The sequence below is a fragment of the Mytilus trossulus genome, chromosome 9 (genome assembly GCF_036588685.1).
Source record: "Mytilus trossulus isolate FHL-02 chromosome 9, PNRI_Mtr1.1.1.hap1, whole genome shotgun sequence".
NCBI lineage: Eukaryota > Metazoa > Mollusca > Bivalvia > Mytilida > Mytilidae > Mytilus > Mytilus trossulus.
The window spans coordinates 27,145,958-27,250,544 of record NC_086381.1 but is presented as its reverse complement, the minus strand read 5'-3'; the positions used below and the strand labels follow the sequence as shown (position 1 = coordinate 27,250,544).

General features: G+C 32.0%; 4 protein-coding genes across 14 annotated transcripts; 2 read left to right on the top strand and 2 right to left on the bottom strand.

Moving 5' to 3' along the window:
• The first annotated feature begins 15,719 nt into the window (after nt 1-15,719).
• On the top strand, nt 15,720-30,152 carry LOC134685398 (ecdysone-induced protein 78C-like). The gene is made up of 8 exons (XM_063545129.1): nt 15,720-16,250; nt 19,461-19,579; nt 20,263-20,404; nt 20,803-21,011; nt 21,477-21,621; nt 22,247-22,410; nt 23,455-23,560; nt 28,797-30,152. The coding sequence occupies exons 1-8, from the start codon at nt 16,013-16,015 to the stop codon at nt 29,054-29,056; spliced, it is 1,383 nt and encodes a 460-aa protein (XP_063401199.1). The 5' UTR covers nt 15,720-16,012; the 3' UTR covers nt 29,057-30,152.
• A 7,980-nt stretch (nt 30,153-38,132) lies between these two features.
• On the bottom strand, nt 38,133-84,208 carry LOC134685396 (transcription elongation factor SPT5-like). Of its 3 annotated transcripts, none has more exons than XM_063545126.1 (25): nt 84,146-84,208; nt 72,931-73,086; nt 71,920-72,015; nt 70,748-70,826; nt 70,026-70,164; nt 53,852-53,983; nt 53,235-53,334; nt 52,260-52,394; nt 51,743-51,859; nt 51,033-51,134; nt 50,354-50,418; nt 49,768-49,873; nt 49,026-49,101; nt 47,713-48,023; nt 47,087-47,184; nt 46,622-46,691; nt 46,241-46,366; nt 45,370-45,495; nt 44,179-44,386; nt 43,345-43,450; nt 41,834-42,061; nt 41,195-41,382; nt 40,223-40,494; nt 39,817-39,912; nt 38,133-39,082 (listed from the first exon to the last, which is right to left on the bottom strand). In XM_063545126.1, the coding sequence occupies exons 1-25, from the start codon at nt 84,194-84,196 to the stop codon at nt 38,942-38,944; spliced, it is 3,324 nt and encodes a 1,107-aa protein (XP_063401196.1). In that variant the 5' UTR covers nt 84,197-84,208; the 3' UTR covers nt 38,133-38,941. The 3 variants fall into 3 exon arrangements, with proteins under 3 accessions (XP_063401196.1, XP_063401198.1, XP_063401197.1); XM_063545128.1 differs by lacking the exon at nt 84,146-84,208 and adding an exon at nt 74,541-74,611; XM_063545127.1 differs by lacking the exon at nt 84,146-84,208 and adding an exon at nt 74,494-74,592.
• LOC134685393 (uncharacterized) lies at nt 55,728-69,784 on the bottom strand. Its single transcript, XM_063545114.1, has 4 exons — nt 68,994-69,784; nt 60,214-60,651; nt 59,557-59,778; nt 55,728-59,017 (listed from the first exon to the last, which is right to left on the bottom strand). Exons 1-4 carry the CDS (start codon nt 69,069-69,071, stop codon nt 58,781-58,783), a joined length of 975 nt encoding a protein of 324 aa, XP_063401184.1. The 5' UTR covers nt 69,072-69,784; the 3' UTR covers nt 55,728-58,780.
• Nucleotides 84,131-101,302, top strand: LOC134685395 (zinc finger CCCH domain-containing protein 4-like). Of its 9 annotated transcripts, none has more exons than XM_063545121.1 (15): nt 84,131-84,211; nt 87,817-88,382; nt 89,016-89,191; nt 89,512-89,789; nt 89,973-90,096; nt 90,911-91,096; nt 91,726-91,834; nt 92,246-92,355; nt 92,699-92,795; nt 93,187-93,364; nt 93,627-94,429; nt 94,875-95,099; nt 96,195-96,283; nt 96,705-96,775; nt 97,140-101,302. In XM_063545121.1, exons 2-15 carry the CDS (start codon nt 87,863-87,865, stop codon nt 98,485-98,487), a joined length of 4,314 nt encoding a protein of 1,437 aa, XP_063401191.1. In that variant the 5' UTR covers nt 84,131-84,211; nt 87,817-87,862; the 3' UTR covers nt 98,488-101,302. The 9 variants fall into 9 exon arrangements, with proteins under 9 accessions (XP_063401191.1, XP_063401195.1, XP_063401187.1 ...); XM_063545125.1 differs by lacking the exon at nt 84,131-84,211 and adding an exon at nt 84,243-84,474 and having other exon boundaries at nt 92,699-92,768; XM_063545117.1 differs by lacking the exon at nt 84,131-84,211 and adding an exon at nt 84,243-84,474.
• Nucleotides 101,303-104,587: the final 3,285 nt, after the last annotated feature.

Genomic DNA, 104,587 nt, shown 5'->3' with positions numbered 1-104,587 from the left:
ACAAGTGATAAATGGAATCATCAGTTAGAAACATTTCATTGGCCAATTCAGCAAAGTAAAAATCATTCTTAAAAGACAAAAACGATAATTGGTTATTTTGACATTTTTACCTACTATGTCTGTATGTTCACACATCGTTGTGAATATATCGTGGGTTATCATGCGTATTTTGCAGCTGACACAAACCAGTTGCTTTTGGACACGATTTCTAGATGGAAACTTGCAGTGTTGGAGAAGGAAGTAGGTTATTGATATTTTTATGAACACGAACTTTTAAAATAGAATTTAACATTGGGTCATGTAAGCTATTTCTGTCATCTTGTGTTGCCGTCAACCGTAGTTCTAAATATTATCATTAATCTTCTCTTCCAAAGCCACATAACTAATTCCAACTAAACTGGACCGAAACGATCATTAATGAATCTTAAATAAAATTTGTTTCTAGCTTCCACCAACCAATCAACATGGCTAACACAAAGCATAATAGTAAAATGAATGTTAATGCATGATGTCTTCAAACCATAAAAGACGCAGAATATATGACGGTTTTGTAATGCTCACAGTGTCAAAATCTGACAACGTTCAATTTCTACCAAACTTATAAGACGTAGTCTTGTTATTGTTATTGCATTAAATGATGATTTTGATCAATTTAAACGTTTTAAAAAAAATATAGGAAGAAATGGTAAATTAAAGTCATATGAAACGAGCGAGTGGTGAAAAATAATGTTTGTCCAATTCTTGAACCAATGCATGTATACATCATAAACTTAGTCCTCTGTGCACGATTTTATCATTATTTTCGCAAATATATCATATAATCGTCAATTTTTTATCTCTCTGTTTGTTATGATTTAACAAATATGGCTGCTCATTAAATGCCGTGTTTTGAAGCCGAGTTTTACCGATTGTCACCTTATAGTAAACAAATTAAAAAAAAAGCACGAGTATTGAGCACGTGTTTAACATGTATAATCATATATTTGTTTATTTCAATGACAGATCCATGCGTATTGTTGTCACCGGATTTTTACGAGGAGGGTTACGCTCGGGTCACTATGCATACGGAAAATATGTCGGCGAATTGCTTCCTGGAAGCAAGCAATTATAAATAAGTAAATTTCTTCAAAATGTGGACAAATTAAAGATTTTTTCTCAGAATAAAAGTATATGTACATAAGTTGTTATTGAAAACTATCCATTTAGTTATAATAAACATATGCATACATTTTTTTTTAATTTGAGGTTTCTTATGACTTTAATAAATATAACTAATAACTAGTATAGTTACTTACAACCTCTTCATTTGAACTTTGTTGGGTAGTTTTATCATTGGCAATTATACCACATCTGCTTATTTACAGGACAAAAAAAACAGTAAAACTTTTAAAAGATGCATGCACTTACTGATAACTACTAGAAGTTCAGAATACTTTTCCACCGGATAAATACAGGTGTATTAAAAGATGAAATACGGGACTTATCATTAATCTTTTGTAAGTAACTGGCAAACAGATCTTAAACACCATGATTCATTACTACCAAGTACGTTCATAGTCATACTGTAAAATTGATATAAAAAATAACAGGATTTAAGATTAGCGTCATGTTTAACTACAGTATAACGTTCTAAATGCTATTACATTTATATTTTAAGATATAACTCATGGTTAATTATTTTTTATTACAGAAAACTGTTTTCTACAAGACAGAGGATAATTTAAGAGCTCTCATAGAATGAGATGAACACACCAAAATATTCTGGTATAATGTCCCCGGCGGATATGGAATATGTTTTTCAATCTAATGAAGCATGCATAAAACTATTTTCATTATTAATAATATATAATGTAGTACCGTATAGACTTACAAAATCAAATATTCCATTGATTGTTTCGGACCTAACCTTAAAAGTCGGATGTTATGATTCCGAGTGGCAACTGATCACGTGTGGTTCATATTCCAAATGTGAAAAGGTACATGTTTATGAATTGTTTGTTTATGTAAATAGCTGTCTCATAAGTGAACACGTAGTTATACATTTGAAAAATATTTTGAAATACTGCAACAGCGGGTTAGAACTGATTTTACATTATAACGAAAAACAAGCAAAGGCATTTGATACTGAAATGAAGAAATGGCAATTTAGTGAAGTAAATGGTCAATGACAATTGGAGTATCTGTTGAAAGCAAATTAAAGTAAAAATGTTTCATCCGAAACTAAAGAGAACATAAAGTAGGAAATAAAATAAAAATACATCTAAGTACTCATATGTATTGAATTTAAGTTTACTACAATTACTTAAATAAAACATAGCATTACTTTTGGTTACTTATTCTCTTAATTTGTTTTTATCTGATAAATCATTCTCTTGTCGCCAAAGTCGAATAGTCTCAACAATTCCAACAGTATATTTATATTTTGAAAAACCTTATTCTGAAGTGAAACATATTTTATCTAAATAGTGTACCTTGTGAAAGAAAGGACTACGAGTTTGACGACGAGTGTCTAATGTATATTTGATTCGTACATCTTACAAAACAACGTAGTGTATATATAGCCAAAATTATTAACAAATATATCGACCTCCGAGATAAAGTAAACAAAGTTGCGAGAAAAAAAAACCTTCCACAAAATATTCAATCACAGAGTTTACAATTTTGCAACAAAATTAAAACCTTTGATTGTCATTCTACACTACTTATAACACATGTTCAATTAAAAGAACGACTACATCCAGACGCGGATTTAGGGGGGCCCTGGGGGGCCCGGCCCCCCTTTTTGGGAAAAAAATTGGTTGCTTATATAGGGAATCACTGAAGCGTGACTGGAGCGGGCCCCTTCTTAGGTCAGTCAGTGGGCCCCCACTTATGAAAATTCCTGGATCCGCCACTGACATCGGTTCATCAATTCCTTGTATAAGGTAATGCAAAATCACACTGATTCCAACGACAAATACATAGAAGATAAAATCATACAAAGTCTAGACTTTTTTGTCATTTGTTGAGTTGTGTTGATTGATATTGCAGCAAACAGTCAGATGGGTATCAATAATGCACCACTACTCTTCGACTTGCTCTTGTAATCGTAAAGCAAAATTCATACAGAGCCTTTCGACAGAAACATTATAATAGCATCTGTCTCAGTTCTTTAATTTTACTTTCAGATGTATTGATGATGTTCAACCACTCAACAACTAATTATTCAACAATTGCTTACATCTAACACATTCCAGTGAACTTGAAATTAAGGATAATAGCAAAAGTTGAATGTCTGCTTCATTTCTCGATCTTTTCCTCAATATTGATTAAGGTGGGCAATTTAAAACCAGGATTTCGGACAAACATTAAGATTTCAACTTTATAATATCAACTTATCCTTCCTTGCATCAATATGACCTCTCCTCAATCGTATAACATTAACAAAACTCATTAACATTATCTTGAACTGTCTCTTGCTAATCGACTTGTGATATTTTGCCTTCGGTAAACTGCTGTCGCATTAATTGACCAAATGTTTTAATGACAATGATGCTGTCCTTCCTAACGGTTGCCATAAGATTTGAATGACCGTTTAAAATATCTGCCTTATTAATGAGTGACGGGGGTAGAAGTATATTCTGATACCTTTGATAACTATTCACCAATGATCAAAACTCGAAAATTCGTTTTTGTTTTTATTTTTATTTTTGACAATCAAGGAAAAAATTAAGGTACTCGCATAAAATCCCAATAAGTATTTGACAAATGCGAATTTGTTTTTGCCAGTCAAATTTTCAAATTTGTGTTCAGTGAAAATGAAGAATCTGCTTTGAACCCCGGTTTTGTCTAGTTCAATCTTTAGTTTTCTATGGAATTGTTTTTTTCATTTTTTGACTTTTTGTCAACACGTTGTATGTTTTCATTATTGAATAATTGTTTTATTTTCGATTTATTTGCAAATGTTCAAGCAAGTAACCAGCCTGCGAAGGTAGATCTTCGCCATGTATCACCATAAACGATACCTGTTTGTCCACATGCACCGTCGTTCGCTGTTCTTACGAATACAGTATCACCTTGATTGACATGTGCGACCACTATAGACGTCGAAGTTTGCATTACATTTAGGGTACCGCTATATGCGTATGCGTGTCCATATATTGCCTCGTTGATAAGCAAAGTAGTACATACTTCACTATTGCTCTCCATTATTAGGGTGTATGTAAAAACGTATAAACCGGATGTCGGAACAACAAATATTCCATTGCCGATTGTACCCATTTCCACCGTTGGTCTGTACAGTATCAAATGTTAAAATATGGTGGTCGACCACGTGACCCTCGTTTTTCGACATGTATACACTAAAGGCGATTACAGGTAATACTGGTGTTACTATAACAATAAACATATTAAGAAATGATACATTGGAGGATTTTTTTAAAACTAAGTATTACTTGAGAAAGATGTTGTTTCCATATTAATTTGAAAGTTTATGTTCATGTGTATGTCATGTACATGGTTTTTTGAAATAAAAATGTGGTAAAGTAAGTGTTCAATTGTTCGAACAAAAACAATGGTGAATTTGCCAAGATGATTAATTTTCAATTGCCCACACATAATACATTGGCTGGGTAGACAAGAGCTAACTCTCCCAGGCACGTTTTCAGATACCATTTGGTCCTATAGAGCTTCGCATGTTTTGGTACTTTAAGGAGGTAACAAACATCTTGACTTAAGGTGGTATGGGAGTCTTAAATAAAAATGATAGAATTTGTTCATACTTTGTCAAAATGTAGTATCTATTGATACATGTTCAAAAATGGTATAAAAATGATAGGTCACCGCGCATTTTCTCAATCTACAGTTGTGACAAAATGACAAATTTTGTATGGATTATACAGGAAAAAACAACATTTTGTGAATAGAAACTAAACAAAATGATAGAATTGTTAAATAAATTAAGAAAAGATTGCTTTCAGACAATGCTTTGAGAATATCAAAAGAAAAGATAGGGTCACAGTACGTTTTTCCCGACTAAAAGACAAAATATGAAAATTTCATGTAGAGTCCTTCAGAAAATGCACTGTTTTAGAGTTACCTCCCCTTAAATTGCCAATTTGAAAATATTAAAAAAACAATCAAAAATAATCTACACTTGTAAAAATATTAATATTTATAAGTTATATTCTTATAAATTGGTTCTTTTAAATGAAAATTCACATTACAAATCTGCATTCCTGCATCAAATTTTGCTAATTTGATAGAAAATATGGACCTTAGATTCTCTGTTTTTTACAAACCAAGATGGCGAAAGACACCTATACCACCTTAAACAAATTTGACTGTTATTTTTTTCATAAAATTTTGACAAAGTATAAACTTTGACCCTTTGACAAAAATATAAGAATTTAAAAAAATTTGAACCAATCAATTTATCAGAAAATTACACTGGTTACATAGCAGTTTGACAAACACTAATTTTGATCATCGAGAAGCTTATTATTCCTTTAAAAACACAACGTAATTTAAACGTTTATCTGATTTTACAGAGTTATCTTCTGTAGTGTTAGGTACCACTTTAATATTGTTTATATAGAATTGTGTTAGTAATTAGATGGTATACTACTGTTGCCTTTATTTACAGCCATGTTATGGGCTTTCTACTGATTGTAAAGCGTATATTGCGAACTTTGGCTATTCATCAAAGCTTGTACGTGTTAGTTACCACATGTTTATATGGTGTTACGAATAGTTACAAGTATTTAAGATTTCTAACAATTTTGTAGTTTTTTTATCCACACTACAATCGTAATTAAATTCAATAGTGCTCGTAATAACTGGTTACAATCCGTAGAGACATCGTTACACAACCCGAATGAAATCATAAGCAACACGTCTTGAAAAGAAAAAGAAACGTTAACAGAGATCTACTATTACCCAGCAGCCTCTTCTGCGTATCGCCTGCATTTATTTCTCTGGTCTGTAAGCTATTTGATAACCCTCCTGTGTAAAGACCTTTGGATTATTTTCTGGTTTTCTGCTGTCTCTTTCATTATTATATTCAGCTAATCCATCTCTACTGTCGATCTCAGCTTTCCCACCTTAAAGTTTTAAACCACATGATGATAATTTAGATTTAAAATGTCGCAATAAATATATTTTGCTTGCTGTTTTCTCTTCTCTGACTGGCAAGATCGAATTTAACAGCTTCAAGTTCGTTATCAAACTCATTCAGACGTCTGTTTTGTTCAATGATCAACAACTTCAATTCTTTACAATCATGACCGTTAACGATTTCAAATGTATAATATGTATGAAAACCACACAATGCAATAAAAACTATTATTTAATGAGATCCGACCATAGTTCTTGTATGCCTACGTACATGTAAGGATAACAAACATGTACGTAAATGTAACACACTTAAATTTAAAGATAAGAATAGTTGAGGTTATAGATCAAAATGTATCACTCGGATATAAAAATTTCCCTATACTTCCACCAGACAAAACGATAGATACTTTAACCAACATCCCATTTGTAATGCTGAAATATAATGATTGTCTTTTCATTTCCTCTAATTGTTTCAATTAGACGTGATTTTAATTTCTGCCAGTTATATTACGCATTAATTCAGTTTTCACTGCTGCATTTCAAATTTAGAATAGTGATATGTTATACGGTTCGTTTTTAAAGTGCGAACTATATTTCACCATATTGTGGGTTGTCCTTAGCTCTCAAACATTAATTCAACAACAAGGACCAACATCTTAATGTTAATGTTCATTTGTCAATTTGATTTAAAACCGATAACCGATATGAACATTGATCAGCGAATCGCTTAATTAAGGGCATACGATACAGTTGCAAGGAAGGTAATGACGTTGCTAACGTAAAATGTTATTATCGCGACACATATCGGGAAAAGATGCATTTTTCGACTGATTTATATCATTCAAACTGGTTTGATTTTATAAACGAGTGCATAGACCCCTATTTTTTAAAACAGCAATTTGTTTCATTTAGCATGGAGATTATGTGACCCAAATTTTATAAAACTGTATCGTATGCCCAGGCAAGCGAAATAAATCAAGTAATAACTATGTTAAAAAAAAATGGTACGTTCTATTTATCTTCTTTTTATGTAAATATATATTTACTGTAGCGGGTTTTTTTAATTAGTTCAAGTGCTCGTACATTTTGGACTGAAAATGAATCATCTGATGGCGTGTGTTGTTTTCATACAAAATGGGTTTAAAGGTGTCTTTCTTTAAGTTTTGATTAGTTTGGTTTGAAAATTTATGTTATGAAAATAAAAAAGAAGGCTTTGATTATTTTTATTATTTTTCTAACCGAGTAACCAGCCAGCAAAGGTGGATCTTCTCCATGTATCTCCATAAAAAGCACCTGTTTGTCCACATGCACCATCGCTGGCCGTTCTTACAAATACAGTGTCACCTTGGTTGACACGTGAAACGACTATCGATGTCGCTGTTTGTCTCACATCAAGAGAACCACTAAACCCATATGCATGCCCATATATAGAATCATTTATTATCAAATCCGTACAGACTTCTGAATTGCTGTAAATAAGTAAAGTGTAGGTAAAGACATAAACACCCGATTGTGGTACTATAAAGGATCCTGTGTGTTTGTTGTAACCATTTCCCTCGTTAACTTGTACAGCATCAAATGTTAAAATTTTATGATCAGCAACATGGTTTTCAGTCTAAGACATGAAGGCACTGAATGCTATGACTGGAGGTCTCGGTGTTACTGTGGTAGCTGCTGGTACTGCAACACATGAATATTGTAAATAAAAGTGAAACATGCAGTATTACGTTTTACAATGGTATCCGTGTAAGTGCGTGACTGTAATTACTAAAACCAGGAACTCTCAAGCAGATGTTTAGTTACGCGTATCAAAAAAAAAAATATTATTATTTAAACATTTTGTGTTGATAGTAGGACTTTTGTTTCTATTAAACATTTATATATATATCTATATAATATATTCAACTTACAGCTAACAATATCGTAGACATTTTCTTTTCTTAACTGGGTGGCTACTTCTTGGTGTCTTTTTATACGACCGCAAATTTTGAAAAAAAATTCGTCGTATATTGCTATCACGTTGGCGTCGTCGTCGTCGTCGTCGTCGTTGTCGTCGTCGTCGTCGTCGTCGTTGTCGTCGTCGTCGTCGTTGTCGTCGTCGTCCGAATACTTTTAGTTTTCGCACTCTAACTTTAGTAAAAGTGAATATAAATCTATAAAATTTTATCACAAGGTTTATGACCACAAAAGGAAGGTTGGTATTGATTTTGGGAGTTTTGGTCCCAACATTTTAGGAATTAGGGGCCAAAAAGGGCCCAAATAAGCATTTTCTTGGTTTTCGCACTATAACTTTAGTTTAAGTTAATAGAAATCTATGAAATTTTGACACAAGGTTTATGACCACAAAAGAAAGGTTGGGATTGATTTTGGGAGTTTTGGTTTCAACAGTGTAGGAATTAGGGGCCAAAAAAGGGCCCAAATAAGCATTATTCTTGGTGTTCGCACAATAACTTTAGTTTAAGTGAATAGAAAATAATGAAATTTAAACACAATGTTTATGACCACAAAAGGAAGGTTGGTATTGATTTTGGGAGTTTAGGTCCCAACAGTTTAGGAATTAGGGGCCAAAAAGGGACCCAAATAAACATTTTCTTGGTTTTCGCACCATAACTTTAGTATAAGTAAATAGAAATCTATGAAATTTAAACACAAGGTTTATGACCATAAAAGGAAGGTTGGTAATGATTTTGGGAGTTTTGGTCCCAACAGTTTAGGAATAAGGGGCCCAAAAGGTCCAAAATTAAACTTTGTTTGATTTCATCAAAATTGAATAATTGGGGTTCTTTGATATGCCGAATCTAACTGTGTATGTAGATTTTAAACTTTTGGTCCCGTTTTCAAATTGGTCTACATTAAGGTCCAAAGGATCCAAAATTAAACTTCGTTTGATTTTGACAAAAAATTAATTGGTTGGGTTCTTTGATATGCTGAATCTAAAAATGTACTTAGATTCTTGATTATCGGCCCAGTTTTCAAGTTGGTCCAAATCGGGGTCCAAAATTAAACTTTGTTTGATTTCATCAAAAATTGAATAAATGGGGTTCTTTGATATGCCAAATCTAACTGTGTATGTAGATTCCTCATTTTTGGTCTTGTTTTCAAATTGGTCTACATTAAAGTCCAAAGGGTCCAAAATTAAACTTAGTTTGATTTTAACAAAAATTGAAATCTTGGGGTTCTTTGATATGCTGAATCCAAACATGTACTTAGATTTTTGATTATGGGCCCAGTTTTCAAGTTGGTCCAAATCAGGATCTAAAATTATTATATTAAGTTTTGTGCAATAGCAAGTCTTTTCAATTGCACAGTATTGCGCAATGGCAAGAAATATCTTATTGCAAAATATTGTGAAATAGCAATTTTGTTTTTAATTAGAGTTATCTTTCTTTGTCCAGAATAGTAAGCAAGAAATATCTAATCGTAAGAATTTTTTTTATTTGGAGTTATCTTTCTTTTTGTTATTTATGTAGGGTTTCTGTCTCGTTGACCATTATCCCGAATATCCTTTAATCCCAAAGTATAACGTTTAAAAGTATGGAACATAATAGGTCTAAACATAACAGTTCAAAAATTTTGGGAAAAAAAAGTAACCGTTGAATGCGGTAGTTGCATCCTTTATATCAAGCAATGATCGAGGCATAGTCAATCATACTATTGGAAGAAGCTTAAACACATTATTGCTTTAATTCATTGTTTCATTTTTAGTGTTTATTAAAATGAAAAATACGTTGTTTCAGGTTTAGAATTTCAGAAGAACAATCAAAAGACTGATATCATTTATAAACTAGTTTCTTTACCTAATAACCGTTTTCTGTCATCATCATTGCTTCGTTCCATTCCATGACGGGTGTCGGATAGTCTATCATTTACCCTCACTGCCTCTGTGTCATTGATGTATCCTTCCCATGGCTGATTTTTCTCAATTTCCATTTCTTGGTGTTCTTTAACTCTATCTTCTGATATCTGTTCAGTAAGATCTTTGTCGCTGTCGTTCGGATATTCATGCTTTAGTGAATATGCTGCCAACTTTGCTCTCAGTGCCACTATTTCTGAATCTTGTCGACTGTTGTTAGCTTTTTGTTTTACTAGTTCCTCGATAATTTCATCTAAACGTCTGCTTTGTTCGACTATTAAAAGTTTAAGCTCTTTGAATTCCTGACTCTCTTCAACTACATATGAAGTGTATGCCTGAAAAAGATACAAAAAAGCAAAATATGATAAATTCATTTTGAAGTAGAACTTGGCCAATTTAATCTTAGTCCAATGATAAGAATTGTTCCTATTTTATATGGACATACAATAATTATTGGTAATAATTTAATCTTGTTCGTGGGCCTTCTTAACAAATATATAAAAGAAGATACGGTATGATTGCAAATGAGACAACTATTCACGGGAGACCAAAGATTTTAGACAATTCACATTTGGTTATACCTATACTGGCTCGGGTTTTCATGTTAACAATCTCAAATTTATTTACCTTTGGTAACTCGAAACAGTTGATGGTGTTTACATATTAACCTTGCAACAATATAGAGAAATCAGAGATGTGCCTTTAACATTCAATAGGGACAACTCATGAGCCTGTTTGGAATTGTATCTTATCCAATTCATATTGAGCATATACAATTTGTTTAAAATAAACCGCAATCAGTCATTCACCAAGGTCGTTAAATGTGGAATACTGAATTCAATTTGCTGTTTTTCTTAAAACATTACCACTCTGAAGCACATGTTTTTGTGGGGTTTCGTGTTGATCAGCCCGCTTTAATTTTATATGTTATGTTTTGTAAAATGCTGTTTGTCTTTTCGTCATTTTTCGTGTTTTTGCCATGGCGTTGTTAATTTATTTTCGACGTTTGAGTTTGAATGATTTTTTCATGTTTTTCGTCTTAAAGTAATTTTACAAATACAATTTTAATCTCTAATTCACGGAGATTGTATTTTTTACATACAGTTTTGTGACTATCAATAACATAGCCATATGTACATAGCATACCACCCTCTTTGATGATGACAAAATACTTGACACTAGTTACTTTACAAGAAACATACAAATAAACGTATTTTAGCAATTAACCTATGAAATATGCACAACAAGGCATTGATGTAATGATGATGTTTGCATCGTAAAGCTCAGGATAAGATTATTATAAGTAGATATGTGAAGTAATTCAATCTAAGCGTCAAAACACAATTTCTCTGGTGCAAATATCTTTCTCAAACACTGAGGAGTTTGACCAAACGTAATATGAACACAGTATGTTTGTTTTTAGGTCTAGGTGATGAATTTGAGATTCATATTGTTGTTTGTCAGAATCAAAAGGAGAAATAAATCAAGATGCTTACAAAGACTTATGTCTCAAGTATACAAAGTCATTTCCTTTATCGGTTAAACTAGGCCAAGTTTGATAACAGTAAAAATTCCGGATGCAAATGCTATTTAAATCTCAATTTCTCTTTTTCTAACTGATAAAAATCCTAATAACTCTCAATTTCTCTTTTTCGAACTGATAAAAATCCTACTGACTCTCTATGTTTCATTTAGACGTTTTACGTGCTGTATAATCATTCTCGGATACATTTAAAACTACTGAATTAAAAATTTAATCATGTTGTATACGTTTTAAGTATGTATATTCGCTTTCTAATAGAGTAAAATCTAGCGTTCAGTTTCGTTTCATATTCATATTTTTATGTTTTTTGTATTCCCACTAAAAAAAAATGATAAAGTTTCAAAGTTGAAAAAAATAAATGGTTCTAAACAAGTTATTTTATTTTACCATGTATCCTTTTTAATGTCGTCATTTTTTTGTTTTGTTTTGTCTTCTTGATTGGTCGAATGGTTTTATTGGGATTTCTTAACACTGGATCTTTCAGTCAATAATGAATAATGGTCTTTGGTTTTTCTAAGATGTTGTTAAAAAGATATATGCGAGATATTGAAAAGCTGTATTCATCTGAAACTTGAACAAGACAATCATGTTGGTGATCATTGCGGGTTTTTAACCCAAATCTCCTTTTTTCATATTTTCCGTATTATATATTTATAACCTTTAATTCGTTGCCCTTTTCATAATTGACTGACGTTCGTTGATTACTCACAATTACAGGTCAAATTTTAGTTAACTTCATTTTATTCAATTTTGGACGACATCCTAATAGTTAATTGTGTAGAAAAAAAAGTGATACATGTACACAGAAAAAAAGTTTTTAAAAAACGCGTATTTCGGCAAAAATCTGTCAGAATAAAATAAATGAAGCGGAAACTACTGCAGTATCGTAAATATCTTATTCATCAGGAAATTTATATTTGGATTTTTTTAGAACAGTTTAATTTCCTTATTATGTGCATGTTTAAGTTCCTGCATAGTATATATATCAAACCAACTTTTATATTCATTTAAAAATAATAAAGTTTGAATTTTAAAACCTGATAATTCTAAAATTATTTAATCTCTAGTCTGTTGTTCTCTGTTGAACCATTTTAAGCCATAATTATCAAGCTATAAAGTCTATCCAAACGCCCTTGAATTGCTTAACTACATGTTAAAAGTTTACAAAGACGATTAGAGATACAGTTAAAAGATTTGAAATAAATACCAACATATATAGAAAGTAACATTAACATGACATTATAATAATTTGGATTCAGTGATTTTTCAGTCGGAAAGATTGTTGGACAGAAATAGATAATTAATAACGTTGTATGGTTGAATATAAATACATCCTGGTGCTACGTCACAAGTTATTTGACTGTTCTGACCCCTCAATCGTACAAAAACCGACAGTGATAATGCAGAAACATTATATTTGTTCCTATTCAGGCAATGCATGATATTCTTAGGTGATAAATTGGTCTATTAATCAGATACATGTATAAACAATGCAGTTTTAATTGGAAAACGAATTGGCAACAATTTATCACTTTCTTTTCTGCTTTTAAAACGCCCTCCGTACACCCATTTACTCATGCAATTAATTATATAAGATATGCACTTATTTACACAATTTTTAAATAAATGCCTGGTTATTTTCAAGCATTAGGTCGTTGTCTATTTACACATTACAACCATTTATTCTGTCGCGAGCCATAATTTTACAGATTTAATTAAGTAAACATTGAAATTTATCTTTCCATTTTAATTTTGTGAAGAAACAATGATTTATCAAACTGAAGCTAATATCAAAGGGAGAAAAGGTCATTAAGGTTGACAAATAAAACAAAATAAATGGTTGATGGTGTTTATCCACCCCCATCTTTATATTATTAGAGCTTGTTTTGTCCAATAACTTTATTATCTCTCCTTGTTCAAATTACTGTTAAAGTCACCTTCTCTATGTATATTTATATAATGTTATCTTGTTAGTGATAAAGTAATATTTGCTCTGTAGGGGATAACTTCGCGTCTTCACTGATCATTTTTCCGATCCATACTTCATATGGGAAAAACAATGTCAAATATATATAAACAAACAAATAAAACATTTTTCGAGACCCAAATTGTGGGATGTAAATTGGCAACAGCTACGATTTGGACAAAAAAAAATAAGATACTATTCTTTTTGTTTCAAGTGATAAGGGGTACTGAAAATATATTTCGTTTTGAGCAGATTATTCGACCCAAATTTGTAAAACAAGCTACAAATCATCGCTGATTCATTATTCACTTGCAAGTGAATAATTAACCCTCAATTGACTTTGCATACAGTTAGTAAGTAAGTAATATTTTTTTTTTATTATTAAAGTGACATGTGTAATAACGTTACAGATCAATAAAGTACAAGTATATTACATATTAAATAAAATACACCCGACCCATTGGGTCTACAAGTCACTTTCAAATCATAAAACGTTCATGTGACATTCAATAAAACCCATTAGCTGGAGGTGGGTTACGCATGCACTAGACATGGTTATCAGAAGGAAACGAATGGCAGCATTAAACGAGACACAAGGGTGGACCATTGCTTTGACTGATTCGATTCACAAAAAAGAAAATCATTCGTATACATGAAACCGGGTGGAAATGGGCATCATGAAGATTCGGTTGTAAATATGTATGGATTCTTTGTTAAAGGTCTTAGTAATCAGTTGTCTCGTATAATATAAAGAGTTTTTAAAGACTCTACAAAACATAATTATAAATGAAAAAAATCAATAAAAGGGGGATAACTTCTAAAGGGGATGATGAAATCCTACAAAAGTGCATCTTGTAAAAGTTCATGATGACGTCTATCGATGGTTCAAATTTGGTATTGATAACTTCAATAGAAGCGTAAGGAGGGCGCGCCAAAAAAATGCTGGAAGTAAAAAAAAACAACATTAGAAAAACAATAAGGTCTTTCCTCACGTAGGGGAAAGACCTTAAATACTATAATGTATGTGCAAAGATAGATAACTCTGACATGTTTATGAACAAGTACATTGCACTGAATAACATTCTAAGTAAAATATAATATTCTTTTTCACATCTAAAATTTTGTCTCAAAGACTCAACACAAACTTGCGTCTTACATGTATAAGTGTATGCATCTCATAAACTTAATGAAATATTCTGTTACCATGTAAATAAAATATTCTACATGAATTCAATAAATAGTAATAAACTAAGCAAAACGGTAAAACATTAAAATATCTACACGCTGCAACTCAGGAACGCAAAGTAAACCCATTAGCTGGAGGTGGTTTACGCGACATGCACTAGACATGGTCATCAGAAGGAAACGAATGGCAGCATTAAACGAGACACAAGGGTGGACAATTGCTTTGACTGAATGATTCGATCCACAAAAAAGAAAATCATTCGTATACAGGATAAACCGATCATTTACAAATTTTTGGTACAAACATTTTGAAATCAAACAAACCTAGAAAAATCCAATTATACATTTATATTCATATTTATGTCGGGACATATGACCTTCGGCAATCTTCTGAAGTTATCTCGGTGGTTAATCGATGGTTAATCGGATGGCTTCCAAACTGACGGAAATACACACAAAATATGCTGCTACATATTATCGGGTCTATGCATTGTTAATTGTTTAGTTTAGTAAATTTGGTATACGTTTTAGTATGTTAAGAATCAAATGTTAGAATTTAAGTTAAATCTCTGGACATGAATTTGAAAGCTATAGATATATAAGATCATCATATTAATGCCCCTTTGATAATGTTAATGTGAACAACTAATACACCTTATCGCTATTCCCGCTTGACCCGAGAATCTGTTCCGCTTGAACTATTGGCGTCATACAACAATCACTTTTCCATTGTGGCGTCAGATATTTTGAATTATGACGTCAAAATTTTACGGGACCCTGTGTGATGTCCAGTAATGGCGGACAAATAGCGATAAGGTGTGTTGTAATGGTTGCTTTCATTTCTTAACCAAATTTCAATAGTTTAATGAAAATTTATTGAAAACGCACATGTTCTCTCAAAAAAATCACAAACATGACAACGATTTTGAAATATCAAAATATACGCTTTTATAAGATCTGTAATGTAAAGTGGTACTTTATACTCTTTCGCTTTGGGATAAGTTTTGTGGGCATTGTTTAGATCCTACTTTCAATTTCAAATGCTTGCGTCATTGAAAATAAAGAATTGCACCCTGGGATAGTGTGAATCGCCATGTTGAAAGAATTTACATACACAATTAGAGAAGATAAAAACATAGAAAACAGCGTTATTTTGAATTGAATTGATAAAAGGAATGATAACAAATGATTCCTTATGAACTTCTGAAATCACTTACCCCTGAAAGCATTAGTTCTTTATTCAATTTATATGTGCAATCAAAGGTAAACCGCTGAAGGGTTTTGGTGGTAAAAATCAGCTGATCTGATAAAAAAAACAATAACAATTTTATATAGAACTGATGCAGTTTATTAGAACAGTTATGTAGTCAGTATGGATCAGCCTTCATACAGCGCTGCTAATGTAGCAAGCAGTAGTGAATGCACAAGAGACCAATTGCCATCTATGTTCCTTCATCGCCAGCAAAGTCTTGAGAATCGGAATTTGTTGTTCAACCAATCTTTCCATCAGCTACAACAGCATGACAACCAACTTTCACAAAGCACTGAGGCATTACATGTAGGATATGAAGATATTGATCAAAAGCCAGATCTTGCCAAAATATCTAAAGGTATCAAATGTAATGCAGTGTTCCAGCTAGGATTTGAAAATAGAGGGGCGCGTTTTTAAAAAAGGTCACTTTAGCGCGTTCTCACTGAAAAAAAATAGAATACTTTATATAACCACATAATGACATATTTTTAGCAAGCATGTAGCTAAGTTAAATACTCTATACTATCAATACAAGTTTAAAAAACATTTATTTAGAACATATAAATTAAAATCAAACTGAGAGCACTAATAGTCATTACTACATGTATATTTATTTCTCTTTCAGAACTACAGATTTTTTCAAAGAAGAGTTCAAATGCAAATAAATATTATACAACATTGACAAGTCTTCTGTTTTTCTTTTTGAAGAAGGTTGTCACACATTGTTATTATTTATACCAACTTTGTGTTTCCCACTAGGATTTCTTGTTCCTGTGGAGGAAGGAAGTGTAGGGTTAGGATTTTCTTGAGTTGCTTCATTTGCTTGTATTTGTGGTTGTGGGTGTCTTAATTATAATTTCAGGGGTCTCATTTTCATCATTACTGAAAGAAGATAAGGAGAGTGGGGTAAACTTTACATTGAAAATTGTGTAGGTTTGGTTGTGAATTTAAATAAGAGTGCAAATGAGACAATTGTCTTTTAATATTTCGATCTTGAGAAATAGATTAATTCAACAAATAAGTTTGTTAATTCAACTTTGAAAGTTTATTATCAATTCAACAAACATCTCTGGCATGTTGAGCGTATCTAATAATATCAATAAGTTTATCAAAACGGATTTCAATAAGAAAATTGATCAGGGACGTATATATAAGTCCTTGAATTGATACAAAAATCGGACTTTCGAGAGCTCCGTTATCGGCACAATAATAAATTAATTCAACTTTGAAAGTTGATTATCAATTCAACAAGCATCTCCGTATATTTCCTGTTGAGCGTATTTAATAATATCAATATTAAAGTTAGTCAAAACGGATTTCAAATCCAAGAAAAATTATAAAAATCGGACTTCCGAGTGCTCCGTAATCGGCGGAATTTACAATAGAAGAACAATTGCGATATCTGATAGAAACCTTTCTTCTTCTAAATTTTAAATCTAAGAATTAAATTATTTTTTAACCTTTGATGGTCATTATTCTTGAAAAAAGATGTAATAGACTGGCAAGTCTTCAATATTTTCTTCTTGTCATTTTCGAGTTGGTCAATTTTTCTTTTTTTTTCGTCGACATTTTGTGTGTTGACGATTTACATTATACTATTGGAATGATTCTTTTTTAATGAACGTTATTTTATAAATAACAAATACAATAGAAATGAACATAGTTCACATTTATTTTATAAATTCTATTTTGAATCGTCAGGTGTTAAAAAAATCAATTCATTTAACTTGGATGTTTGGTGCTTCAGGGCAAAGGGATTAGACAGGGTCGTAAATTTCAACTAATAAAGTAATTGACTCTAATCAAATAGGTGATTATATACAGGTAACAAGTGTCAACAATTTTAATATGTTTTCCTAATGAAGTGTGTGTATAAAGAACTCAACAAAATGGCGACGAAATGAGGAAAAAAGATCGTTTTTAAAACTTTTTTCAAAAGGGCACAGAGGGGCGCAAGGGGCACTTAAAAAAGGCAGAGGGGCGCAAAATTTAGGGGGCGGGGCACGGCGCCCCTCCATTTCATGCTAGCTGGAACACTGTAATGTTTCTGGTGTCATGATAGTCCAGATGATTATGACATCTTGAAAGGCTATTATAATTTTTTTCTTTGACGCCTTACTTCCAATGATAGTCCAAATAATTATGACATCTTGAAAGGCTATTTTTTTCACGCCTTACCTAGAAGTAAGGCGTCAAAGAAAAAATTATCATGGCGCGTCAAAGAAAAAAATTATCATAGCCTTTCAAGACGTCATAATTATTTGGACTAGTGTCATGATAGACATGAATAAAAAGATATGGAGGTAAACAAAGATAGGTCTTTTCACCACTGAACACCACCGAACACCCCAAAAGTTTATTATTTTGTCTTTTATGGTTATCAATGTGAAGGGATATCCTGATAAAGATCGCTTATCACTTGTAATGGTAGATCAACACACACTTGAGCAAGATAGAAGATTGATTGAATTATTTAATTATATTTACCGAATGTTAATGAAAATTTAGATTGAAAAATGTTAAATCTAGTAACAAGAGTAACAAGGAACACAGCAATTATCAATAATATTGAATCACTTTATAAGTTTCAAAAACAGAAGATGTGGTATGATTGCCAATTAAACAACTCTCCATGAAAGACCAAATGACACAGCTGTAGGTCTTCAACAATGATCAAATCCCATACCACATAGTCAGCTATAAAAGGCCCCAAAATCACAAATGTAAAACAGTTCAAATGAGAATTTTATTAAATCTTCTGACATCTTGTTGATATATATAAATAAAACTAGAACACACCCGTGATATCGTGGTTCCGTGGCTGAATTAAAGTATATAACTTTGCGCAAGACTTATTTTTGTATTAGTACATATGTATTGTCATCTGATAAAGTCATGCCGATTATAAGATAGTTATCACAGTTTTCTCTGCTTTCAAATCTTTCTGTTTGAACCCGTCTAACTGGAACTTATCAATTATTGGTAATATTAATTATTTGGAAAACAAAAGGTCCTGGAATGGAGTATTTTTTTAATCAACAGCATTCTCCTATATTAGTTATAAATAAAGTCGAATTCTTTGATTCGCTGTTTTACGTCATGCCCTCTAACAAATTGAAAACTGTACCTATACGCCTTATTTTTAGTATTCGTATTGTTATCTTATAAAGTCTTACTGATTAAAATACTACAAAAGGTAGCAATTTGACAATTTAGTAGTGCCAACCCTGTGATTATGACCCGTGTATATAGCATATCCTGAATACACCGTTTGGTGGTGCGCCTGTCAAATACGGAACGTACAGATAAGGTAATAGGTACCAGATGAATATACTATTGGTATCGGTATCGGACTCGACCCGGAACTTCTTAATTATTGGCAGTATTAATTACGTGGAAAACAAAAGGGCCTGGAGTGGTGTAATTTTTAATCTACACCTTTGTACTATATTAGTTATATATAAAGTTGAATTCTTTCATTCGTCGTTTTTACGTGATGACGGCTGACAAATTGGACCTCGTAATTTTAGTATTATAGATATTAAAGTTTGATGACTTTATTCAACAGAAAGTGTTATACAGCCAGCAGACTCCAACACTCCTAAACAACAGTTTGTACCATGTAAAGTATGTGGAGATCGAGCCTCAGGATTTCACTATGGTGTAACTTCATGTGAAGGTTGTAAGGTAATAACAACAATAGATTGTAATACAAGAGTGCAATTCCTAGACATGATTAACTGCTCATATAAAATAAGCTTGTCACAAAAAAAATATACAAATAAAGTCTCATGGACATCGAAAAAGCTACATGCTTCTGCTGTTGTTTTTTTCTTTGGTCGGGTTGTTGTCTCTTTGACACATTCCCCATTTCCATTCTCAATTTTACATGTATATGTTAATGGATTTTCAAATATTTGAGCTTGAGCATCACTGAAGATACTCATGATAGTCCAGGTACTGTACATTAATTTTTCAAATGAGCATCTGATATAGAAATATTGGTTTTATCATGAATAATGTAATTAACAAACAGAAACACCATTTTTTACATGATTAGCAAAAAAAAAATCAAGAAATTGCACCTTAAAATATTAAATCAAAAACTGCTACCAGATACAAAAAGAAGAACATTTGAGACATGAATACTATAGGATAACAGTTAGCCAAATCAATAAAACTCAACAACATCTTCCATTTGTAAGACTTTAAATGACACATCAGAAGCTAATGCATAAATTAAAGTGTCTTCACAAAATAGAAATCTTAAATATGCATTTAGGTTGCACAGATGTCACTGGATGTTAAAAAATCAATCAATATAGTGAAAAGTAATGAACCATATTCAGTGATGTAATAATTTATTTTAGGGATTCTTCAGAAGAAGCATTCAGAAACAGATAGAGTACCGATGTTTACGGGATGGAAAGTGTATGGTTATACGCCTCAATAGAAACAGATGTCAGTACTGTCGCTTTAAAAAATGTTTGGCTGTTGGAATGTCTAGAGATTGTGAGTAGAAATAAATGATTCAAAACCAAAAGAAAAAGTTGAACAAAATTATGTTTACATTAAGAATTTAATGTGATAACGAAAAGTTTAAAAATCTGTCTATCATAATCTAAAAACATAATGTAAAGAAGAAAAAAAATCCATAAAATATTGTCACAAAAAGAATCTTAAAAAAAATGTCCATCAGGAGTGTAGTTGCTTTGTTAATGGATATCAGTATTTGGTTTCTAGAAAATAAACATGAAAAAAAGAATAGAAAGCAAATGTTTATTTTACAATGTAATAAAATAAATATATATTAGTTAAAATTGAGAATGGCAATGGGAAATGTGTCAAAGAGACAACAACCCGACCATATAACAGCAAAGATTATGATATAAATGTATTTTGTATTCTAGCTGTGAGATATGGAAGAGTACCAAAAAGATCTAAGAGTGTGGATGATCCATTTGGAGGATCCAGTGACATGTATCCTGATGATTCTGCAGCAGAAAGTCGCCATCTAGCATTATATGACATCATCCTCAATATCTCTCAGGCACATCATGCACATTGTGCTGTGACAGAGGACAAAATAAAATTACTGCAGCGAAAGCATTCTACATTGGTAGGTGTATGACATATCTTTATTGACATACATGTACATGTACATAATCGTAAAAATACAAATTGTCAAAAAAGGAAATCAATAACAATAGTCATCATTTACATTGAAATCTAAATGTTTTCCTAGGCAAGAATCTTAAGAAATAGATCTTAAATGTTATAGAGATGTAAAATCAAATACTGATAGCAAATAGTGACTAAGTAACTCTATTCACCTTTTATAATTTTTTTATCAATTTTCTAAGAAAACATGGAAATCGACCATTTCTCAATATATTTAAATTTTAAAATGAAATAACTCATGCAGTAACATTGAATTGATTTCTATGGACTTATACATGACAGAATAGCTTCAAAGAAATATGAAATATTATTCATTGAATTACTTCCCTTTATAATTGAGATAGTATTAAATGTAGGGGTATGATTGGAAGTATAGATAAAACTTTAATGATTGATGTTACAGATGCAGAGAATATCAATACCGTCCTCTCAGGTAAACTTTACAGATGAGCAGTTGGAGACACAGAAACTGTCCATGTGGTCCTGTCTCGCTCATTCTATTACACCGGCTGTAAACAGAGTTGTAGAATTTGCTAAAAGAGTTCCAAGTAAGTCAACTTTTGTTTGTAATATTAAGGTTGTTAGGACTTGATATCCTTGGTGTTCTGGTGTTAAATTGTTCATTCAGAAAAAAAAATTACTTTCAAAATTGAACAGACATGGGTTTTCTGCAGGATTTTTTTTATAAATTACTAATAAAAATGTGAAAGGTCATATGTAAAGGATTCTTCAGTCACTAGTGATATAGATTGTTTACCCTTAATCACTTAGTAATATTTTCATGCCACAGGTGTCCAAAAAATTGCAGGAACCGTTTTCCATCTGGTGTGCTTGTCATTGTAATATAACATAATATTTAGGTTTCTTGGCAGATATTGACACAAAATTCTGCAATTGGTAGGAAATACCAGAACAATGTACCGTTTAGAAATAACCTGTTTTTTCACATGCAAAAGCTTTCAAATGGTGATAATTTATTGTATACATTTTCATCAAATTGCATGATGATTTATCTGACGACTGAAGCTTTGATACTGTCAACTTGTGAGAAGTTTCTGACACAGCTGACATGACAAGATTATAAAAACTAATATGTAACAGATAACAGCAAAAACATTTCAAGTGATCTAATTTGAAACAGATGATACCAGAATATTGTTTGTTTTGTTTCAGGTTTTACAGAACTAACACAAGATGATCAGCTATTGTTAATAAAAGGAGGATTCTTTGAGATCTGGTTAACACGTATGGCGGGAATGTTTAGTAAATTTGACGGAATGCTGACATTTGAAGATGGAAGTATGATACAGCGAGATGAACTGTCTGTAGTATTCACAGTAAGATTAACTGCTGATAGTATGGATTCATTTATTTTCATGGGTACTAATTTTCGTAGATAGAGGAAAATTTGCATTTTTCATGGATATTTAATATCGTTCTTTGGCATATTAAGACAATTTGTAATTCCTTGAACATTTTAATTCATGGTTTCTCTGTACCCACTTAATCCAAGAAAATAAGTATAGACCAATTATTCATGAATCCACAGTAATTGTTTTCACACAAATTATTATAAATTCTACAAAACTAGCCATGATTGATCTCAGATGAATTAATTTGAAATATTGTGTTATAATCAGCTCTTGTCATTGCAACCATTTAAAAAACAATGATCAAAATGACAAAGGAGAAATCAAAACTTGTTGCTGTAATCAGGTTTATCTGATCTATCAAATTCATTTGTAATCAGAAACAGTTGGTCGGAAATTTTATTTGATTTATTTTTCTTTATGAGGATCACACTGTAGATTCATGATGAAAATTAATAAACTGAAATACAAAATTGTACCATACTGAAAGGGAATGCCGTTTTAATTATTATCCTACAAAAAATTCAAAAAATCATGAGTTTCTTTTGTCAGAAATTCTTTTGTCATTTCTAGTCCAGAAGGAAAGATAACTCAAATTTTATTATTTTTTTCCGTCCTGGATCTGCCTCAATCCAAACTTAAATACCTTTAGGTTTAAAAGACTTTTGAGTGATGGTGCATAGCTAAGAAGGTCTTGATGGTGATGGTTGGGTTCCTTAACTTCCATTCTTAATTTTTTCAGCCCATATTTCATTTTATTTATCTATTTTGCTATTTAAATAATTTCCCTTGTATACTAGCACCGTTCTTTTCTTCATTCTATGTTCCATCTTTCTACAGTCTTCAATTTAACCCTTTATCATTATTCTGTAAACCACATTCAGAACATCATTCAGGATGCTAGGCTTCAGAAATAATAATGAATGAACAATAATTTTAATTGACAGTGTGTGGCAGAAAGTAGATGTATATTTGTGAATGAAATAAGTGTATTTTTTTTTTATTTTTCAGCCTGAGTTTGTAAACAGCATGTTTGAACTGGCAGCCAGTATACACCAGTTAAAATTAAATGACACAGAGATTGGTATCTTTACTGCCATTGTTCTAACTACTCATGGTAAGGTTTTTGTCAAGCCTGCAACTTTTGTTGCAGAAAGCTTGACATAGGGATAGTGATCCGGTGGTGGCAGCAGCATTAGCTAACTTCTTAAAAGCTTTTTATTATAGAAGGTGGAAGACCTGGATGCTTCATACTTTGTATATAGATGTCTCATGTTACGAACTTTCTGTCAGTCACATGTCCAATGTCCTTGACCTCATTTTATGGTTCAGTGACTATTTGAAAAAAAGTTCAATTTTTTTTTAATGTTAAATTCTCTCTTATTATAAGTAATAGGATAACTATATTCGGTATGTGTGTACCTTGCAAGGTCCTCATGCCCGTCAAACAGTTTTCTATTGACCTCAACCTCATTTCATGGATCAGTGAACAAGGTTAAGTTTTGGTGGTCAAGTCCATATCTCAGATACTATAAGCAATAGGTCTAGTATATTTTTGGTGTATGGAAGGACTGTAAGGTGTACATGTCCAACTGGCAGGTGTCATCTGACCTTGACCTCATTTTCATGGTTCAGTGGTTATAGTTAATTTTTTGTATTTTGGTTTGTTTTTCTTATACTGTATGCAATGGGTCTACTATATTTGGTGTATGGAATGATTGTAAGGTGTACATGTCTAGCTGGCAGGTGGCATCTGACCTTGACCTCATTTTCATGGTTTAAGTGGTCAAGGCTAAGTTTTTGGGTTTTGGTCTTTTTTTCTAATACTACATGCAATAGGTCAACTATATTTGGTGTATGCAAATATTTTATGATATATTTGTCAGTATAGCAGGTTTTATTTAACCTTGACCTTATTTTCACGGTTCATTGCTCAGTGTTAAGTTTTTGTGTGTTGGTCTGTTTTTCTTAGCTATCAGCAATAGGCCAACCATATTTGTTGTATGGAAGAATCGTTAGCTGTATGTCCCTGCCTGGCATGGTTCATATGACCTTGACCTCATTTTAGTGGTTCATTGGTCAATGTTTAGTTTATATTTAGGACTATCAACATAATATCAATGATTAGTAAAGAAGGCGAGACATTTCAGCATGTGCACTCTTGTACTACTATTGATTAAATATTGAACACCACTAGGGTTTATCTATGATAAATGACTAAGTGAGACATACATGCTACTTTCAAGGAATTTAAAGACTTAAAAGAGACTGCAATTTTATCAATCTTGTTTAACATGTTGCAACTGGCATGCAGGCATTTTCAAGACAATTTAAAATACAGAAATAAGTTAACTGAGATACAAGCTTAGATCATCTATATTTATCTGAACTGTAATTTGACCTTTCATTATTTCTCTCACCCAGAGCAAAACACACATTGTAACATCAAAATTTTATTCATGATGGTTTGCGTTTATTGACGTCCCCGCATACATCTACTTCAGACATAAGAAATAAGACACATTGGTTAGAGTTGTATTGCCAGCATTACTGAAAATTCATAAATGTTATGTTTTTATACGACCGCAAATTTTGAAAAAAATTTCGTCGTATATTGCTATCACGTTGGCGTCGTCGTCGTCGTCCGAATACTTTTAGTTTTCGCACTCTAACTTTAGTAAAAGTGAATAGAAATCTATGAAATTTTAACACAAGGTTTATGACCATAAAAGGAAGGTTGGTATTGATTTTTGGAGTTTTCCCAACATTTTAGGAATTAGGGGCCAAAAAGGGCCCAAATAAGCATTTTCTTGGTTTTCGCACTATAACTTTAGTTTAAGTTAATAGAAATCTATGAAATTTTGACACAAGGTTTATGACCACGAAAGAAAGGTTGGGATTGATTTTGGGAGTTTTGGTTTCAACAGTTTAGGAATTAGGGGCCAAAAAAAGGCCCAAATAAGCATTATTATTGGTTACGCACAATAACTTAAGTTTTAAGTAAATAGAAATCAATGAAATTTAAACACAATGTAAATGACCACAAAAGGAAGACTGGTATTGATTTTTGGAGTGTAGGTCCCAACAGTTTAGGAATTAGGGGCCAAGAAGGGACCCAAATAAGCATTTTTCTTAGTTTTCGCACCATAACGTTAGTATAAGTAAATAGAAATCTATGAAATTTAAACACAAGGTTTATGACCATAAAAGGAAGGTTGGTATTGATTTTGGGAGTTTTGGTCCCAACAGTTTAGGAAAAAGGGGCCCAAAGGGTCCAAAATTAAACTTTGTTTGATTTCATCAAAATTGAATTATTGGGGTTCTTTGATATGCCGAATCTAACTGTGTATGCAGGGGCGGATGCAGGAATTTTCGAAAGGTGGGGTGCTAACCCAGGGCAAAGGGGGGGTGCAAAACATATGTCCCGATACAAATGCATTGATCAACAAAAATAAAGGGGGGGTGCGCACCCCCGGAACCCCCCCTCTGGATCCGCCACTGGTATGTAGATTCTTAACTTTTGGTCCCGTTTTCAAATTGGTCTACATTAAGGTCCAAAGGGTCCAAAATTAAACTTAGTTTGATTTTGACAAAAAATGAATCGGTTGGGTTCTTTGATATGTTGAATCTAAAAATGTACTTAGATTCTTGATTATTGGCCCAGTTTTCAAGTTGGTCCAAATCTGGGTCCAAAATTAAATTTCATCAAAAATTGAATAAATGGGGTTCTTTAATATGCCAAATCTAACTGTGTTTGTAGATTCTTCATATTTGGTCCCGTTTTCAAATTGGCCTACATTAAGGTCCAAAGGGTCCAAAATTAAACTAAGTTTGATTTTAACAAAAATTAAATTCTTGGGCCTCTTTGATATGCTGAATCAGTGTTCCCGCCTGCCCTAAATAGAAGGGCGCCCCGCCCTTGGTGCCCTTACCCCCGCCCTTCTGCCCTCCAAAGCCAAAGAATGTCCCCCTCTGCCTTTTCAAAAGATACATTTTACAAATTTCATGCCTTCTGGCGTTTCCGGTGAAATTGTTACCTGATTGTGTAACACTAATTAACTGACAATAGGATTAAGTTAAATACATAATGCCTTTGGCAGTTTTATCACCTCTGCTAATGATTGTTCACTGCTAATTAGTGGATTTAAGATAATTGAACAAATACTAGATATTTAATACAGAATGAAAATGACCATGTCAGCCATTTGTAATGTTTACGTATTATAGCATATCAACACATAAAAAAATATATTTTAAAATAAAATTTAAAACAATTTAATAGGCATACTGAGTTTTGACTAAATTAGTAGATTGGTAAAAACGTTTTGGTTTATAACCATGAGTATAAAATTAAAAGAAGAACCAAAGAAATTTGTATTTGAACATAACAAGATTGCACCACTTCCTGTTTTATTTCTTGTGTTATAATCCTCCTTACATAGGAGCACTTAACAAATGCTTTTATTTTTTAACCATGATGGAGTTTATACCTACTGTAATATATGCAATGTATTATTGCATCATTATAATATAATCATCTCTTGTATCACCTGTTATATTTATAAAACTCCCTACTTAGGAGCACTTTGGTGTGCACTTCTTAATACTTTTTTGTAACAATTTAAAGGATTACAAGTTAGGTAACTTTCAATAACCATGATAACACAAATACTATACATGTATGTCTAAACAAGTAATTTTAATGTAGATAATTTAATTACATAACAAATTCAATTTTGTTTAGCTCCATCTTTCAGAACTACTTGTTTATTTTTTATAGACTTGTATAATTAAGTTATATAATTTATAAAAATTAAAAAAAAAAAGATTTTTCTAAGGAATTTTTTCCTGATCAAAATGCACAGTTTGCATAAATTAATATCAATTAAAATGATATGCTTTGTGTCATGGTATGATAATTTGATAATAAAAAAATCTTACTGGAACCAACACTTGGAACACATTAATTTCTGTATAATTAAGGTTAAAATACAAGTAATGTTCTGCAGCTGAGCCTAGCAATATATATACATGTATTCAAGGTTATTAATACACTGCCAAACAGTGCCCTTACAATTTGGGTTATTGCGCTAAATTGCCCTTTCAGACAAGTAGCACCCTTCTGCCCTGAGATTCAAGCTGGAACACTGTGAATCTAAACATGTACTTAGATTTTTGATTATGGGCCCAGTTTTCAAGTTGGTCCAAATCAGGATCTAAAATTATTATATTAAGTATTGTGCAATAGCAAGTCTTTTCAATTGCACAGTATTGTGCAATGGCAAGAAATATCTAATTTCACAATATTGTGAAATAGCAAATTTTGTTTTAATTAGAGATATCTTTTTTTGTCAAGAATATTAAGCAAGAAATATCTTATTGCACATTATTGTGCAATAGCAAGATTTTTTTTTAATTGGAGTTATCTTTCTTTGTCCAGAATCAACTTAAATCTTTGTTATATACAATATACAATGTATATTCACTTTTTACTACCAACTGATAAATTTAAATAATCTTTACCATTCAGTGATAACACGCAGTTTTTTTACATCTTAATATTTTATGATGTATTTAAATGAGTATTTATTGTTGCAAACTCCAATAGAATATTTTAATTGAGATTAGTTTTGGAATAAGGGAAAGGGGGATGTGATTAAAAAATTGGGTTCAATTTTTCTCATTTGAAATTTCATAAATAAAAAGAAAATTTCTTCAAACTTTTTTGAGAGGATTAATATTCAACAGCATAGTGAATTGCTCTAAGAGAAAACAAAAAAAATAAGTTCATTAGAACACATTCATTCTGTGTCAGAAACCTATGCTGTGTCAACTATTTAATCACAATCCAAATTTAGAGCTGAATCCAGCTTGAATGTTGTGTCCATACTTGCCCCAACTTTTCAGGGTTCAACCTCTGCGGTCGTATAAAGCTACGCCCTGCGGAGCATCTGGTTATTATTGCTAAATTTGTAACAGGAGAGGTTAAAAACAAAAATTTTCATAAAATTGGTTATTTATTATTTCTTGGCAACATTTCATGGAATGGTGGTAAATTTTCCCTAATTTGTGGCCATTGATCAACAAAAGTAATACTGAATGCATTGACAAATATCTGAATTGTCAGTAGTTTTCTGATCAACTCCATTTCACAATAAGTATATTATTCACCAATACATGCAATAATTATAGACAATTGTGATTTTAAAAGACAGAAAAATTACCAAATAAAAAAGAATTGCATCAGATTTTCCTCTAAATGTCTAGCATAAACTTGTACTGTTATCAAAATAAAAATATTGTTTTTCGTACAATTATATTGAGTAAATATTAAGTATTATTTTAAATTTTAGATCGTAGAGGACTACAAGGACCAAAATATGTGGAAAGTATACAAGACAAATTATTAGAAGCTTTAAAACTACAAATTAGTCGCAATCATTCAACGGAGGAAAATCTTTTTGGAAATACAATAGTTAAATTGCCACATCTACGAACTGTTGGTATACAACACAATGAAATATTAGAATGGTATCGATCACATTGGGAGAAAGTCAAGTTACCTCTCCTGTTTGCCGAGATTTATGATATACAGAAGCATGAGGATGAATGAAATAATAGTAGCTATATTGTTTTATGTGTAATATTGTCTTAATCTAAGCTGATACAAAATCCAGTGCAATTTCCGGTGACTTTTTACAAATATATTCCAAATTACATCAAACCTGGTGGGTTATTGATAAACTTTTTCTCACATACCGGTAATTAATGCTGAAAGTTCACATACAGGTAATTAATGCTGAAAATATATATAATTATATCTTTATGAGAAAATTACTTGATTTTGTGTTGTTTAAAACTCTTTATAAGAATTACCAGAAACTCCCTTTATGATAACTATTTGTTACATAAAAAAACATTGATTTGTTAACCTCTTTATCAAAATATTAGTACAATATAGTAAGACCAGACTAAAACTGCATTGAGACACTTGTGGAAACCTAGAGAACTATATCTTTCAAACTTTTATTCAATTCCATGCACCCAAAGCATAAATAATAAATATGGAAATGCTATCCAAAAAGTAAAGAGATATTTTAATGTCTAAACAAATCTTGTTAAGTATTTGTAATGAAATTAATGATTGTTAACCCCAAATAAAGAACAAAATATATTTTATCATATTTTAAATTTCCATTCCTTATTTCACACTAACTTCAATGTTACCAATGATATTTGCCATACAGAACACATTGTATTCTATGTTACTAAATGTGAAATTAACACTTGAAAGCAATAGATTTCCTGTATACATTAACCTCATTTTGTCTTTTCATTGTAAAGTATCATCATGTTTTATATATATATTGTTACTGGTTGGTTTTTGTTTCCTTATAGCATGTTTTTCTGAAAGGAACTGAAACTTAACATTGAAAACTGACTGAAATCTGAGCCTTGATTGATGGAAATTTGAACCTTGATTGACTGAAATTTGAGTCATGGTGGGCTGAAATATGATACTTGATGGAATGACGTATAACAAGCTTGTGTTTATATCTTCATTTATTTAAAGTGTTACTAAGTACAAAAGGAAACTACTTATTCGAGCAAACTAAATTTATAAGAAAAATTCTAAAGCATTTATTTAAATATTCACTTCCAGGTTCAAATTTCAGTCAACGAATCTGTTTACGATTTAACTAATATGAACAATGACCTATAAAGGCTTATTGTATTTCAGTACTTTATAAAGTTTGTTATGGGTTAATTTGACAGACAATAGTGCTATAAATGTGCTTTACACAGTTTTATGTAGACATGTTGTTAAACTGATGATTTTTTTAAAACAATTTTACCATATATAGATACAGCATTATTCTGTAAAATAGTAAATTTACATGGACAATTGTTGTTAGTGCTAGTCCACAGATTTTTTGTTTGAAGTTTGAGTTGGGGTTAAAAGGTTAAGATCCAATTTCTACAACAAAATTCTTATATATTTTTATGTACTAAAGAGGTAAAATTAAGGCCCTCTAATACCCTTTATTATGTGTAGCCTTAAGAATAGTTAAGTTTAATTTAATGAAGACTTGATATATGGACCATAATTTGCTATTGGGCTCCGTTTCCTATAACTATAGAAAAGTGATAAAATGTGAATTACTGTAAGAAAAGTTGCAACTACATCTAAAGATGCCATTATTTTTTATCAACATACAAGTGTATGCTACTCTTCCCTAGAAAAAAAATTAAAATATACGAATTTCAAAGATTCTACAACCGTATTTTTGTGTCGTTTCTCGCGTTACTTATTGCTTCCGAAGAGCATAACGCTGACTGATTTATAGATAATCGTCACCGGCAAATTCGTAACTTTTGCTTTCAAATAACAAAGAACATCGACCAATAAGAATAGTGAGAAGAAAATGCCGAGAACTATAAGTATTTATGTAGCAGATGTAAGAACAGTGGCGTGATTTGTGTGTCCGATTTCATAACGCAATGTTTAGATGATGTAATCTGCTTTGTTGTAATAGAATTCTTAAAAACAATATGCAAATATGAAATCTCGCGAGATGTTCAAACAGGTAAATCCGAGATGATTCACATTCTTGTTTTGATCTGCGTAATAATTAAGTAAGAAAATTACGTTGTCGTTATGCGTTACATTTCACACGAAACAGAAGTCCAGTTATTTATTAAAATTGTTTTTGTCCTTAAGTTCTAACCATTTCCGGTCATACGTAAAACACGTGACTAATATGTGATAACGCCATTACGGCCGGATGTACGAAATACTAGGTCTAAACATTGTTTTTGTTTCCAACGGGATGTTAGCAAACATAATTTGTAGACTTGTTTCGTCTTGTTTAAAAGAGGAAAATACAATTGTCAAAGAGATTGCGCCGGTGGTCTGTTATTTTTCCTATGTGCATAATGTTACATACGATCCTGTGTGAAAATAAATGCCCACTGACTTGACAAAATCGATTTCATATTTGACAGACGTTAGAACACACTTCGTTTCCCGATAATGACACGAAGAGTCCTTGGAAAAATCAATCGAAATTACGTCTCTTATCATTGTACCAATGCTCGTTGGATTGATTTAACTTCAGCAGTAAATATTACTGGATATTTTAGGTGAATAAATATAATTTAATAACAAATACATGTTAATATACCGTTACACTTAGAATGTACAAAGTTGGAATCCTGTCACAGTTTTTAATTAATATTTTTTATTCATGTTCTGCAAACACTTATCAGAAACGCAATAAACTTGTCAAAGGAAAAGTAAACTTTTACCATGCATGACTTGAAAGGAAATACTTTATTGATTTTAGCCCACTAAAGTAGGTTAAAATGTGGAAACCATGTAGATGGTGTACAGGTCATAAGTATCACATTGTGCCTATTTTAAAGATTTTAATTCCAAGTTAAAAGTTTTTTTCTTTACTGGATTTAAAGAATGTTACATTGCCAATGATTTGGAATAAATTGTATATAACTGGAATATCAAAACCAAATATAAATACATTTTTTTTGCTTAAACATCAAGATACAACGATTATGGTATCCTGTATCAATCATGTCAATGGAGAAAATATGGAAAATTCTGAATAAATTGTACTAATTGTTTTCAAAACAAGCACATATTTAGGAGTTTTATAATACTGTTACATTTAAGATGGATTTTAAGAAAAAGTATACTGTTCAGATTATTATAAGCAGATTTTGCAATAAAATAAAACTAAAAAAATGCTTTCGATTTCTTATGGTTTCCTGTCAGGTTTAAAAAAAACTTTAATATAACATTGAAAATAGATTTTAAATATTAACATGAAGCAAGTAACACTAGTAATGGTGTTTATTTATGCCTTTTGAATTATATTGTGCAAAATAAAGAAAATAAAGATTGGTTTCCTGTTTGGTTTCATGTCACGTAAACGGTGAATCAAAATGTATTAATTTTTTCTCGAAAAACTCAATTGTTCCATTCATACTATTTTAACCGCAACACATCCCACAAAATAAAAGTTAAAATTTTAGAACTTATAAAAAAGGATACAAAAAGAAACCAAAGGCCGAATACCAAATTATGGTCCATATATATGTATATTATCATTCTGTTGAAAGCAGCATCTGATAAATATATTTTGTACTGTAATACTGATAAAGGTACCTTTATAGCTTGCTGTTTGGCATGAGCCAAGGCTCTGTGTTTGACCTTAAATGGTTAACTTTTACAAATTGTGACTAGGAGGGAGAGTTGTCTCATTGAAACTCATACCACATCATCTTATATTGTTTCAGGAGGATATCAAGTCTTTTTTTTCAAAAGTTGGAGGGATTATTTTCACACTTTTATATAAACTACCAAATGAGAAAAAATTAAACTAAAGAAAAGTTTTCATTAAACATTACATTGCCTCGTTTAGTTGCTTGGTTTAAGTAGAGGCCAACACCCAGTATAAATCAGTAGGATTGCATGTATCAATTCATTATGTTCATCCCTTGTCAGTCTAAGCCATTAAATGCCTTGTTAAACTGTTTTCATTACATTATTCAGGGAAAGTTTACCTCTTAAAGTTATATTTTTGAATTCATCTCTGTTTACAACTTGTCAGTAAAATTGGTGGTATAATTTTGTTGGATTATTAAAGTCATTAATAAATGGCCAGTATAAAGTTGTACTACTTAGAGTATGTTTTATTGATTGTAGATAAAAGATCGAATGCGGTTTTTTTTTACACTAGTTCATTTTCATTATATTGTGGGTAGATTTTTAATAGTCATAGCTTTATAGTAATGTCCATTCTTTCATGCATGAATAGCTGTATAGTGAAGTCAACAGTTATAATTTAAAATTAAGGTTAATTTGGTGTTTTTTTTCTGCATTGGAGACCCAATGGTGGACTTTGGCTGGGTTGTTGTCTCTTTGACATATTCCCCATTTCCATTCTCAATTTTATTGATAAATAATTTATTTAACCTCGATTTGTGAAAAGTTAGGTGTATTGTCTTTCCAAAGTTACAGGATTCTATCAAATTATTTCGGTAGTTTAAAGGCAGGGAATTTATCTGGTTTCACCAGAATCAGCTACTTTACCAAATGAATATTTTTAAGCCATTCTTATAATAATTCAGACGGAAAATTCTCAGGAAATAAATTTGTATACCATGACGGTTGAAAGCATTCACATAGATTTTATATGTAAGTTGTTTTATTGAGATATTAGTTATTTGTTAGTTTATATCATAATTAGTGTTAATGAATAAAAGACAGATTTTATATCATTGTTCAGAATGTTTGTACAGCAATAACTTGGCTAGCTTTATTGTTTTGTAGACTCAGCTACTTGTTGAGTCGGAGGTAAAATTTTGTGATTTGTAATTTTGTTAAGATTATCTTCATTCAGAAACAATTTTACAGCGTTATATTTGTTTGTTAATATGATTTCAGAGTTTCGGATATTTTGTTTTCAGAATAGGGCACTTGTTATTTGTTAAATGTTGATTATATATATATGATGTCTTATTCAGTTTGACAATTTAAATGTACAGGTGACGTGCAGTTTATCTTATCAGATACATTATTTATGTTCAAGGTTTTTAGGAAAAGATATATTTGTCAGTGACAATGCAGAGGCGAATTTAAGAGGGCCTCAAGCCTCCCCCTTTTGAGAAAACAATTTGGTTGGTTATAAAGGGAATCACTGAAGTGTGATGGGAGCAAAGCCCCCACTAATGAAAATTTCTGGATCCGCCACTGCAATGGTCAGGTTAACAATATTTAATATGTGAATTTGTGAAAGGAAGAACTGCATCCGAATTGTTCATTTAAGCCTGAATCACATTGAGAAGAGTTAATGGACATAAATTTAATTCAGATTGTGCAGCAAGTGAGACATTTAAGGTGGTAAATAACACTACAGGGAAATAACTCTGTAAAATCAGTTGAACGTTTTAATCACATTCTATTTTAAAGAATATATGAAGCTTTTCAATGATAAAAATTAGTGTTTGTCAAACTGCTATATATCCAACCAATTTTTCCAATAATGTGACTGGTTCAAGTTTTTCAAAATTTTGATGTTTCTGTCAGAGGGTCAAAGTAAATATTTTGTTAACATTTTATGAAAATTAACTTAAGATTTAATGTACATGCCAAATTAATTTTAGTCAAGGAGTTATGTACCACCTTAGGTTGTCAAATCTTGAAAGTGTTGTTACTTTGTGGTTGTTCAATATGCCAATATTATAAAATGGTTTTAAACTTGGCTTATCCTGTACACATCTTGTGGGTATTTGTGTCTTTAGTTCAAAATGAATGTAAAAAGGGATTTAAAGAATATGAAGTGAGTTATGAAAATTAAATTGTGATGACAATTAAGATTATTCTATCAGGGACAGACGTATCTTTATTTCCACGACTCATGTTTTGTTAATGTGCAGTTTATGTTGTATATAGTGGAAGCTACCACTATTGTGATTTAATATGTGAAAGAAAAGTAATAATGGCTATAATTGTCAGCATGTTGTCACTTCATTATGGACTCATTCAGAAATTATTTGGCCACCTATTTCCTTCAAGTCAATCTTAAGTGTTAATTTATTCACAGGGAGAATAGGAGGGGACGTTATCTTTAATTCTTTTTTTTTAGAAAGGTATGAAGACTATGATAAAGTTTTGACCCCTACTTCAAAAACTTCAAATGAATTCACAAAAAAATGTATTAGCAACAATCTAGCATCTGAACAGTATAATTTATAAGGATAGAAGTTGGGATTTCAGAATCAGTCCATTTTGAACTCAAGCCTGGCAGTTTCTCAAAATTTTGTTGGATAGAATTTGATTCAGTTGTACGTACATTTCAGGTAGCATTTTATACATTTTTCAGTAGTAATAATTTTTTTTATGTCATAAATGTTAATATCTTGTAGATCAAGATGAGATATATTTTGAAAAAATGATCCGTAATCCACCCTCATAGTTTAATGGCCATCACAGTGTTATATCTATAGTTGTTAACATTTCACAATCATGTGCTGATCATATAAATATATGTAATACAAATAGTTAGTTATTTCTACAGCCATTATTTGTGTGTTAGTCAATTGATTTGTAAGAAAAAATAGTTTTCATATTTTCTTTTTTATAAAGATTTCCATCTTTGATTTATCTTATACATGTTTTTGGAGTCTCCGGCTTTTGTTAGTCTTCTATGTTGTTATGCCCCACCTACAATAGTAGAGGGGCATAATGTTTTCTGGTCTGTGAGTCCGTTCCTCCCTCTCTCCCGCTTCAGGTTAAAGTTTTTGACCAAGGTAGTTTTTGATGAAGTTGAATTCTAATCAACTTGAAACTTAGTTTACATGTTCCCTATGATACGATCTTTCTAATTTTTATGCCATATTAGAGTTTTTACCCTAATTTCAAGGTCCACTGCACATAAAAAATGATAGAGAGAGTAGGGCATCTGTTTACTATGGACACATTCTTGTTCAATTTTAGTTCATTTATATGTTATGGAGTTTAGTGTGATGTCCATTTTTACTGAATTTGTAAACAATTTCATTTAGGAGCCGCCTGAGGACCACCTCCGGGTGTGGGATTTTCTTGCTGCATTGAAGACTTATTGGTGGCCTTTGGCTGCTCTTTGGTTGGGTTGTTTTCTCTTTAACATTATCCCCATTTTCATTCTTAATTTAATTTTATTTATATGTCAAGACATCTAATGATATATTGTTCTCCATCATCTGTCCATTTACACTTATGTAACTGTTCAGGACCATATGAGTATTTGGACCATACGCGTGTGGTCATGACCATATACGTATACTCATATGGTCCGACCATACGCGTATGGTCGGACCATATGAGTATAATACTCTTTTGGTTATTAACGGGCCGGACCATATGAGTATTTGGACCATATAGGTATATATATTTTTTCAAATTACATTATAAACGTTTCAATAATACAAAAACTTTCTCTAAAAAACAGTGATGGTTTAAAACATGATTTTTTTTTAAATTTTATAATCCAAAAAACTACGTAAAAAATTGATATTGATGCCATAGTTAGTTTTCATCGCTAGTTACATTCGTGCATTTAGGTTTGGATGACATTCACTTCCACACGGTATCATAGCCTTTTTTCATTTGCAAGAAATTTGTGCTCGATCTTTTTCATTTACACATTTTGTTTGCGAGTGAAAAACAAGCCCTTTTTACAGCTGCGTCCTGTGATACCGAGGTCTTTGTCAATTCTGATGTCTACGGTGTTTTTAAGAAGCTCTAGATCTCAAATATCGTAAAATGACTGCAATACACCATCTTCACAACACAACTTAAATAAACTAATACTTTCCAGTGACTTCTTATGTAACAGTTCATCAAGAAATTTTTGGAATTTAATTTTTTAGTCGACATATTGCCATTTACTCGTAATAACAAATCGGTAATGACCATCGGTATAGAATGTGTTTACTTTAAATTTGACAATTAAGTCAAATTAGGTAACTATGTGAAACTTCTTATTTTTATTTAGCTTATCTTTTTATTATAATATAATGATAAAATTACCTATATGATAGCGTATTTTGAATGAACGGTCATACCATATGAAGAGTTTAAAAGTATTAAAAGTAAACTGTAACAGAGTGTTAATTACCCCGACCATACGCGTATGGTCCAAATACTCATATGGTCCGGAACATAACCACTAAATTAAGTTTTGAGAATGTTAAGAATAAACTAGCAACTATTTAAATATCACTAAAACCTCATACAATTATTATCTCTCAGCCACATATATCTGGTGTGTGTAATGATTGTAAGGTCTATTTGTGGCAAGTATCATCTTACCTTGACCTCATTTTCATTTCATTGATCAATATTAAGTTTTCATGGTATGGTATGTTTTTTGGAGACCATAAGCAGTAGATCAGCATTATATGGTGTGGTGCACATGATGATTGTAGAGTTTACATGTCTGACTTACATTTCGCATTTGACCACAACCTCATTTTCATGTGACATGGTCAGTATTAAGGTTCCATGGTTTGGAATGTTTCTTGGATTAGGCCTAAATTAATATATTGTTTGTTTCCCCAATCCCGACCCTGCCAAGCCAGGTGTTGGTAGGTAGGTAGGGAACCATTTTTATTTTTCCAAAAAGCTTGAACAATATCGTACCAAACGGCAAGCCAGGAAATTGGAAATGAATATAATAATATTTGAATTAGTTTGGACAATAAAATTTAATGAGTAGCACTGTTTTTGCAGGGTCGGTCGGGATTGGGGAAACAAACAATATTTTATTTTAGGCCTTATACATGTATAAGCAATAGATGAACATTATTTTATCAAATTTATGATAATTGTAAGGTGTACATGCTTGTCTTGCATGTCTCATTGGTGTCATCCTTATAGAGTTTCTGTGGTTTGGTAAGTTTCTTGGATACTATAAAGAATGGTCATCTATACTTGGTGTATGGAATGATTGTAAGGTTCTCATGTCAGTCTGGCAGTGTTTATCTGAACTTGAACTTGTCACAATTTTATATGATACTTCTAGTAAAACCTTTTGTCTTTGAGACTTTAAATCGTCAGAAAAGCAAACAAGTTATTTAAGTGTGTGCACTCTTATTATATTTTCATAGAAAAAATTACAAATAAACTGGAAATAATCTTTATTTCCAGACATAACTTACATAATAAGCACTTCCAACAAAACAAATACTTATTTCAAACATTTTGGTAAAATAAGATGTTCTATTTACAAAGTATGAAACCATTTTCCATGTCCTTGACATTATACTAATGTAAACATGTCACTTATCAAGATCCTATACAATGCATACCTCATTTCAAAATTCAATTTTCATGTCCTCCTTATTTACCCATATATCATGTATATCAACATTTATCTTGAGAACTAATCAAACTATACATGACTGATTGATTGATGGCTTGAAACTTACACCAATATAAAATAGATGCAAGTACATCGACATATATGTAGTTTGACCTTCCACTACACCTTTACTCTGCTAGAACACATCAGACATAATTACTAACTTATAAAAGTGAAATGATTGGTATAAAAAGTATACTTACACATGTTGTTTTACATATTATTGTCAATTGTGTAGATATAGGATGATTTCTATTTCCCAAATCAAGCAATTCAAGTAAATGGTTATGACATTTAATGACCTTCAAGGATGGAGTTTTACAAACTGAATATCTAATGTGAAATATTTTACAGTATGTTTACTACTAATCTTTCTGTCCAAGGTAATACATAGCACATAGAGGAGCAGAATGTGATGTTCGAATAGTTAACCCACATTCAAATCTTTAATCTTCTGCAATTCCTTATATTACAAATATTCATATGAATAATTTATGTTATTTCACTGTACATGATTGGCATGTTCCTCAATGACCAGAAGCGTTACACATATATTGCTACAGTAACGATCCTCAATGGCCAGAAGCTTTACAAAGATATCGTAAGGGTAACATTTTGATCTGTGAGTCCTCTGTTTTCAATACACCTTCTCCACTATCAATACTGAGCAATGTTCCTACTGTCTCTCTCTCGTCCCCAGTTATTACTTTAGCCTGTAATAAATATATGATATACATGTACAAATATAAAAGTCTGTTGAAATAAATACCGTAAGTGTAATCTATGAAGTAAGATTGATGGAGTTATTGGTGTTTAAACCCACTTTCAACAATATAGTGTAACACAAAAAAAAAAATTTTGTTTCATTTTCTCAAATTTATTTTAACAATCATGGATTGAAACTGTGTGATGAATACCTCATTTACAGATTAAATTTCAGTTCATTTTTAAGACCTGTAATTTTCCTACCATATTTTATTTAGGGTATTTTTTCATGTATAGGAAGATAACTTTCAATTTCTCGAGGAAGTTACAATTGATGATTAACCTTAAGTTTATGTAGGAGTGAGGACATTTCAGAAAATGGACATACAGAGATGTTGGCTTTGTAGCTAGTATATATTTGTTTAGGGGCCAGCTGAAGGACGCCTCCGGGTGCTGGAATTTCTCCCTATATTGAAGACCTATTGGTGACCTTCTGCTGTTGTTTTTTCTATGGTCGGGTTGTTGTCTCTTTGACACATTCCCCATTTCCATTCTCAATTTTATTCAATGACATGGCAACCCAATTTTACAGATAAACCAACATATTTGGTCTGGTATTTTTTTCTATCCCTCTATGAAGTGGTTCATCTTGAAGTATATTCGATCATCTATATTTTAGTGAAGGGAATAGTATTTGCAATTGTCTTGAGAAAGTGTTTGTTTTAACCAGGAAGTACTTTACCTTATCTCCAACCTCTGGTGGTATTGGTTCTAAATGTTCTGATGCTATGTTAATGACCTTATCCTGCTCTGTCACATAAACTGAACACATTCCTCCCTACAAAATAAAACACACTACTCCATTAAATCAGCAATATATATTTTAGAGTTAAGCATTACCATGTCATGTGATTCTTTGAAACTGTCACTGATGTTTTTTGTGAAATCTTCTTCTCTGCATGCATTTAATTTTGATTATTCTTAAGAACAAAAATCAGAAATTAGATCTTGTTTGTTCCTATACATAATAATTGATGATAATGACTCTTTTCAAGAATGTTGAATGCAAAATTCTGTATAAATTGATATAAGAAAATAATCTAAAAAGATTATACGACTTATGGGATCCTTTTTGGAATATAACTTACCGAAACACTTCTGATTTGTCCTTTCTGGAATATAAGATTTGTATCATCGTGTGTTTCCTTGATCTTCACTTCTATCTCGGTGGTGTGCCAGTCTGCCATACCATGATCCATAAACATTCCAGGTGTCTGTGGGGTATAAGGAGCCCCTGGTGTCATAGGACTGTATCCCATAGGTGAGGGGGTTCCAGCATTGAAGCCAGGGGATGGTGATGTCTGGTACCCTAATGGACTCGGTGAACTACCACCAAAACCTCCACCAGCAGGACTAGGTGCTACATTATCATAAGTATGTTATTATACATGAAATCATCAAAGTTCAATAAATGTAAGTGATACAAAATTTTACACAAAAACTATCAAATAGCAGTCATTATTTCTTAGGGTAATTCAATATAAAAAATTATTGTAAGCAAGGTATTCTATTGTTTGTCTGTCTTTTTCTTTTTTAACCATGGTGTTGTCAGTTCATCTTTCAATCTAGTATTTTAAATGTTCCTCTAGTATCTTTTGCCCCTCTTTTTTTGGGGTGCATAAAAGAACATTGGCTGACCTTAGATTGTTTCTTATGAATTTAATCAAACTTTGATACACTCAGAATGATTTAGAGCTTGATATATATTACATGTCTATTGTTGAAGATTGTGTGTATCTTGGGAATGTGTGCTAATTCATTGGTATATACCCTACACCTCATTTTATTGAACAAGATCCTGCAGTCAATTTGATATACTTATTTCACAAATTTCATCATCTTGAATTGTTGTTCAAACTAATTATAGAACATCATGACCTTTTAAGTACGTTAATAATATAGACTAATACTATAAGAGGTTCCTTCTAAAATAAACAGAATTTCCAATATTTGAAATAATTAACTTACAATATCATTATTTTCCTTTAGAGATAAATTTGATCAAGTCTACTAATTGTGCATAGAAAGATTTATTAATTTTATAAACAGATAATACTCACAATGATAGCTCCCAGGAGAAGCTGATGACTGTCCCCCGTAGGGAGAATAACTTGTTCCTGGTGTCTGTGGTGTAAAGGGTCCTCCGATCGGACTGGGCGTGTCAGCTGGGTAACCAGGAGTGCCTGGGTTAGGGGTGTCAAAATTCCCTGGTGATGGCGATTCAAAATTGTAGTCAAAATCATTTTGTCTGAAAAAAAGACAAACATTTGTTCCATTTAACTGAGGTTTTGTTGTGTATATATTTGCAAATGACTCAATGTAAAACTACGAATTTGACTGCAAAAGTGTGAAACAAACCTTTGATTCTGCACAAACTATCAGTGACCTATAAGCATTTACAGAGTCGGAGTAGTGTCTTTGAAACAAAGAACAGCAATAGAAGCACTGCATATTTGCTTTTGTCAAATGTATTGTGGATTTTGTGTTATAAAACAATCCACCATATCCTTCCATTGTTAATCTTAAAAAGTTTTGATGGTAGAGCTCTACTTCGTTTAAATACAATCATGTAACATATATTGATATTAAGACGAACTCTGATATTATAAAATATTGATACGGATTCATGCCCATGTTTTTTATTATATTTGTGTATATCACGTTATCACATTACAATCTTATTTAAACATATTTTTTACCTGGCTGGTGTGTTGGGGTTAGCTGGATCCCAAGCACTTTGTCCTGGAGTACGATTTCCTGGTTCATGAGAAGGTGTCTGACTGCCATAATGAGGGGTGCGTGATCCATCATGTAATGGTGTCTGTGAGCCGTACATGGGAGTACGAGATCCATACATAGGTGTCTGTCCACCATAGACAGGTGTCCTGCCATAAGCAGACGTGGAACCATCTTTTGGTCTGCCTCCTCTGTGAAGAAATAGAAAAGGTCAATATAATGCAAGTTTTTAGGTATTCCATAATCAAATAAAATTATAACATGGTTTCATTATTAATTGTTGGATACAAATTTTCATGGTTCTCAATGTTACCCTGGGACCACAAATTCAAATGTCCAACAAACTACTATACAGTTTTGATCCTGTATTTACAAGTTTGTGAAAATTTGCATATAGGCTATTTTTTACCCGATTAAATCAAATATGTAATAAAAAATATACCTTCATGTGCTACTTTTTGAGTAAAATGAGGTCGAAATTTTGTATATTTGCTCAATTTTCAGATTTGTGGCCGTAATTTCTTTTTCGAAAGAAAGACATAACTTTTTTGTTATAAAAGATAAACACAAATTGTTTTTTGTTAAATAATCGGTAATTTCTGTATTTTATAAGTATTCTTAATAATTATGCATTCTTTATTCAAAAATAACACATATTTATCAAATGTTCATAAATTGAGGAAAATACGTCATTTTTTGCTGCATGTTTATCAAAATAAAAAAAAATCCTCTATTTACAGTTTTATAAAATTTGGGTCAACTAATCTATCTCCCTGCAAAATGAAACAAATTGCTGTTTTGAAAAATAGGGGTCCATGAACTCGTTTTCAAATTAAATCAGTTTGAACGATAAAAATCAGTCGAAAAATGCATCTTTTCCCCGATATGCCACAGTTTGACGTCGCGAAAATAACATTTTACGTTAGCAACGTCATTACCTCCCCTGTAACTGTATTGTATGCCCTTAAGAGTTTATGGAGGCTTTGGTTAAACAACTAAATTACATATCCACGAAAATGTTTTCCTTAAACCATGAATTAGTACCCAGGCAAAATAAATGAATCCACAGTACACTGTTTAAAACAGTATTTGGTATTTAAAATATTTGTCTGTTTCAATAGAAACTACTAGTGTTTCCATTATTTGACAGTTTCTGTAATGCAAAATAAGAAACTTGTAAGAAATTATCAGCATGACAAAAAGAAGTTTTATTGAGATGAGTGACAAATCAGATGGATGCCATATAATTTGTGTCAACTTATAAATCATATGATTTGCGTGATTCCCCACTCCCCCTCCCCCCTTAAAATACATATTTACTCCAATTTATATGTTATATGTGGGAAATCTGAGTTATTTTGATATTAAACATATATGGCTCCACTCTAATTTTGAATGTGTAGCATTTGCCTTGTTTGAGAGATGCCATTCAAATTTTGTCATAGACAAAACATTTACTATTAATGTTACATACGTGAGTGATGCCAGACGATTTTTATCCACGGATATTGTTTTACAACTGGAATGTAGCTCCACTCTAGCTGTGGATTCCGTGGCATCCTTCACAATACCAATATAACCTGTGAATTAAAATACACAATTTAATCGTTTTCTCCATTTTACATCATTGACCAAAGAATTTTTTGAATATTTGTCTAGGATTCAACAAGAGGATATACTAGGCAAATATTTGAGATCTCCAACTGTTTGCTAAGCATTCATTAAAGTTTATATACATGCGTTATGACATAATTCAATAATGTAAATTCCGAAATTATTGCATGTTTTATTATGGCAAAAATGCAACAGGGTAATAATCGCAATAATTTAAACTCGCATTTTTGAAATTTTTTATATAATTTAACAGGAATTTTCTCATATAAAATAAAAATCACATTTTAGTCTGAATTGAAAAAAATCGCAATAATTTCTGAATTCACAGTAACTTGTGGGACATTTACTCTAACCAGATGTTTATTAAACTTTGAAATAGTATTTTCTTTTAGTAAGTGACTGTCATTTCTAACAATTCCTTGCCACAGTTTTTATTTAATCCACCTCTGTAAATTTATGAGATAACATTTTCATTAAAATTAATGTTAAAGAACCATTCTAGCATTTTTTTGAAGGATTTCTAGGTGGCAATCCAATTTTACGGGGCTTCATAAATTTCAACCTATCTTGCACACCCTTCCTATTGTATCATTTGTTTATTTGTTGTCATTCAGAATGTGCAGAATATTATATACCTTTGAATGGTCCCTGTATAATCCTAACTGTCTGTCCTATCTATGTATGTATAACTTACCTTTGAATGGTCCCTGTATAATCCTCACTGTCTGTCCTATCAGTTCTTTGTCCCTCTTTGTCAAACCACCTCTTCCTGCTCCTGCTCCTCCTCCGCCTCCTCTGCCCATACTTGGAGCACCACCACCACCACTGTCTGGGTGAGCAGGGCTGGACAAACGTGGTGACATTGGTGAGAATCCAGTAACACTTAATGTTCCTGTATTTGTCTGGAAATAAATGGAAATAATGAAACATTAAGGTGGAATGGGAGTCTAAAATAAAAATGATAGAATTTGTTCATACTTTGCCAAAACGTAGTATCTATTGATGTATGTTGAAAAAGATAATAAAAATGATAGGTCACCGCGCATTTTCTCAAGCTTCAGGGTGTGACAAAATGACAAATTTTGTATGGATTATACAGGAAAAAACACCATTTTGGGATTAGAAACTAAACAAAATGATAGAATTGTTAAATACTTTAGGAAAAGATAGCTTTCAGACAATGCTTTGGGAATATCAAAAGGAAAGATAGGGTCACCGTATGTTTTTTCCGGCTAAAATACAAAATAGGAAAATTCCATGTAGAATCTTTCAGAAAATGCACTGTTTTAGAGTTACTTCCCCTTATAATGCCAATTTAAAAAAAAAAAAATAAAAAAAAATAATCAACATTTGAAAAAATATTAATATTAATAAGTTATATTCCTATAAATTGGTTCTTTAAAATAAAAATTCACATTAAATATCTGCATTTCTGCATAAAATTTTGCTAATTTAATAGAAAATTTGGACCTTAGGTTCTCCGTTTTTTACAATCCAAGATGGAGGAAGACACCCATACCACCTTAAATCTGCATAGCAAACTAAAGAATTAATAATTCAGTTATAATATCCTTAAAGCCATTTTATATCTAAGCTGCAATAAACCTGAGACATTTCAGTTTCAAGTTTATCCACCATTACATGAAATAAAGTATAAAATATAATGGGAAAAAATACATAACATTAAAAATTACTTCCCTTCACAGACCCAAAGTAATTGTATTCCTAATGTTATCAATTCATCATGCAAAAACTAAATTAAAAAATAAAGCAATGGCTGCATAGAAGATTGCATAATTCTATCACTTTAAACTTCAAAAGCACAATATAACATATTTGTTAATTCTTACATCATGAATGTTTTGAGTAATCAGAAATAAATTACCTTGGAACCACCTGCCAAAACAAGATGTCTTGTCCTACAAACAAAGTAGCCTCCATTTTCTGTCATCATCCTTGACAGCAGAAAAGCAAAACTTCTGTATAAATGTTTAATTTCTCCTGATCTACCCTACAAGTAAAAAAGTTTAAACATGTTAACAGTTTGTAAGGGTAGGTCAGCCACATAAAATACATTATAATATTTGAAAATTAATTGATAAATGTATTTATCGCTATTTTGTGCATTTTTTCTTTGATCTTTTTTGTGATAATTTTCATATCATTCTACTGCTTGAGATGGAAAATTATTGCTAGAAACTAAGCATGCAGGCTTACGAAATTGACATGAAATTGACAACGTCGTCATAGGTAAAATAGCGATAAAAAGATTATCATTGTTCATCTCAACTCAATTGCCTTTCTCGCTTTTGCAGTCCCGGCTCAAGCGAGAAAATCAATCTCGTTGAAATGATCACCGATAATCTATAATTATCACCCATACAATTTGGCCAGGGTGGTACTAAAATAACTTTTCTCTTGATATACATAAATTTTAGGCAATAAGGTCACATATCAGTGCAGCATTGTCAATTGTTCATGTCCATTTGTGACAATTTATCAATGAAATGCAGAAGACTTCATTTATACAACCAAGCAACTATAACAACACTTTGTACTCACAAAAGTAGTTTTACCAACTAATCAATTTTATTTCATATTCTAAATAAAATAAACTGCTGATAAAAAGAATAATGTTACTGACTTCATCAGAGAAAATATCAGCTTGGTTTGGCAAAATTGCCATTATTCTATATATATCTTTGATAAATGTTCATGTGTCACTAAAAAAAAAAAGGCAATTTTAAACAACATACTGAATGTGGTCCATCAATAACTTTAACAATATCTTTGACTTGTACATTGTTGTTCTCTGAATCAAGGGCTACAGCATGCTTCGTGTCCTTCTTACGTGTTATAGAAGCTGGCTTTACATTGATCACCTGAAATAGAAATGTGTTTGTTTTTTTTTGGTTTTGTTTACTCATTGTGGTAAGCATTTTTAAATTATCTATAAAGATGTTTCTTATTAAAATTTTGTTAAACAGAAATTGCATGTCATATCATTGCAAACAATATATTATACTAAAATTTAATAACTACAAACTGAACTGCAAAATAAGCACTCTCATAATTTAGTATTTTTTTTTGACATTTTAATTAGAAATTGTAATACATTCCATACTGTATATATGTACCTTATTGTGCATGTTTAGAACTTGGAAATTCTCTTTCTCCAATCTTACAATACAACCTACTGTTTGTGGACTGAAACAAAACAAAAAAACAGTCAATTTCATAGTATTTAAAATTGTTATTTATTTCAGCATAACAGGTATATCTTATTAATACTTTCTGATGAAGACATTAAAAACGACACAAACACATCATGCATAATCAATTTACCCCACCATATTATAAATTAGACCAACCTCTTTTTTTACCCCCAAAAATTATGTGAAAATACTTGAAAATTGCAAAAAATTCAGTATAACTTCCATTCAATATCAATCTTATGAGATCTTTTGTGAAATGAGTTACAGTTCTTTAGACTTACACAATCTTGTCTAAATCTTGTCTCATAGAAAAGGCTCTTTATAATTTAGAAACTTTAAAACCATAAAATCAACCCTTGTTGTCACAACTTTAGAAAATATACTCACTCAAGCATGACCAAATCACCAAACTGGAACTGTCCTAGAGAATCTACACCAGTTGCCATGTCTGCACAAAGCTGTAAATCTTTAGGTAATACCTTCAGCTGTAAAATGACATCACAAATAAATGAATACTTGATTTTAAAATTTGTTTGATAAAACAAGAAGATGTGGTAGGATTGCTGAAGAGACAAAACGATGCAAACAATTTACAGGTGACTGTAGCAATACATCTTCAACTATGAGAAACACCCATGCTGTAAATCAAAGGTTTGGCCCTGGATGATAAAAATCATTAATTATCTATTATGTTTCATGATTTTGTTCTTCATTAGATCTACTCATGTTCAGGTTTATTGACTTACGATTTCAAGTTTTTCTGTAATAGATTGGTTGTTTTCTGCAGGTTCTTAAACACTAATAAATGTCTTTTTCAGCTGACTTTATCACGAACTTTAACAAATTATTGATGACACTTCCACTAGAAACAACTTTTTTAATCATGTCTGATATAAGACAAAAGATGAAACCAACATTTAACCACAAAGAGTAAGAATACATCTGGACCTAGTTTATCAGCCATTGATAGGTTTAATATCTACTAATGATTTTTAACTTTGAAAATACTTTACCTCATGCATGGTCAGATCAGAAAACAAGACCACCATATTATCCTCTACTCTGACGATAAGTCCTGTGTCTCCCTCAAATCGTCCCTGTATAACTTTGACATGATCTCCCATCTTGAAATGTTTCTTTAATTCACTAGCCTGGAACTCCAGTGGATCCTTCAGATCTTCATGTTTTGGTAACATAGTGATCTTATTACCATCAATACTGATGATCTTTCCCTGGAGATGGACCAATTCACCTTCACTGACCTCCACTACATCACCAGGGATGAAATTATGGGTTACCTCCCCTGCTGGCTTCTCCTGTATCACTTTTTATAAGTTAAGGCCCATTATTAATTCAATGTTGCATGCAATTCCAATATGAAATGCTATTGTTTTAAATGTATATTAGGACGGTGTAAAGTAGCATGTCAATACTACTGGTCACAAATTCACATTGTTACAAAGATATATGATTCCAACAGGGCTTCCAAACAGTTATATATTATATATATTCCAATATTATTATTAATTCAATATTGCATGAGATTTCAATATCTAAAGAACTTGTTTTGAAGGAAGGTATGAAGTATCCTTCCCGCATGTCCTCTTTAGTAATGTCCAGTTAAAATAAATGTCGGAAATTCAGTTTTTCTTGCTTTATTGTATAATAGTAACTCTGTTTGCAAATTACCTTGTAACAAATGATTGATAACAAAATAGAGGTTTTGGAATCAAGAAAGCTGGTACTATGTGGCCATTTTCTTTGCATAATACTTTACATTATTAGTTACCATCACTTAAATTTGAATCTAGCCAATTATTAATAGAAAATTCAGATTAGTCTTCAAACTAAGTTCATATTTCAAAATTATGTAGATAAAAAAGAAGAATTAATGTCAAATGAACCAATCACAATGTAGTTCAGCCATACATTCAGAAATTCTTCTATCTTCTTTGAATTCAAAATGAATTGACTCAATGTCATGTAAAATAAATACTCATAGCCTACCAATATAAGAGTTCCTTGACAAAAAAAATATTCTATACAGTGAATCTTTTTATAAGAAATCTTACTATAAAAATATACTAAAATGTTAATGACTTAATATTGTTTGTGTAGAGAGCAGCAGATACACAATCAGAGAAAAATATATGCAGTAAAAGGGGCATAAAATAAGTTGCAAAACAAAAATAACATACACAAAAATGTCTGAAAACTCAAGTGACACAAAATAAGGGGTTTAAATGAGACAGACATACAGCTCAGTACATAGCTACTCTTTACAAATAATAATACTGTTTTGGAATTATAATTAGTTAAAGGATACATTCTACATCAACACCATCAGGTTGGTCCTCAAACTTTTCTAGTTCATTAAGTGTTGGCTTCACACCCTCTGCTATCTGTAAGTACATAGTATTTTATAAGTAATGGTATATGATATTTGGTAAAAACAATATTTGTAAACATTAGTTATGATGATTAGTATGTTACTCAACTTTTCTCATCATGAACAAGTAAGATTAAATAAATATCTATAACTGACAACTTTTATCTTTTTTTACACATTTAATTTTATTGAAGCTTTTAAACTGTGTGTGTGTGTGAGCACTGAAGGGAAAAGATTGCTTTCAGTTTGCAAACATTGGATTAAATTTAGCAATTATATTTTTAAATTTGAGTTATCTTCCTTTGTTCATAAATGTACATTTGTGGTTGAACTTATTTTCATATTATAAACATAATTATGTAATTTTTATAAAACAGTTTTCTTGACAATTATGGTTATAAAGATACACATCTTGTTATTTTTTTTTTATCCATATCATTAATGAATTGCATTAAATTGTCTGAATAGAATCTTAAAAATGTTCACGGCACAGCGCTATTTTGTTTCAACTATCAAATGCAGTTATGGACCATGGAAGATAAAAATATCAAGCTATCCACTTTGAATGAATGCAATCTTTACCCCCAAATAGTTCTTTGTTACAGATTTGGAAACTTGTGATAGTAGACATTATATAGTTTTTTGTATGCTAGACTTAGCAGACAAAAAGAAAACTTACAATCGCAGACATAATAAAGTTCTTGAACAAGAATCCTTTTCTGCTGTATCTGTTATTCTCAAACACCAAAAAGTCTCCATCTTGAGTTATCTCCCCTCCAATACCTCTGTAAATTAACCATTTAATATGTGCATAAGTATAAATTTCACTTTAATTAAACTATAATTTTATCATTCTGTTAATACAATCAATTCCTTTCAGCAGGTTTATTTGATTTTTTTTTCTTATTTTGTCACGTACAAATTTCATGAGCTGTCCTATTTTAAGCAATCAATAGTGAAAAAATCATAAAAAATAGAGTTGTGTTACATTTATCATGGTTATCTAACTTATTCCTTCTCCTGTGATGCACTGTGATTAAGGGTTTAATAGTAAGTTTCTTCATAAATTTTGTATTCAAAATTCTTCCTTACATAAAATAACTTGAATTTTTACAGACGATCAAAAATTATAAAAGTTATCTTAACCATAAACATTATAATATTGACAAAAACTATTAAGTAAACTGCATCTTCAAGATGCAACATAGGAGGCTTTGGTTCAGCAGCTCTTTATTTATTAAATATAAGTATGTCAAAATTGTTACCTGATAGCATCAGGATCAAACAGCTTCTGTGCAGGTCTTCTCTTCTTTTTTCTTTTCTCAGCTTGCTGTATAATTTATAATATGAAATAAATAATGCCTGTACAGTTTGCTCTGTAGTTTCCAATGTAAATTGGTACATGGACACACATATCGTTAATGAGATGGACTTCCAGAAATACATGAAAAATAAGTTTTATTTTACATACTATGAATACAATGAAATACGTTACTAGCTTTATAAACCTTGTAAAATATTTATAGATGCAAATATAAAATTAGCAATCTACTTTTTGTGGTTAATCCTCTGTTTGTATCCACATATTAAGTTACAATATTTGTACATCAATTTGTATCTGAGGTGTAAACTCAGACATAAAATCTAATGTTATTAATGAAGACTTCAATTAGGTCAAACTAACCTACTTCTTATGGGGACCTGTCACATTTCCACAGATTCATCCTTATATCAAATAATATGAACAAAGGTTACTTAGTATCTAAAATCTGAACTCAAGAAAATAATCACAATGAAGCAAAGATCTTATTGAAAATCAATGAACCATGAAATGTGGGGTATTTTGATTGGTATCTTATTTTCTGGGTGCTTTATTTTTGGTGACATGAACATATAAATAAGCTTCCTATACATAAAGATTTATCAGATATTGTTTTGACTTACATTATTATCTTTAGTTTTAGCAAATCCTCTGGGTTTTGTGTAGTCTATCCTGGGGATCAACTTCAGATGAACATAATTCTGTGCTGGCTCTACAAAGTCAACCTGTAAAACAAAAGTTTTTCCATTATGTATAACAGAATTTAACAAAAAGAAAATCTTGTCAAATAATAAAGGAATCTAATTCCCTGTTTGAAAATAAAATATGACATTGAGATTATAAGGCCTGCTTTGTTCAGCTAGGGTTCTTGTGTACAATTTGGAAATTAGTATGGCGTTCATTATCACTGAACTAGTATATATTTGTTTAGGGGCCAGCTGAAGGACGCCTCAGGGTGCGGGAATTTCTCGCTACATTTAAGACCTGTTGGTGACCTTCTGCTGTTGTTTTTTTTTTCTTTGGTCGGGTTGTTGTCTCTTTGACACATTCCCCATTTCCATTCTCAATTCTATTAGTTATTCCTAATACATTGGCTTTTCCTTTGAAGGCTGGTGAGCCTATGATTCAAAAGTGTCGCTAACTTGTGTAAGATACTAACTGTTCAAAATAAATAGTATAACAATTGGCATATAAGGGCAGTTAGTGAGTAAGTACAATTAGTTTGAGTTTATACAGTATATTTGTATGAATACTTAAAGATTAACTAATACAAGAATTTAAATAGAGAACAAATCTTCAATGATTGACCTTGGTTTAACTTTAAATGACTTACCTGACCTAAGTCATCCTTGAACACACCTCTTTTCAATCTGACCCATGACCTTGGTTTGAGTTGGGCTGACTCTTTCACGATCTTCATTACATCTGTCATTTCTTTGATTGGAACCATCTAGTCAAAGGGGACAGTAAATATTAAATATATCTTTCACAAATTGTTTAAGATTTTAGTATATTTTGTTTAATAAAAATACTAAAAGGATTAGAACAGAAATCTAAAACCTCTTTATATACATTGTAGATGTTATTAGTAAAATTTTAGAGGCAAAATAATATTTTTTATGACTATTGACAGAATTTCACATATATAGAACATTCTTTCTTTAAACGATTAAAATCAAACATGCTTAAAACGACAAATTGCACAAAGATACTACACAATTATAAAAGCAATTAGTGTTGCTGCATTTGATTAGGAAAAATGTTGATAAAACCTCCTCTTTTTAACCCTGAATCAAATGTTTTTTTGTTAGTTGTTTAACTGAATTTACAAATATTGGTTAATGACTTACCTGCTGTGCCCAGATTCCCATCCTAAGATTACCAATTCCTTCAATAGCTTGTTTAACGTGGGTCTGTTTGTAAGCCTCAACATAGATGTAACCTTTTAAACTCTCCTTAGATATCACAGCCTTTATCTGAAGTGGCTGCAAACAAAAATAGAAAACAAAAATAATAAATACCCTACAAAATAAACAAACACTAATTTTCTCTTATTTATCTCATAATTCTTAAAAAGTGGCGGTAATAAATATTTTAAGATCTTTGTAAAAATGAATATTTGTATTCTCAAATTGTTGTAGAGATATTAATTTTCTGGAAAAAAAAACATTTTCAAGGATTGTGGTACAAAAAATGAATCAAATAATCTGATTAATTAATCTAGTGAGAATAATTATAGCAATGCGGTTATAAAATTTAATTGTAATTTGTTTAAAAAAAACAACTATATTATATTGAAAACAGGTACACATTAGAAAGTTTGATGTATCAAAACAATTTTTGAAAATGTCATCTTTGTAATATTGGTAGTATTGGAGACGAATTACATTATCTGCTAGAATGTCCATTTTTTAAACAACAGCAGAAAATTATACCTTGATAAGTACTATTTGGCTCATGTTAATACACTAAAATTTGGAAAACTGATGAACAAACTAAACAAAAAGTCAGAGTTAAACAGATTATGTAAGCGTATAAAGTGTATAAATAAACATGTGGGTCCTCCTGGCTAAAATGTATATTATTTTGAAACCACTGTATTTTATATATGTTTTGTAAATAGATGCACATTCATGTACATATTTTGTACTCTCTCTGTACCTATGTAAATGCAATGGTTATGAGAATAAAGATATTGAAACTGATGTGTGAAATTTTAATCTTTTATATTAAAAACAAACTATTATTTCTTATTAAAAATACATTACAAACAATATTAGCCTCCCCTTAAATACAAGATTAGTCTCCCCTAACATATAGCTTACCTCATCTTCAAACTGATAAGCAATATACTTTCTCATCACTTGTATGGCTGTTGTTCTCTCTTCACCAATTCTACATTTTACTAACCACAAATTGGGATCTCTATTCAATGATTTATAAAATCAGTAACTGTATACATTAGAATGTAAGTTTGAAAAAAACCCACCTGAGTTTAAGAGACATTCAGAAATTAAGTTTTTTGGGAGACAGATGATGGTTTCATACAAATAAACTGGAGTGTATTGTCTCTATTATCGTAGGTGACATGCAAATTCTTGTATTATCTTGTATTGCATTCAGTGACTAGAAGGTTCCAAAATTCTAAATATGTGGTAAAATAATTTGAAATAAAATCTTTATCATATTTTGTTGAAATCTGGGTTAAGCTTTTATAGAAAGAGTCATTCCAGAAGCAACTAACAATTACATTCTATATTCAAAATGAATTTCATCTAAACATTGTAACAAGTTTGAAACAGATGTCCTGGTCTATTTAGGGGACAAAAGGTCATTTATGGTACAGAATTATAAAAAAACTTTTAATATATAATAATATATATTTAATTAAAACAATATTTCATTACACCTCATGGGCTGTGTATGTTTGTATTGAACTTACTTGACACCAGGTAACAATCCTTGCTGTGTAATTTCATCAGACATTTCTTCTCCTTCTCCATATCTAGCACTAGCAGATCCCTCTCCATATTTCTGTCTGTAATATTCCTCAATCTCATCTTCTCGCTGAGTACTGTAAAGAATTCATCAATAAATGAATATATTTCATTTTCAATGCATTTGTTTAGTTTTTTGGTCTTACATTTTTAAATAGGTATTAACTGTAGGTGGTTATTTCCTTTCTATAGCATTAATAATATTTCTTTCACTTACAATTTTAGTGAAATGGATAATATGAACATGTCTAGCATTAACAGGAAATTGGATCATACCATTTATCAGGATTTATGTAGTTTTTCTTGTTTCCAATCACTTTATCTATTGTAAATTTTCCATTTGTGAACTTTGAAAATAAAATAATATAATTTTAAGCAGTACCAACCAACATTTGATTGACCAAAATTATTTTCAAATCCTTGAGATAATCAAAGAGCTGAAAGCTCTGAGGAAAAATGACGCCATTGTCTCTAATGTTGGTTTATTATTTAATGGAGTCTTGATTTCATATCATTATTTTAACATTGTTTTGTAGTATATAATTAATTTCTTTGTGTGTGAGTAGTGAAGATGACAACTGGCTATTTTTGTACTAATGAATAAGTCAAGTCTACTTGAATGATCTACAGTATCCAATGAGTACTGACTGTACTTTTGTACAAATAAATAAGTTGAGTGTAATTGAATGATATACAATATCTAATGACTACTGTTTGTTCTATTGTACTAATAAATATGGCAAGTCTGTCTGTATGATTTAGAATATTCTATGTAATGTGTTTTTCTTTGTGCAATTACATATTTCTAAATCAAGAATACATTTACAGACTATCTTATTCTTTGTAGTATTGCTTATAAACAGGACAATTATGAAGAGCCTGCAGTATGCAATCTCTTAAGACTCCATATACTCTGTTTCATTAAATAAGTTACTAATGACCTAGTTATTTCTGATACTTGAAGCAAGTTTTATTGGTGTAGATATAGACAAAAGTATAATATTGGTATACTAGCACCTTGGAGATAGACGAATAGGGATATTCCATCCATCTTTCATGCATGCCAGGAAGGCAACTTTATATGAAACTTGTAACCATTTCTTTTGCCATGTTATTGTATAGCCTTTGTGTTGACTAATATCTTTGATATTCATTATCTTAACTTATATCATAGTCATATGTGGTATTATTTGATTTGCACCTCTTTCAGGTCATGGTTGTTATTTATTTCTTTGTTAATATCAAGTCATTATAAAAGGGTTTTGCTTACTAGACCACTTGCCACATTGTACTGTTTGGAACATAGTAATTTCTATCCTTAGCCTTGGGAAATTTCAAATTGTACACTGTTTACTGCAACAGGGGCTTCATCAATATTGACCAAGTTGTTAACTTGGAGCAGTGCTTACTTGATGTATTGAAACATTTTGCAATGTTTAACTAATATATTTCAACTATCCACCTTATAATATTACAGGCGATGATTATTTTCTTTAATGCATGTTTCTGTGGGTTTTTTTCCATTGATATTGATTGAGGAGTTTAAACCTGTTGTTTCATGTTGTAATTACTGAATTAGTACAATTATCTCCCTTGAGATCAAATGACTAGGATTGTTCTTCTTCAAGGATATCAACGGACTGTGTTCTTAAACTGTGTTAATTTTGAATAGTATATGTGTAGGAGGAGTTGGGCTAACAAGACATATAGATAGACATACTGTGGGGCAGGGATTCCTAATAGAAAACCTAAAACTTTGATTGTAAAAATTTAGTTAGTTCATCCCTTTAGTGGCTGTCATCTTTTCATTCATAACAAACATTAAAATTTTATAGTATTTATTCTAAATGAAGTAAACATAGTATTACATCATGAAGTATTAACAAACTTTAAACATTCTGAGTAACATGCTGAGCAGTGTTAACATTAATAACAATAGCATCGATCGTAAATGAATTAAAACGTTAGTAGTTACATCATATAGAAGTTATCAGTCATTTCTATTTTTTTAATACTTGGAATACACTGATATACTTGAACATTATGTTTGATTAAAGTTAAATGTCATATTATTGCATAGGAAATGGTATGCATATTTACCATTTAATAAGAACAGATCCTGTCATTAATATTGCACTAGTTAAACTTTATGTTATATTATTGCACTATTTTATATACATCTAAAACATTAACAAACTATCTCAACCATACATAATATTGAAAAAACATAACAGGTAATAAATTGTATAAACAGCTGGAATGCCTATAAACTTGTAGCACCAATACACAACTTTTGCTATGCAAACATAAAGTAAGTAGTTTATATGATAGGGGATATGGACTTATCAATTATCTATTGAGAAGATATTGTTATATCTAAGCAAATTATAATGCACCAATAACTATACCTCAAATTGTATAGAGACTTGAGAGTTACAACAAATAAAAATAAATATATATAAAAACAGATGAGGCTTGCAATAGCAAATATAATATGGAATGATATGATTTTAATGAAAGACTGGCATACTTTGAGTTTTGATTATATTGAATACTGTTTTTAGAACATTTATATTAGACACTGGAGGCTATATAAAGGCAATACATGTATTAACATTCATACTATTGAGTTGAGGAAGTTATGTTTGTTTATTTGATCTTGGTTTTGAAGGGTATTTTCCTTTATGAAGAAATGAAAAATTAATTTGATAAACTTTAATGTGTCAGTTAGTATTTCATCAAAATGCACCAATTCAGTATTTCTATTAAATTCAATAACAATGAACAATATTTACATAACAAAGTATAGCACAATACATGTATGTACATATTTACATGAATGATGATTTCCATTTCTGTGTTTTCATTAAAATATTAATAGTATTTATTGCATTCCTAATACTGTGAAAGGTATACAGGACTGATTAATAATCTGTTTGAAGTTGGCAAAGATATAATAAATTTGTAAAAATGCACTGAAAACAATACATTACGATATATTTCAAACTATATAAAAGGAGTTGAAACATATATCAATATCAAATAGAGATCATGGGACATAATTTAAAAAGTTTATAACAAAAACAACCTTAATTATAACAAATAAAATAAATAATGAGATCATAAAATGTGGATGGAAGACTGAAACATCTAAATGGACCATAGATTATCTAACACTTTGTGATATTTAAAATATTAACTTTCATAATATTTGCAAGATTGGCTCCCTTTTACTTCTTGCATTTTCAATCAATACAATCAATTTTTCACTCATATACACTAGTTAATGTACTTCTTAATTAAACCATAAATATTTACATATCATAACTTTCTGTAGCATGTACATGTTTATACTCCTAAAAATTATTGTATAATGTTGTATAAGTTAATCAAATCTAGCCATTGCTAGGTAACTTCCCATCACTGAATGAAGGATATATGCATACAGGATAATTTATAAAAGACAATATAAACAATACAAGATAATTCTCCATTTGTAATAACTATTGAAAAAAAAATACTGTTTGTATATAAGTAAATATCATTTCTGTACAAAATCTAAAATTAATAGTCAGTTTTTTCGAATACAGATTTTTTGTTTTTTTGTTGTGAACTGCGCCCAATTTGGCAGTGAAAATTTAAAGAAATGTAACTGCACTCAACTCTGCAGTACATTGTAAAACTTTTATAAAGAGTTTTTATTTAGTGTCTAAGGGACATAACTGTGTTCAACATATTAAGTAATGTACTCAACATTGGTGTAAATTAAAAATTCTAATAAAGTGTTTTTGATGTTTAGATGATAAGGTATTTAACTTTGTTAAAAAATACAAGTTTTTTAGACGGGTTTTGTATATACTCTCATTATGTACTGCACCCAATTTGGCAGTGAAAATTTGAAGAAATGTAACTGCACTCAACTCTGCAGCACATTGAAAATTTTAATAAAGGGTTTTGATTAACAGTGTCTAAGGGACATAACTGTGTTCAAAATATTAAATTATGTACTCAACATGGGTGTATATTAAAAATTCTAATAAAGTGTGGTTTTTGACATACAGCTGATTAGATATTCAACTTTTTAAAATATAAATTGCATAGACAGATTTTGTATTAAACACTGAATATGTACTGCGCCCAATTTGGCAGTGAAAATTTGAAGAAATGTGACTGCACTCAACTCTGCAGCACATTGAAAATTTTAATAAAGGGTTTTGATTAACAGTGTCTAAGGGACATAATTGTGTTCAAAATATATAATTATGTACTCAACATGGGTGTATATTAAAAATTCTAATAAAGAGTGGGTTTTGACGTACAGCTGATTAGATATTCAACTTTGTTTAAAATATAAATTTCAGACTGATTTTGTATAAAACACTGAATATGTACTGCACCCAATTTGGCAGTGAAAATTTGAAGAAATGTAACTGCACTCAACTCTGCAGTACATTGTAAATTTTAATAAAGGGTTTTGATTTACAGTGTCTAAGGGACATAACTGTGTTCAAAATATTAAATTATGAATTCAACATGGGTGTATATTAAAAATTCTAGTAAAGTGTGTTTTTTGTATCCAGTGTCTATTAGAAATTAATTATTTTCTTCAAAATACAGTGTGTTTTCAAAATGTGCTGTATATTATAAACTCTGAAAAAGTGGTTTTCATGTACATATTATAAAATATATAACTGTTTTTGGAATAAATGTTTGAGACAAATTTTGTATTAAATTTTCATTATGTACTGCACCCAATTTGGCAGTGAAAAATTGGAGAAATATAACTGCACTCAACTTTGCAGTATATTGAAAATTCTAATGGAGTATGGGTTTTGACAGACTATAATATTGATGTACAGCTTTATATAGTGTCTTTAATCCATTGTCACTGATGAAATCATGTTGTTTCCTGAAACAACAATGACAGCATTGAAGGGAATCATCCCTTCAATAACTGCATCTGCTTCTTCTTCGTCACCAACTAGTTCTTTAAGGGCATGCAGAGGGCATTTGTAGTCCGAGTAAACATCATCTTGTTTACAGACAAGGACAATATTGTCTTCCTCCTTGTAGAAACCATCTACAACAACACTGTGTTGTTCTGACACAAACTGCAAAATAACAAATTAGGAATACAATATTAGATAAGCAGGACATCATAAAATTATTTTATATGTGATTTCTAAGTAATAATTTAGACATTTGATTGCTTTTAAAATAGGCAAACAAATTTGAACTAGTCTGATTATCATGATTAACATGTACAAACTATTTCGGCAGACATTGTTATAAAATCTATGAAGCTAGCTTTTTGACTAAGAACAAATGTGTGGTTTTTTGTTGTAACTTCAGGATATGTTGCTAATCAATATTAACCAAGTGAATTTTATAGCAAATCTGTTGATATATGATTTTCTGATGTGATAAGAAAAGAAAGAATAATGTTTGTAGCAAGTTATGTTTCATTTTCATATAATTGATAGTGTTGACCTGTGAAATTCTTTGAATTTTGGATAGCTGTCTTTGTAATTAATTAATAGTCTTGTTATTTTGATATAGTCTTGTTCCAAAGCGACTTATTTGTAATGGAAGGTTGAATTTTTAATGGACTGTGGGTTTAGATCTACATGTACATTTATCAAAGACATACCTCAAGTGTACTTTGAGGGATGGTCTGTAGGCTGATCTCTCCTTTGTGAATGTTCAGTTTTAGGAATGTTATTTTCACCGTCTTTCCAACCTCAACTGATGTTTCTGCTAGGGTTCTCCACATGCTGACTTTTACTTCCCCAGTGCTGTCTTGAATATATATCTGCTTGAGTTTGATCGTTTCCTGAGTTCTTTGGGTGACTCTCTCTAAGACAGCATCCACCTTAAATAAATAATCATAGATTACATTGTTTGAACCTGCAAAATTGGTATAATTGTTAACATATATGTCTTATTTAATTTATCTATTGAAATTGAGAGAACTTGAAGATAGAAACACCAATTTGTCCTTGCTATATCATTATCATTGAGGGTCTATACTTCTGAAATCACTTTTAGATGAAACTGACAGTTTTCATTTCGGTTAGTGAATTGACAAAAAGTGTGCACTGCAAATAATATTGTCATCACATGCTTGTATAAATTTGTTACATTAATGTTTTGTGTTAACTTCCTCTATTTGGATTTGAAATCATTCAGCATTTTATCTGTTTATCAATTTCAATAGGATTCTAACTGGACAGTTTTGATAGACAGGAATTGTTTATTATCTTATCTTGGAAACTTCTAAATTACATGTTTCTCTAATCATACTCACTCTGATGACTTTTCCCCTGATAGATACATTCGTATCTGCAGTTGTTTTCTTTGCCTTTTCAATAGATACAACTTCTGGTGGAGGTGGTGGTCTGGAGAGGTCTGTTGCTTGGCTCCTGTGGATTGGGTCAATGTCACCTACTCCACTAGTGACATTAACCTTTGTGGCTGAGGTAATAATTATAGTACTGTCCCTGAAGATATAATTTCTAATCATCACGGAGCTGTTTTCTTTAATAGTGGTTAATTTGCTACTGTCGTAGCACTGCCCCTTTATGATACCTGTCTGGTCTGCAAATCCAATGGTTGTGGCAGACTTCTTCTGGCCATCTCTGATGTATGTGTTGGTTGTACCAACACTTACTGTCTGTACCTTAATTGGTACTCTGTAGGGGGTATTCGAAGACTGTTCCTTAAGCTTAGCAATTGTGAACATCTTCTGAAAATGTAAAATTTTGTTTGTTAGAAATAATTATTCATAATAACAGATAATTATTACCCAATAATAAGTACAATATAAACATATATATTACAAGTTGAACAGACCTGCAAGACTTACTGGCTATTCACTAGCACTTAAATTTGATAGCAGCCAAAATATATTAACAGGTTAACTGTAACATCTATTTGATATTCAGTAATAAATAGATTTGATAAAGTATATATCTTTTTCAATTCTATAACCAATTCCTTTCAATGAATATTTATAATTATACATGGAGAGCTGATACTGGTGATAGATATATTCATTCATTCACTCTACTTCAAGATTATTGTACTAGGCAGTGAAGTTACTTTTCTCTTATCTTCCATATATTTTATGTTCAAACTTGTATGCATGATGTTAAAATTATCATTCATCTTTGTTTTTCAAATTTGATAGTAATATGGAAACACAAAAGCCATGATAACTACACTTGAATGACTTAATTTACATTACTACAATGGAAGACTAATATATATAGGTTTATGGTCTGAATAATAAGACTCTAGAACACCAGACATAATTTCATTACTCATGAAATTTACAAAAACCAAGTCCAATGATGTATTGTAATCTGTTGTCTCTTCTTTGATGAGCTGATGAAATGTGTAGGTGTGCAATAAATCAACTAAGGAGCAGTTGTTTTGAATGTCAACATTGAAGTCTCCCATTAAAATTGTTTTTTCTTCAATCAAGGGAGAGATGGTCTGCAGCATAATTCTGAAATTGTGCAGAGTTGATGCTTTGGGGGGACAGTACAAGAATATCACCCTCACCCTGGTATCATTTTTATTGATTATAGCAGAAGTAATTTCAATGCCTCCAGGTCTTCCTTCATATGTGTTTGTTATTTGTTGCTTTGAAAAAATGACACTGCCATGATATGGTCTCACCGAAGAATTGCTAACAGAGTCATGACGGTATGATGTGTTGAATCCTGGTAATGCAGCAAATGAATCACTATCCTGTGACCTTAAACGGGATTCAGTGATACCTATTAAGTCTGTAAGAGCTATGTAGCAGTCTTTTTGAACATCTTCAATATGCAAGTGCAAAGAACGTACATTATGACAAACTATATTTAATCTGCTGTTAGCATCAGGAAGTTCACTCATAGAACTTTTCACCTGAGACGTTGTACGCATTCTGTCCATTTCAACTGCCACATCAATGCTTACTGAAATCTTATCTTCTGCAAGATGCAGTATGTGCAATCCTTCAAGATTTCTAACTCTGCTGAGAGCTACATAGTGTATGTGATTATTTTTTCTCTTTCCTAAATGGACAACTAAATTGTTAACAGTTGATCCTTGTGACTTATGAATGGTTTTAGCTGCAGCCAAACGTATAGGAAACTGACGACGAACTATTTGATATGACTGATTGTTGTTTATTGCAAATTTCCTTGTTACTTCGAAAATAGGTGTCCATGTCTTATCAATCTGATTGTTTCTCAAGTGTTGAAATTGACTTCTCTGATCTTTCCCAATGTTCAGGTCTTCAAACAAGACCCATATGATACTACATCTATTTGAATTTGCAACCCTATAGTCCAATAACATGACCTTCCCTGCAGCTCCATTTGTAAGACCGTCTTCAATGTTGATATTTAAATTAATTTCAACCTGTAAACGTTCAGCAATTTTCAAGTTTTTGAATAACCCCATTGTTTTACTTGGATCATCTGGTACTCTGCTCAAAGCGTCTCCATGTAATCTTTCTGATAGGTCACCTGTTACTGAATCGATACATTCAACTGTGTCACATTTAGAATTAGCTTGTGAGAACACAAATTCATTGAATGAATTAACTTCAGCACATGTTGTATATAGATGTGGCAGAGAAGATAAACCTGCATCTGTTTCAACTACCCTAGTTTTAAGGGTTTCTACATCTGAACAAGTATGATGACCTTCTCTTAACCTATTAAGGAGTGCAGCAAATTGGCTATCTTCTTTCTGACGCATAATTGTTTTTAATTCATACAAAGTGAAGTTATCTTGCCATAGATTGGCAGCCAAGTAACCATATTCTGTCGCAGTGTTTTGAAATATCCAACTATCCATCACAGGTTTCAACTGATATAGATCACCAACAGCAATTATACTTATACCACCAAATGGCTGATTGTTCCCCATTATTTCCTGAAGTCTACAATTAACAAAATTGAACATCCTGCATCCCACCATAGATATTTCATCTATAATAACAACTTTGAGATATTTGTATTTCAATCTATAGGTATTAAGCTGTTCCATAGCTAATGGTTTGTATGAGAACCCTCTGCTGACAGGTATACAAAAGGTTGAATGGATGGTATTACCACCAATGTTATGAGCAGCTTTGCCAGTTGGAGCACATAGAAGAACTTTCAACTCATCTGGATTTGAACCTGGTCTCATATTCAAGATTCTTATTAGACTCTGATAAATTGCACCTATCAAAACTGATTTACCAACACCTGCACCACCTGACAAGAAGTTGTACAAAGGATCATCCTTAATTTTAAACCAGTGCATAACATGATAGAAATACCTTTTTTGTTCATCGTTTAACTTTCTTACTAATTCCCTGTAATCGTTATCAGACATTTTAATTAAACAGTCATCATCCCCAATTTGTTTTCTAGTTAAACCTATATCTAAGCCAACATCATATTGTTCAGGTTTACCAGGATCAAAACACCCATACTTCTCTGACAAGGTTAGACCTTCAGTTCTGTCATTGTTCTCTACATGCAAATTTTCAGGCATAAACTCAGTATTCATATTGTCATTAAAAGTATCCTGATTCCCATTATAACTTTCAACCTGCTCAATTAAGCCCCTTTTTCTCTCATACACATCTTTCAGTTTTTCAATACTAGCAGAATTCTGGGTATACATTTGCTTGAGTAAACTGTAAGAATCAGGGATGTCTCTTTCTTCATTTACCCATGGATGGAATAACATTATCAATTCGCGGTAATATTTTTCAATGTCATGATCTTTATTAAATCTAACATACTTAAGTATTTTCTGAGTTTTGCGTCTTTTCAGTATACCCCCATCTGACATACAAATTTCCTTAACATTACAATTAAGCATGTTATTAGTCGAGTCCTGTAGGATTGAACACATATCCTCCTGTTGATCTTCATGTTCGACATCTTCAGATTGTGGGTCATCATCTAAACAGTCATTGTCATGTTCTTCTGGTAATTCTTTCATGGAATCAATTTTATCAGCAGAATCACTCTTTTTCTTTCGTGGATATGTTACATCATACCATGATGCATAATCTGCCAGACATAAGCATAGTAGTACCTTTGGTCGTCTTTGGTATCGCTTTATTACATTGTCTGCTTCAATATTAGTGGACGTACTTGCCATTTCCTCAAGCTTGGTGACAGATTTCAATAATGTAATACGCTCGCTAGGAGGACCTGTGTGTAGGAACAGAAAACTGCGGGTTGATCTTCGCATGGGTAGTTGCAAGACAAAGTATGCTGCTTCTTGGGCACTAACTTCAACATGTGTTAAAAACTTGTTTGATATGTGACGCAATTGATGTGTCAGGTCCATATTATTTTCCTTAGCTTCTAGGGATGCCTCGTACATTAAATTTGACATTCCCCTTTGACCTTTACTAATATAAGAGACTATATATGAAGCACATGAGTATGGATCAAGTACAAACTGAACATCTATATTGGCTTGCCAGCATTTCAACATAATTGAATTGTAGGAATTAATTCTTATTTCTGAAAGGTGTCTTTTCAGGAATAATTTAGCCCTTTTCAATGAAGACCTAATTGCATTACAGTATTCGAGATCAGTTAATTTCAATTCTTTCAGAAACTCCTCAAATGATATTTCATTGCCATATTTCATCTCTTCAAGTGTATCAAATATCTTTACACAGTTTTTTTGGCATACAGATATGAATTCAAGGTCATGACCAGTTTCTGAATTTAAAGGTTGCAAAAGCATTGTTTTCCTCATTGGAGGAATAGGAAAATTGAATCTACACACAGACTTCCCCTTTTTCCTACATGTACGTGCATGGCGATGGGTTTGGTAATTTATTAGATCTGGTATGGCTTCATCTTTTGCACAAGTAACATGCTTGTCCACAAAGGATGTTATTTCTTCAGGTGTTGCATTTCCTATATCAGGCCCATCAACAACCCATACAACCATATGAATATGAGGTGAACCCCTTTGCTGAAATTCAACCCTGTAAAAATAATCCTGAATTTTCCCGATTGGTTCTAATGGACTCTTTAATACAGTGTGCAAGAATTTTTGAACTCTGTAATCAAAATACCTTACACAAGTAACAGGGTCTGAGTTAATGAGATGACACTTTTCTTGCCAAGACAATTGATCAATATCAGTCCCTGAATATTCTTTTTTATTCACTAATTTTCCCAGGGTTATCAACAAATTCTTCCATTTGGTTTCTGCAGCAGATAGAGAAACAAAGAAATGAGGGATTCCCAATTGCCTTATCATAGCAAACAAGTCTTTCTTTGCAACCTCCCAGTAAGCAGTTGAACCCCTTACTTGCCTGAGGACTTGGTAACCTTCATTGTGTTTAATCAAATTATCAACAGCTCCAGGGGCTAAAACATCATGAACGGTTATTTTCTTCCCCTGCAACTTGCATTTTCTGATGGCTAATTGAATGCGATCTTGTATGTATTTTATTTGAAGCTTTTTCATTTTAAAGAAAATATTAGGGACAGACATGGCAACTCTTCTATCAAGATTACGCAACTCCCACTTACTTATTGTACTGTAATGTAAAGGCACAGCCCTCATATTGTTTGACATACGAGTTTCACCGCAATATATTGACGGGAAGGCCAAGAATTCACTGTTATAATCTTGGAATATGCCAAGAGGAGTATTACCTTCACCAGGTGCAATGCTCACAACCTGTTTGTACTCTCTATATCCTACTGGATTCAACATAGTATCCAAATTTCCACTTGGTTGATTTTCATGATTTTGTTCTTCATTCCAACTATCAGAGTCTAAATTTGACAACTCATTGACCCCACTCTGAGAAATAGTTTCATTTGAACAACTTTCTGATTGATTAGGTACAGACCAATTTGTATCAATATTAATACCTTCAGATTTAAACAAAGTCTTACTGGTGAGCAACTTAACTGCATCTATCACCCGATTAGGTCTTATCATTTCCTGTGCAATACTATGTTTAAATGATATCTTGCGTTTTAATTTTACATATATAGTTTCAGCATCATCTAATGTGCGTGGCAAAATTCTGATAGTCTTGTTAACATCTGCAGGAACATTAACAATGTTGCCTTTCATGCAGAGCTGACCACCTCTTGGCTGTTGTCGAATTGTCATGAATGTTAATCTTGGAGATATAAGTCTTTGCTCTATGTTGGTTAAACCTAGAAGTTCAGCAGGTATAGGTGGAAATTTCATGTTGTTACCAATAGAACATTCTGGAATTTTTTGTGATTGTAAATATTTTTTACATGTTAAACACACCCATTCAATATTGTTCACTGATTTTAAACCAGATGTACACTTTTCAAGCAATTCAAACCTACTTTTAACAGTACTCATACGTACAACACCTTCTTTAAACCATGTCTGACTACATGAGCTACAAACATATAGAGGACCCTCTAGAACTGACAGGCTGAAATTTTTTACAAGATTATTTGTTAAAGCTTCATTGTCAAGTTTACTACACTTTGAGGCCACTGTATGAGAACTCAATGTTTGTTTCCTTTTCTTAAGTACTTGTGAACTAGAAGTAACTTGAAGTGTTGGTGGTTCTTTAGAAGATTTATTCTCAAAAGATCTCCCACTGTCATGACTATCTACATTAATATTAAAGACAATGAAGTTTTCATTTCCTGCATTAACTGTAGTCTTAACCTCCACTCTAATCATTTCATATTCAATCTGTTCTAGGCTTGAGCTACTCAAAGAACAGGCAAGATCACGCAAGAAACTGCACAATTCTGACAGATTTTCATATTTTGAAATATGACAAGCTCCGTCTGGATCAATTAAACCATTTCTGCAACGACTATGGGAGTCAAATAAGTAATATTCATTGTTTGTCTTTCTTACTGATATTGCAGAAGCACAGAAAATAAGAATCGCACTGTATTTTGAATTACGAGTACTTAGAATAAGATTGAAAGCAAATTCAAGTGCCATAGAAAAGTCATTTTGATAATAAATCTTTTTTGTTAATGTACCACCATATGAAACTTCTCTCCCCAACACATATTTCTGTTTCTGGAAACTAAAATTTCTAGGAATATCATTATACAACAAAAAACTATGTGGGACACCACAAACTTGGCGAATGTATTTGTACATTTCATCACCTATATGCAGAATTAATTTCAGGTGTTCTGATGTCCAAAGGTGAAGAGGTTTTGTTTGAGACAGTGCAGAAAACACAACACAATTAGTCATACACTGTCGTCCCCTTGATTCATCTCCGAAAACCTGATCTCCTTGGTGGTATTCACCATATATAAACAACATTTTCAGTTAAATAAACTTATCCTACCAGTTGAGACAATACTGTTTCATCAAAATTATACCTCTCAGATACAACGAGTACTCCTAGCACAACACAGAAATATCATTTCGTTTACTTAAAACAAATTAGGTAATCTTTGTACAAAACAGTAATAATTAAGCTAGAGAATGCACATGCTATATTGGGAATAATTTACCACTCATGACTATATTAAACTCATTATACATGAAATGTATATATATATATATACATGTACTTTTACCCAATGTGAAGCTAGAAGTGTATTTGCAAAATATTGATGCAGAGACCAAAGAGGATTAGAAAATCGTGAAAGATTATTTACAAAATAGTGTGTTCAACGTATACATGTTCTTCTGTCTAGATATAATTCTGAAAGTTTGCCATGGTTTTGTAGTTTCAATGATATTCATTCAGAGATACAGTATATATAATAAATATTTATCTTAAATATTATTTAATTATTTTAGACCTAATGAAAATGGATCGTGAATTTGTTAATGATATCTTGTCATAGATTTATTTTAGAAGTTGAGTGCTTGTTGAATCAATAATATTCAATCCAAGCTAATTTCTTAGTATTCGTTTCGATAACAAATTATTTCAGATTGATAAACTGAATTTCAATTAAATTTATCTTTAGCCTTGTGCTATGAATCGTGCATCTGTATCTGATTTCTTTTCAAAAATTTATATCTAGAAATTGAGTCCTTGTTGTATCAAAAATATTCAATCCAAGCTAATTTCTAAGTATTCATCTTGATTTTAAATTATTCTAGAAATGAACATCATATTCAATCCAAGTTAATTCTAAGTATTCATCTTGATTTTAAATTATTCTAGAAATGAGCATAATATTCAATCCAAGTTTATTTCTAAGTATTCATCTTTGATTATAAATTATTCAAGAAATGATCATTGAATTTCAATTCAATTTATCTTGAGATAAATGCAATAAATTGTTTTTCAGTAACTGATTTCTGGTCTGAAAAAAAGTTATATATTAAGCCCTTGTTCTATCAATAGTATTCAACCAAGTTTCGTTCTATGTATTCATATGTCAAATCATGACGCTTATTAATTTGAACAGTACAATATGTTATATTTGATGTATGAACTTTGTACAATCAAAGCATCATTGGAAAGATAAAATACTGTAAAACTAAACTAAGGAAATAATTGTAAACACTAAACTGACTCAATTCAATCCCTTCACTGTAACTGTATTTTTTATGTGTATAATAGCCTTAAAAGAATACAGAAAATATTCAGATTTATAAGTTGCATTTAGTTATCGACATTCCAAAATTTTTGAACATGTATAAATCTGAATCAACTAAGTGAAAACATAAAAAGTTGTGATTTTTTGTCAATACGAAACCAAGCTGAATATGGGCGTTATTAGCATAATATCTATTGCGCATGCGCCACACCTTTATTTACTAAAGTCACAACCGTAACATTCACACATTTCAAATCTTTCAGTTCACGAAATGTCACAAAAACAAAATCTAAACATAGAAGCATGAGATTGCATTAACGCTGCTGTTAACTACATCTTAATCAGAAAAGTTTCAAGTATCTTTGCAGAGCTTACTGTAAAAAATGGCGGATCGGATAAAAATGAAAGAAATCAATCACAAAACACCATAATTCAATATATTTATACTAATCAAGAATCATAAATAAAGCAATACACCTAAAATTAATCATGCTGAGGACATATTATCAATTAAAGATAAACTTACGATGTTTTTCCTAATTATCTTCCTTGTCAATACTGTCACGCTCTTCTCAGCTGCTGTATTTTGTAAACAAAGATTCATACGTACCGCGTGGGTATAACCGTATTACTAATTTCTAATTCCAAAACACTTCTTTAATATCGAAAAGACCATTTTCTATCCACAAAATGTTAATGTGATTCCGATTGTTACTTTTTAAAAGATTGTTAAGTGCAAATGGCAAGAAGGTTGACATTATTTAGTAGAACTATATTGTCTAGCGATGGCTGATCGTTGGAGTGTGAAAAGTCCAAAACCGCACCGCGTGATTTTAACCGTATTACTAATTCCCGATTCAAAAAGATTCCATAAATCTTGACAAAGACGCTTATATATCCGAAAGATGTAAAAATGATTCCGATTGCTATTTTTTTAACGATTTTAAAGTTCAAATGGCATGTAATTTTAACATAATTCAGGAGAACTATTTTGTATAGCGACTGATGATCACTGGTGTGTGAAAAGTCCAAAACATGTCAAAACGGACGGATATTGTTATAAGACAAAGATAAAAAGTGAAACCTTGAATAAATATGAAAAATATAAAAGACGGGAGGCTCAAATAACAATTAAATAACAATTAAAATATGAACAGGTCAAAATATTTCATTCTTTAAATAAAGTGTGTAAACTGGGTCCTTGCTGATTACTACATGATCATGCATAATGATAAACACAAGCAGATTCCAGTTTGTATGGAACATAGTAAATACGAAACCAAGCGCGGTAGTCAGAGGATTCAGGTCGGCAGTTATGGAACAATGACTGCGTCATTTTCCAAAAAACAATTTTCTACAACTCAGTTGCAAAGTTGATGAGATGTTCAAATCGTATCAACTGTGCCTTATATAATGTCTAAAATGCTCTTTTGATTTGAAATGTCAAAATCTATATTGAAATAGACATTTTTTATATGTCCGAAAATGTTTTGTAAAAGCATTTTTATTTTAGAATGAACCTATACATCTTCTAAACTTAATATAACACACAAGTTACCTGATCATTTGTTCATATCTACGATTTTCATCGATTTCTCTAGCAGATGGTCCATATGTGGATTGTCTGTCAATCATTGTTTGATCCACACCATCTTCCCATTCCTCATCATCATCCTCGTCTCCCTCATCATCCACATCTATCAATAGTTATCATAATTATATTGAATGCCTCACCATATAAAGTTATTCTCAATGGTAGATATCATAACTTATAAATATTCTACATTTCAAAAATGAGCGATACTTAACGTTCAAAATTGAGCATTTTTTATTCATTTCAGGGTTATAAAGCAATTTTTCTATAAATATTGAAGCACATTTGCAGTTTTAATTCTATAAATGTCCTCTTAACAAAGACTTGTATTTATCATTTTGCTGTATCATATTACCACATGTATATTAGTGTAAACATATTTTATTAATTATATTCAGGTACATACATAGGCATTTACATAATAATACAAGTGAAATAATTAATAGGATCCAGAAACAAGCTATTAGCTTATATTAATCCACATGTATATTACCCCACATTCTGTTTCATTTTCATTCTCATTGAACTATAGGATATAAACTTGGTTCATCCTGGAAATGACTCGTTTAATTTCATGAAGATAAAAAAAAATGTTGTTTTAAATATGCGTATTTTGATACAATTTTTTTCAAAGAAGTTAGTGAAAAGAAATTCCATTTTAGCAAAAACAAAGTGAAAACACATACCAGCTTCTTCAATAATGAAGCCACCAGCTCTGGGCTTTCTCTTTTTCCTTTTACTTGCTTGACGATCTACTGCATAGTCCTTTCAGAAACAAAATGCAAAATAAAGTAAGAATACAATTTTATAAAAATAGAAATAAATAGAGGCAAACAAAATAAATGTTATATAGTAAGTTGACAACTGATTAATGTTATTCATGGTTCTTTTTTAATTGTTCTTTTGTTGACTTTTTACTTTTTTCACTGTAATATATAGTCTAGCTGAAGCTTTGAAGGAAATATTTATATACCCATAGCTTCACATCAGTATACAACTAAGAGTAAAATCATTAATTGTTAAAAGTATCTAATTCTAATAAATAAAAGCGACGCCGACAAAATTCAAACTTGATCTGTGTTTTTTGGTAATAAGCATTTTGTATAAGTTTCATAACATTTGGTTGAAGCAAACTAAAATTAGAGAATGGATAACAACTTTGGAACATACATTTGTACCGATGAACAAGGGTAAAACTTAATGCCCTCTCCTTTACAGCAGGGGCATAATAAAATAGGATGATTAATACATCCAAGATAAAGTTATATAAATAGGTTCAAAACAATGCATTATCATACTTTGGGACGTACATACCTACAGAAGTAAAACTTAATGCCCTCTCCTTTACAGCAGGGGCATAATAAAATAGGATGACTAATACATCCAAGATAAAGTTATATAAATAGGTTCAAAACAATGCATTATCATACTTTGGGACGTACATACCTACAGAAGTAAAACTTAATGCCCTCTCCTTTACAGCAGGGGCATAATAAAATAGGATGACAAATACATCCAAGATAAAGTTATATAAATAGGTTCAAAACAATGCATTATCATACTTTGGGACGTACATACCTACAGAAGTAAAACTTAATGCCCTCTCCTTTACAGCAGGGGCATAATAAAATAGGATGACTAATACATCCAAGATAAAGTTATATAAATAGGTTCAAAACAATGCATTATCATACTTTGGGACGTACATACCTACAGAAGTAAAACTTAATGCCCCCTCCTTTTCTATGTAAGTTTTTTTAAATAACTATACTATTTTTTGTGATTTTTTCTCATAAAACCCAAAACATTGTTATATCAGTGGCCTTAAGATTAACACATTATCTTTATCAAATCATACCTCATCTTCTTCAGAATCATACTCATCCTCATCATCTTCCTCATCACTGACCACTCTTTGTTTCCTAACTCTCTTTTGAGGTAAATCTTCCTCTGCCTACAACATACAGAAAATACTATGGGCTTTAAACACACATGGAACACAGAAAAAGATATTTCAAAATGAGGTAACCATCTAGAGGCAAATTGTGAGTTTGTTTAGATTTTCACTGTATTTGACCACTTCAATATATGTTTAGGTGAGAATTTGTCATATTTCAATGTTATGCTCTGAGTCCCACATAAGTTTTTAATGCATAGTCCTAAAACAATATAGACTTGTGTACAGAACTTATCTAAATATACATATTCCACAACAAAGGATCTGACAATACCCCATTCTTCTTTCTGTTCTGAGATTATTATGTCAACCAAAGAAATTTGTTTTCCCATTTTCACAGAAAATAGAACAGAATGTTGTCAGTCACTTGTCAGTGCATTTCAATCACATTTATTTCATATGTCAAACGCCATGAATCTATGCATGTTATATTAAGGACTTAAGGTAAATAACACAAAACATATTGCTTGATAATAATTCTAATCAAGATTTTATAAAGTGTACAACACACACACAAGTTATGTGTCGTACAAGACCTGTTGGTGACCTTCTTCTGTTGTTTTTTCTATGGTCAGGTTGTTGTCTCTTTGACACATTCCCCATTTCCATTCTCAATTTTATTAGTTATGTGGAAAACAATAGAGTGACCAAAAAAATTGAATAAATACAGATGGAACATTAGAATATCAATTGCCAACTACAATTCATTGGTTTATTTGTAATTGTGATGAAATATTTTGACCTTCTTAAGGACTGAGATACTTTGACTTCTGATACTATGACCTCCTTTGGGACTGAAATACTTTTGACTTCCTTTTGGGACTTGGATACCTCTACCTCCTTTTGGTCTTGGATACTTTGACCGCCTATGGGACTTGGATCATTAGACCCCCTTTGGGTCTGGATACTTACTCCACTTAATTCTTCTCCTCCACTTCCAGCTGGACTCCCGGGACCACTTCCACTTCCTGCAGGACTCCCAGGAGGACTACCACTTCCAGCAGGACTGCCTGGAGCAGAGCCTGAATATGCACTACCTTCTTCTTCGCTGTCTGACATTCTATATTTCTGAAGGTAAACAAAAACATGATCATGAAAGGCCACTTTATTTTCATACATGAAGCAACACAATGTCCATCTTCTGCTGTGCTGTTAAAATTATATTTATAGTGCCTTCTTCAGAAATGAAATTGACATGCAAAATACACAAACAATTATTAAATTGCCAAACAAACAAAATTGTGTATGTCAAATACCATGACTACCTTTTCTTTACCAAGTGTTGAAAAGATGGGAGAAAAGCTCAATTTGAAAATACACTGTTGAGATTAAAGTAAGATTAAAAGGCAAGCTAGGGCAAGATAAAAGGTATAAGATAAGATAAGATAAGATATTTTATTTCCAATTATGGGCCCCAAAGGGCATAAACATAACAACATCAATAATTTTTTTTTTGGTATATATTTAGAACTTTATCCTTAAGAGTTATACATCTACTGTCTAAGGAAATCCAAAAGATAATCAGTTTTTCTATGATGTAAGAAACGAGGTAAAATGTACACTTAATACATCATATGAAGAAAACAGGTTACCGAGGTTTAGATTTATCACTAAAAGACTATTACTCAATACATGAAGGATGTACAATGTATTACAAAAATGCTATCAGAACTTCAGCTTCCCTCAATGCAATGAAGACGTCAACAGGAACCACTGATTTTCTTTTAATACAAAGCCATTGTCTGGAAGATACTTGAGTTCCCACCAGACGACATTATTTAAATTCACAGACCAAAACAACAAATTAGAGCAACAACTTTTAACAAATTTATCATTAAGAACATTATAGACAACAAGTCTGTGACAACGAACGATCACTCATAGTTCCAAACAGAAAGACCAACCCCGTTCAAAAACTCTATTTTAGTGCACAATGCAGTAGATTGGAACCATCTAGAAAACTAAGTAGTGTGCATGATTACTACAATTGAGTTTAAATCAGCACTCCTCAGCAAGCTGAACTTGTGTGTGTGCAGACCAACATGACCTGTCAAACAATAGCTGAAAGGAATCTGTGTTAGTGTAGTACCCATCCATTTACAGAAGTGGGATATGCAGATATAGATACCTCATTTTAAGCTTACATTATACATGTACCACATTTTGTACAATGTCAATAACATAAACAAGACTGTAAATTCAAAATCATCTCCTTTAAACGCAGTGGACGCCTTTATTTTTGGCTCTGTCTTAAACTTAAAATAAGTTATCAAACGTACACTTGCAATTAAATGAAAAATCTATGAACAGACTAAAATATAAACATTTATGATTTAGATGGACTAGACAAAGCTGTCCCAGTCTGTTTGTTGATTGTCCTTCGGATAGCAAAAGCTGCTTGAAACTTCACAGACACACTCTCTTTTGGGATTTTCCTTTAAAGGATATAGTGATATTTTTAATAAATGATATTACTTTGTTTAGTGAGACTCAATCAATTGAGAAATCGCAGTTTTTTCTACCTGTGAAGTGTGGCGGCTGAAAATGCCGGAAGTTGAGTTTTAATTTGTAAACAATGTCGGGACAAAAAAAAATCCGCATATTTCTGAATCTAGTTTTAATAATGACACATGTGTCAAAATATTGTGTCTTTCCTATTTCTACACAAATACTGGAAACAAATATTTCAACTTATAGTGTTTCACAGGTTAACATTCCGTTGTTTTCTTTTTTCTTCATTATTTTGCCGGCCCTGATCTACATTCAAGCCGGCAAAATAGCCTATTTCTATACAATGTATAACAGAATGGCTATTTTACCGGTACTAGCAACATACGAAATGAATTTGTTATTTAACAAATTTTGAAAATTTACTATGAAAATGTGTACTGTCAACAACAAAAAAAAGATATACCAGTAGTTAAATAGGGAAGTAGATAAACGGTGAAAATTTAAGACACATATCTTGTACAATATATTAACAAAGTCAATCACATAGCTTCAAAATTGAAAAAAAGCCAATTTAAATGAAACTTGGTTTTGAAATAATAATCAGTTATTTGAATTACATATGTGTAAACAAAAAAAGTGTTTGACTTGGCTGCCAGCAAAATAACATATTTTCTATTTTTTTCATCGCAGGCAACAAATTCACTATAGCCGATCTGCATGGTGCCGGTAAAATAGTCATTTCAGTAGACATAGGCTATTTTGCCAGCATGAATTGAGATATTTTAATCAGAGCCGACACAATAGCCAGTGCCTCTTTTCTATTTTCTATTTGTATTATGTATTTTTCTAGTTTAGTTTAAAAATATTTTATTTGCCAAAGTAGCAAAAGGATTGGACACAAGTTATAACAACATTAGTGACGTCCCCTCTCTGCCAAATCATATCTCTGGCCAAAGTAAAGCACTGATCAAGCTGGGGCCAGTCAAATCTATGTATAGGCATATATATAAAGACAAAACAGCTCCGAGGATATAAAACACTCGAAGCTAAACTATTGCATTAATATCTATTTCATTTCCGCCCGGCAACTGAAAAAAATCATCTCAATAGATATAAGGAGTCATATATAAGAAGATGTCGTATTAGCGACAATCAGACAACTTTCCATCCAAGTCACAATTTGTCAAAGCAAACCATAATATGTCAAAGTACGGCCTTCAATACAGAGTCTTAGCTCACAACGAACAGTAAGATGATAAAGGGCCACAGAATGACTAGTGTAAAATCATTCAAACAAGAAAATCAACGGGCTTATCTATATTAAAAAAAGAAAAAAGAAAAACGAGAAACACTTATGAACCACAGCATCAAACGACAACCACTGAACATCAGGTTCCTAACTTATAACAGGTGCAAACAAATGCAGTGGATTTATATATTTTAATGATTTTTATTTCGCCCTAATCTGAAACAATATAGTAAAATTACAACATAGAAAGACACGCTGTTAAATATCAATTGCAATGGCTTAACTAAATAACTAATTATAGTTGTTCATTTTTGCGCCACAAACAATATTAATTCATTTGCGCCACAATGATATATTACACTGACACACTGAATGGGTATACAAAGCTCAGTGGATATATGACGAGACCCTATACACCCTACGAAGATCACATAAATATACATATAGTTTGTCGATATCCTTTCCATTGAAGAAGAAATATATATATATACAACTCGTCTAAACATCAACCCAACAATGTTAGATCTGTAAATTTGCTTTCGCAAATTTTTGGTTCTTCCCTCGCCGAGATTCGAACCCATGCTACTGTGATATCGTGACACCAAATCGCCTGCACTGCAGCCGTCCCGCTAGACCACACGACCACCTGGGCTCTAAAAAAAAACAGCTTTCGCTGGCCATGTGTTACCTTTCCACGTCGGTTTTAATCTAGCGGCGTTCTACAGTACATGATATATAAGGCATGAAGATGTTGTTGTTACAGATCAGCTAAATTATCTATAGTAAAGGATCCTACAAATTAATGTAAGATACAGTCACAGAAAATAATTATATTCATAAGTACGTCTGAGTCAGTGACAACCCTACAACAGATGTATCCATCGGATCGCCATCAATGATGGTGATGCATGGCTGTGTAAATAATGTATATACAACTCGTCTAAACATCAACCCAACAATGTTAGATCTGTAAATTTGCTTTCGCAAATTTTTGGTTCTTCCCTCGCCGGGATTCGAACCCATGCTACTGTGATATCGTGACACCAAATCGCCTGCACTGCAGCCGTCCCGCTAGACCACACGACCACCTGGTCATATATATAACGTATTTTTTTTTTTACTAACTAATCTTTATATTTATAAGTTTTTGACATTATCACAACTGCATGAACAAAGCTGTTCTACTGTTTCGTATTTTTTTCTTAACTTGGAATTAAAACAAAAGGTTGCAATATTCGGTCTAGAACTGACCAGACATATTTAGTCTTTAGAACCCCAAAATTGGTCAGTTGTACGGGATATAATTTCCAATTAATTGTTCCATGTATGTACTTTAGAGATGTTTCCTGGAATTGACCAGTATATGAAAGAATAATGTTTTCAAATCATGGACCACAAAGGGCATACATATTACAACACATTTCTTTATTGATGTGTTTATATACTTTTATGTCACGTTAAGTATATTTGACGCTTTTGACAATTGTCAGTTGTTTGTCTTATGAATTGCGACTTTGGTTGTCCCTTGTTATATATCTTCTTACAAATTTTGTTTATTCCCTATTCTTTCTCATTCTAAATTCCATGCTGCCGTCCCCGTCCCCGTCGGTATAAACTAATATAATTGTATCTGTAACAGATGCTACACCTTTACAAGTTATCACGACGATTCTGTTGTATATAGCGTGATGCAAATTATACAATATCAATAAAGTATTATATTATGTCATGTATTTTTAGGGGATAATTTTGATTCTGTTATTTACTGCATCTGTTGAGCAGTATTTTGGATTTTTTAAATAACACTATTTCATGCTTTTTTTTTTTTATATAAAAAGATTTAAAGATTAAAAGATTCAGACAGCAAAAACGAAACCGGCGATCCCTATAATTTCGTATTTACACGGAAACGTTCAAAGTAATAAAATATCGCACTGAAACATATTCTTGATGGAAATTCAACAATTAAAAAAAATGCATTTAATGCGTCTCTAGAATTTTAAATGCTATACGTTTATCTTTGTGTTCTTTTTTCTCTATAAAAGGACGTAGTTTCGATCCCCAGTCGGATCAACCCGCAAACTTAATCTAAAATTGGTAATTCAAGTACTAATTTTCCGCGCATTGAAGCAAAAAGCATATAGGTGTAAATAATGAAAGACTATGCCACTATGAAAGCTATTGAAAATGAATATAATTTTGTAATGAATTGTCCAGCCTATAGACATTTGTGTTTAAGGTTTTTGCCTAAATATTATTGTTCTTGGCCTAATATGTCAAAATGTTTATCTTTAATTTCAACATGTTCAAAAACTTTGGTATTAAAACTTTGTTGTTTGTTAAATGAAAACTGGAAACTACAGTCATATTTTTCTTTCTGTTTTCATTTATATTATGTCGCTTACTATATTATATATGTTGTTGATGCTATAGCATTATTTTATATGCTGATTTGCAATAAACTTATTAAAATTACAAAAATCAAAGACCAATATAGGCGATGAGTCCGGATAGGGTAATGTGTCACGATGACGGTTGCAGGCGCGGATCCAGCCATTTAAAAAAAAGGGGGGGGGGGCTAACCCAGGACAAAAAGGAGGGTCCAACTATATGTCCCCATAAAAATGCATTGATCGGCCAAAAAAAAGGGGGGTCCAACCCCCGGACCCCACTCTGGATCCGCCAATGCGGTTACCATGTATACTATAATACGTTAAACGCCTTGATGACTCTGTTTGTCGGTCATATATTCATATCCTCGTAGCGTACTTGTGTTCAGATATACTGCATTTAGTACTTGTCAATAACCCTTACGGTAAACACCACTTTATTATCATGATGATGATCATCTAAACGTATCAATAGTGGACATTTTTTTACTTTAAACTCGACGCATATTGCTGATTTTTGCAGTAAATGTAAACACACATGAACTTTAAAAAAAACCCACCCACATTTTTGCGCCTGCCCCAAGTCAGAAGCCTCTGATCTTCGTTATACATAGCCTTGTTTGATTTTTCATTTTGTTTCATAAATATATATTGCAGTTTAGTATGACGTCCTTTATCACTGAACTAGTACACATTTATTTGTTAAGGGGCCAGCTGAAGCACGACTACGGGTTCTATTAAACTTGACATTGGTCATGGCGTCATTTCTTATCAACATCAAAGTTCATATGATGTTATCTACTGTGTATCTGTAATTCTGTCGTCCCTTATATATACCTAGCTCTACCTTCAAGTTCAGTCAGTGACTTTCTTCTGCCAGGTCATATTTTTAATGCATTATAAATTCGTTTTGGTTTGTTCTGCTTATTTCATTTAGGTTTGAATGAATTGGTGTTAATCTTCCACGATAAAATTTCTTTTAATATTTAAAAGTGATAGTTTTTGATACATGGAGTAAAATATACAAACCTATATAGATTACACCGTTGGTTTTCCCGTTTGAATGGTTTTACACTAGTTATTTTGGGGCCCTTTATAGCTTGTTGTTCGGTGTGAGACAAGGCTCCGTGTTGAAGGCCGTACTTTAACCTATAATGGTTTAATTTTTGAATTGTTGTTTGGATGGAGAGTTGTCTCATTGGCACTCACACCACATCTTCCTATATCTACTAACACACATTACTGTTCAAAATTTCGGGAAAGCGTTAATTTGATAGCAACCCAACGACACAAATTAACCACAACATCAAGAGATCCACATATAAACGGTCTTTAACCATAACATCAATTAAGAGATCCACATATATACGGTCTTTAACCACAACATCAAGAGATCCACATATAAACGGTCTTTAACCACAACATCAAGAGATCCACATATAAACGGTCTTTAACCATAGACATGGGTCTACACTCAATGCCCACCCTAAATCCATACAGTCCGCAGGTACCTATATATGTTGTGAATAATTACCATTGTGGTTTATTAACAGACTCCTATCATACAATACATGACAAGAGAAAATTACAAAGACAAGACAAAATATTTTATTTCCTCAGACACGAACGAGATATCTGCTTTAAATAAGTACTTGAACCCATATCCTTATTAATATATGATTGTATGGTTGTTGCTCGTGGCCGGTCGTATGAATACTGTAGAATGCGGCCACGTGATTGCAGTGTATCTCCTTATATTTAACAATGTATCATGTTTTTTTTGTTTTTGTTTTGTTTTGAGAGAGCTTCTAACAAATGCCTTATTTATTCAAACTTTGGTGGAAAGATGTCGTATTGGCAATCATACACTATCTCCTTAGTATGCCCAACATACGATATAAGAGGGGCATTATGTTTTCTGGTCGGTTCGTTCGTTCGTTCGTCCGCCCGTCCGTCCGTCCGCTCGTCCGTCTGTCCCGCTTTAAGTTAAAGATTTTGGTCAATGTTGTTTTTGATGAAGTTCAAGTCCAATCATCTTGAAACTTATTACACATGTTCCGATTCCTATGGTATGATCTTTCTAATTTTACAATGAATGCCAAATTAGATGTTTACCAAATTGCAAGGTCCATTGAACATGGATTATGAAAGTGCGAGTGGGGTATTCGTACGGTGGCAGAATGCGGCCATGAAAGAAAAAAAAATTATGTCGTTCCCTCAAGGTACTATGTCGTTCCCTCAAGATGCTATGTCGTTCCCACAAGATAGCTATCTCGTTCCCTCAAGATGCTATGTCGTTCCCTCCAGATACAATGTCGTTCCCTCAAGATGCTATGTCGTTCCCACAAGATAGCTATCTCGTTCCCTCAAGATGCTATGTCGTTCCCACAAGATAGTTATATCGTTCCCTCAAGATAATATGTCGTTCCCACAAGATGAGTATCTCGTTCCCTCAAGACAGTTATCTCGTTCCCTCAAGATAATATGTCGTTCACTCAAGATACAATGTCGTTCAATCAAGATACTATATCGTTCCCACAAGATAGTTATCTCGTTCCCTCAAGATATTTATCTCGTTCCCTCAAGATAGCTATCTCGTTCCCTCAAGATAGTTATATCGTTCCCTCAAGATAGTTATCTCGTTCCCTCAAGATAATATGTCGTTCCCTCAAGATGTTATGTTGTTCCCTCAAGATGATATGTCGTTCCCTCAAGATACTATGTTGTTCCCTCAAGATGTTATGTCGTTCCCTCAAGATACTTTGTGGATCACTCAACATAGTTTTAAAATTGCATTGATATTGCTATGTTGAGGGAACGAGATAACTATTTTGAGGGAACAACATAGCATCTTGAGGGAACGACATATTATCTTGAGGGGGAAACATAGTATCTTGAGGGAACGACATAATATCTTGAGGGAACGACATAATATCTTGAGGAAACGACATATCATCTTGAGGGAACGAGATAGCTATCTTGTGGGAACGACATAGTTTCTTGAGGGAACAACATACCATCTTGAGGGAACGACATAGTATTTTGAGGGAACGACATATCATCTTTGTATTGAAATTGCTTTGTTGAGGGAACGAGATAACTATCTTGTGGGAACGACATAGTATCTTGAGGGAACAAGATAGCTATCTTGTGGGAACGACATAGCATCTTGAGGGAACGACATAGTACCTTGAGGGAACGACATAATTTTTTTTTCTTTCATGGCCGCATTCTGCCACCGTATATTCGTGTACATTGGACATATTCTTGTTTTTTATATGAATATATGAGAAGGGATTAAACAACTACATTTTTTTTTATATATCAACCGCGCCTCGTTCTGACAATCATAGACTAACATAATGTTAAATAGATAATCCCACATCTTTAAAAAAATAATCAATAATAGATGCTGTACTGTACCAAATAATTTCCTTGTTTTAATATTACTGAATGTGAAAGCCAACTCGTTCTGCAGGTCACCAAAACAGGTCGTTGTTTTCTCTTTTAAGTTGTTAAATTGTTTGCGTTGTTTTAAATCTTGCATCCGAGACGGGTCCTTTTATAGAGTATTGCATGGCGACCTGCATTTAAAATTGAGAATGGAAATGGGGAATGTGTCAAAGAAATAACAACCCGACCATTAGAACAGACAACAGCAGAAGGTCACCAACAGGTCTTCAATGCAGCGAGAAATTCCCGCACTCGGAGGCGTCCTTCAGCTGGCCCCTAAACTAATATATATACTAGTTCAGTGATAATGAACGCCATATTAAAGCCTGGTCACAACAAACCAACGACACACCTTTGCAGCGCCACGACATGAAATTTCATCAAATCGCGGGTCATCTGTGATCGTCGGTATATACGACTGTCGCACGATATTTTGAGCATCGTGGCGCTGTTGTGTGTTGTTGGACGAAAATTTAACATGAACCTTTTTTGCTATACGATTTTTTTTGTCGTGTCACTGTCTTGTGTCTAACGTGAGAGTGTCTTATCACAGTCGTGCGACTGTCTTGCGATAAATACATTGTCGTGGATATACCAACATTTATCATTGTAATAATATAAATTTCGTACGCGACTGCCGTAAGACAATCTCACAACTGTCGCAAGACACTCGTGATACAGTCGCACGATTTTCTCACGAATATCAAATTTCGTACGATGCTCGCAGAACATTGATTGTCTGACGTACAACATATTTTAGTTTTATTAAGAAGAATGCAAAACGGCGGGAATGAATGTTTGGAAAAACATACCGTCTGTCATTTTAATAAGAGGAAGGCTATTCCACCAGTATATTACGCTTGGCCCTGCTAAATGAAATAGGTGGTTTGCCATACCTCAACAAGAGCAAAGTAATATGGTCCTGTTAGCGTTGCTAGACTACCACCTTTCTTTTGATAATTTTCCTTTTCGGGGCCATCCTGAGTTAAATTCGCTAAACAATTATGATATAAACTAATACGAAAAACGTCGTTTATATACTTGGACCGAACTTATGATGAAACTGAATAATATTGAAAGCAAATGGCAAATGTAACGCAATACATCGGGCCTTTTTTATATACTTGTAGTTCAGAGTTAAGCGCGCGAGTGACCAACGACTGTTGTGCGACTGTCATACGACAGTGACACGACAGTATCACGCGCATCCCATGACATGAAAACCTGAAAAATAGCCCACAAACAACTCACGATTGTCATACGACTGTCGCACGACTGTTGCACGACCGACTTGCGACAAACCCACGACAGTACAATAACAATTTAATTTTCTGTCATGTACCCATCGTGGAACCATCGTGGACATCACGTACCTGATGTGACCACTCGATATATTATGGTCCGGTTTGGTGGATAGATGTCCAATTGTTCATCCCCCCTTTTTTCCCTATAATTGCAATAACGGAAAATGTCAATATTGCTACTAAATTATCATCAAAATTGATGTATGTCATTCGTTAACCCCCCCCCCCCCCCCTTAAAAAATAAGGGAAAAGAAAGAGAGATGAGGTTATTTACCCATAGTAATCCCGGCCTTCTCGAGGTATATAACGTTTATTGAAATCTGAGATTGCAAACACGCACATTTAGAACGTCGACGAAATGAGAAATGTTCTCAGTAAAAATAGTCCTAGTAGTCATCATAATTTTATGATGAAGATTACCATGAATTTGAACATTTGTCAGTAGTATTATCATGATTATAACGATCATTTAAGAAAGAGTGATTCAGTTGAGAGGGATACATTTCATTTGCAAATTCAAAAATCGACACCAGGATTTTTGTACGTAAACAAATCGTCTAGATATGTCGCAGGTATTTTAAAGAATATATACATCAAGTGGTCTGTTGTTTAACCTGTATAAAATTAATACAAGTTTAATGAAAGTCAAACGGGCCATGACTAGACAAGCTGTTGGTGTAGTCAGTTTTTTTTTTATCTTTTTTATCTATTTTTTGTACCTTCATACAATTTCATTATTTGAGTGTCTATCGTTTAGCATACTTTCAAAATTTCTTCTTATACGGGATATCCGAAATGCCGCTTTTTACTTGAAATAGTTAGCTGAATTCCAAATTGGTCACCGTTGTCGCACCGTCCCGAAGCCTGAATAGAAAAATTCAGAAGTTCAAATATTGTGGCCGGACTGAGACTGAGAGGAAGGAAATGGTCTGATGGAGATTTCCTGGATTGTTGCACATCATAAAAATACAAAACTTATAAGATTATAACTGCACTCAAAAAGATAGAGTCACCGTTTCTTGGTGGCACGGATCGATGCCCATCCCCCTTTACTTCCGAGGCAAAGTGAGAAAAAAAATCATTAATCATGTATGATCATGTATATTATTTCCTTGATGACTATTGACATTAAACGGGAATAGCCTGCCCTACTCGCGAGAGCCGACTGATATTATATCCCTGCATACTATGAAATAAAGAAGGACATTTTATAGAGTAGGAATATAATGAAAAAAAAATATTGATTTTTTTTCTTCAGATACCGCTTTACACATGTGTACCTCTTGTTTCAAACATGAATTAATCTGCATTCCATGGTTGTTAATCATCATGACAAGAACGTACTGGTAATTTATTAGACCTTGACACAACATATAATATCTTAGCTACGTGGGCAGATTAATGCACAGACTGTTTGATTATGAATGAGATCACGTGGTTCCCGCAAGGTTATTACGTCGCCATTTTGGTCGATGTAAGGGAATCGTAGTGATCAAACTACTATGGAAATACATTCAAAATCTGGAGATATTCGGACCTGTTTTCCTTACACAATCCGTCTTGATTAATGCACTAGCCGAAAGACTTCAGTGTTAAAAGATTTTAAACGGTATCTTTCCCATTAACTCGTAATATTAGTTCACAAAAAGTCTTTCTCCTGTGGCCTTTCTCCTGCACAAATATATAAGGTGTTTGGCCACAAGCTCAAGAGCAATCTGGACAGACGAGGAATATATGGGATAATTCGTCAATACAACGAAATATATATAAATTTCTAAACGCAACGTTTAGAACAAAGTTAAAACAAAGGAAAATGAACTCGCACTGGCAAGGTATTGTAAGAAACTATGCATAAATTATGCAAATTAGCTGAGCCATCTTGGAACTAAAAATTTTGTGTTGTAACCAAAAGGATGGAATGTAACTTAACGGCACCAATAAATTTTCTAGTGCCTCTAATATTTCAAGTAATTCTTTATTTTTCATAATTAACGCCGGGTTATTATTTCTATGTTGTGATTTTTTTTGTCGAATGCCCGTCTCTCAAAACATGGTGACGTGGCTCTTTGTTCATCATAAAAGTTTCAACAAAAAGTTAATAAACTTTATTATTTTGCATGAAAAGAATGTTTTAAAGTTAAAGAAAGATTGTTTTGCAGTTAAATGTATTTAGGGGGGAAGGATGGCTTCAGATTGGGCTCATATGACTTCAATCCGATTTGATTATACTTCCGGAAAGCTGTGTTGATCACATGACTCACCGCCATTGTTGTGATTAGTTGTCAAGGTAAACAGCGGGCACCTGTGACATAACGTGTTTCTAAAAATAGATTCACTGGATTTCACAACACACAGAAGAGCAAACAAAACAAAAGAAACAAAGTTCCTACTAATTTCCTCGTCCTTTATCCAACTTCAGTATTGAGAATGCTTTGACCAAATGTATCCATAAGTTATGAGTATCCCATCACCCATGTTGTATGTAAATTAAAGAAAATATTTGCAAGTGATAAAAATGCAATGACCTCCCTTATCTTTCCACCATACCCCATTTCTCTTGTGTACAATTCCCTTTGGTCCTGGCAGTTTTTTGCCAATTTAGTTTATGTTAAATAATATTTACATTTGTCAATGTTTTATGAACAATTTTCATTTGAAAGGAATATTGTTCAACAGGTTGAAGATCCTTATAATTAAATATAAATTTGCAGTGATTGAAAATTGTAAATTCTGGATTTCCTGAAATTTGCTCATATATCATTATAATTTTAAAAATACAAAGTTCAATCCATCACTGTTAATTGATACTTGTTTATTTGGAATCTTCCCCAATCTGTTCAGCTTAGAGATGATTATTACTTACCAGCTGTTTGTTATTTAGTAATTACAAATAAAGTTTTTTTATTTATTATTTAAATACTTTTAAACCCCCTCCCCAAAACCAAGAAAAGACTGAAAATGAAAAGTAGTATAATTCAAATTTACCCTTGTACATATATGTTTAAAAAAATGCAAATGTAAAAATTATATATCATTTTTTTCATGAAATAAAAATTTGAATGTGTTTGTTTTTTGGATTAAAAAGTCATTTTGATTTCCTATAAGGGCTGTATATTGATTAAGAATAAACCCATCATAGTGCAGGTAATCGTGCAATTATTTTGTCCCTTAAAAAATTATCTATTCGTAATAAAAATAGAATTCTTAACAATATGTTGTGTCTTTTAAAACACAAAAATTTAGGATTTTTCAAAAATTAAATTTTATGAAATGAATAAGGTCAATTTATTTTTCTGGATTTTGTCTGCTTTTAGTTCAGTGACAGTTACCCCAAATAAAAATACCCACTTTTTACTATTTTTTACTGAAAGAAAGTTGTGAAAATAAGGAAATTAAGGACCCCTTTATTGCAATAAAATTTGTTTTTGTCTTAGCATTTATTCAGCGATCATTTATATTAGAATTCCTTAATTTATATGCATCTATTAAAAAATGTATACATATATTTTAAAGACTTAAATTTATCTTAATACATGTACCAATTTAAAAATCCTGTTAACATGGTTAAGAAGGAAGTCATTAGTCATACATGTTAAAATTATTTGACCAGGAAGTTTTTATTTTTATTTAAAGGAAGATGTATCATTTTAAGTACATGTGAATCATACTCCCAGATTTAGTATGTCTAAATAATATTATTGACTTTCATATTGTCCCCATATTCATAGCTGACATTTATTACCATCATTTAAAACCTCTTGTAAGTTGGTTCAGAATTAATTGCATCAAAGCTGAATTAAAGATCACAATTAGGGGAAAAAAATGCCTCAGTCAGGAGGAAAAGTTTGTCAAATAGTTGCTCCACTTTCTTCTCTGGTAAAATGAGGATTAAAAAAAATAAAACAAGAAAACCCTCTAAAAAGCTTATAAAATATTTCTAAAGATTGATATAAAACCAATCATGATATTTCAAGAGCATGCTCAATTGTAGTTATTTCCTTAATTAATAGAGAACAGGGTGTATTAAAAATATAAAACTTGCCCAATTTCAGTGGTTATAAACTCAGTTTCAGGTCTATCTTTGAAAGGGTTCAATTGATTTATTTTTCTAATTTTTCTGTTGAATTATCCAATCTTTGATGACAAAATTTTGGTAAGGTTGAGAGTTGGGCAGTCTATTTGTGATATATAGTAACAAGTTGCCCTCATAGTCAGGCAAATTCAAAGGCACCCTTATTGTGCGACATATATGGTTGATACATGTACATGTACAGATACTTTTTACAGTCCCACTCCTAATCTTACCTTTGTTTTTGAGAAATTTTGTTTAGACAAGTACATGTAAATAGTAATTGTCTACTGTCCAATCCATCACCTTTGTCAATTGTGGAAATAATACCATCATCTCAGCATGCTCAGAATGTTTTTGACAATATTCCTGAAACATTTGCTATAAAACTTTCCCAGTTTCAACAAAGTTATTGAAATTATAATTCAAATCTTTGCCACTTTATATTAACTCGTGGAATATATATGAGATGTGGTAAAATGAAAAGTTTTACAAGAGATTTTCACGATAAGATGTCTCTTGAGCTCTTAAATGATGCTTCTAACATGTCTAAATTAAAAAAATAAACCACAGAGTACATCATAATTCTGGTTTCCATTTAAAGATTTCATGCCATCAAAGTTATGTCTGTATAAAAGATGTACCTACATGTATGGTATGATTGCAAATGAGACAACTAAACCAAGTGAAAAAGAAGCTAACTGTCTTAAGAATATATTAGCAAAATTATGAACAATAAGGTGGTATTTAGCAGAATTTATGAAAAAAAAAGGATTTGATAACGAACAATGTTGCAATTTATTTATTAGTCTTGCCATTTATTTATTAGTCTTGCCATTAGTGTGTACTTTGTTTTTACAAAAATATATTCTATTGTTTCAGGTAAAGCTACTTATGTGATGTGAAAAACCCAATATACTGTGATAAAATGGAACAAGAGGAGGATTATTTTGGTGAAAACAACAATGAAGAAAACGAGAAAAATGACAATGATGAAATGTATGGGGATTTACAAGATGAGCCAAAGGATCTAAAATCTCATTCACCGAAGAAGAGATGGAAAGAAAGACATTCTGGCAATAGCAAAGATTCACAACATCGATCCCCACGTAGAAACTCTGGTGATAAACCTAGCCGTGCTCATGACGATGATGGTTATGGCTCTAAAGACTATAGTCGTAGATCAAGTGGAGATTCAAATGATCATCATCATCGCAGAAAATCAGATGAATTATCAGACGATGAATCACATAAAAAATCTAGTAGAAAACATGATGAGGAAGATAGATACTTAAAATCTAAACAAAGAAAACTTAAAGAAAAACTCAGGAAAATTGAAGCTGAAGATGGAGAAATTTTAGAAGATGGTGAAATTGAGGAAGCAGAAGAAACCAGCTCCAAAAAACAGGAGACCTCAGATTCTAAAAAACTAGAAAGAGAAATTAGTGGTATTTAGACTTTATCTTCTTTTAGCATAATAGTACTTGGGTGAAAGATTACAATCATGCAATTAAAACCCTTTTCTGACTTGATTGATAGTGGTCAATTATCAAGACTTTATCACTACTTAATAAGTACTTATGAAAAAGAAAAAAAGAATAAAGAAGACATAATGGGTTGAACACAACATAAAAAGTCATTCTATACATCCTATCTATGAACATATCAAGCAAAGTACATACATTTTGAAAGGTGCATGTATTTAGTGATGCCATTTTAAAAGTAATATTTACAATTGGAGTTGTCTTCCTTTGTTCATAATTGTAGTTGAACCAATACAATAATGGACTTTATTTCATAATGCTGCCTTTGAATGATTAATGCAAGGCAGTTTTGATTTTAAGTTTGAATACCAAATAAATGCAACTTTGAAACTTCAACTTAAGAAACACACCAAGTTAAACAACAGACAATTTGGCAAAAACATGCACTTCTACACTAGGATTGATATTTCTCATGTAAGTAACACCACCTTTTAGCATCCAATGAATTTGATGAAGAAATTTTGCAAGAAGTAGCAGAGATCTATCTCAGAAAATATTATTATTCGACAAACTAATTTATTACTAATGTTTTTTCAGAGAAAACTGATGCTAGTTTAGAAAATGAAGATAGTGGAGGAGAAATAGAAGATGAAGAAGAGGTTGATAATTCTGAGGATAGAAAGAGGGATAAACATCATGACAAGAGAAGGAAACATAGAGATCATAGGGATAATAAAGATAAAAGGAGGAAATCCAGGGACGATCATCATAAGGTAAGATGAGTTGTTTAAATATTACCTATCATGCCTATAGTCTGTTAAAAATTTCTTCATTCATTTTCATCTTTAATTTATTTATTTCATCCCTCTGCTAAAGATATTTTGAATTAAATGATGTATTTTCAACATTTTTTAGTCACAAAGAAAACCATTTGCCTTAGCCTAATGCCATTATGATTGATTTGCAGTGTGTGTCCCTCTTTAACAAATCTCCAAGGTGTTCAATGTAATGGGCAGGGGTAAAAATTTTTAAAGCTTGTGATTAGGTTACACAACTACTATTCATCTGTTAACAATCTATTCTTTGATTGTAGAAGAAAAAAAGAAGACCTGATTATGTTGACCATGACAAAGTTAATGATGAAGAAATGCAGCAGGCCTGGCCAGGAGGAAGTAAAAAACAGTCCCCTAAAGGTGCTCAGAGACAAGACAGTAAACATGCAAGCAGTCATGGTAATCATGGGAAGAGGGACAGAGACAGGGATAGAAGAAGAAATAGATATCATAGTCCTCCAGGTCCATACGACAGTCCTTATGACAGTCCTCCAGGACCTTATGATAGTCCCTCATATGATGAGGATTCTCAAGAAGAGTAAGCAGAGTGTTCCTTCATTCAGTATTAGATATTAGTATAAAAAAAAGACCAGAGAAGTTTTTATAAGTCATAATTAAAAGGCAAAATTATTTTATTCTTGTTAACAACTAAATGTGCAGGTTTTAAATTTGATTGTTTCAACATTTCAATCTTAAACAAATTGTTATACATTATTTGTAGGTACCAAGATGAAGGATATGATGATTATAAAGATAAGAGGAAACAAAAGAAGAAGAAGAGCATGATGAGTCTTATGCAGGGAGATGAATATTTGGATCCCAGTGTGGCTATTGAAGAAGGGGAGGTTAGTACAGTATTTTGATATTTTGTTCTAAGGGAGGCAACCATTACAAATTTCTATTGACTAAAAATGTTGATAAAACAAGGAAGCTAAACCTGCAATTGCTTATCCAAAAACCCTTCCCATTGTAATAAATAAATCGGACAAGTCTTTCAAAGACAGGATTTCCAAAATGCCTCACTTTCATTTGTTATTTTCAGATTGTTTAAGTATAAATCTATTACTTAAATCAAAAATTTATACATTTCATTTTAAATATTCCCAAGAGCCACAGGACACTGACAGAAATCTGATGAGATTAAGTTAGCAAATTATAAAAAAATATCCAAACAACTGGAGAAATCAGTGGTATTTAACCTTTATCTTTTTTAGCATATAAAAAAGTTAATTTATTTCAAGAGAAATCCAAAGATTCAAATTTCCTCTTTTAAAGTCACTGTTTAGTCTGTAATATCGGAATTATTATAAAATGTCGGAATCAATGTCAATCATGTTCTGTTTATAGTTCATCACTTTTAAAATTTTAATTTTGGGAATTAATGAATAATTAACTAAAAATGTTGGTAAAACAAGGAAGCTAAATCTGCAATTACTTATCCAAAAACCCTTCCCATTGTAATAAATAAAAATAAAGAACTGAAGAAGGCCAATGGCTGAAAAGTCTTGAAAAATTGGTTTATTTAAACAAGTATATATAAACTATGTTCCCTATTGGAATTTTAAAAACAAAAAATTAATGAATGGTAACACAAAATTATTAGCTATGTACATTGAATTATACAAAACATGTATTTGTAACTTCTTTATTTTTTACTAGAACTTGTATAAAAAAAATAGAGAAGGAGGAAACAAGAAACAAAAACAAAAAAATTACCAGAACAACAAAAGAAAATTTGATCGTCAACATTCAGAACAACAACCACCAAAGAAAAAGCCATTGTTAGATACACCAATGGATGAGAGACCTGTCTGTAGGTTTTACAAGGAGGGAAAATGTCATAAGGTAAGAGCTTAGAATTAGGAGACATGTGTTTAATTATACTCTGGCTTCCCCCACCAATAAAAACTGGCAGCCACAAAATAGGCTTAATGCAGTGCTTAAAAGTGGCCTGAAAACAACAAAAATCAAATTAAATCATGTGTTTGATTGTAATTTGTACATTTAGGAAAAGAACTTTATGTAGGCTTAATAACACTGAAACATGAAAATGTGATCAGTCAATTATTTTTCCTTCCAATAAAGACAAGGATTTATTACATGAAAAATTTACAAAGTAAACAACAGGAAAGATGTTGGATAAATCGAATATTTCATTTTTTTAAATCAAATTTTGGATAATTAGCTTTATTTTTATAAAATTTAAGCTTTTTGAATATCCCAAGGTTTGAACCAATAATAAGCAGTACTCACACTTCTTTAGAAACCTAGGGAAAATGACTTCTCTTTATGGAATTGTTATTGGGAAGATGTCAGACTTCCAACAGTGCATGTATATGTGTGCTCTCTATTATCTACTATATTGATATATTTAACAGTCTACTGATGATATTAGAGATCTTACTATTGTAACATGGAATTTACGAAAATTAAGAAAAAGTTGTATACAAAACAATTTGCATTTTTATTTTCAGGGAGCAGATTGTCCATTTAATCATGAATTTAGTGAAAAGAAGCCAGAATTATGTAAATACTACTTAGGAGGATCTTGTTCTAAGGGAGATAACTGCATCTTTATGCACAATATCCTTTTTGTAGATAAAAAACAAAAAAAAGTAACAAGAGTTGGGATAATACATTGTTATGTTTGTGGCAAGATTTTCATCTATTGATTTTGAATCTGGAAATCAACTTGATAATTTATTAATTAACTGGTTAATTAAAGTAATAAAAACATTATAATTTGAGTATCCGTTGGTTTTATGATTAAATTGCACGTAAAATGTAGGAATTTAGTTGCACAATATGAGTTGAATATGTAAAATTTTGCAGAATTAAAGTAGAATTATCAAAACATACAGATGCAAATATGCAGAGAACTGTACACCAACAAATTTGTATATGTACAAATTGTAATAGAAAATTTGTTCATAAGAGATAATTATTAAACTTATTTTAACTTTTGTTTGAATTGTATTCCTTAACTTTTTTTATGTGAATATCCATGTAAATTTTACCACACTGGACAGGAGTGTTACCAAGGTGATAACTGTAAATTTTCCCATGATGAACCAAGTGATGAAACAGCTCCAATTGTGGAAAGGGTATGTTGTTATAATATTAATCAGGTTATCTTTCTTTGATTTGAAATAGACATTTTAAACAGTTTTCAAAAACATTCTTTAAAATATTTCCAGAAGTGAAACATTATTGATGATTTACTGTTACATTGGTTGCAACATGGTCTCGTTATATTTTATTAACACTGTTGACAGATGTTCTATATAAATAACAGAAGATGTGGGATTAGACAGAAACTCACTGGTACAGTAAAACAAAACTTTTAAAAAATGTTTCCCAATCCACTGTCAATAAATATGTTTAAACTAACATAAAACTTAAAAAGAGGTTTGTGTATATGTTAAGTGTAAGTGGTATATATTTTAGATGAACTCTAGAGGTGATCACCATGGCGAGGAGGAGGAATATGGTCGACAACAGAAACAAGGAGTGCTAGGTAAAAACTTGATGTTTGAAAAGGATAGTTAGTATTAATAATAGTATTTATTACATCTTTATGTCTTAATTTAATAGCTTTTACTATTTATTTACTGGTGAAACACTGATGTGCTTTGCAGTCACTCATTGGTTCAATTTTAATATTTCATAGACTTTATTTTGATAATGTAATTCACAAACAATAAAATCTCAAAGAGACCAATTTATCAAATGGTTAGACATAACTAAAAAGGATTTATTGAAATGTGGGATATATTACATTTTGTCTTGTTCCACTGCACAAATTTTGCTCCAGAAATACAAATACTTTTTTTTTTTAAGTTTTATAAATGTAATTTTTTGGGGTAGTGAGTTTTTTTTGTGTGTGTACATGAACTTGACATTTTGTTTATATGGAGATTGTTATATATTAACAGGATCCCCACCTAGACATTTAAAGGAACAGATGGAAAGAATAAAGAAAATTCCATCTTTATTTGACATTCAAACATTTCCTCCAGGGCAAAGTCCTCAGAAACCAGGACCACAAGGAGGTCCTATGAATAACTCTCCACAACAGAGGATGCAAGGTCCAAATCAGGGACAGGCCCCACGGTGAGTACTCCTATTTTGAAATTCTATGACACACTATGCAAAGAACCTCGAGCTGTATTGACATGGTGGTTGTATGAAATTGTTTCACAACAAAGAAAAGTCACTTTTTTGTGCAGAAGAATGCACTACTAAATAACTGTTTTCTAGTCTATGAGATCTCTACTTTGGCAACATAATATATATCATATGGTACAGTTAAGTAGTTGTACAATGACTTTTGTTTAAATTGCAACAAATAATTTAAATTTTTATTGTCTTTCAGACCAGTTGGATTTTATAATGACACCATGCAAGGGGGAATGAGGGGACCACCACCAGGTGGACCAATGGGTCCACAGATGAACATGCCACCTGGACAGATGGGACCTCAGGGTCCAGGTCAGATGGGGCCCCCTGGACCAATGGGAGGACCACAGGGCCCTATGAATATGCCACCAAATTCTATGGGGCATGGACCAATGCAGATGGGAGGTCCACCTAACTCCATGGGACATATGATGGCACCAGGGATGCAGCAAGGTCCAATGCAAGGGCAGATGGGAGGACCAATGCAACAAGGACAGATGGGAGGACCAATGCAACAAGGACAGATGGGAGGACCAATGCAACAAGGACAGATGGGAGGACCAATGCAACAAGGACAAATGGGTGGTCCAATGCAACAAGGACAAATGGGAGGTCCTCCAATGCCAATGGGACAACAAGGACCACGAATGATGAATCAACCAATGGGTCCTCCAGGGCCTATGGGTGGACCAAATGGAATGAACAATCCCAATCTAAATCCAGCTTTAGCGATAGTTGGTGCTCTACTTCGTCATGTAAATCCAAATATATCACCACAAGTCAGTCAGGCAATGTCAGTCCCAAATATGCAGAATCCTCGTCAGGCAATGGGCATACTCAGTCCAAACCATCCTGGAATTGACAGTCACGACCCTAGACAAAACTTTAAAAATCCCATGATGAATACAGATTCAAGTCAGGAGGAAGCCTACAGTCCAGGAGATGATGAGGATGATGAGATGCCTTATATAAAAACTGAAGAGGATGGCACTAAAGCAGGTTAGTTATAGCAGGATTATAACTTGGGTCAAATTTTGTTTTGGCTTAACTGGTCTAAATAAAATTATCAAACAAATTTATTCACATTGGTCTCTTTTAAAACTCAGATTAAGAAAACTTCCATATTGTCAGAAAATTTTGCCTGAAGATTTCTCCTATATCAACATCATAAAAGTAGTCTACTTTGTGACTAAAGAGTAGAGTCCTTTTAAAGTATGAATAATCATGCTGATTTCACTTAAACTTGTGTTAAGTCAAAGGGACTTAAAAACATGTCAAAGTTTATGTTGCTTAAAACAAGAACCAATTTCATACCAAAATAAAACTTGTTAATAATACAAGTAAGTCATTTAGCTTGAAATTAAATGCATGAACGATTATGGGAAAACGTTTTGATATTAAGCATGTATAATGATTTTTAATATACCTTTATTTTATTTTTAAGGAAAGATAAAGAATGAAGAAACAGATGAAAATGAGAAGAAGTTGGCCCAGATGGGATTAGATCTTGGATCACTGAGTCAACTACCTGCCAAACAAAGGGAGTTAATGATGAGACTACAACAACATGGGGGCCAATCAGAGGGAGAAGAGGATAAAACAATCATTAAAAGGGAACGCAAAGATAGCTGTAGCTCTGCTGAGGAAAACAAATCAAAACCTGTTAAAGGTACTGTCATTTCAGATGTCCAAATGTAGATTGTAGTTGTGATTTTTCGAATTTTGATAATGTAATTATTGGGAATACTTTGTTTATATCAGATTCATCATATGTTTTCTTACTTGTCAATACAAAAGAGGGACGAAAGATACCAGAGGGACAGTCAAACTCATAAATCAAAAATAAACTGAAAACACCATGGCTTAAAATGAAAAGGACAAACAGACAAACAATAGTACACATGACACAACATAGATAACTAAAGAATAAACAACACAAACCGCACCAAAAACTAGGGGTGATCTCAGGTGCTCCGGAAGGGTAAGCAGATCCTGCTCCACATGTGACATCCGTTAGGAAATACAAATTAGGAAATAGAAAGTAATGGGGTCATAAGAGTTATAAACAGAAAAAGCGAAAGGATCGTAGGAGTCAAATGGGAAAATATTGTGTAGGATCATCACTGTGTATCATCAGTACAGCTGATATAGCCATTAAAGGTACTTCGAAGCGAGAAAAGCTATATAGCAAACCTTCACTTTAATAACTATGCACCATACAGAAGGATTTATGTGGTCAACTACACATATACACTGTACACAATGCTTCTTTAAGGAATACAATTTTGAAAAATAACATTATGTATGAAAGGTTTCAATGCCAATTATTGAAACTGCTATTCTTATTGAGCACATACAGTGGGCTTCTGTCAGAAAAAGAGCTGCAATGAATATAGAATCGTATTGGATGAGACGAGCACCAACTTCTTTAACAAGTATTTGCACATGATTTTAATTAGTGTTCTTGTTTTGGGCAAATAGTGAGACTTCTCTAATCATCAATTTACAACCAAATCATTTCTCAAAACAACAACTATGTTTAAATTGACGCACGCAGTGATATTTTGTAACCAAAACAAAAATTGTCTTACTGTGTCAGTTAAAAATCCATCATGCTCACTAGGTTAGTACCCATATTTGCTGTACTGATGATACACAGTGATCATAGAAGTCTGCAATGTAACCCTCAATTAATGTTACTATATAAATAAAATTTTCCACTGTGTCATATGATAACTTGAACATTGTTTATTTTGTTTTTCAGTTGAGGATGATAATTGGTATTCGAGTGATGAAGATGATGGAGGTGCTCCAAAACTTACAGATGTTCTTAAAAATCTGGGCAAGAAGGAGGTAGGGCTATTGTAGGACTTTTGTTACTGTTTCTTCCTTTGGAAGATATTTACACATTCTCTAGCATGGTTATCAAAGTTCACAAATGTATAATTAGATTTTCTCTGTGCACCAGAGCTGTTTGTTATCAATGAGAATAATATCCATATTTGGAAGATGCATGTGAAGCTAAAAATACTTTTAAGACACTCTGAATGAAATGAAAATAAACCATATTTCAAAATACTTTTAATACTTTTACTGATTGAAATGAGATCTTCAAGACAGCAAGGTAACAACACAAATAGCTAAAAGTCATCTGGAGGTCAACATATTGTACCAACAGTTGTCTCATCAGCATTTATTTTACATCTCCTTATTTTATATTTAAGTATATCACCAGAGTTTCTTGTTTTACTACTTTTATTATTTGTATTTGTAGACTTCAGATCCTTCACAAGGTTCCTCTATTAATGTGATGCAGATGATCAATGCTATAAAGAGTCAGTCTGGGTAAGTACTCTTCTATGATTACATAAAATATATTAATGGCATACAAATAGTTTAGATATTCTAATTTATAAGAAAGTGACATATTTTTCTTCATTTGTGTAATTAACAGAATCATTGCAGCCAAGTTATGATTAATACCAAGAACATGGATGAAACCAAAATGATAAGAAAAAAAAGAAGTATAATTTTTTTTTTATTTTTTTTATGGAAATAGGTTTATAATAAAAAAAAATAGTATGACTTCATCACACTTATTTGTTTTTATGTAATTGACTTAATGTGATAAATATTATGAATAAATTATTTAAAGGAAAGAATAATTTGTTACTAGTACATGTTTTTAAATGAAGATCTTTTTTTACAGCCCAGCTACAAATCCTCCTGTACGAGACCCAAGACAACGCAATATGGACCCTCGTGCTATGCCCCATGGCAATGATCCTGCAGGTCACATGGGTTTTCCCCATCCTGCAGATCCTAGAACATTTACTAGTGGATTAACTGTGCCACCGGTCAATAAATGGAATAGTGAACCAGCAATAATAAATTCACGACCAGGTGATGCAGAATGGAGGTGTATTATAGTAACTGTAGATCCTTCACGAAGGTTAGAACCACCGCAAGGGATTAATTTGTTAGATCCACAGTTCAAAAATGATCCAAGGATGAAAAAATTCTTAGATCATTTAAATATGAAAAGTCATAAGGAAAATAAAAATCCACATGAACTTAGTCAGGCAGCTGACATTAAACCTGCAGATCCTAGATCTAAACCTAGTGCTCTATTGCAGGATCCAAGAATGAAAAAGCAAGGTGAACCTAGTGCTAAACCTATAGATCCTCGCTTACAAAGGACAATATCGGAAAATGCCTCAAGTCGAGCAAATGATCCACGAATGCGTGGAATGTCAAATCCACCAAGTGGTGTTCATAATCTCCCTGTTCGTCCAATAGACCCAAGGTCTAGTGTTGCTACGTCAAGACCAAACGATCCAAGATTCTCACGTCAAATGAGCCATGATAGCAGTTCAGGAGGAATGGTTATCAATGTACCGAAGCCTAGCGACCCAAGATTATTACCGATAAGTCTTGGTGAAATCGCTAGTCCTTCACCTTCTGATATATTAGCTAGTTTACAATATCCCACTGATTCTGATTCTGAACAAAAACCAGATCCTTTAGGAATTAAGAGACAAAACTCAGTTCGAGATCCTAGAGCAAAGTCAGAAACCCCTGTGGTAGAACAAAATACTGACTCACCTAATAACTTAGGTCGACAGATAAGTGGTGGAGGATCTGATTCTGATAGCACATCACAAAGTGGTGACGCAGCAAAAACTAAAATAGACTATAGGAATGATCCAAGATTTAAAGTGAAAATCAAACCAGCAAGTGTGGCAAGTGAGACTGGACAGAGACGTTATGGGGGACAACGGAAAGGTAGCATGGAATATAGTTCTCCACTTGATGCTGAAAGTGAACAAAGAGATAACTCTGGATATAACAGTTACAATCGACCACCAGTTAATAATCCTAAACCAGCTGTTAAACAAGACCCAAGGACTCAGAAGATTGAACCTCGTGTTAAAACGGAGCCTGAAAATCTGTCAATAGCAGAGTTACCAGACTTTATTCCACCTCCAGTGGAAGAAAACATTAGTACAAAACTTTACTTTAAACAAATGGATCCTACAGCATCACCATTCTGTTAGCTTTTGATCTCCATTGACAAGTTAGATATATTGTATCAGTATTTTACTTTGTGTTCATGTGTACAAAGTGAAATTAGAGAACTAATTCACATTTAATGGGGCTATTACTTTTCAGTACATGATGCATATTATGGTTACTGTTAAATAAAATGTAACCAATATTTTTACTGAAAATTATAGATTTATAAATATAAATTGTCCTTTCCAATTATACTGGACCAACTAACAAATATATGCCATGCCATGATAAGCTTCTGAAATACATATTAACATAAATGGACCAATAAGTCAAATATAGACTGATTATTGTACAGTGTACCTAATCTGTCAAATGGAGATAGTATTACACAATTTGTTATGTAAATTTGTTGTCCTGTCCTAAAGTTATGTGTGTGTGTGTGTGTGTTCATAAGTGTTTTAGTATACACGAAGGATATTCAAAGATTTGTGTATACATGTGTATATTTGTGAATATTAAATGCTTGCTAAAATAGAAGTGTATCAATCTGATGAGAAAGTAATGAGTTGCAGCTCATGGATTTTACTTTTCCCATATGTCCTGAGTGGGTTTGTGCATTTGATAGGCGAAACTTCCAGTTTGTCTGACTTCCTAGCTTTAAGAGTAAACTTTAGACTGGCATGTTCAGTTCATCAACAAGGGCTGTTTTGTGTTCAATTTTTTACAAAATTACTTGCATTATGACTCATAATATTTGAGCCAAACTATATTTTTGGAATACTGAAATAGAAGTTGTACACAATTTGACATAATGACATGGGTTTGATAAATGTTGTCTCTATGACACATTCCCAATTTCCATTCTCAATATTATAATAACTGAATGTCTTCCAAGAAGAGTACACATTTCTTCCCTGGTACTGAGCCAATGATATTTATTATAGAAATTTTGAGGGGGGGGTACTCACTTTGGATAGATGGTGAAAACAATCCATGAGGTGTATTTTGTATATTGCAATTCAGAAACTAACTTGTTACAAAATAATGTTACATTTTGCATTTATCATGTATAAATTATGAAAGATATTTTTAATTATCATGACTGTTACAACTATTCACAATTCAATAATCTATCTGTAATACCTATTTAAAATGTTTGATTTCAGTGTGATGTATTTAAGACTTGAAAACTGTTATGATTTAACAGGTGATAGTAAAAAAATGTATGTGTTGTCCAATGAAAATAAAAAAAATACATATTTAGTTTGAACTTTATATGTTTTAACATTTTAACATTTTTTAAAGAATAATATGATATACATTCAGATTATGTATTACAAAAGATTAAATTTATATATGTGAACCTTCATTGTTATGAAATTTCCAAACTTATCAAGCAATAGTACAGGAAGTTTCTATCTTTTATTATTCAGTTAGGGTCTGACTCTGACTTACTAAATTAATTTTTTCCAAGACAGATTTTTTCACCAGTATAAAATAGAGTTAAGGCAATGAGGAGAAAGGGCAGTTTCATTGAATTCTGTAAGATTACCAGGCAAAGCACTTTAAAGTCGCTGCTATCAGAGGTTGTATCAACACTATTAATATATTGCAATAAGTATTGTCCTAAGATAAGTGTTTGTTACAATGAAACAGCTCTGATGTGATTGCTAAACAAAAGAAGGGATTTTATTTGATGACTTTTTAAATTAAACAACAAAAGTTCCTTCTCTTTGATATATATTTCCTTTGCTTTATTTCTTCTGATCTTGACCTCTTGATCTTTTATTCTCTGAACCGTTATACCACCATCACTGTGTTAGAACTTACTCTAAATGATATACAATGTACATGTTCTTCCAAATTGAGAAAATACATTGAAAGATCTTGTGAAAGAATTATTATTATCTATCCAGTTTGATAAAACATTAGAAATATGTTTGAACGAACAGAGATGTCTTGAGATGTCTACAATTTTATGTATTTATATTTATCTTACATGTGTCTTTCTATCAAATTAAATTTGTACTTCAAGTTTTTGGAAAAAAACGTAGATGTTAAATAGGAGTAAGTTAAAGCAGTTGATATATAGCGTTGTGATTGAGAGTGTTCCTCAAACCCATGCCTCACTTTTCAATCATTTTAAAATCTTCTTTCTCTTAGTTTTGAATTATAATTCTATGTATTTTATACCACCGATTTTTAATGTGTGATACTTTACTCAGAAGGTTATTGATTTTCTATGCTTTACTCCATATTTTTATCTTGTTGAATCTCTTTGTAAATATATAATCACCATGGTAATGTCACCATGGATATGTCACTAATGATTCTAAGTCAAATATATTTATACTACTCACAGAAGAAGAAATTGTTGTTATATTATCTTATTTAAATCATTTAATGGATTTGAAATTTTTGACAAAAATTGCAAAAGCTTGATAATTGTTCAAAAAGAAAAATATATACTTTCAGTGGTTTTAATTATATTTAGAATCAGAATGAAAACTTGCAGTCTGCACCATTAACCACTAGTCCGTTGTTCAAGAAAAGTAAAATTTTATTTGAACTGGTAAGTTTTGCAAAAATTTGTTTAGACCAGTAAGAAAAATAATGAAATATAGATTTTTTGACTATTAGTTTAAAAAGTTTTTGATGCAGAACAGAAAAGATGCAAAAAATCAAAGTTTTTAAATGCTGATCAGCACAATTGAGTTGAATTAAATCCATAAACAGTCATGGTAGTTGATGGAAGAATCTGTTGTTGTCTCCCTTTGTTTTGATTGTACATTAGCAGACATTTGTATAAAATAGACTTGTTACTTAGTAACCCTAAAAATAAAATACCAAATACCATATTTAGTTGTTATTTCACAGATATTATTAAATTAATTATACATGTATGTAACTTCACCCCCAATCTCTAAAGTTTGGACACTATGTGGGCATTCATTAAACATGAATGATTGATAGTTGATATATAGATACACTCAAGATCATAAGCAGTTTAGAAATAACTGTTCAAAAACCATTAATTGTAAATTGTATAAATATATACAGTTGCACTGGTACTTGATTATGGTTTGTATGGGGTTTGACTTTACAGCAAGTTGGTGAATGGATGTTTTTATTGTTTTATAAGGTAATAGTTTGCATTAAGAGGCTATCAAATACAGAGCTTTATGTTATGGGTTGGCAAGACTCTGCTCTTGTTTCTAAATGCAAATTGTATAGATAATTAGCTCCAACCCTAGTGACGGCTCACCCTAAAGTGATCAGTCTGTCCAGAACAAATTGTGTCCACTCTTTACCTGGAGAACCATTGTAAATTCATACTATAGAATTGGAAAGTATATCAAAAGGGGTGTTAAAATGTCTACAACTTCGAATTCCAAGGTCAAGATAAAAAACTACCCCATGTCTTATGGTAAAGATACAAATGTTTTACCTTACACTATTTACAGCAGGGCCCACAGATGGCTTGAATCTCAATGATGTCTAGTTTAGGACAATGACCAATGTTATAGTTAAACCAGATATGGTACACCTTATGCTACTGTGACAAAAAAAGCTTACATGGTCAGTTGAGCTTATATCAGTGGTGGATCCAGAACTTTTCATGAGATGCTTCAGTGATTCCATATATAATTAACCAAATTTGTCCCACAAAAAGGGGTGGCTGGACCCCTTCCCTTAAATTGGCCTCTGTATATGGTTAGATCTGTTGACATTGTGGTTGTTTTGAGAGCTACCATGAGACCAGAAGATCTTACATGATTACATTGATCAGTTGACATTGTGGTTGTTTTGAGGCAATCGGAGAAAAAAATCTTCCATGGTCAGTAAAGGTTATATGGTTTGATCTATTGACAATGTGGCTGTTTTAAGGCCACCATGAGACAAGAAAATGTTGCATGGTCAGTTGATGTTACATGATTTGATCTGTTATACATTTGGGTTGTTTTGAGGCTATAATGAGACAAGAAAAGCTAAACATGTTCCAAGTTGAGGTTACATAGTTTGATCTGCTAACATATCTGTTTACATTTGGGTTGTTTTAAGGCTATCATGAGACAAGAAAGGCTAAACATGGTCCAAGTTGAGGTTACATAGTTTGATCTGCTAACATATCTGTTAACATTTGGGTTGTTTTAAGGCTATCATGAGACAAGAAAAGCTAAACATGTTCCAAGTTGAGGTTACATAGTTTGATCTGCTAACATATCTGTTTACATTTGGGTTGTTTTAAGGCTATCATGAGACAAGAAAAGCTTACATGGTCCAAGTTGAGGTTACATAGTTTGATCTGCTAACATATCTGTTTACATTTGGGTTGTTTTAAGGCTATCATGAGACAAGAAAAGCTAAACATGGTCCAAGTTGAGGTTACATAGTTTGATCTGCTAACATATCTGTTTACATTTGGGTTGTTTTAAGGCTATCATGAGACAAGAAAGGCTAAACATGGTCCAAGTTGAGGGTACATAGTTTGATCTGCTAACATATCTGTTAACATTTGGGTTGTTTTAAGGCTATCATGAGACAAGAAAAGCTAAACATGGTCCAAGTTGAGGTTACATAGTTTGATCTGCTAACATATCTGTTAACATTTGGGTTGTTTTGAGGCTATCATGAGACAAGAAAAGCTAAACATGGTCCAAGTTGAGGTTACATAGTTTGATCTGCTAACATATCTGTTTACATTTGGGTTGTTTTAAGGCTATCGTGAGACGAGAAAAGCTAAACATGGTCCAAGTTGAGGGTACATAGTTTGATCTGCTAACATATCTGTTTACATTTGGGTTGTTTTAATGATATCATGAGACGAGGAAAGCTAAACATGGTCCAAGTTGAGGTTACATAGTTTGATCTGCTAACATATCTGTTTACATTTGGGTTGTTTTAAGGCTATCGTGAGACGAGAAAAGCTAAACATGGTCCAAGTTGAGGTTACATAGTTTGATCTGCTAACATATCTGTTTACATTTGGGTTGTTTTAAGGCTATCATGAGACAAGAAAAGCTAAACATGTTCCAAGTTGAGGTTACATAGTTTGATCTGCTAACATATATCTGTTTACATTTGGGTTGTTTTGAGGCTATCATGAGACAAGAAAAGCTAAACATGGTCCAAGTTGAGGTTACATAGTTTGATCTGCTAACATATCTGTTTACATTTGGGTTGTTTTAAGGCTATCATGAGAAGAAAAGCTTACATGGTCAGTTGAGGTTACATAGGATATATCTCTTCAAAAACTTCTTAGTCATAAAAACTTATTCATTTTAAACATTTAAACCTGTCAAAATACTGCAAAAAATTGGGAGCTGACTTTTCACAGTGTTATCAGCTCAGTGGCCATCTTAATCTTCCAAATTGCCAAATAGTTGTCAGGCTCCTTTTAATGAGTTTTTGACCCTGGATGACCTTTTCCAATTTTTGCACTTTTGTCGAATATGAAAAGAAACTACAAACGAAAAAAAAAAAATGTTATGGTAATATTTTTGGGTTGACTAGTCGACAGGTTGACAAGATGACAATATAGTTGAATTGAAGTTATGTTTGACAGTTCGAATAGAATTTATATAGCGTAAAATAGTATTACTGGTGGCTGGTAGACTGCCTGGTAATTTGACGGAGAGAAATTACAACTCTAATAGACCTATACACTTTACGACCTTTCAACTTGTCAAACTGTCAACTTGTCGAATTTATTATCATTGTCGACCTTTCTGGTATTAACCGGTCAACTTGTGAGTCTGTCAAATTATGTATATCTGAACCTTTTTACTCCTCTGATCTTCCGATGGAACTACGGTATCATTTATCCTGCTTGGCCCGGACTTATTGTTCTAAGGTTGACAATTTTTACCAAATATGAAATTTACTGAAACTATAGTTGATAAGAGAGAAACTATAAATAGCAAATATGACCAGTAAATGAGATTGGAAATGGGGAATGTATCAAAGAGACAACAACTCGTCCAAAGAAAACAGTAAACAGCAGAAGGCCACCAATCGGTCTTCAATGCAGCAAGAAATATGTAAAAAGACCAAAATTACATGTCGAATTGCCAGTGGCTGTTGTAGGAGTTGGAGGAGGCACACAGAGATTGTACGCGCCACCCATTTGATCGACAAATC

Coding starts and splice junctions, on each gene's coding strand:
- LOC134685396 (XM_063545126.1), bottom strand. CDS start 84,196: ATGATGATTAACAACCATGGAATGCAGATTAATTCATGTTTGAAACAA. Junction 46,692..47,086: donor GGTGATTTGGTCATGCTTGA/GTGAGTATATTT, acceptor GTTTTGTTTCAG/TCCACAAACAGTAGGTTGTA. Junction 41,383..41,833: donor AACCCCAACACACCAGCCAG/GTAAAAAATATG, acceptor TCTTTTTTTCAG/ACAAAATGATTTTGACTACA.
- LOC134685393 (XM_063545114.1), bottom strand. CDS start 69,071: ATGAATCTTTGTTTACAAAATACAGCAGCTGAGAAGAGCGTGACAGTA. Junction 59,779..60,213: donor TCAGGGGAAAAGTCATCAGA/GTGAGTATGATT, acceptor TATTTATTTAAG/GTGGATGCTGTCTTAGAGAG. Junction 59,018..59,556: donor TCCCTCAAAGTACACTTGAG/GTATGTCTTTGA, acceptor GTTATTTTGCAG/TTTGTGTCAGAACAACACAG.
- LOC134685395 (XM_063545121.1), top strand. CDS start 87,863: ATGGAACAAGAGGAGGATTATTTTGGTGAAAACAACAATGAAGAAAAC. Junction 93,365..93,626: donor AATCAGGGACAGGCCCCACG/GTGAGTACTCCT, acceptor ATTGTCTTTCAG/ACCAGTTGGATTTTATAATG. Junction 94,430..94,874: donor AGAGGATGGCACTAAAGCAG/GTTAGTTATAGC, acceptor TTTATTTTTAAG/GAAAGATAAAGAATGAAGAA.
- LOC134685398 (XM_063545129.1), top strand. CDS start 16,013: ATGGATCAGCCTTCATACAGCGCTGCTAATGTAGCAAGCAGTAGTGAA. Junction 16,251..19,460: donor TCTTGCCAAAATATCTAAAG/GTATCAAATGTA, acceptor TTTATTCAACAG/AAAGTGTTATACAGCCAGCA. Junction 23,561..28,796: donor CATTGTTCTAACTACTCATG/GTAAGGTTTTTG, acceptor TTTAAATTTTAG/ATCGTAGAGGACTACAAGGA.